Below are 144,179 nucleotides of genomic sequence, written 5' to 3'. Positions count from 1 at the left end.
GCATTGAACAAGTCCATCAGTGCCATTTTCAACAGTGTTTGCTCACTTCATGTCTCAGGTCACATTTTGGTAATTCTCACAATATTTCTAACTTTTTCACTATTATTATATTTGTTATGGTGATCTGTGATCAGTGATCTTTGATGTTACTACTGTAATTGTTTTGGGGCACCATGAACAGCACCCAGATAAGATGACAAACTTTAAAAAGTTTGGTAAAAGTTATGTGTGTTCTGACTGCTCCACTGACCCATGTCTCTCTCCCTCTCCTTAGACCTCCCTATTCCCTGAGACACAACAATATTGAAATTAGGCCAATTAATAACCCCACAATGGCCTCTAAGTGTTCAAGTGAAAGGAAGAGTCACACATCTCTCACTTTAAATCGAAAGCTATAAAGGATTATGTTTAGTGAGAAAGTCATGTTGAAAGCCAAGACAGGCCAAAAGCTTGGCCTCTTGCACTAGTTAGCCAAGTTGTGAATGCAAAGGAAAAGCTCTTGAAGAAAATTAAAAGTGCTAGTCCGGTAAACACATGAATGATAAGAAAGCAAAACAGATATTGCTGATACGGAAAAAGTTTTAGTGGTCTGGAGAGAAGATCAAACCAGCCACAACATTTCCTTAAGCCAAAGCCTAATCCAGAGCAAGGCCCTAATTCTCTTCAATTCTGTGCAGTCTGAGAGAGGTGAGGAAGACACAGAAAAGTTTGAAGCTAGCAGAGGATTGTTCATGAGGTTTAAGGAAAGAAGCTATCTTCATAACATTAAAGTGCAAGGTGAAGAAGCCAGTGCTGATGTAGAAGCTGCAGCAAGTTATCCAGAAGATTTAGCTAAGATCATTAATGAAGGTGGCTGTGCTAAACAACAGATTTTCCATGTAAATGAAACAACCTTTGATTAGAATAAGATACCATCTAGGACTTTTATAGCTAGAGAGGAGAAGTCAGTGCCTGGCTTCAAAGCTTCAAAGGACAGGCTGATTCTTGTTAGTGGCTAATGCAAGCTGGTGACTATAAGTTAAAGCCAATGCTCATTTACCATTCTGAAAGTCCTAGGGCCCTTAAAAATTATGCTAAATCTATTCTGCCTGTGCTCTATAAATGGAATAACAAAGCTTGGATGACAGCACATCTGTTTACAACATGGGTTACTGAATATTTTAAGCCCACTGTTGAGACCTACTGTTCAGGGAAAAAAATAAAAAAGATTTCTTTCAAAATATTACTGCTGGGGCTTCGCTGGTGGCACAGTGGTTGAGAATCCGCCTGCCGATGCAGGGGACACGGGTTCGTGCCTCGGTCCAGGAAGATCCCACATGCCGCGGAGCGGCTGGGCCCGTGAGCCATGGCCGCTGAGCTGGCGCTTCCGGAGCCTGTGCTCCGCAACGAGAGAGGCCACAACAGTGAGAGGCCCGTGAACCGCAAAAAAAAACACAAAATATTACTGCTCACTAACAATGCACCTTGTCATCCAAAAGTTCTGATGAAGCTGTACAATGAGACTAATGTTGTTTTCATGCCTGCTAACACAGCATCCATTCTGCAGCCCATGGATCAAGGAGTAAATTCCCCTTTCAAGTCTTATTGTTTAAGAAACACATTTTGTAAGGCTATCGCTTTATTTCTATAGCCATAGATAGTGATTCCTTTGGTGGATCTGGGCAAACTAAATTGAAAATCTTCTGGAAAGGATTAATCATTCTAGATGCCATTGAGAAAATACATGACTCATAGGAAGAGGTCACAATATCAACATTAGTAGGAGTTTAGAAGAATTTGATTCCAACCCTGATGGATGACTTGGAGGGGTTCAAGACTTCAGTGGATGAAGGAACTGCGGATGTGGTGGAAATAGCAGGAGAACAAGAATTAGAAATGGAGTCTGAAGATGAGAGTGAATTGCTGTAATCTCATGATAAAACTTTAATGGATGAAGAGTTGCTTCTTACAGATGAGCAAAGAACACTGTTTCTTGAGATGCAGTCTTTGCCTGGTGAAGATGTTGGGAAAATTGTTGAAATGACAACAAGAGATTTAGAATATTACATAAACTTAGTAGATAAAGCAGTGGGAGGGTTTGAGAGGATGGACTCCAATTTTTTTTTTTTTTTTTTTTTTTTTTTTTGTGGTACGCGGGCCTCTCACTGTTGTGGCCTCTCCCGTTGCGGAGTACAGGCTCCGGACGCGCAGGCTCAGCGGCCATGGCTCACGGGCCCAGCCGCTCCGCGGCATGTGGGATCTTCCCGGACCGGGGCACGAACCCGTGTCCCCTGCATCGGCAGGCGGACTCTCAACCACTGCGCCACCAAGGAAGCCCTGGACTCCAATTTTGAAAGAATTTCTACTGTGAGTAAAATACTATCAAGCAGCATTGCATGCTACAGAGAAATCATTCATGAAAGGGAGAAAAAAATGGCAAACTTCATTTATGTCTAATTTTAAGAAATTGACACAGTTACTCCAGCCTTCAGCAAACACCACCCTGACCAGTTAGCAGCCTCCACCAGCAAAAAGATTACAGCTCACTGAAGGCTCAGATGATGGTTAGCATTTTTTAGCAACAAAGTATTTTTAATTAAGTTATGTACATTGTCCTTTTTATATATATAAATTATTTTTAACACCTTTATTGGAGTATAATTGCTTTACAGTGTTGTGTTAGTTTCTGCTGTATAACAAAGTGAATCAGCTATACGTATACATATATCCCCATATTCCCTCCCTCTTGAGTCTCCCTCTCACCCTCCCTGTCCCACCCCTCTAGGTGGCCACAAAGCACCAAGCTGATCTCCCTGTGCCATGCAGCTGCTTCCCACTAGCTATCTATTTTACGTTTGGTACTGTACATATGTCCATGCCATTCTCTCACTTCATCCCAGCTTACCCTTCCCCCTCCCCGTGTCTTCAAGTCCATTCTCTATGTCTGCGTCTTTATTCCTGTCCTGCCCCTAGGTTCATCAGAATGATTTTTTTTTTTAGATTCCATATATATGTGTTAGCATACAGTATTTGTTTTACTCTTTCTGACTTACTTCACTATGTATGACAGACTCTAGGTCCATCCACCTCACTACAAATAACTCAGTTTTGTTTCCTTTTATGGCTGAGTAATATTCCATTGTATATATGTGCCACATCTTCTTTATACATTCATCTGTTGATGGACATTTAGGTTGCTTCCATGTCCTGGCTATTGCAAATAGTGATGCAGTAAACACTGTGGTACATCCCTCTTTTTGAAGTATGCCTTCCTCAGGGTATATGCCCAGTAGGGGGATTGCTGGGTCATATGGTAATTCTATTTTTCTATTCTACTGTTCTCCATAGTGGCTGTATCAATTTACATTCCCACCCGAATTCATTGATTAGCTCTATGAGTTTTCTGGTAGCCTCTTTAGAATTCTCAATGTACAGTATCATGTCATCTACAAACAGTGACAGTTTTACTTCTTCTTTTCTGGTTTGGATTCCTTTTATTTCTTTTTCTTCTGTGATTGCCACGGCTAAAACTGAAGTAATCAAAGAGGAAATCAAAAAATACCTAGAAACAAATGACAATGAAAACATGATGACCTAAAACCTATTGGATGCAGCAAAGCAGTTCTAAGAGCGAAGTTTATAGCAATACAATCCTACCTCAGGAAACAAGAAAAATCTCAAATAAACAACCTAACCTTACACCTAAAGCAATTAGAGAAAGAAAAATTTAAAAACCCCAAAGTTAGCAGAAGGAAAGAAATCATAAAGGTCAGATCAGAAATAAATGAAAAAGAAATGAAGGAAACAATAGCAAAGATCAGTAATACTAAAAGCTGGTTTCTTGAGAAGATAAACAAAATTGATAAACCATTAACCAGACTCATCAAGAAAAAAAGGGAGAAGACTCAAATCAACAGAATTAGAAATGAAGGACAAGTAACAACTGACACTGCAGAAATACAAAGGATCGTGAGAGATTACTACAAGCAACTATAGGCCAATAAAATGGACAACCTGGAAGAAATGGACAAATTCTTAGAAAAGCACAACCTTTCGAGACTGAACCAGGAAGAAATAGGAAATATGAACAGACCAATCACAAGCACTGAAACTGAAACTGTGATTAAAAATCTTCCAACAGGGCTTTCCTGGTTGCACAGTGGTTAAGAATCTGCCTGCCAATGCAGGGGACACAGGTTCGATCCCTGGTCCAAGAAGATCCCACATGCTGCGGAGCAACTAAGCCCATGCACCATAACTACTGAGCCCACATGCCACAACTACTGAGCCTGTGAGTCACAACTACTGAGCCTTCATGCTGCAACTACCAAAACCTGCGTGCCTAGAGTCCATGCTCTGCAACAAGAAAAGCCACCACAATGAGAAGCATGTGCACCGCAACGAAGAGTAGCCCCCCGCTCGCCTCACAGCAACAAAGCCCCAACGCAGCCAAAAAAAAAAAAATCTTCCAACAAACAAAAGCTCAGGACCAGATGGCTTCACAAGCGAATTCTATCAAACATTTAGAGAAAAGCTAACACCTATCCTCTCAAACTCTTCCAAAATGTAGCAGAGGGAGGAATACTGCCAAACTCATTCTACAAGGCCACCATCACCCTGATACCAAAATCAGACAAAGATGTCACAAAGAAAGAAAACTACAGGCCAATATCACTGATGAACATAGATGCAAAAATCCTCAACAAAATACTAGCATACAGAATCCAACAGCACATTAAAATGATCATACACCATGATCAAGTGGGGTTTATCCCAGGAATGCAAGGATTCTTCAATACACAAATCAATCAATGTGACACACCATATTAACAAATTGAAGGATAAAAACCATATGATGATCTCAATAGACGCAGAAAAAGCTTTCGACAGAATTCAACCCCCATTTATGATAAAAACTTGCCAGAAAGTAGGCTTAGAGGGAACCTACCTCAATATAATAAAGTCCATATATGACAAACCCACAGCCAACTTCGTTCTCAATGGTGAAAAACTGAAACCGTTTCCTCTAAGATCAGGAACAAGACAAGGTTGCCCCCTCTCACCACTATTATAATTCAACATAGTTTTGGAAGTGTACATTGTCTTTTCAGACATAATGCTTTTGCACACTTAATAGATTATAGTATAGTGTAAACATAACTTTTACGTGCACTGGGAAACCAAAAACTTTGTGTGACGTGCGTTATTGCAATATTTGCTTTATTGCAGTGGTCTGGAACTGAACCCACAATATCTCTGAGGTATGCCTGTACTTTATGTAACCCAACATATCCAAAATGTTATCATTTCAACATATAATCAATGTAAAAATTATTAATGGGATATTTTACGTTCTTTGTTTTCACACTAAGTACTAGAAATCCGGGGTGTATTTTGTACTTGGAGCACGTTCTCATTTCACTGTGGCTAGTGGCTACGTTATTGGCCAGCAAAAGTCTAGAAGGATCCAACAATGGCTTTGACACTGAGTGTGGTATTGACAGAAGCTCAGACAGAAGGAAGCATGATTGCTGCTTGACTCGTCTTTGCTCCTGAAGAGGAAAAACTCTCATCTCAAGTTGAGTTCCCCAAAGTCAGGCAGGCAAGGTGCAAAAATTATTGCAGTTCACAAACTGTATTTTTTCTTTTTCTTATCCTCCCCCTCTTCTTTCTTTCCTTCTTCTTGAGCAACAGCTGCTAAAACTTCTCATCCAGGTATTAACACTGAGTGATTTTCAACTCATCTACAAGCAGTCACATGGTCCCTGCCTTCTGAAGGTTTTCTGACCTCCAATGTGAATTACACATGGTGCTGCACCAGGCACAGTGTAAAAACAATGACCCCTCCGACAACACTGGCCAGTCATCTTTATGCTTCCAGTGGGGAGATATGGATGGAGAAAAAAGAAGGAAGGAGAGAGAAAAGGAAGAAGGGAAGGAGGAAAGAGGACAGGGTCGAATAGTGGCCTCCAAAATTCATGTTCATCTGGAATCTCATAATATGACCTTATTTGGGAAAAAAAAGTTCTTTTCATATGTAATTAGTTAAAATGAGGTCATACTGGATTAGGGTAGACCCTACTTCAATGACTGGTATCCTTAAAAGAAGAGGGAAATTTGGACGTAGACAGAGAAAACACAAGACAGAACATCATGTGAAGACGGGGGTAGAGATTGAGTGATGCATCTACAAGCCAAAAAACACCAAGGATTGCTGGAGACCACCATAAGCTAGGAGAGGAACGTGGACCAGATTCTCCCTCTGAGCATCCAGAAGGAACCAACCCTGACAACACCTTGATTTTGGACTTCTGACCTCCAGAACTATTAGAGAATACATTTCTGTTGTTTTAAGCCACCCAGCTTGTGGTACTTTGCCACGGCAGCCCTACAAAACTAATACAAAAAGGGAAGGCCCAGCCAGACATGCTCTCTCGTGAAAATCAGTAAAGAACAAATATAGGATCAAAAATAACTTGCAGTTGAGAAAATCGGCTCCCCTCCCCCTACCCCCTCTCTGATCACCCATTCTGGTCATTACACCTGAGTCCCAGGTTTGCTATGAAGAGATTAAGCCTTAAAATGAGGGGTTCAAGAATTTCACATATTGTCTGCTAAAAGAGAAATTCACTACTCTACATGACTGCTGAGGACAGGGTGAAAACCAGAGACTAAAAGACAGAGGAAAACAAATTTCAGGTCCACCTGTAGAAATCTTAAACAAGCAGAAGTGATCCATGGCAAGTGGGCTACCTCACATGATGAAGTGATCCAGGAGGTATTAAAAAGAGGCCAGGGGGATTTTATCTTTCTGATATCAACTAAAGAATTCCTGGTGGGATAGGAGAATAAACTGGATGATCACAGAACCCTTTTCCATTGAAGTGGACACTGCATAGATAAGGTTCTGGGTCTGCTGGGCCCCAACTTCCAGGAGACATGACCCATTCCCTGTAACACATGGCCCTGCCCCTAGCATTGGCTGATCAGATTCTCAAGTATTTTGACTAATACGGAGACGCTAATCAGAGAGATGCGGGGGCTAAGGCAGGAACTTGCTTGTATAACTTGGGACCACAGCAAGTCATGGCCAAGTGCAGGTTAAATTTATGCAGGAGTAGGAAATATGAGTAGACAGGAAAAAACAACAGGAAGGGAAAAAGAAGAAAGTAGCAGACTTCTGGTGTTTCTACTTACTTATTTCTGCATGTCAAACTACTGCAAAATTTGGTGGCTCAAAATGACAACCATTTTATTATATAGCATGAATTTGTGGATTAGAAATTCAGGCAGTGCTCAGCTGGGTGATTCTTCTGTTCTGACTGATATAGGCAGAAGTTGCTGTGCGGTAATCTGCTAGCACCTGGGCTGGTGTAGGCGTATCAGAGATGGTTTCACTCCTGTGTCTGGCTCCTTGGCAGGGACAGCTGGAAGCCAGGTTCAGCTGGGGCTATAAACCAGACTGCCTACCTGTGGTCTCTCCAGCATGGCGTTTCAGAGTCATTAAATTTCTTACAAGAGAGTCAGGTCTCCTCTAGGGAGTGTTCCAGTGAACAAGCCAGAAGCTGCGTGGCCTTTTAGGACCCAGCCTTAAAGTCACATAGCAACATTTCTGTCATACTCTTGGTTGAAGCAGTCATAAGCCCACCCAGATTCAAGGGACAGAGATACAGACCCACCACTCTATGGGAGGTGGGGGGGGGTCAAAGAATTTGTGACCATGGTTTAAAACCACCACCCCAGAGAGGGAAGAGATGGGAGGAGTTGCTTTCCAGTTTACAATTCTCATGAGATAGCCTAATCCTTAGCAATAAACCCTCTTTTTACATGGTTCACTTGAGTAGGGTTCTAGGCCTTGCAACCAAAATAGTTCCATTTTGGGCTGAATTTTGCCCCTCAAAAAAAAATTTTTTTTATAAATTTATTTATTTTTGACTGCATTGGGTCTTCATTGCTGGGTGCGGGCTTTCTCTAGTTGAGGCGAGCGGGGGCTACTCTTCATTGCAGTGCGCAGGCTTCTCATTGCGATGGCTTCTCTTGTTGCAGAGCACAGGCTCTAGGCAAATGGGCTCAGTAGTTATGGCGCACAGGCTCAGTCGTTGTGGCGCACAGGCTTAGTTGCACCACAGCATGTGGGATCTTCCTGGACCAGGGCGCAAACCCATGTCCCCTGCATTGGCAGGTCGATTCTTAACCACTGCACCACCAGGGAAGTCCCTGTCCCTCAAAATTGAATGTTGAAGTCCTAACCCCCTAGTATCTCAGAATATGACTGTATTTGGAGATAGGGTCTCTAAAGAGGAGATTACATTAAAATGAGGTCTTTAAAATGGGTCCTAATCCGACGTGACTTGTCTCTTTAGAAGAAGAGATTAGGACACAGAAACACACAGAGGAAAGAACACGGGAAAACACAGGGAAAAGATGGCCGTCTACAAGCCAAAGAGAGGCTTCAGAAGAAACTGACCCTTCCAACGCATTGTTCTTGAACTTCTAGCCTCCAGAACTGGGAAAAAATAAATTTCTATTTTATAAACCCTCTAGTCTGTGGTATTTTATTAGTGCTGCCTGAGCAAACTCATACTAGCCCTGACTCATCAAATGTGCCCAGTGTAGGTATGTTGGTGCTAATACGAGCAACGGGGAGTCTGGGCCTGCAAGCCTACTGGTTAGAGCAGGATGGCCCCAGTACAGGCAGCTCCAGCGCACAGCAAGACCACAGAGCACGGTGGGGGCCCAGGTCACTGCCTGCCCGGTGTGCATCCACCGGAATCAGGAGATACAGGACCGGTGACTTATTTCTCCCATCTCCCCTCCTGGCAAAGCAAAGCATTGACTGTCACCCTTTACAAGAGCAGCAGCATTTCTTCTAAAAGAGAAACACTATCTTGGTTCATCTTTCTTACGAATGCAGACATGTGACTGTGACTTCAAGCGTGCACACATGCTTGTACACACCCCCCACGTGCACACACACACACATATCCACACACTCTACCCTCCTTGTTCCCTCTCTGACACATTTTCTTTTCTATCCCATGCAATAACCCAAGAGTCAGGAAACCTGGGTTTGGTCCCAGCTCTACTAAACGTCCCTTAATTTTCCCAGTTTTCCGCCTGCTCAGCTTTAAATGAAAGATGATTTCTAAGATGGCTTTTAGCACTAAAGGCTTGTGGGTCCATAATCTCAGTACAGTGAAGAAGCACTTGCCTAGTGTTAGGGCAACGTCTTTCCTGCTGCTAATTAGCCAGAGCATCTCAGGTCACCTCTCCGAGCCTCAATTTCCCCCACCGTGAAATGTACCTAATGGTCTCCAGGCTCGCCTCTGACATCCCGGGACCCAGGACTGCTCTTTTTCCTATAAATTCCCTTTCCAGACTTCATTTATTCTTGCCCTTCCTTCCTTGAACAAAAAAGTCTCCTCCTTGCTGTCCTGAGCCCCCCATCTCTCCTTGCTGCTTTGACCTCCCCACCACCCAGGCCCTCCTCCACACTGGTTCACCGAGTGTTCCCAGATCCCACTGTTCCCTCTCCATCCCAAGTTGCACCCCACCATGGGGAGACCCATCTACCACCCTGACCTCAACCCAGCGGCCACTCCGGTGCCCACCCTGCAGTCCCACCATCAACATCTCATCCCCGGCCATGGCAGACCCCCTCCTCTTGTTCATTCACTCCCACGATGCCCACTTTTGATTCTCATTAAGACGTCTCTCTCCTGCATGCTGATTTCCATCCCTTCCTAAGCTGGCCTGAGGCCATGAGTCCTCGTTTAACCCACTCTCTGGCTGTCACTGCCAACCCCTCGCCACCTTGCTCCTCAGTCATGTTGAACCCAGGAAGCCTCACAGCTTTGTAGTTGGGTCTCCATCCCCAGCTCTGGACACCAGAATTCCACTAGAGAAAACATCCAGCTGCATGGACAGGTGCCAAAGGAAAGGCCACAGCTGAGATCAACCATCCCTCCACTTCTCCCCACCGGCCCTTCTCTGATCCCCCATGGTGCTTTCCAAACCTCTCCCAGGCCCCTACAGCCCCCAGCCTGGGAAGCTGACCTCGCCTCCTACTTTGCAGAAAATAGAGGCCATCAGGAAAGGACGCCCTCACCTTCCTGCCGCCCCACTTACATGTTTTGTACATTTGCACTGCCCTTCCTGCTGCATGGAAGGGGTGCTCGCCACCTGTTCAGGACTAATCCCACCCCCTATGCCAAGATTCTACCCACCCCCACCTCCCTAAGTCCCTGTCCCACCAAGAAGCGCCCTGTCTCTCTGTGTGTCCTTTCTCCCACAGTGGGCACTCTGGGTTCAGCACAAATGCTTGATTAGGACTCTCCTTTCTGGAAGAAAAGAAAGTCTTCAACTTTGCCCTTGCCTTTAGTAGCAACGTATTTCCCCCCTACTTTCCTGGCTGAGAAACCTGAAAGCAGCCTTGTCTATAATTTCTTATTTTTCACTCATGCATTTTAAGAGTGAAAATCTTTGAGGGTTTTCCTTTCTGTTAATAAAAGTGTATATGCTCACTGTTTATTTATAAGAGTCAAATCGTGCAGGAACATTTAAAAACCAATGTGGAAATCTCTTCTGCCAGGGAGGACTAGGGGTAGTCTGTTGCTGCACCCACTGCCCCACCCCCAGCCAGAGCTGGGCAGACAAAGAGAGCGGATGTTGTGGCTTCTGGGGTCATTCAGAAGCTGGAAGCACAGTGGCTCTTTCCAGCAGGAGCAAAAGCCATGAAGGAGAAAGGGCTGCTTGCCGAGAAAAGACTGCAGGCAGAGAGAGGGGAAGAAATACTCTAGCTTCTCTCCAGCCCCGCCCACCGACCTCCTGCCAGTGCCTCCCATTGGTGGAACCCGGCTGGAAACCAGATGTCACAGGAGCCCTGCAAACACAGCCTGCAAGGGTGGCCACTCCTGGATGCAGAGCAGGGGAAAGGTGCAGAGTGGATAACAAGGCAAGCATAGGTACCACTTTTATCTTCATTTACACATGAAGAAACAAGGCACAGAAAACTTAAGCAACTTGCCCAATATCACAGAACAGGTAAGTAGAGAGGTGGAGATCTGAACCCAGACAGCCCAGATCTGAAACCCCCAATCTTAACTGGCAGTGCTCTAGCACCTTCCCTAGAGCCTCTGATCTAGCAGCTTGTGGCTTCCTCTGGCTTTTCTGTCTTCCATGCCATATCTTTTTTTATTTCTGTCTGGCACAGACAGTGTTGCTGGCACATACACAGGGCTTTGGGGTCAGACAGACAAATTCCATTCCATCTCCACTAGTGATTAGCTGGGTAAAGTTACTTATTCAGTCCACACATGTTTGTTCAGCACTGACTATATGCCAGTCTCAAGGGACTTGACCCCTTCAAGCATCTGTTTTCTCCTCTGGACAATGGGCGTGATGGTACACACTGGTCAAGCAGATGCAGTGAGGCAACTGAGGGTCTGCTTTTTTTGTTTGTTTTTTTTTTGTTTTTTTTTTTTTGCGGTACGCGGGCCTCTCACTGCTGTGTCCTCTCCCGTTGCGGAGCGCAGGCTCCGGACGCGCAGGCTCAGCGGCCATGGCTCACGGGCCCAGCCGCTCCGCGGCACGCGGGATCCTCCCGGACCGGGGCACGAACCCGCGTCCCCTGCATCGGCAGGCGGACTCTCAACCACTGCGCCACCAGGGAAGCCCAGTCTGCTATATTATTACATTTGCTCCCCCAAAATGCTGATTCTCCCACTCCTCCCTCTTTCCCATCTTCTTGTCCCTGTCAAAGCTTTTCCGTCTTCCTTGTCTGTATCATTGTTCATCTTGGCTGGTGGCTCATGGAACAGATGCTACTGGCCCCATTGGAGCAAAGGCCCCAGAACAGCAACACCCCCAAGTCACTTGCTGCGCCCCCGCCCAGGACAGACCTGCATTTCCCAGAGCCTCAGTGTCCCCATCTGGAAGGTGAGGTGGGGGCGGGGGGAGTAGGACCCAGGCATCTCCCAGTTTGCCCACCAGGAAGAGAGAGAGAGGGTTGGGAGGCAGAGGAGCAAGAGGAAAACTCTCTGCCAATGTGAAAAGCATTGACTAAAACGAGCATTAACAGTAATGATGGCAGGCAGCAGAACTTGGTGTCGGTTCAAACAAAGGGGACCCCACGCAGGTCCCGCTAAGTCCATCCTGCTTGGCATCCTCTCTGGGGTGGTGGATTTGAGAAGACTCTCGTTCAGATCTTCCCTCTCTGCTGCTCACAAGCCCTGTGGCCTTGGCAAGACCTGTTACCCTGGGCCTCAGGCTCCTTCTCTGCGAAATGGGGAAAGAGGCCCTTGGCAGCATCCACTCAGGGGGCTGCGGGAGGCAGGAGGCATACTCGGTAGGGAGATGTGAAGAGACCTTAGTGAAGGAAGAAGGAAGGAAGCTGCTACCTCCCTTGGGGCTGAGGCCCAGTGTGAGAGCTAGAGACACAGTCGGGGCCCCCCACTGGGAGCTACTGAGGGACACGGAGCTGGAGCAGGGAGGGGAGGGGAGGAAATACCCCAACCTCTCTCTTCCCGGACTCTGATGTCCTGCTAGTATCTCAAGCAAGCCCAGGCAATGCTGCCTGTAGGAGCCCAGCCTCCCAGGCATAGAGAGAAGGGCAAAGAGAGGATCTGGAGGGGAAGCAGTCATCACACCCTCAGCAGCATCATGGCTCTGCTGGGAGAAACAAAGGGCTGGGAAAAGCTTGGCACGTCTCCCGCCCGTGGTCAGCGCCCCCTGCTCATCACTGCAACTGCGCTGTTATTCTGGCCTGAACACTGCCCCCTGCTCTGTTCTTCTGGCCCTTCGTCGTCCATACCAGGGGAAGACCTGGTTATCCCCTGTCCTCTTAGGGAGGAATTAATTGATAAACATGACAACATTCAGCTCCATTCTGATGACCAAATTTCACCTCAGGTCTCACTTCACAGGGCTGTGGCAAAGCACCAAACCTCCCTGACTTCACCAAAGCTTTAGAATCCTTGGCTATGACCTCCCAAAGGGGGGCAGTCAGGGCTTCCATTTCCATCTTCTTTTTTTTTTTTTTTTTTTTGCAGTACGTGGGCCTCTCACTGTTGTGGCCTCTTCCGTTGCGGAGCACAGGCTCCGGACGCGCAGGCTCAGCGGCCACGGCTCACGGGCTCAGCCGCTCCGCGGCACGTGGGATCTTCCCGGACCGGGGCACGAACCCACGTCCCCTGCATCGGCAGGCGGACTCGCAACCACTGTGCCACCAGGGAAGCCCAGGGCTTCCATCTTTAATGTACTCTTTGCCCCTCAGGGTCAAGCAATGAAGGAAGTGAATCCAATCAACTGAGTCCAAATTGATGCTACTCACATACCCCCGTGTAGCTTAGCGGTGTGGTTAAACGCATTCCCTTTGAAGCCAGCCAACGCCAGGCAAAGCTGGTGGACTTCTCTGAGCCTCAATTTCCTCATTGCAAAAATAATCACGCTGCCCATCTGTGTGTTGCTGTGGGAATAGAAGGAAAGGACTGGGCACAGAGAAGCCTTCCATAACCTCTTCTTCCCCAGGTCAACCCTGTGGTACAGGTGTGGCAGATAAACAAACAGGATCATAATAACCAGGAAGGGATTTCTCATGGACCCACACCAGTGAGTTCATCTCAAATCCAGGTCTGCCTTTGCCCAAAGCCAGTGGCCCTCCACGTCCCCTGCTTGTCCCAACCGGCCCTCCCAGTTGACTTGTCCCCATCAGGAATAGTCACTCTGTTTTGAAGAAGCCAAAAACATTTTCTTTCTGCTTGGTTTGAGAACGCATTCTGTGGCTTTATTTTTCCAGTAGTTATTTCTTTCTTGTTACAGACAGATGGGAACCTAGGTGTGCAGATGTAGGCTTCCATGGATCTCAGCTGTGGAGACAGTGCTGAAAGGCGGAGGGTGGCAGGAAGGAACAGTTCGCTGTGTCTCTGAATGGAGCATCCACGTGAGGAAATGGAGATGCTGACCACATCTTGTTCTTTGGACTTTTCTTTCACTGACACGACCAGCATTGGGTATTGGAGTCAGGACCCCGGGAACCTCAGCCTTATTCCTGACCACCACCACCCCCAAAGCCTGGAGCAGCTCATTCCTCCAGATCCTGCCCTCCAAATCTAGAAAATGGGTTTTTTCCACTCTTGCAAGGCAATGGGATGAGTTCAAGTCACTCAGAAAGCTGGGACCCAGGAAGTCAATATTAGAGGTTGGTTTAGAGATGAACTTTGGAGTCTTGGCTTTGAGTCCTGACCTGAATTTTGCTCTGCATGACCTTGGGCAAATTACTTCATCCTCTCGCCCTCATTTTCCTCATCTGTGAAGTGGGGGTGATAATGCATACCTCCAGGTGTCCTGAGGAGCGTGCAGTGAGATCACACCTAGAAGGCCTCCACACAGGGCTGGAAGTGCTCAGCAAGTGGGAGGGGTGTTGAGGGAACAAGATGCATCAGAGCAAAAGGCACCCTCTCCTGCCACGCAGGCCAGGGGTGCCCAAGAGCAGCCTCCTGGGTTCTTTAGGCCAAGACAAGGCTCCTATCTGCAGGCCTCAGGCCTCCCTGCCCCCCTCAACCTGTTGTCCCCTTTTACTCAAAGAAAAGCCAGGAGAAGGGAAGGGAAGAGAAAGGAAGGCAAGGGAAGGGAAGGGAAGGGAAGGGAAGGGAAGGGAAGAAGAAGAGAGGAGAAGAGAAGAAAAGAAAAGAAAAGAAGCATCCTTCCTCTGGATACCTTTGTCCTGAAACTAGCTGGGGAATGCTAAAGACAGTCACTCCAAGCTCAGTATGTTAAGCCACTTTCTGAGCTTAAAAAAATATATTATTGTTTACCTAACGGTTCTTCTGTGAGAAATGGGTGTCTGTTCCTTTAAACAGAACACAGTGCTGCAGACAGAGTGGCTCCGGGGTTGTTTGCAGCCAGAGGAGGGGGAGACAGAGGACATCCTGTTGTTGAGTAGAAACAACAGAGACAGACAGACAGACAGGGAGGAAAGGTCAGCACAGACCCTAGCAGGCGAACCCAGCTCATTTTTTTCAATATTTTCTTTCAAAAAGAAAATATTCACTTTTTTTTTTCTTTGGCTTACATTTGCCAGTCTAACCCCAGATCCTACTGGCTTACTTAAGACAAGGGAACCTTCTCCAAGCAGAGTGACATATCAAGATAAAAGAGGTACTGACAGTCTCAGGTCCTTGAACTTTGTGCAGAAGGTAGCATGTTGCAAGCTTTTCCTAAATTCAGGACTTGGGAATAGGAATCAAGAAAAACATATGTCATTTGCTGAATGGTGGTGCCTATCATATATTATCTCCAATCTTCCCAAGAGCCCTGCCAGGGAGGTTTATGCATCACCATTTTACAGATGTGGAAACTGAGGCTCAGGCAGATGAGCCAAATCAGACTGTGTGACTCTCCTGCTTACATTTAGAAGGTGGCTCCCAAGATCCTGCAGGATCTGGTCCCTGCCTAGTCCTCCCGTCCCATCTCCTCACCCTCATCCTTGCTCACCATGCTCTGTCACACCTTCAAGACTCTCTCAGTTCCTCCTACACTGTGCTACCCTAAGTGAGAGCCACAGCCTCAGACCAGAAGCAGCAGCACCTGGGAGCTGGCTGGAAATTCAGGAGTTCAGCCCCATCCTAGACTTTGCCTTTTTAATAATACCCCTAGGTGCACATTAAAGTCTGAGAAGCACCACTACTGCACATCTAGTTTTTTCGACCTCAGGACCTTTGCACATGCTGCTCCTGCTGTGTAAAACAATCCTCTTTCATCTTGGCCTGACTTGGCCCTACGTATCCTGAACTCATATGTCACTTCCTCAGGAAGGGCTCCCTTGACCCTCCAATAACGTTATTCTCCCTTAAAAGTCCACTTCTTCTCTTTTATAGCACTTTGTGCAGTGTAATTACTTATTGAATGTCTGTCTCTGTGAAGGCTGAGGCCATGTCTCACTGGCTTACCAGGAACATGGTAGGAGCTGCACAAACACATGCTGAATGAATAAACATGGTGCTATTTCTGGTGCTGCAAGGAGAAAGGTTCACAGACAGACCCACTGCTTGGGGCATTGGGGCTCTTGAGGCATTTTCAGTCAGTTTCAGCAAATATTTACTAGGAGCTATTATGTATCCATAGCTGGGGTCATATGTGTAAGGAGGCTACTTGTGACAAAGTGGATCCCTGAATTCAGAACAGTGATTCTGTTGTCCTGTTTAGGGCACAAGGTCAGGGGCTGAATTAAACTAAGCCAAGAAATGTACATTCCTGGTGGTAACAACAAAGAACCCTCAGAAAAAGGGATAGGAAATTAACATTTCCTGGGCCCCACTTCTGGGCCAGGCACCTACACAGCTTGTAAACGTCATATATATATATATATATATATATATATATATATATATATATATATATATGGTACATCATTATATATATGTATATATACACACAAAGTGTAAAGGACTAGAATTAGCCAAGATAATTGTGAAGAAGACAAGGAGGAAAGATTCATGCTTTCACATATCAAGACATATTATAAATTTACAGTAATTAAATCCATGTGGTTTTGGTGCAGAGACTGGCAAATAGACGTATAGAACAAAACAGAGTCCAGAAAGAGACCTACACATAAATGGAAACTACCTACATGCAGTGATGACATTATCCATCAATGAGGAGAAGCTGGGTTGCTCAGTAACTGGCCAACTAGCTACTCGCATGGAAAAATTAAAGTGAGATTTCTCACCCACTCTACAAACAAATAAAATCCAGATGGATTAAAGACTAGATTTTTTTAAAGCTTTATATTTGTTTTAGAGAAAATAGAGGAGAGTATCTTTATAATATTGGCATATGGAAAGATCCTTAAAGCAGGATGGAAAAATAATAATCCAAAAAGAAAAAGATTAATTCATTTGACTGAAGTAAAATTTTAAAGTTCTGTACAACAAATAACACCATAAACAAAGTCAGAGGGCAAGTCACAGAACAGATGTTCCATGCACATGACTGGTACCCAGAATATATCGTATCAGCCTACAAATCACTAAGAAATTAAATAAGCAAAGAAGGAAGGAAAGGAGGGAGGGAGGGAGGGAGGGAGAATGAAAGAGAAAGAAAGAAAAAAAGAAACGGGCAAAGAACGTGAATTGTGATTTCCAAAAAGTGAGCAATAAGCATATGAAAATATGGTCAATGACCCTAATGATCAGGGAAATGCAAGTTAAAACAGTGAGTCACTCAACAGATCACAAACATTAACACATCTGTCTACAGAGTGTTGATGAAGACGTGGCGAGATATTGATACACCCACCTCTGGTGCTGCGATGACTTGACAAAACCAGTTTGGAAAGCAATCTATTCATATTCAGTAAAACTGAAGGTGTCTCAACGGCATAACCCAGCAATTTCATTTCTCGAAGGTAGGAACCTTCGAGAAACTCTTACATATAAGCATGAGCATTTATATGTAAAGTATTCATTGTGGCATTGTTTAATAACAAAAAATAAAAGGAACTGAAGTTTTTAAGAATAGGAGAATGGATAAACAAATTATTAGTGTTTCTTTAAAATGGAATGGTACACTGGGAAGAGAGAGTCACAGGTGAAAAGGAAAGAAATGCATGTGGCATAATTATATGTCATTCTAACCCAGAAGCCAGCCCATGATCCTCCTTAGCACCAACCTGACTCCTCTAAAGCAGTTAAATCCTCATCTCCATCAGATCTTTGGTTGCAGGTAACAAACATTGACTCTGATTAAGTAAAAGGAAGAAGGGATGTTTTGGAAGGATCCTGGGCCCAGAGACTCCATGGAGCAGCATGGAGATAGGTAGGAACCAGGCATCTCTGGGACCTCAGTGTAAGGGCACGTGGACCATTCCTCTAGAGCCAGCTCTCTCAAGCTGAACACTGCGGACATTGGCAGCCGCCTGATTCCTTGCTCTTGGGGCCTGTCCTGTACAATGGAGGATGTTTAGCAGCCTCCCTGACCTCTCTACCCACTAGATATTAGTAGCAGCCCTCCACTTGTGAAAATCAAAAATGTCTCCAGACACTGCCATATGTCCCCTGGGGGGCAAAAATCACCGATGGCGGTGAAGCTCTGGCTTTGGTCCCATGAGCAGCAGCGTCGGCTGGGAACTTAGTAGAAATGCACATTCTCGGGCCCTACCCTAGACCTTCTGAATCAGGTGCTCTGAGGGTAGGCCCAGCCTGTTTGAACAAGGCTTCTGGGCCACTCTGAGAACTGCTTTGCCAGGCTTGGTCTTGGAATGACCCAGCTACAACTTCCCTCCGCCCCTGTGTGCAACCTCTCAAGACGCAGATACTGGGATCATGCATCTCATTGGTCTAGATTAAATCACATGCCCCTCTCAGGCAAGGAGAAGCAGCTTCACAGAGACCTACATTGAATAGAGAAGGAGACAGTTCCCCAGAAATCAGGGATGGAGGCCATTGTTTCCAGTAGGTGGAGAGAAGGGATTCTGGGCTGGGGCTCCTCCACTCACCAGACATTTAGTGACCCTCCTCCTGACCCCTGAGTGCTTCGCAGGAGTCTTTACTATCACTACCGGTGCTGTTGAACTCCACGTTGGCCTCTGATGGTCCCAGGAGACTATTAGGAAACACCGCGAGCTAGAACTTCCACAATGGGAAACCCCAGACTCACTCCCTAGTTCTACTGCTTCCCAGCTGCATAACCTTAGGCTCCTGAGCCTCAGTTTCCTCATCAGCAAATGGAAATAATAATCCTTACCTCACCGGACAGTTGTGAGGTTCAAATAAAATAATATTAAGATGCATTATGAATATTTATTATTATAGGAAAGGCACAGATTTGCAGCAGTGGACAGGGTGGGTAGCGTGGGGAGGCAGTGGATTGCAAAGTCGTCTTTTCAGCATTTTGATAATAATCGAATGGGCTGCTCCATGCCAGGTCCCCCCATCTCTGGGTAAAACATCAGACACTAGGCACATCAGCTGCTAGTGTCTCGGCAGCTATATAGTGATACCTTGTGTTTACATGGTGTGTCAGAGCTTGCAGAGTGTTTTCTGATCTATCATCTCATTGGATTTGATCCTTACAATATCCCTGGGAGGAGAGGGGAACAACATCCAAATACCTATTTCATAGGCAAGGAAGTTGAGGGTCAGCGTGATGAAAATTTGGCGAAGATCACAGGACCAAGCTCTAGTAGAACTGGAACCAAATGTCAGCCTTCTGAGAAAGGAAGATTTCGCTGCCCTGTACTGTGATACCCAGGAAGGACACCTCACTGTGGTGAAATAATTTAGGGAAGCTTCATGAAGCAGAAACTTACGCGTGTGCAAAGCTTACTAAGAACAGGTGAGTACACTCATAGCCCCTTTCCTGCACTTGGAATGTCTTGATCTCGAGTGGGTAGCTGGAGACCCTCTGGTGAGTTTTGTTTGGCAGCTCACTGTTTTTAAAGGTTCTCTACCAATCACCATTCAAACACACCTAAACACAGCCTATGTCATCTCTCCACCTCTGTGCTGTTGTCACTCATGCAAGACTCCAGGTCCTGGGAAGGAGCATCTAATCGGCTGAGCGGACGAAGGGCACCTGTGCCTGGGCTGCCAGGGGCAGGAGAAACGAGGGGTTCCACAATGGGAAATGGATCCGCCATCCCACACCGCCCTGTACGATCAAACATTATACAAAGGGAGGCTGAAGTGGGGAGAGGGGGCCGAAGTCCAGCCCACCTCTACTCCCCAAGCCATGTGTCCTGGCCAGGGCTTGTTAATCAGAGCTTGGACTGTATTCCAGTCTCCAGTTGCCCTATCAGCTGAGCACCTTGTGCAGTCTACAACCCACACTAGCGTACATGGCAGCTCTGCTTCTCAGGAAAACACAGAAGACTTGGCCACAACAGGCTCCATTCCCACATGGCAGCAACTGGCGGGAGCCAAGTCATAGAAGCTGCCCTCCCTGGATGGGCACGCGGCCATGGCTCACAGGTCCAGCCGCTCCGCGGCATGTGGGATCTTCCTGGACCGGGGCACGAACCCGTGTCCCCTGCATCGGCAGGCAGACTCTCAACCACTGCACCACCAAGGGGGGAAGCCCAAGATTTTTTTTTTTTTAAGTCAGACTCCTGGTAATCTCTGGAATGTGGGAGAAGCACTTTTACCACAAAGTTATATTAAGAAGTTTAATTATCATAAAATTACTTTGTAACAAATATATCAAACATTAAGTATGTACACTGTATATATATATATATATATATATATATATATATATATATATATATATATATATATACACACTGAGAATTCCTGGGCAGCCTTCGTCTATAAACCCATTCACCTCACCTACAATCTCAACAGATTCTTTTTTCCTTTTCTTTGACCAGCATGGGAGACCCATGCTTCTGGACAGCCTCCCACCTTCCCAGGGCTCACCACTCATGCTGAGTTCTCAAGGCATTTGGGAGAACTTTCTCAGCTCATTCCAAGGATGCTATCATTTCTTTTTTCTGTTGGCAAAGCCCTACTCCCAATTTGTTAGGCACTTATTTGTTCACTTCCCATATTTCAGGAAGCCATGGGGCTCCAGGTTGATATTGTGGGTTGTCTCAGTCAGGTACTACTGTATAACAAACACAAATATCACAGTGGCGTACAACAGGAAGTATTTCTCACCCTATGCCTGAGGGTCAGTGGGGGTGGCTTTGCTTCAGGCTACAGGTCTTCGGGTCACCCAGGGCAGCTCTGCATAACAGTTATCCTCCTGGGTCCACGTCACGTTTTTCTCGTGGCCACTGCAGAAGCAAGACAGCAAGCTCAACAGCACAAGCACCTTTCTAGCCCCTGCTCATGTCATATCCAGTAATCCTCATTTGCCAGAACAAATAAAATGATGAAGCCCAAAGCAAGGGCAGGAAAGTATACTTGCCCCACAGAGAGGGACAGAAAGGGGAGAGAGCAAATATTTACAGACAATGCCCTCCTTGTGCCCTTTTGGTCACAAATATTCATTCCTTTCCCACATGCAAAATACACTCACTCTATCCCAAAGACACTCCCAAAATCTTATCCAATTCTGACACTGAGCTGGAAATCAAGAAACTCATGATCTACATCAGATCTCACTGAGGCTCCTCTTGATCCACAGACCTGAAAATCAAAAAGACAAGCTGTTTTTCCCATATACACCTAACATACAATGGCAAAACAGGATCAGAATCACTGCAAAAACATTCCCATTTGAACAGGGAGTAACCTGGGAGTAAGGAATGTCCCTCGATTTGACCCCTGTCCTATGTCCTCAGACTAGCGCCCCAGCCCTCTCTTCCCCGAGGCCCCTAGCTCTGCCCTTGGGAGGTCCTCCCTGTCCATCAGCCTGGGCCACTGATGAAGTGTTCGCTGGGGAAGATGTCCTTCTTAGTGGTGAGCAGCTCTCCAGTTGGCATCCTGCCTGAAGAAAGATAGGGACCGAGAAATGTAATCATATCTCCAGCTGCCTCCTTTTCTTTTAGATCAGTCTGGTAGCAGTTTTGACAATAAGCTTTCTCAAAAACTTTTACGTTTTCTGGGAATTTTATTCTAGTCAACTCTAAGCACCGAAAGCTATATCCATAATTCTTTTGGAGTCTCTCTCTCTCTATCTCCTCTCTCTATATATATCTCTCTTCACACACGCACACACACACTTTTAATTTTTCCAGGAGTCTTTTTGTCTAGCTGAAAGGCTGCACCCGACACTCCCCTCACTCAGAAAAGCTGCAGCTTAGTGGAGGAGACAGAGGAACAGATGGAGAGCAAGCTTCACTTGTGTGCAAGTTCAGACACGTGCTTAAGGGAGGTGTAGAAATCTCTTTATAATATCTGTTATCTCTGTAGCATCCCTTCTACTTCTAGAAGGAACTGACTGGACCATGTCAACTCTTGTGTTTCATGCCTGATACCATGTAAATGGGCTTCCCTGGCATATATTTTCCATTAATTTCAATGCCCCCTTTGTCCCAGGCCACTCTACATAAAGTTGTAACCCTTCCACTCCTGTCTTATTTGTCTCCCCATGATATATTTCATGTATTTTTTGCTACTGTTTATTGTCTGTCCACCTTCAACAGAATGTAAGTTCCATAAGGACAGAGAACTTTTTCAGAGTTATTCGCTGTGTTTCCAGTGCCTGGAAAAGTCTCTAGAATGGAATACATTCTTAATAAATGGAATGATAAGTGGATTGATGGATGGATGATGGATGGATAGAAGAATGAATAAATGAATGAAAGTATAAGCAAGTCCTGAATCTTCCACTTGAAAGGGACCTCATACTTTGGGCCACACCCAGGCACCAGCCCTGCTGAAAGACAAAACATTGCCTTATCTTTCTGGTTCTGACTTGTCTTCTCTCCTTTATGATTCTGCCCAACGCTGCAGGACTTCTTCAAATTCCCTCAGTCAACAACTTATTAAGAAGCCTCCCAGATACCCACCCCCAAGTTGTCTGAACGTCTCCTGGATTCCCGTGGACTTGAAGGCAAATCTTCAACAAATAGTAGAGGATGGTTAAAACTCAGGCAGATGAACCAAAGTCAGAGTCAGAATCAAAAAGCTTAAACTAAGGAAAACTAGTGCAACTGAGCAAAAAGTTTCACTGAGCTTCCTGGTGGCCAAGGCATAAAGGAAAAGATGATGAGGTGCACCATTAAAAGACATATGCTCGGGCTTCCCTGGTGGCGCAGTGGTTGAGAGTCCGCCTGCTGATGCAGGGGACACGGGTTCGTGCCCCAGTCTGGGAAGATCCCACATGCCGTGGAGGGGCTGGGCCAGTGAGCCATGGCCACTGAGCCTGCGCGTCCGGAGCCTGTGCTCTGCAACGGGAGAGGCCACAACAGTGAGAGGTCCGCGTAACGCAAAAAAAAAAAAAAAAAGGCAACTTCCTGAAGACCTGCAAACTCAACAATGACCTTGAAATTAAAAAGGAGGCGCTCATGTGAACTTCAAGAAAGGGCATCATAGCCTAAGGGCAGCATCCTGCTTCCTGGAAGAGAGAGGAAGTCAGAGTGGGGGAAAAAGAAGGAGTTTAAAAGCACCTTCCAAGAGAGAGAAACTCAAGATTTATCCAACTGTATTTTATTTTGTTTTTCAAGCTGCATAAAGCTGAAGAGAACCACAAATTAATTAGCTCCCATAACTGGAGAGCAGGTAGAACATGTATCATATCACTAGCTCCCTGACTTGCTGATTCGCTGGCTCACTATCTGTGCTGTGGTGACCTTGGGGATGTTATTTGGTCTGAGAGCTGAGGGCTGATGTGGACGTTTATTTTTTGAGGGTGTTGGAGAGCCCAGATCCCTGGCGCTCCCACTTGAGGCTTAGGGGAGAGCATGCCCGGGAAGCTGTAGTGTCCCCTCTGATTTGGAGAGTCAGGGTGTGTGATGAAGAGGGAGAGTTATTATGTTAATAATAGAAAATATTAAAGAGACAAGCTATTTTTTGTTGAAATTCCCTTCTACCATATGGAGTGGGATTCGGTTCCTGGGACAACCAGTGACCAAACTCATTGCTTACTCATGGCTTTGTAAAACAGTGTTGACCCCTCCAGTCCCACAGTTTACATTATTACGCTTCATTCTAGAAGCCAGGCTTCCCAGCTCCAGGGCCTGCTTTGTGGGGAGAGGACAGGGAGATGCAGACAACGTATTTATAGCATAGCCCTCCTTAGGAATTCCAGGAAAGTGAGCTGATCTTTCAATTCAGAGGACCTTGACCTCCACACTGCCCTCCTCAGTTTGGCTCTGTTAGGCTTGAGGCAGAGGAGGGGGCTCAGAGAATCGTGGACAGAAGAGTTTACTGGATCCCAAAGCACCTTGGAACGGATGCCACCAATACAAGAGGCCGTTTTGTCTCTCTGCCTGGGTCCTGCCCGGTTCATGGCTGAGTGCCGAAGCCAAAATTTGGTCAAACTCTTTCCCGGATTCCCAGCTGGGGCTCCCCTGTCCTGGGTTTCTGGCATCTTCTCTACTTACTAAATGTGCTTCGTGATCTCAGATAGAGTGGGAAGGAGGGAACCCACTGCTAAACAGAGAAGCAGCTAAAAACCCCAAATGCCAACATGTCCAGTCGGGTACACGGTCATGCGCTATCCCACTCACTCATTAATATCTCCATTCACAAATATCTATCGCAGGTCGGCTACCTGCAGTGGCAACGCAAGGCTGCAGGTCTAGAAGCATCATTTAAAACTGGGAAGGAGGGCTTCCCTGGTGGCGCAGTGGTTAAGAATCCTCCTGCCAATGCAGGGGACACGGGTTCGAGCCCCGGTCTGGGAAGATCCCACATGCCGCGGGGCAACTGGGCCCGTGAGCCACAACTACTGAGCCTGTGCGTCTGGAGCCTGTGCTCCGCCACAAGAGAGGCCGCGACGGTGAGAGGCCTGCGCACCGTGATGAAGAGTGGCCCCCGCTTGCCACAACTAGAGAAAGCCCTCTCACAGAAACGAAGACCCAACACAGCCCAAAATAAATAAATAAATATAAATAAATTTATTTAAAAAAAAAAAAAAAAAAACTGGGAAGGAGACCCGATGGTGGTCAGAGTGGTTAGAGAAAGGGAAAGGGCCTTCAGTCTGCGATGGTGGCGTTGAGCATAGCCTGAGGGCAGCTGGGGTATCCGAAAGAGGGGCATGAAGAATGAGATGGAGCCGGTAGGTTAGTAAAGCAATTAAAGAACGAAATTAAGAACACTCTTAGCACTGGCCCCCGAGGAGGGTTAAGGATTAGAATATAGCACAGCGAGCCTCATCTAAACCTCGCCGCAGAGACCATCCCCAGGATGCCGGGGAACTCGGGCAGCCTCCCTGCTGCGGGGCAGGCATCCTTGGCGAGCAAGGAAATCATCAAAGGCTCCAGCAGCAGGAGCACTCCAGCCATTAGACAGTGAAAGACAGATTTCCTCCAAAATGTGCCTTTAAAGACAGCTCATTTACCTTCACGGGCCCCAGGAAAGCCCAAAAGAGGTGCCATCCAGGAAACCCAGACTCTTTCAGATCAGCACGGTCTAATGCAGCATAAGAACCGTACGTCAGACCAAGAAACGACTTCCTGACTGTAAGGGCCTATTGAACCATGAAAGAGGACTCCTAGAGAGACTGTGAAATCGCCTTCTCTCAACGTTTTTAGATTCTTGTTTCTTTGGGGCAGTGGATTGCGGGCCAACCCAGGGGCAGGCAGAGAGATGTGATGAATTCTCAAGTCCCTTCATCTCATCCCAGGAAGCACTTTCCAATCTAAGAACTGAGGTTTCTCCTGCCTTTCTGGGTGGAGAGTTGGGTCCAGAAAGCAGGTCGGGACAGCAACTGTTATATGCTGCCTAAATGGCTCTTAAGTAGTTGGGGGTGACAGATTTAGGATGAAGCCTTCACATTTTACTTTTTTATTTTATTTTTCAGAGATAGATCAACTGGGTAGCAGGCTCCAGGTTTTCAAATACTGAATAAGAAATACTCTTAGCCTGAAAGCCATTTTACTATTTTAAATATGTGGGGTTTCTCCAGTACAGCTGTAGGATGTAAAATAAAATCCATCTCTCTCCAGTCCCTGGGCAACTCTAAACTATCAAATGGTAAACCAGGATGGTGGTGGGTGGGGAGTGGAGGGTGGGAAGCCGGGGGGGCGGGGGACGGGAGCGGGGGGGAGGTGGCGGGGGGGGGGTGGCCGAAAAGTGGGGCAGAGAGTACATTTTCTCCATGGTGTGGAACAGTTTCTAAAACAGTAGATGTGAACCCTCAGAGCCCATGGAGAGCTACAGATTTTTTATCAGCATCTGAGAGCTTTGGAAATGCCCCCAAAATTTGAATACAAGCTCCCCAAGTGACATGGTCAGACTCAAACAGCTCTCTTGGCAACTGGACACTGACATTCTCTGGTTGAAGAAAGAGAAGGAGGGGTGAGGTTAGGAGGTCATCCTTCCATCTGGGCTGTTTTGGATTTGTGATGTTTCTCCAGGATAATTCATATTGGATTTGCAAGCACTACAATTGCCACGCCAGGGCAGATGCCACAACCAATCTTGTTAAATGAATCCTTGTATGTAATGACTATGTACTGGGCACATTACTCCATGAGCTATGGGGTTGGTGCTGGGCTTCTGATGATGGCACCAAGTGGCCCCGATCTTACCTGACCCTCTCCCCCTGCTGTATCCCTTTCCTTGGTGCTTTAGAGAGCACAGAACTATTCACTCATTCATTCATTCAACTGATCGTTCAATGCCTTCAGTAAATATTCACTGTGCTCCTCTCAAGAGCTAAAAATGTAGCCATGAATGAGACAACCCACCGCCTTGCTCCCATGGGCCTCACATCCTAGTGACGGGAGACTCACAAGCAAAGAAACAACCATAGCTAGCTAGATAGACAGACAGTCAGATAGATGGATACATAGATACATACATACATAGGTAGATAGGTAGATATAGAAAGAGAACTTTTATATTTATTATAAATAGATTAAAATGTATATATGTGTGTATATGTGCATAGATAGATAGATAGATAGATAGATAGATAGATAGATAGATAGACAGATAGGTAGATACAATTTCAAATGGTGACAAGTGCTATGCAGCCAACCAGGCAATGGAATGACTGTCATGGGGCCCCAACATTAGCTCAGGTGGGTGGGAAAGTCCTCTCTGTGACACTTAACCTGAAACTTTTGTGCCAAGGAGCCAGCCAGCCCCATGAAGATCAGAGGAGGATGCTCCAGGCAGAGGGCCTGGCAGGTACCAAAGCTGTGGGAGTAGGAAGGAGCTTGATGTGTTCAAGGAGCAGGAAGGAGGGCAGCACGGCTGGCGCACAGGGAGGGGCAGAGCTAGAAAGAACCACGTAGATCCAGAATTAGCACCGGGAAGAAACGTGGAGCTCATGGGTCCAATTCCCAGCTTTACAGCTGGAAAATCCAAGGCTCACAGAGCAAACCTGACTTACTCAGGGTGACACAGCGATTAAGAATAGAGCGGACCAGAGATAAACCCACACACATATGGTCACCTTATCTTTTTTTTTTTTTTTTTTTTGCGGTATGGCTCCGCACGCGCCGGCTCGGCGGCCATGGCTCACGGGCCCAGCCGCTCCACGGCATGTGGGATCCTCCCGGACCGGGGCACGAACCCGTGTCCCCGGCATTAGCAGGCGGACTCTCAACCACTGCGCCATCAGGGAAGCCCCTGGTCACCTTATCTTTGATAAAGGAGGCAAGAATATACGGTGGAGAAAAGACAGCCTCTTCAATAAGTGGTGCTGGGAAAACTGGACAGGTTCATGAAAAAGTATGAAATTAGAACACTCCCTAACACCATAGACAAAAATAAACTCAAAATGGGTTAAAGACCTAAATGTAAGTCCAGACACTATCAAACTCTTAGAGGAAAACATAGGCAGAACACTCTATGACATAAATCACAGCAAGATCCTTTTTGACCCACCTCCTAGAGAAATGGAAATAAAAACAAAAATAAACAAATGGGACCTAATGAAACTTAAAAGCTTTTGCACAGCAAAGGATACCATAAACAAGACCAAAAGACAACCCTCAGAATGGGAGAAAATAGTTGCAAATGAAGCAACTGACAAAGGATTAATGTCCAAAATTTATAAGCAACTCAAGCAGCTCAATAACAAAAAAACAAACAACCCAATCCAAAAATGGGCAGAAGACCTAAATAGACATTTCTCCAAAGATATACAGATTGCCAAAAAACACATGAAAGAATGCTCAACATCATTAATCATTAGAGAAATGAAAATCAAAACTACAATGAGATATCATCTCACACGGGTCAGAACGGCCATCATCAAAAAATCTAGAAACAATAAATGCTGGAGAGGGTGTGGAGAAAAGGGAAACCTCTTGCACTGCTGGTGGGAATGTAAATTGATACAGCCACTATGGAGAACAGTATGGAGGTTCCTTAAAAAACTAAAACTAGAACCACCATACGACCCAGCAATCCCAGTACTGGGCATATACCCTGAGAAAATCATAATTCAAAAAGAGTCATGTACCAAAATGTTCATTGCAGCTCTATTTACAATAGCCAGGACATGGAAGCAACCTAAGTGTCCATCCACAGATGAATGGATAAAGAAGATGTGGCACATATATACAATGGAATATTACTCAGCCATAAAAAGAAATGAAACTGAGTTATTTGTAGTGAGGTGGATGGACTTGGAGTCTGTCATACAGAGTGAAGTAAGTCAGAAGGAGAAAAACAAATACCGTATGCTAACACATATATATGGAATCTAAGAGAAAAAAAATATCATGAAGAGCCTAGAGGTAGGACGGGAATAAGACCTCCTAGAGCATGGACTTGAGGATATGGGGAGGGGGAAGGGTAAGCTGGGACAAAGTGAGAGAGTGGCATGGACATATATACACTACCAAACGTAGGGTGGATAGCTAGTGGGAAGCAGCCTCATGGCACAGGGAGATCAGCTCGGTGGTTTGTGACCACCTAGAGGGGTGGGATAGGGAGGGTGGGAGGGAGGGAGATGCAAGAGGGAAGAGATATGGGAACATATGTATACGTATAGCTGATTCACTTTGTTGTAACGCAGAAACTAACACACCATTGTAAAGCAATTATACTCCAATAAAGATGTTAAAATAAAAAAGAATAAAGCAGAGACTGGTCTCTGCGCCTGTGACAGTCTTCTCCATGTTTGTTCCGTGTGTCACATGTCACAGCTCACATGTGGGCAGCACAGGCCTACAGGCCACTTCGTTGGGGAGAGGCAGGTTGGGGAAAAAGCAAGAGCTATAGGAGGTGGTAAAAGAGAGCCCAGGTGTCTGTGTTACCCAGCACTGGCCTCAGGTTCAGACTGTACCTTACAAGATTTGTGACCTTGGGAATGTCATTTAACCTTCCTGAGCCTCAGTCTCTTCATCTGTGAAGTGGATATGCTGTGGGGATAGTGTGAGGTGGTACATCTGAAGGGCCTAGCACAGCATCTGGTGTGTAGAAGGGGCCCCGTTACACATTCATTGTTCTATGCTTATCACATAGCTCGGGCCTGTCGTGCTGGAGAGAACACCCAGGCACAGACCTCGCAAATACTTCATTTGTTCACACACTCACCAAACATTTACTGAGCACCTACTCTGTGACAGGCCCTGCGCCAATCACTGGGAACACCGCAGGGGACAAAGCCACATGTGCTTGGGCTCAGCGCACAAGATGGGCCACTGTGGCCATAACCACACAGAGAAGTCCACGGTTGTGACTGCAGAAAGCACAGGGCAGGTCACAGTGTTCTGAGAGACCATCAGGAAGAGGGAGGTCTGGCTGGCGAGGTCAGCGCAGGCCTCGCAGAGAAAGTCAAGCTTGGGAAGCAATGTGAATCATGAGCTGGGGGTAACCAGGCAATTGCTAAGAGCAAAGAACAGTGTTCCAGTAGAAGGAACAGCAGGTGCCAAGGTCCTGGGACAGCAGAGCATGGTGGGTGTGAGTGACCCAAATGAAGCTGAAGTGGCCACAGAGGGGAGGGGCCCATCAGTAGAGGAGGATGGAGATGGAGGTAGGGGCCGGACCACAGAGGGCCATGTGCAAAGATAAGGGGTCTGGGTTTTATCTTGAAAATAATAGGACATTTAAGCAGGGATGCTCGGACCATAAACATGTCATTCTCTCAAATGGATTAATTTATTCAACAAACATTTACCAGGCACCTTGTATGTATATAACACTGTTCCAGGCACCATGAGGCTAGGGAAGATGCCCTGGGCGCTAAGGCTCTAATAGAACAGTGGAGCAAAAGGGTATGTTAGCAACGATTTATTGTAGAAGAGCCCTGGACTGGATATTGAAGACAGGGGTTCAAGTCCCAGCTCTGCTGTTTACTGAATAACCCAGAGTTCCCTGAAGACAGTGACTAGGTTTGATTATCTTTGGGTCCCCAGCACCTGGCACACAGGAGGATGGGTAAACTTAGAATAATCACATCACTGTGGATAATATTAATAAGGCCTTACATTCGTTTAGTGCTTTATTGTCTTCAAAGCACTTTGACATACTGGATCTTATTTTATTCTCACACCATCCTTGTGAGGTAGGTTCAGGACCAACTACATAATTTGTGATGCCAAGTGCAAATGAAAATGTGGGCCTCTTTGTTCAAAAATTAATAAGAATGTCATGACAGTGGTAGCAGAGCATTAAACCAAGATCAAGATCACTATAAGGATGGGGTCCTGTGTTACTGCACAAGCTGCACGTCCATGAAGCCAGTCCTGGTTAAATTCTATTTTATTCATTTTACAGGTGAGGAAACTGAGGCACAAGGGAAAGTGACTCTGTCAATGTCACTCATGTGGTACCCAAAAGAGTAAACCTCAAAAGAAACCCAGGCCTTCTGCTTCCAGGTCCAGGATGCTTCCTGGTAAAATAGGGCTGACTCACTTGTGCTCTGGGTTGCAGCTCTGCTCTGGGTTGTGTTCCTGGCAGGGTAGTTCTAAGCATTGTTTGAAAAGTGATGTAGACAACAAAGTGGATTGCAGTTGTTCATGATGTTGCATGAAACCCTTCAACAGGTCCCGTTGCTCTCAGGAAAAAGGACAAACAAAGGTGGAGTCCTTTTGTAGTCTGATTCCTGATTAAAATTCTCCAGCTGTACCACCCACCCCTGCTGCCTCATTCAAAATGTGCTTCCCGGGCTTCCCTGGTGGCGCAGTGGTTGAGAGTCCGCCTGCAGATGCAGGGGACGCGGGTTCGTGCCCCGGTCCGGGAAGATCCCACATGCCGCGGAGCGTATGGGCCCGTGAGCCATGGCCGCTGCGCCTGCGCGTCCGGAGCCTGTGCTCCGCAACGGGAGAGGCCACAACCGTGAGAGGCCCGCGTACAGAAAAAAAAAAAAAAAAAGTGCTTCCTGACCACACAAACCTTCCTGCAATTTCCCACCTGGGCCCTGCTTCCTCTGACTTCCGGGTCTTTGCTTGTACTACTCCTTCTGTCCCAGATGCTGTGTTATGAAGGGTGAGTTCAAGGTGGCCAACTGATGAAGGGAGCAGGGCAGGATAAGAAAAGACATCTAAGGCAGATGACTAGTCTGTCTGCATCCTTGGAAAAACTATCCATCCATCCATCCTTCCTTCCTTTCGTCCTTCCATCCATCCATCCATCCATCCAACAAATATTCACTGAGCCCTGTGTGCTATACACCAGGTATTAAGTTAGGCACTGGGCATCCAGAGATGAATAAGCCACACCTCCCACCCTCAAGAAGTTCACAGTCCAATGGAAAGACAAACAAGTGTTACCCGTAGTGCAAAACCAATTTCATAACCTATGTGAGTCCAGACTCCTTCCCCATAATTTATGCAAATTCTTACTTTCTTCCTCCTGCCCCTGTCTCCATTCTTGTTCATAAGTGTCATCCCAGTATGGCCTTGAGACAGTTGGGACAAAGCCCTAAGCCCCTTTACTGTTTTCCCATAAGAAATACAATTCCAGTGATGTTCTTATGGACTTGGTGACTTTACTACATATGGACCTGAAGAGTTATGGTACAGGATTATGTCTTACACTCTACAGCCTTCCACCATCTTGCTGGTTTGCCACCCATAATCCTCCACTTCCCCGAAGCCCAGCTATTAGCATGGATCCCTCCCCACTGCACAGCCCCCTGGGAGTATCATCCAGTCCTCAGTCCCTGCCCTGACACATCCCCCAAGGACAGCTGGCTCCCCAGAACCTGGTGAAGATAATGCGCTCGAATTCACACAAAGGGACCACGACAATACAGAGAGTGGTGAGCGCTACAACGGGGCAAGTTCAGGGTGAACGTACAAGGTGTTACAGAAGACGGCTGGGTCCTGGGAAAGACTCCTGGATGAAGAGGCAGATCGTAAGAGAATATTCCAAACAGAGCAAATGACAAGGACAAGGAAGCCAGAGAGGGCCTGGTGATTTAGGGTCAACAAAAGTGGTTCAGCAGGGCTGGAGGATCAGATGTGAGGGGCAAGGTGACACTGGAGAGGCAGGCAGGCAGGGCAAGGCCATGAGGCGCCAGGGAGCAGAGCTGAGGACCATGGACTTGAAGCTCTAGCTGCAGAGCTGCTGCTGAGAGACCTGAAGCTGAGAAGTGATAAGATGATCAGAGAATTCAGAAAAATTATAGGGGCTGAGATATATGGGGTCACTCAACCCCAACCTGGAGGCTATGGGAACCTCAAGCACAGGGCCAACGTCATTACAAGGCAGCAGTCTGCCCACCCACCCCACCGGGGAGTAGGTATGAGACCAGACAGAGCCACTCCTGGGGACAAGGTCTTGTGATAAAGACAGGCAGCAGGGCCCCAGGGTGGCTGCCCTTGTGTCCCTGGCGGGGGTGGGGCGAGGATAGTGGCCTCACACCCACTCTGTTCTGCAACAAGTCCTCTTGGGGATCTGTTATCAGAGCAAAAACAAAGTCTGCAAGATTCATGGACTGTCAGGACCTGAGAGAAGGATTCAAACTAATTCTCAAATGTCTTCAGGTCAGCAAAACCTCAAATGCACTTTTTCCAGAGCTCTTTCCTATCTCCACACGCCCACTACCACCCCACCACTGCTTCATTCTAAAAGCCGCATGGATTTCAAGGGAAATGGAATCAGCGTGGTCCTGGTTCCTTCACACTTGAATCCTCAAACGGGCTGTTTTGTAAGAGACCGAGCACTGCCAAGACACCTTTGCAGACTTCCTGAGCATCTTGTTTTGAATCAGGAAATTGGATTTCGCCAGAACTTTATGTTCAAGTTCAATATTAATGTCAGAACCCATGAAATGTGAGTGGGTTCTAAATTTGGAAAAACATATTCTTCAAGCTCTCCCCAAATCATTCCTTCAGCTACTGGCTTTGGAGGCAAGTTCTCTATTCTGTGTGGCTGTCCAATGCTGGATCTGAATGATACACTCAGGCATCAAACACACGAGGTGCTCACTCAGCTGATCAATAGATCAATAACCTGCTTTGGAAGAGCACGCAGAGGGAATTCAATATCTAGCCAGCTTCCTTTCTTGGCAAAGCTGCTGGGTTGAGTCTTGTTTCCATGCGGGACATCTGCCCTGAGTTGAACTTTGACTCCCTACCAGTGTCCTTCCTGAATTATTTACACTGAGAACATAGCGCCTAAAAAGATTTATTTAAAAAAAAAAAAAAAAAAAAAGAGCGGAGTTGTCATTTTTAGAAAGGCGAGACACCCAACACATCCTACTCTGAGTAGATTTCTTTGATGGCTTATGATGTTGCCTGAATGGTAAATATACCCTCAGACTCCGAGTAAATAGTCCATGGCATGTAACTTGGGATAAAAGAGGAAATTTTACACAACGTGGCCACAGACGCCTTGTCATTTCCCAGAAAATTAGAGGGTCTTCCAGTGACCCTGTAAATTTATCACACGAGTATTCTTCCACGACTTCAGGAACAGATGGGGCCTGTTTTGATAATGTTTTCCAATCCCCATAGATAACACGGAGGGGGCCAGGGAGGGGAAGGGGGGAGGGAAGGGGAGGGGGAGGGCGGGACGGCCTGCCATTGCCCCCAGAACGGGAAACCAGCGCTCAGGCAGGCAGCCGGGCGTTCTGTGCCTCTGGTCGCTTGAAAGACACTTTGTTAGCACCGAGCATTTGGTTTTTGAAGGGAAGCAGCAACGGATCTGGGGGAACACTCATTCCTGTACCTGGTAGCCCTTCACTAAAGCACTGAGGTGGGAAAGGATTGGCCGAAAGAGAGACTCAGATGCAGAGGAGGAGTTAGGATCGAAGACAGGCTGCAAGGGGTCTTGAAAGGCACCCCTCTGCCTCCAGAGAGGATCACAGGGGTTCTGAAACCAGAGGGAGATTTCATGACTCCTAACCAACCAGTTTCCAGAATCTCAGTGGAGATGGAGAAATACAATCAATATCTTCCAGGTAGCAATCGTGCATTCAGTTTAAAAAGCAGATTCCACCACTAAAAATAATAGCTAATATTGACTAAGGGATTCCCAGGTGCCAGGCACGGGGCTGATCACTCCGCCAGGTTAATGCATCTAATCCTCTCCACCCTGAATGTGAAAGGAGGAAAATGAGGTGCAGAGAGGTCACAGACCTGCCCGGAGTCTGCGGCTGGTCAGGGCAGGGCTGGGAAGAGTCCCCGGGAGATGCAGGGTGATGCTGTGCAAGTCGCTGGTCTCTCCAAAACCTGGATTCCTCACCTGTAAAGTGGAGTTGACCACAGCAATATGGCACAAGTCTTTTCCTTTCTTTTTTTTTTTCTTTTCTCTTGCTCTTTTTTTTTTTTTTTTTTTTTTTTTACCAGGCCCGTATGCTTTTATTTTTTTTTTTATTTTTTTTTTTTTATTTTTTTTTTAATGACATCACTCTTTTTAATTGAAGTTAAGGACAAAAGGCAGTCACATTCAGAGATTAACAGGCCTCATCCAGATGGTTAAAACCATCTGGATGCTTCTTCGTCAACCAGCTCCTAATTTCAAGTGATTTCCACAAGTTCTCCGGAACCATCTAACACTGTCCTTTGAGGCGATCCACCGCACCACGGCATGGCAAAGGCTGGGCAAACGCACCGCCGGACACACCTCACTGGATATCATCGTCATCAAAGAGATCTTCAAAATCTGGCCTGGTGGCCTGGGTCCTTCTCACAGGTGCTCATTAAAAAAGTCTGCGTGAACTGCCTTTTCATTGGCCGCCAAGTCCATCAGGAGCCCGGTGCTGCCTCCTGCCTCGTCCAGATCCACGTAGGGCCCCGCGCCCTCGGGAAACATCTCGTCCACCGCCGGCTTCATCTCCTCCTGCAGCACCGGCGTCCCCGACTCCCCGTATGCTTTTAAACCACAGTTTCTTTCAGGGTTCTCATTTCCAACTTTCATCACTCGTTTGTCCATTCAGCACATGTGATTGAGCAATCACTAGTTATGTTACCGCCATCCAGGCTTCCAATTGGGACCTTTGTAATTAGCCCACCCACTGCCTTTTCACGGTGGGCTTTCCCACCATTACCGTGCCTTTAACAAGCATCTCTTTATGCCATTGTCTGTTTTACAAAAACTAACTATATCTGTCTTGTGCTTTACCGTTCACAAAATCCTGTCCCATAGACTTACTTACTCGTATGTGATCTTTATGACAACTTCGCAGAGAAAAGAGAAACAGACATGATATTTATTATTACTGTCATTTTCCTATCTTACACACCATGAAAGCACAGCCCAAGCATTCCAAGTGAATGCTGGAGCCAGGATTCAAACTCGGGTCTCACGATGCCTACACTGAACCCTTTCTGCATAAACGCGGCCCACCATCTGGGGGCTCACCCCCCTTCCCCGCAGTGGGCCACGTTGGTAAAGGACAGCCACACAGAGCACTGCGGAGCTTGGCGGTTACTCACATGGACTCTTGAGCCACGTGGGGGTTCTAAATCCTGCCCCTGCCACGTACTAGTTGATGACCTTGGGCAAATGCCTCCACCTCCTCATGGGTTAAAAAGGGGATAATAAGAGTACCTACCCTCATAGGATTGTTGTGAAGATCAATATATATTAATTATGATTGATATGATATATATCATATATAATACTAATGTTAATTATGTTACAAATTAATTATAATCTAGAACACTGATTAATTTAGTATATTAATAGAAAGCTCTTAGGACAGTGTCTCACACTTAAATGCCATCTAATCGTTCATTGTTTTACTGTAATTATGGAGGCATCTGAAAGCAAACAGAGACTGGGAACGGAAGGGCAGAATAGAGCAAAGAGCTCTAGCTGGGGATCCAGGAGGAGGAAAACTCACTGGAACTGACAGTCAGGAGATGTGGTTCTACTCTCCACTCTGCGACTTACAATCTGTGCAACTGGGAACAAGTCCATCACTCTCCACCTCTTCGGTTTCCTCATCAGTCTGATGGGAGGGAGTTAAACCACTCTGGGTAGGGGAGACCCTGACAAAGACTCACTGACTCCCTCATCTGGCCCAAAGCCTCTGGCGACTGATGAGTACACCAGCCACCCCAGTTTGAGTAAGACTGGTGAGTGAAGACAATCAGTTAGTAACTCTCACTTAGAATCAGTCTGACAAACTCATCTCAATTTGCCCAGGACTTTCCCGGTTCTCAGACTGAAAGTCCCACATCCCAGACACACAATCCCAGGAAAACCAGGACAGCCAATCACACTAATTAGGTCAGCCCCTTAAAAAATTCTGTAATCTCATCCATCATTCTCCAAACTTTGCCACGCATGTTATCACCTTCAGATATTGTGCCATGACTGTGTTCCAACTGTGAACTTACTCAAATACACTTATTTCAAAAGCCTATTTTACATCATTACTGCAGCAATCAGGATAGGCCAGGTTAGCTGAGGTGACAAATAACCGCACAAAGCAGAGAGCTGGAAATATGCAGGAATAGCTCTACAACTGTAAAAGCAAACCTGCATCTTGGGCCATAAAGAGAAAGGAAAATAAAAATCAATGAAAATAAAGCGAATGACGCTAGCTAGGAGAGCTGACTAAAGCTTCTGTCTGGTCCCAGGTACCTGCTCACTCTTTGCTAAAAGGAAAGATTAGTAAGAATTTAAAACATCCTGGGATTCTTCTCCTTTCCATAAACAGGATTGAAAATACAGTAAATTTATCACTCTGTGATTTTATCTTATTTAATGTCATGTCCCTCTACCATCTAAAATCATCTCCCACGCCACCAGTGGAGGACATCAAAGACACTGGGAAAGACAGAATCAGAGAGAGCATAAAGGTGAGAGGGCAAGGGCTAGGTCATGCATTTAAATGTTCAAATCTTCGAGAGGCACCCTTCCCTCCAAAGCAACTTTTACCACTAGTTAATAGCAAGTCAGACAGGCCACAAGTTGAGAGGGGACCCCCTCCAGCCCTTCTTTTATCAGGAATCCCACCTTGCCTAGGGCAAGTAACGCAAGAGACAGAAAGAGCACTCAAGAGAGGTCCTTGTTGCAACAAGATCAGATGGGAAGAATTTCGGCAAAGCAGCAGCAAAGGATCCATGACTTTTAAATCCCAGCAAGGTTTAGGCAAGTCCCCAAAACAGATTCAGAAACGACTGTAAACGCTCATCATGTTGTTGAAAGGGCCTGTGTCACTGCTACTTCTTCCAAAGCCATAATAGCACCAAAAATGGCTTGCCACTTGAGATTGGTTACCGAGACAAATGCCAGATGGTGCTGCAGGAGAGCCCAGCCCTGCTATCTGTAGTCTCCCCTTCTCCATTCCTCCAATTCCATGAGCACCGTTCACTTTCTCCATTCCAGCACTCACGTGCTTACTTGGCTAGGCCACCTCATCCACTTTGTGGCTTTAAATGCCACCTACGGGGCTTCCCTGGTGGCGCAGTGGTTGAGAGTCCGCCTGCCGATGCAGGGGACGTGGGTTCGTGCCCCGGTCCGGGAAGATCCCACGTGCCGCGGAGCGGCTGGGCCCGTGAGCCATGGCCGCTGGGCCTGCGTGTCAGGAGCCTGTGTGCTCCGCGACGGGAGAGGCCATAGCAGTGAGAGGCCCGCGTACCACAAAAAGAAAAAAAAAAAATGCCACCTACGATGGCCAGTGACTCCCAGTCTTTAACACCAGCCCATCCTATCTGCTGCACTTCAGACTCCAGACCCTACCCAATAGCCCCCACTTCAACGTCTCACCAGGACCTCAGACTCACTGTGTCCAAGCTGAACCTACACTCTGCTCTGCCCCAAGCCCACTTCTCCACCACCATCCACTCCTTTGCTCAAACGCAAAACCTGGGAGTCTTCTGTGATTCCTCTTTCTCCTTTGTCACCCCAAATCCAGTCCTATTGATTTTATCACCTAAATGTTTGTAGAATTGATCTTCTCCATCCCACCCCTCCCACCCCACTGCAGGCCACCCACCCACATCTCTCCCCCAGCCAAACATGGAATCTCCTAATTGATCTCCCAAGATCACCTTTGCTTCTCTCTAATCCTCGCCAATCCACAACACAGCCATAAGCAACTTTTTAAATGTAAATCTTATCACCGTATTTTTCTTGTTTAAATCCTTCAACTGTACCCTATTACCCTTGAAATAGAAACCATGGCCTGAAATCCATTTTACCTGCCTTCGCTAATCAAGGTCGTTTTAAGACTTGCAAATTCCTCCAAGCATCTCATAGCCTAAACAATAAGATGTTTGCCGGAGTTCTTTTCTAGGAACTTGGAGTCAGCTGCTCTAGTTGGAGCTGAGCTGGTTAAGACTGGATAGGACCACTGACCCTTCACCTGGGCATGCACGAGTATCTACACTGAGTGACCTTTTGACATCAGAGGCCTGAAAACTCCACCCTCGGAACATGCAGATGCCAGTAACCTAGTTATGCAGGGGGGGCAAGATTCATTAAGGCAAGTCCCCATTACGGTTGTAAATGCTGAGACTGGGCAGTTGATGGGGTTGAGAAAAGGGAGTGGACTCAGGTCAACTTCCAATTAATTTAACTGGAAGAGCAATATGCCATCTTATAGAGATGATCCAAAGAGAATAGAAAATCTTTTCATCGATTTTTTTTTGCAACCCACACCCCAACCTGGACAGATGTTCAAAATTTATTAAATATCCTCTCCACTTCAGAAGAACATATAACAGTGCTGGATAAAGCTATGGAGGAGGTAGATCGGCTTCACACAGTACCTGGCAAGCTGGTACGGGAGGCAGCAAGGGTAGCTGTACCAGCAGTGGATCCTAACTGGGATGTGAATGCTAGGGATAGGCTAAAAGTTGAACACTACTAAGAGCGCATTCTTGCAGGATTGTGAAGAGGGGCACCAAAACAAAGAAGCCTTAATAGAGTACAGGAGGTAAAACAGAAACCAAAGGAGGATCCTTTGGCATTTCTAGAAAGGGTCTTTAAAGCCCATAGGCAGTATACAGATATAGACCTATAGCCCCAGAGAAATTAAAGATAGTTAATATGACTTACTGGTCAGAGGGCCCCCAATATACAGAAGAAACTGAAAAGGGTAGAAGTGTTACTGAAATAAGTGGTATGGACCCTGCTTGGGCCCTAGTCCTGCCAAGGCCCTCTGCTTTGGCTGGGAAGGTTCTTTTTCCATTCGTGTTCACGCAACCAAAAACAAAACTGAAGCTGAGATGGAAGCAGCACAAGCTTTATGCAATGGCCAGAGAATGGTGACATAGGAACTTAGTTCACAAATCAACTTCTCCGCTTACGTAAGATGGATTTGCTTTTTTTTTTCAGCGGCCATGGCTCACGGGCCCAGCCGTTCCGCAGCATGTGGGATCTTCCCGGACCGGGGCACGAACCCGTGTCCCCTGCATCGGCAGGCAGATTCTCAACCACTGCGCCACCAGGGAAGCCTGGATTTGCTTTTAAGGAGTAAAACAGTGGGAGGAGGAGTGAGGCTAATGATGGGGAGGCATAAGCATTAGTTTTCTGGAAAAGAGGCGGGGCTTTCCTGGAAGTGGGGTGTCACCCCTTTATGGTCTGTGACTTCCAGTCATGGCCACTAGCAGGTGTGTCATTCATTATGCTAATGTAGTAAAATCAGCATAGAATGAGACTCAGGGTCTGTTGGAGATGAGATTCATTGCCATCTTGGTTTCAGCTGGTTCTATCTGGTTTTTGTTTTTCCCTTCCTATAGCTTCCTTTCATTGTGTCTAGACTTTGTAGCTTAAAGATATGTTAGTTCCTGTTCAAGGGAGGGGGGTGATGGGTTTTGAGCAAGGGTCTGGTGGCAACGCTGGTAACAGAAGGGACTTTAGCGATGCCTATGTCTCAACTTGTTGAAATTGCCTTTAAAGTTTTTAATGGCAGAGACCAGGTTCAGGAGAAAAGGGAACAACAGAAAATGAAACAGGCCACTCTGCTGTCTGCTGCCCTAACACAGGGAAGAGAAGGGCCAAACTGAGGACCTCAACAAGGGACTCAGCAAAAGGGTTACCTCTGCACCTGGACAAATGGACACAAAGTACCACCGGAACAGGCTTGCGCATTACAGACCCTATTGTTCCAACCCTGAAAAGAATAGCCCGCAACCATTCCAGAAGGATACACCAAAGAAGGAAACTCTTAAAGGAGGAAACAATGAGCCTCTAGGCTGAAATCTTGGAAGATTAAACATCCACAGACCAGATCCATCCTCGCTGGACTGGACCTTATGAGGAACGCACCGTGTTGCAGAAGAAGAAGTGCAACCAAGATCATCCAAACCTTGGCTCCTTGGACCCCCGACACTGACTTCTCTGAGTGGGCAGGGGAATTCCTAACAGATCTCAAGATCCTTTTCAGAAGGAAGCTGTGAGGAAGAAATTAAGGTGATCGTCTTTGTCTGCAGTACGGCAGTGGTGACTTTGGTAAGGCAATTTAAATCACTTGTTACATCACCAGAATGACTGTTCTCTTCTAGTTATGCCTCCTCAGTCCTCAAGCCCTTGTTAGGTCTATGCCCCTTATCAGGAGGAAGTAACCAGAGCAATTGTTGCCTCTCTTCCTCAGGGTTGAGGAATAATCAAGGCGGGGGGCAGGGCGGGGGGGGGGCCTGAAATCATGGCTTAAATCCATTTCACCTGCCTTCACTAATCAAGGTCATTTTAAGACTTGTATGTCCTCCAAAAAGCACATAACCTAAACAATAAGATGTTTCCCAAAGTTGCTTTCCAGGAACTTGGAGTCAGCTGCATCTAGTTTGAGCTGAGCTGGTTAAGGCTGGATAAGACCACCGAGCATTCAACTGGGCATGCGTGAGTATCCACTCAGTGACCTTTTGACATCAGAGGCCCGAAAACTCCACCCTCAGAACATGCAGAGCCCCGTAGCCTAGATAGACCTGCACAGAACCACATTATTACACCTTCCTCCAATCACCTTTCCCCACGCTCCCCATGCCTTAGAGCACCCTGTTTCTTTATTTTGTTATCCCATAAATACCCCGAGCCCCTTGCCTGTACGGTGGTGGGCTTGAGATTTGTTCTCTCATCTCCTCACTTGGCTGCCTTGCAAATAAACCCTCTTTGCTGCAAGCCTCGGTGTCTCGGCTCGCTGTCCGTCGGGCAAAAAGGACCTGGCTGGATAGCAGTGAATCCCTCAAGTCCTTGAGGTGGCTATTAAGGTACCGTGTGCTCTGCCCTCCTACATGTGCAGGCTTACCTCCACACATGCCCCCTGCCCTGGGGGCCTCTTCACTCCAGCCCCACACACTTCCTCCACCTTCTCCTCAATCCCAGGGTGTTGAAGAAGCTAGGAACAGGCCCTCTCTCTACCTAGCACATTCCTCACAACTCAGCTTAGCGCTCCTCTGGGAAACCTTCCTGATCCCGAGGCCAAAGTAGGGCGCCCTCACCCCCATATAAACCCCAGAGCGCCCTGTCCTCCTCCTTCCCAGCGCTCAACATATCAGCATTTCCTGTCCCTTAGCTGTTGAGCATTAGGCTGCCTGTTCCTTTGGAGACAGGGACCCACTGGTATCCCCACACCTAGTACTGTGCCCAAGGGTATAGCAAGTGCTCCATAGATATTTGGAGACTGAGTGATAACAGTGAGAGCCACTCCCCAGTGGTCTGGGTCCCCACCCACATGCCTCTTTCTGAAGAAGACTTAATAGCATGCATTCTAGTCTTAGAGAACATGGGATCTGGTGACACCACTGGGAACACTGACAAAAATGTGTCTGCGGTGGGTTCACCCAGCCCTCAGGAAGGACTAAGGATGGAGTCATGCTGCATCACGCACAGGAAGAGCCTGAGCTGGTGCTGCCGGCACGGGGTGTCCTAAGCCTTTGGTCTTGGCTTTCTCTTCCTAGAGTATTTATATCCATCCGGAGAAGCCGGCTGGCTTCATTAATTGTGAACGTATGTCCACCCAAAGCAGCCATAAGCTGAATGTATTGAATACCAGACCTTATATGGGCATCCCCTGTTGATTTATATGTTAATATGTGACATGAAGGGGAGGGCTAAGGCAGAAGACCAAATGTTCGCCTTCCCCCGTGATCTCAAAGGCGCAAGTTCGTTGGTGTATTGTTTGTTTTTAAGGGAGTGACTACCTGCGAAAAGTGCAGACTCCGTGTCCGTGTCTCAAATGAGAACAACTAACATGCAGTAGATGTTAGCGCCCATCACCCTCGACACAAATACACCCACTCATTCAATCCCCACAATAGCTCTACGCGGCGCGTGCTGCTGTCATGAACTTTTTACGCACGGGGAAAGCAAGGCCCAGAGAGGTTAAGGGATGGGCCCTGTTAGTAAGTGGCAGAGCTGGAATCTGAATCCAGGCAGTGCGGCTGCCCAGAGTCCTGAGTAGTCAGGACCCATGGGGATCCATTCGGTCTAAACCAAAGCCAAACCCAGGGACCCGCTTCCAGAGGACTCCAGCCCCTGCACCGATTGGTCTCTTCTCTGTTGAGGGCTACAGAGAAGCGCAGCCCTGGCTTCAAGGAGTGCACGTCTCTAAAATAGAACAAGTTAGCTCGTGTGAAGTGCCATGCCAGGGACCCAGGGGCCAGGGAGTGAGCCATCCAAGTAGGCAGAGGTCCCGAAGCACGGGTCACCAGGTACATCCCTGCTCTGCGGTTACCAGGTTCCATGGCGGTGGGCAAGTAGGCGGTTTCCTCTTGCGAGGCTCAACTTCCAAATCTGTAAAATGGAAATGCTGATGATAACAACATGCTAGTTCCTGTCTCCCAGGGATGGTGTAAGGATTGTATGAGAGAAAACGTGCAAGGCATTGAGGACAGGGCATGTCTTCAATAAACATTGGTCCTATTATTTCTAGCTGGTGGGGGAGGGGGGTTCAGGACATCACCAGTTATTCATTCACAAACATATATCAAGCACCTAGTAACAATGTACCAGGCACCACGCCAGGTGCTAGGCCCACAAAGAAGGAGATGGCAGCCAGGCCTTCAAAGAGCACATTGTTCAGAGAGGCTGTGATATGGTTCTACACAAGGGACAGCGGGGGAGGGGGACACAAGGCTGGTGGGAGCCTTGGGTTCTTGCAGGGGAATCAAGAAGGTGCCACGTAGGAGGGCGACAAGGATGCAGGAAATGGGGCGAGGTTGTTTCCTACATTTGCAAGAGCACCAGTAAGGGGCCAGCTTCACAGCACCCATCCAGCGGTGGGGTCAGTGGGCTTGAGGAGGTGGGCCACCATCACACAGGGACTCGGTTCCAGGCAGACAGCTCTGATGTGGTGAAGTCTACATCCACGTCCTGAAGTCTTCTTTATCTCCAGACTCAGCCCGAGACAAAGAAATAACTAAACATTGAAGCAGGAATCTAAGTTTGGGTTTTTTTTCTTGTTTGTTTTGGTGCCCAGTTATTTGCCTGTTAGCCAGCCCCGGGATAACACAGAATTTATGTCTCACCAAAGAGGCACCAAAAAGGGAAGGAGAGAGAGACAGAGAGAGCAGATTATGCAGAGTTTTGTGTTGTTTTTTTTTTTTTTTCCTTCAGAGTGTCTCCTCACTAGAATCCTGCCGCTCTGTCTCCGGGGAGCGGTTCGCCCTCCAGAAAATATGACACTTTATTTCCTGCCCTTGTTTGTTAACACACCCCATTACCATCCATCTCAGTTTCAAGTAACTGCCAGCCGGCATTAACGCCCTCCTCCTCGCCGAGGCAGAAAATAGAAAAGGAAGAATTCAGCAGATTTTCCCCCATGGCACCCTCGGCGGCACCAAGATAACCAGAGCAGAAACCACAATTGGATTCTTATTCCTTCAGCCCAGGAATGCGAAGGACGGGACGGTTTAACCACCTCCTGCATTTTCCTGCAAAGAGAGGCGGCTTGTTATTTCGGTTGTCTGGGCTCCCTTCTCTGCTACGGAGAAAGATACATTAATTATTTTTTTTTTTTTTAACGTTAGGCAGGAGATGTTACAAACTGTCAGGAACTGTCAGTGGGCGCCTGCCCCAGTCAGGTAAGCGGCCTGCGGCGGAGACACACTGACCCCTAGTGGCCGGCCCGGCCCTCGCAGCCCCGGCGCCCCGCCCTTGCCCTGGGCTGGATAAAACCGCACTTTCCTCCCGGCAGCATTGTGTGGGCTGCGGGGTGGCCAGTGCTGTGTGCCCACCGCCTGCCCCAGCGCAGGCACAGACAGACACATACACACACCATGTCCAATTTTTTCTCTCCTTTTCCAATTCCATAGAGCATACATTTCCTAAGAACCTTCACAGTGCAGGCTCTGGGTTACAGAAAAGGCCTGTTTCTGTTTCTCCGGTCATGAGCGGTTGCTGGAAAGGCAGACAGGGCCCCAGCAGGACCCAGGGCTGGGAGGGAGGAAGGGAGCCGGCTTTGTGGAGGGGCTGCCTTGTGCCAGGCACTGTGCATATATCATCCCACTGGAGCCTCACAGTAGTCCCAGTGGACAGATTTGGAAACTGAGGCTCTGGCTGTCCAGTGGCTTGCCCATGTCACAATGCTAATGTTTTACTAATTTTATTTATTTTAAAAAGCAAATATTTACATAACACTTACCTGCCAGGCATTCATCTAGTGCTTTGTCTATATTACAATTAAGTAGATTGAATCTTTATCCCGATCCTATGAAGTAAGTACTATTATCTCCATCTCACAGATGAGGAAACTGAGGCACAGAGAGGTTAAGTTACTAATGAAAGGTGGATCTGGATTCAGCCCCACAGTCCAGCTTCAGAGCGCTCTCGACCGTGGCAGGGCTCCGTGTACCCTGGATACTGGTAAGGAGGAGACCAGGACTCCAAATCCAAGCTGTTCCCCTGACCTCCTTTATCCCCTGAGGATAAAGTGCTGCAGCCGTGCAGGAGAGCGTGCAGTGCTTCTAACTGCTGCAGCAGGAAGAAGCCTGGTAGAGGAGGTGGCATGGAAGCGCCCCGAAGTCACAGACCATGCCATTTACCTGCGGAGCCCCAGGCCTGGTACATGGTGGGGAGAGGTGCTCAGTCAAAGCTCAGCTGGACTGGACCTTGAAAGAAGGTTCAAAGACCTTGAAGGAAGTTTCAAGGAAGGTAGGAGGGAGGCTACGAGGGCTGCATGAACCACAATGCTGAGGTAGAAAAGCACAGGTCGTGTTTCCATTACCAACCCCACAAAAAGGTATTTTCAAAACCACCCATGCTCTTTTGGGCCAATACAAAGGGATTAGCTAGACTGAAGTTGAGCGCCCCCTGCTGCACACACCTGTGATTAATATCATCTAAAGTGTGTGTGCCCCTCCCCGCTCTGAATTTTATCTCATTTGAGCTTCACAGCAGGCCCATGAGATAAATATAACCAGCCTCACATTTAACATGAGAAAACAGAGGGTTTTTCCAAATGGGCTAAGTAACTTGTCCCCAGTGTCCCAGCTAATACATAGAGACCTGGACACCTAGGCTTCCTGACTCCAAAACTCATGCCCCCTCATGCTGTCACCATCAGCCAGGACCCCCATACAGGGAATGCCCAGCGCCCACCTGGCAGCCCCGTCCTTTTCTCATGCAGTTTTTTGAACTGGCCAACTTGTTCCCGTCTTGCCCCAGACGTTCCCTCAGCCTGAAATGCTCTTCCTGTACATGGATCTTCCCGCAGTTGGCTCCTTCCTGTCATTCCGGTGTCAGCTCAAGTGTCACCTCCTCTGAAAAGCCTTCCTTGTCCACCCAACCTAAAATAGCCTTCCAGTCACTCTCTATTGCATCACTGTTTTGTCTTCTTCCCAGCAGTTATTCATCTCTGATAATTTCGTGTTTAGTTACTATCCTTAGTCTCATCTCATGTATAACACGGGCTATCAATTACATGGCACAAACCTACTGTGTGCCAGCAAGGTTTCAAGAACTCTGCACACAGTAGGTCATTTACTCTTCACACCATCCTTTACTGTAGGTTCTATTATTATCCCCATTTTACAGAAGAGGAAACTGAGGCAGGGGAGGTTCAGTAACTTGACCAAGATTCCACCTCTAGTAAACACTGCTCTTAGCCACTACAAAGACATCAGCCCTTCAGTAACAAAAAGACAAGGGAATTCCCTGGTGGTTCAGTGGTTAGGACTCGGCACTTTCATGCTTTCACTGCTGTGGTCCAGGGTTCAGTCCCTGGTCAGGGAACTAAGATCCTGCAATCCCCGTGGCACAGCCCAAAACAACAATGACAACAACAAAAAGACAAACAATTGAATATTTTAAATGAGTAAAGGACTTAAATAGATATTTCTCCAAAGAAAATACACAAATGGCCAATAAGCATGTGAACAGATGCTTCATTAGTCATTAGGGAAATGCAAATCAAAACCATAGTAAGATACCTCTGCACACCTACTAGGAAGGCTGTAATAAAACAGAAGATAACAAGTGTTGGCAAGGATGTGGAGAAACTGGAACCCCCATACATTGCTAGTGGGAATGTAAAGTGGTGCAACCACTATAGAAAACAGTTTGGTGGTTCCTCAAAAAGTTACTCGTAGAATTACCATATCACACTGCAATTCTACTTTTAAGTACACACCCAAAGAAATTGAAAACAGAGACTCAAACAAAAATTTGTACACAAATGTTCATAGCAGCACTATTCACAATAGCTGAGAAGTGGAAATGGCCGAAATGGTCCATCAAGTGATGAATGGGTGAACGAAATGTGGTGTATCCATCCAATGGAATATTATTCAGCCAGAAAAAGGCATGAAGTGCTGACATAAGCTACAACATGGATGACTTTTAGAAACATATACTAAGTGAAAAATGACAGACACAAAAGGCCACATATTGCATCATTCAATTTACATGAAATGTCCAGAATAGGTAAATTCATAGAGTCAGAGAGCAGACTGGTGGTTGCTAGGGGATGATGAGAGGGACAAACAGGGAATGACTGCCTAATGGTCATGGAGTCTCATTTGGGGGTGATAAAATGTTCTGGAACTAGATAGTGATGATGGTTGCACAACATTGTGAATGTACTAAATGCCATTAAATTGTATACTTTATAATGGTTAAAATGGCGGTTTATATTAATATATGTATGAATTTTAAATTTTTTTAAAAAAATTCAACCTTGTCTGTCTTGTTTATTTCTGGGTCCCCAGGGCTTAGAACAGTGCACGACACACAGTAGGTACTCAGAACATATTTGTTGGAGAAATGAATAAAGAGGACCAGAGCCCAGGCCTCCTAGCTCTCAGTCTTGGGTTCTTCTCATAGCATCAGGAAGCTCGAACTCAGTGTTTCTCAACCTCTCGGGTCACAGAATCACCTGGAGGGCTCACTAAAACCAGAATGCAGTGTCTCAAGCCCCCGGGGTCTGAGAGTTTGCATGTCTGACAAGTTCCCTACTGGCCTCAACATACCTCAACATGTAATAAAGCCCATATACAACAAACCTACAGCTAACATCATACTCAATGGTGAAAAGCTGAAAGCATTTCCTCTAAGATCAGGAACAAGATAAGAAGGTCCACTCTCGACACTTTTATTCAACATAGTTTTGGAAGTCCTAGCTACAGCAGTCGGAGAAGAAAAAGAAATAAAAGGAATCCAAACTGGAAAAGAAGTTAAACTGTCACTGTTTGCAGATGACATGATACTATACATAGAAAATCCTAAAGATGCTACCAGAAAACTACTAGAGCTCATCAATGAATTTGGTAAAGTTGCAGGTTACAAAATTAATATACAGAAATCTGTTGCATTTAGGGCCACACTTTGAGAACAACTTCTCTCTGCTGCCCATTAAACCACCAAAGAGAAGAGAAGAGGAACCTTGACATGACCAGGAGAGAGGAAAGGCAGGGCCAACATCTAGTTAAAAGAGAAACAGAGAGATTTAAACTACCTAAACTGAACCACACAAAAAATGTTGTGAGGTTTTTTTAAATTTATTTTTATTTATTTATTATTTTTGGCTGTGTTGGGTCTTCACTGCTGCGCACAGGCTTTCTCCAGTTGCGGCGAGTGGGGGCTACTCTTCGTTGCGGTGCACGGGCTTCTCATTGGGTGGCTTCTCTTGTTGCAGAGCACGGGCTCTAGAGCACAGGGCCTTCAGTAGATGCAGCACGTGGGCTCAGTAGTTGTGGCTCGTGGGCTCTAGAGCACAGGCTCAGTAGTTGTGGCACACGGGCTTAGTTGCTCTGCAGCATGTGGGATCTTCCCAGACCAGGGCTCGAGCCTGTGTGCCCTGCATTGGCAGGCAGATTCTTAACCATTGCGCCACCAGGGAAGCCCTGTTGTCAGTTTTAATCAGTTGAAAAATCTCTGAGAGACTTGTTTTCTATCAGGTGAGTTTACAGGTTTGGTGCAGAGGGTAACGGGACTGGAGGAGACTTACTACATACCACCTCGTCTCAGACACTCTCCGCTCACTCCTCAGAGGTGAGGCCACACTGGCTTTCAGGAAGCTCCTACAACAAAGTGGCTCCTTCCCCACCTGAGGGCCTTTATACCTGCTGCTGACCCCATCTACAACAACTCTGGCCCTTACCCTTCCCTCCCTTTCTTCCCCATCTCCATCTCCTTTGTCCAGCTAATTACTTCACAATCATTGAAGGCTCTCCCTCTAGGAAATCTTCCCTAACAAGCTGTACTAGCTCAAGAATTTAAGGATGGTTTAACATTAGAAAAATCTATTATTATCACATTAATATTGTTACAAATAATATGGTCTTTTTTTTGGGGGGGGGGGCATGCCACTTGTCTTGCAGGATCTCAGTTCCCTGCACAAAGGATTGAACCCAGGCCACAGCAGTGAAAGCCTGGAACCCTAACCACTAGGCTACCAAGGAACTCGCAGTATATTTATTTCAATTAATGCAAAAGAGCATTCAAAAAATTAAATACGCCTTTATAATTTTTTTTTCAAACTAAGAATGGATGGGAACTTCCCTAGCCCCAAAATAGCTTTCTACCAAAAGGCTACAGCAATCATATTTATTCCCTTTAAAGATAGGTATGAGGCAAGAAGACACTATTATGACCTCTGTCCAACACTGTTCTACAAGTCCTAGGTACAGTGATAAGACAGGAAAAACTAATAAGAGTTATACCTCTTGTAAAAGAAGAAACAGTATTGTCATGGACAATAAGATTTTCTACATAGAAAATGTGATGGAACCTACAATATGTGAGGGACATTTGTTTCCTGTTTCTTCATGGTTGTAACTCCATTAGAATAACACCCCTGGCCTCTGTTTGCTCCCTCACCCACCCTAAAAGAGTAATTTATCAAGTTTGGAGAAGGAACTGAGCCTGCACAGCCCAATACCCTCCTTTCTACTCACTTGGGGAACCAGCCTGCCCATAGGAACTTCTCATCCTCTGCTCCTGTACTCCATGGTATTTACAACGGCAGGGCCTGCAGTTTTCCAGCTCTGTCTGCAACTGGGTACATTTAATTATGGAACTGAAACTGTGTAACTCAGATTGGGAATTGAACCCATGTTCTTTTAACTGAAATCACACACACCTGGTCTCAGGACTTAATGAAGCTCAGGTTCTTGATGTCTCATTGCAGAAAGAGTTCAGTGAGAGACAAAGTGATAGGTAAGAAGTGGATTTATTTAGAGAGAAACACACTTCCCAGACAGAGTGTGGGCCATCTCAGAAGGCGAGAGCAGCCCCAGGGTTTGGGGTTGTCAGTTTTTATAGGGCTGGGTAATTTCATTGGCTAATGAGTGGGAGTATTCCAGCTATTTGGGGGAAGGAACGGAGGTGTCCAGGAATTGGACCAACGCCCACTTTTTGATCTCTGATGGTTGGCCTCAGAACGCACTGGTCGGTGTGTCACTTAGCGTAAGCTAATGTATTACGTATAATGAGGCTTGAGCGTATAATGAGGCTCAAGGTCTGCTGGAAGTCAAATCTTCCACCATCTTGGACCTATTTGGTTCTAACCAGTTTATGTCATGTCCTCGGGCTATGTCATTCTTTTAAATGTTGTGCCCTGCCTCCTTCCCTCCTGTTTCAGAATGGGGGTATTAAAGAGCCTATTGTAGCCACAGATTTAACCCATATTTTCCAAAGAACCTTATGAGTAATAAAGGTGATAGCTTGTACCTCTGTCCATCTGACTCCTGCATTTACTTCTCAGTTTGTTCTAAACTTGGGAGAGGAGCAAATGTCATACACAGTAACCCTCTCAAAACACCAAAGTATTAGAATTAATAAGAGATATCAGAAAGGTAGCTGGACACAATCAATATATAAAAATCAATATTATTCCTATACACAGTGGAATAACCAACTAGAATATGTAATTTTTAAATTTATTTATTTTTTAATTTTTTTTGGCTGCTCTGCATGGCAGCTTGCAAGATCTTAGTTCCCCGACCAGGGATTGAACCTGCACCCTCAGCAGTGAAAGTGCAGAGTCTTAACCACTGGACTGCCAGGGAATCCCCTAGAAAATGTAATTTTAAGAAAATTCCAGGACTTCCCTGGTGGCGCAGTGGTTAAGAATCCGCCTGCCAATGCAGGGGACACGGGTTCAAGCCCTGGTCCTGGAAGATCCCACATGTCGCGGAGCAACTAAACCTGTGCCCCACAACTACTGAAGCTCACACACTCTAAGGTCTGCGTGCTGCAACTACTGAAGCCCGCATACCTAAAGCCCACTCTCTGCAACAAGAGAAGACACTGCAATGAGAAGCCCACGCACTGCAACTAAGAGTAGCCCCTGCTGGCCACAACTAGAGAAAGCCTGTACACAGCAATGAAGACGCAACACAGCCAAAAATAAATAAATAAATAGAAAATTCCAATTATAATTTTAAGAGTCCTGCAAGGTCTCCAGGAATAATGCTCACAGAACACAATCTTTAGAAAGAAAATTATAACAATGGACGCTAAAAAATGGCCTAAATAAATGGAGAGACAGACCTTGTTCAGAGATAGGAAGTTTCAATAATGTAAAGATGGCAACTCTTTCTCAAGTAGGGAGACAGCCCTTCTGTATTCTGGATTCCCTCTGGATTCCCCCAACCACTCTCCACCTCTTCTCTAAATAAGAAGTTTTAAAATATAAATAGAGAGTGAGAATTTATCTTGATTGATAAAATAATGCCCAAGAATATTTTTTAAGTAGTAATGGCTACTTTTACAGAGTGCTACTTAATAAAGGAATAATCACAACATTTTGAACTAAGTATTATTATTATTATTCCCATTTTACAAATAAGGGAGTTGAGGCCCAGAGAGGTTAATCAATTTGCCCAAGGGCACACAGCTAGTCAGTTGGTAGAGCCAGGATTGGAATGCAGTCTGGCTCCAAGCCTGTTTTCTGCTGCTGTCAAGCTTGTCCTGAGGTGCCCTCTCTCTCACTCACCTTCCATCTGAGAAGCTGCTGTGAGGGGGGGAGGTGACATTGGAGTGAGCTCACTGTGAACACAGAGCTCTAGCCCCTTTGTCTGCGGCCTCTGGAAAGTGTGCACCAGGTAAAGTAAGCACAGCCGGCATGTGTGTCCAGAGGAGGAGGTTGAAAATCAGGGTCTATCTGATAGAAGAAGAATGCCCTCTCATCATAAAAGGAGTGTTTGCCCCTGAGATGTGAGCTGTGGCCAAGTTTCCTAGAAACTCAAGGAGGCCCCTCCTTCTCTGCTGGGATGTGAGACCCTGGCTCCCTTTGGGTCTGCTTTATTTTTAATTCTGCTTCATTACTGCTCTTCTTTGGAACCTATCAGTGTCATTACCTTGCATCCTGTCCCCCACACACATGTGCAGCTCCTACTTCTTGGAAAACACCCTGAGACACAGGTGGTGTGGTGGCCTGAGCAGGACGGTTCTGTCTGCCACTACGCCCCATACAAGTCCCTGCATTAAATTTCAGAGTCCATGGAATGGGTCTGGCACTCAAACAATGCCCCTGCTAGATGGGAGGTGCAGTAGTGTCCCATTAAAGTCACATCCTGAGCACTCAAGGAACTCAGGTGAGAAAACGACTTAACCACGTAAGGCAGATGGATTTCGGGTTTAAGGGCAGAGATGCAGAATGGCTGGGGGGACCAGAGTAGTGAGGAGCTTCCTAGGGTCAGATTCCAGGTCTGGTAGCCCATGGTAGGCAGAATAACACCTCCCCTAAAGATGTCCACATCTTCATCCCTGGAACCTGTAAATATGTTACCTTGAGTGGCAATAGGGAATCAAGGTTACTAATCAACTAACCTTAAGATAGGAAGGTTGTCCTGGGTTATCTGAATGGGCTCAATGTAATCACAAAGGTCCTTAAAAGTGGAAGAGGAAGGCAGCAGAGCTGGTCAGAATGATATGGTGTGAGAAGAACTCAACTCATTATTACTGGCCTTGGAGACGGAGGAAAGAAGACACAAGATGAGAGAGGCAGGCAGCCTCTAGAAGCTGGAAAAGGCAAAGAAACAGATTCACCCCGAGAGCCTGCAGAGAGGCTGACACTCCAACTTTAGCACCATGAGACTCAGGTTGGACTTCTGACCTCCAGAATGTAAGAGAATAAACGTGTGTTGTTCTAAGTTTCTGGTCATTCGTTACAGCCGAGGCACAAAACACTACCTAAGCACTACCTAAATTCTGTAAACCTCAGTTTTCTCATCTATAAAATGGGCATAATAACCACAGCTACTGCACAGAGTAGGTATTGTTGACCGAGGAAAAACACAGAGTAGGTGTTGTCGACTGAAGAAAAATGCACTGCCTAAATATTTTAAGTTTTATTCGGGGACCTTACTGAGGACTGTCGCCTGGGAGACAGCCTCCCAGATAGCTCTGAGAACTGCTCTGAAGAGGTGAGGGAGGAGCCTTATACACAGGAGTTTTTGCTGGGAAAAAAAAAAGCAAACACACAGGTAGCTGAACATTGAAAGATTACTGCTAATCACAAAAAACCAGACATCTCAAGTTAATGATTTTAGTGCTTTTCGATGTTTGGGAAGTTGTAAGTCTGGGCTCCTTGAAAGTATTCCTTAGATATGCATCTTCACTATGTAGGGTCAGTATCCTGTTTTTCTCCATCCTGGATCCCCCTCAGGACGCAGGGTCCACGGGCAGTCCAGTGGCTGATGGCTTGAGGGCCAGCAACGTTCACTGTTTACTGAAACAGCAGGCAACATTTTTTTGTCCACAGTGTGATCAAATGAGGCGCTGTATGTAAAAATCTTAGTGCAGGATTCAGCCCATAATAGAGATGAAATAAATGTTAGTATCATCATTGTTGAGAAGCTCAGTAACTTTCTCGTGGACAAGCCCTCCCGGCTCCCCTGGCACAGACCCTCCTCTGTAGCCCAGGGCGGACGAGCATCTCTCCTTATCCTTTTTGAGGATGTCATCACATTCTCCCTAGGACCACCTGGTCCACTTACCCTTGCCCTCCCAATTTCTGCCTTTGTTGGTCTTTGATAGTCCAACCTCTGATTCTGGGGTTTGTGGGCAGGTGAGGGGCACTGGGCACAGAAGCTGCAACCCACTTTCCACAAGAAGTGTCCCCCTGGCTAGAAGACCAGGGTGTAGAGCCGGTACTAAGTTACGGCTCTATTTCCAGAGCTGGCCTTAGGTAAATAATCTCTTTACCAAAAGAGATGGCTCTTGTGAAAAATTGCTGGGTGTTTATATTTTTATCCATTCACCTATTCAAAGAACAGTAAATTTTCTGATCCTGGAGTCACAAAGATAAACAAGGAAGAAAAACCTCTGCTTCTCTTCTTGTAGGAAAGGAAAGGAGACACCATGGAAAGCAGGCCTAACACCAGTGTTTATTAGAGCAGAAAAGGAGAGAGGAAAAAAAAAAAAAAAAAATGCAATGACCAAAACCCCAGCCGCCCCAAGTGGTGTGCTTCATTTAGCTGAACAAGGCGTCCTCGCTGAGCCCTCTCCTGTTCTGGAGGTCCCAGCTCCACCAGCCCCAGGAAATATTCTCCTGCTCACCCTTCCACAGTGGTAGGAAGGGCCATTGCGGGGGACGGAGGGGGGGCCTATAGTTTAAGTGACTGGTTTTAATGAGTTGTGCAGGTTAGTCAAATGAAGCAGCATAAATATCTGCCATCAATCCCCAAGGCAACCTGTGCTGTGCCCACAATTTACAAAGCCTGAAGATGTCCATTCCACAGCTGAAAAAAGAAACGAAAGGAGCCTCATCTTGTTTCAATAGTATCCGGGCCGCTGTTTATCAAAATGCTTGCTGGAAAAGAACAAGAAAGTAATGTTAATGTGATGACGATGTTGATAAAAAAGAAGAAGGGGGGAGGGGGAGGAAACAGCTATCAAGCTGCCATTTCCTGAGCACTTCCTAGCATGTGCCAGGGCAGCGCTGTTTTCCATGCACTGACTTTTTTGATGCTCAGAACAGCTTTATGAGGGAGGAACGCTTACATGTTACAGGTGAGGAAACCAAGACAGAAGTTAGGAATCTTTTCCGAAATGGAGTCACAATCTGAATGCTATCTGACTCCGAATTCCAAGTTGACCCATCCCTCCAGCCACTACGGCCTGGTTTTCCTGGTCGAAATGGATGTTGCCTGGAGCGAGGCCTCCATGGAATCCTCTGTCTGGCAGGAGCAACCCCCGCCCCACCACCACCAGCGTCCCGGAAGCCTCTCCCCTCACCTGGCCTGAACCATGGTGACAAGTGCCTCTGCTCATGGAGCCAGTCACTATGCTCCAGGCTCTGTAGATATCATCACTACCCCAGTTTACAGATATAGAATTGGAGACTCAGAGAGGTCAGGTGACTTGTCCAAAGTCACAGAGCAGGAACACAGAGCACCAAACCCAAGTCCACCCAACTCCAGAGTCTGAGCTCTTAAGTACTCCGCAGTGCTGTGTTCTGAAAGAAGCCAAGAGCAGGCTTCTGGTGCTGGAGGAAAAAGGTCCCTGGTGCCATGGGTGGGAGAAGCTCTGACCTAGAACAGGGATCCAGAGGCAGTGGGGACCAGAGCAGGATGTCAACCCAGCCCCTAGGCCTCAAAAGCAGAACTCCTGTTCCATTCCTAGGAGACGCTCCTCTCACTGTCTGTTAAAGTCCCTCACAAGGACCGTGCCCGCCCCCATCCCCAACACACACACACACACACACACACACACACACACACACACACACACACAGGTTCTAGCAGTACTGCCCGCGGAAAGCTTGCAGGATTTGGAGTTGTCAGAAGTCAGACATACCAACTACTGCCCAGCAAGATTTAGTAGCTTAATCACGCTCAGTTAGGTCCCCTATAAAACAGAGTTAAAACACACGCCCTGCAATGACACAGGAGTGTTAAGAGGATCAAATGAGAGATTTTATGCAATAGCACCCTGAAAATTACAAAGAGCAATCCTCTAAAGGGAGTGTTCCTGTGTCGATTCACAGCAGCACAAAATAAAGAGCAAGGAAACAAGATTTCTCTTAACAACAAATGATCAAGTACCCAGTTATATCCCGTCCTGCTTAATACATACAAATCACAGAGGAGACATGAAACTCACTAGGCTTAACCTCTGAAGGGATTTTGCTATGTAATCTAGCAAGAATTGGAAAGGGGACGAGGAGATGGACACAGACACACTGTGAGCGAAGCAGCAAACAGCCTCTCGTAGGAACAGAGGTGCAGAGGTGGGCTGAGTTGGGAACGCTGAACCATGCAGGTCAGGGGGACTGAAAGGGCAAAGCCAGAAGAAGAGGGTAGATGGGACAGGCTGGGCAGAGTCCCAGTCTGGAAGGCTGTGGGGAGGCAGTAAAGAAGTTGCTGATCCTGGTGACAATGGTGACGGTTGTGATGGATGTCACCAGTCAAGCCCATGGATGCTGACCCCACCTGGAGAGACCCAAGTCTCAACAAGCCATGTCTCTCCAGATTTGTATCCGAGAGGGAGCCTTTCTGGATGGCAAATAGGGTCACATCCTTCCCGTACTTGGGATCTCTTGGTGACTCAGCAGGAGTCAGGCCCCCGTGCGCGTCCCCTGTGGTCCTCTCAACCTGGCTCCCACCAACCTCTCCTGCCTTGCTCTTCCCATTCCCCAACGCATAACCAGCTCACCCGCTGGTTCCCCTAACACCATGCTCTCGAAGGCCCCTGAGCCATGCCTGCACTGCCCACCGCCATCTCCCTGAAACAGAAGGCTTGGGAGAAGGAACATACCGGGGGCTGGTCCCGAGCTGCTTACACAGGATAGACTATGTTCCTGTCGCAGTGGGGCTTGCAGTGTGGGTTCAGCCAGTGCTCCAGGAACTGTTCCTCAGCACGGCGTTCAAGGCGGAGCAGATGGTGCATGTACTCCTGTCAAAACAAACCCACATCGAAGAGAAGCTTTTATTCACGGTTGATGGTCGAGCTGCCCATGTGCGGGGTACAGCTGTGGTTCTGAGACAGGGCAGCAAAGCCAGGGAGGAGAAACCGCCACCAACCCTAAGTGCTGAGAGGGTGTGTATCCATGGGAACTCATAGACACTGCTGATGGAGAGTTACATGGAACAACCACTTTGGAAAACAATCGGTTGCCTGCAATCCAGAAATTTCACTCTTGTTTATATCCTAGAGCAATGATTCTCAAATTTCATCAGACATCAGAATCACCCAGAAGACATGTTAAAACCTACAGATTGCTGGGGCCCCAGCTTCAGAGTTTCTGATTCAGTGAGTCTGGGTTAGGGCTCCAGAATTTGCATTTCTAACAAGTTCCCAGATGCGAATGCTGCTGTTCACTTTGAGAATAAGAGCAGATACGAATGTTCACAGCAGCAATAAATTTGTAGTAGCAAAATTCTGGAAACATGTTAAATATCCATTGACAGGAGGATGGATAAATAAATTATGGTATGGTCACAACGTGGAATATTATACAGCAATGAAAAAAGTTAATAATAGCTACACACAACAACCTAGATGAGTCGGAAAGAGCAAGTCCAAGAAGACAGTGTTTATAGTGTGACACCATTTTAATAAAGCTCAAAACATGCATAACTAAATAATATATTGATTTATGGTAGCACACATTTGTGATAAAATCATCTTTTTTAAAAGCCAAGGGATAACTGTGAGAAAGCTGGAGTTGCTAGACTATTATCAAACAGAATAAACTTTAAAGCCAAAAAAAAGTTACTAGGGATGAAGGGGCATTTTGTAAAAACAGCCTGGCAGTTCCTTAATATGCTAAACAGAGTAACCATTTGACCCCGCAATTGTGTATACGAGAGAAGCGAAAGCATATGTTCACACAGAAACGTGTACACAGCTGTTCCCAGCAGCATTATTCATCATAGCCCCAAAGTGGAAACAACCCAAATGTCCATCAGCAGATGAATGGATAAATAAAATGTAATATCCCCACACAAGGGGAATACTATATGGCCATTACGAGGAGCGATGCGTGCCACAACCCAGATGAACCTCGAAAACATTATGTTACGTGAAAAAGGCCAGTCACAAAGGACCACGTGTTGTATGAGTCCACGTCTATGAAATGTAACTGGCTCTATGCGTTGGTGTGTCCACAACAGAGAGCGGCTGATTGTTCGGTGCTGCCCATCTCTGTGTCCAGCCTCTCCATCGACTCAGGAACCCGAGGCAGACGTGGACCCTCATGTCTCCCTCAGACTGAACGTGAGGATGCCGAGCCTACCCCCAGAAGAGTTCTCAGATGACCCCCTCCATCTCTGCCACTTCTGCAGGTCGGGTCTCCACCGTTGCCACCCAGGCTGCCCCAGCTTCCTCACCCCTCCATCCGTCACTCTACCTCCCGTTCCGCCCACACCACGTCCCACATCCCCCCGCCATTTCTGCTCCAAGCTAACAGACTGATCCGCCCAAATGCAGCCCTGAAAGGGCCACAGCTCTTCAGGGGCCTTCGCCAGCGCGCCTTCCTGCAAGGAGGGAAAAGGTGATGACCAACTACCCCTTGGGCTTGATCTGTGGCTCTGGATAATGTCACTGTAACCAACAAGTGCGGACACCTCCTCGTGGGATCTACCACCTCCCGCCATTCTTCACAACAGCAGAGAGGGCCCCCTCCTGCCCTAGTCCATGGTTGTCACTGACAACAGAGCTTTGTTGGCCTCTGAGCTTCTCTAGAACCACAGTTTCTCCTTCAGATGGTTCACCTAAAGGAACTTTAATGAAGGAACCATTCACAGCCGTGTAAACAGGGTTAAGGGAACCACCAAAGCACGTTCCAGTACCCAGGGACGAGCAATAGAGAAAAGCCCCATGGCCAGGCCTAGACCTGCAGGGCCCAGGGGAAGGGCTCAGCCTCTGTAAAGCAGGGAAAGAGCAGAACACAAATACCCCATCCTCTCTCTCCTCTTGCTCTCTATCTCCTGCCAAGCCCATGCAGAAGCCAGCCGGCCAGGGATCCAGGCAATGCAGTTTCTAGGGGTCCACCTCCGGAGCCGGGCAGAGCCAGGTGGAGGATGGATGGGGGGGGGACAGGGTGGAGAAAACCAGCAGCTGTACCAGGATGGCGGCGTATGAGGGGTGTGCTGTTGCCCTTAGAAGCAAGTAAAGAGTGTAAAGGATAGCTGTTACCGATGTTTGCTGCAAAGGAGCTGGCTTCTTGGGCTGTGCATCCGTTGATCATCGACCACTGAATACACCAATCCAGCTGGAGGAGGAGCAATTGTTCCTTTGCATGCAGTTATTGTCTCTCCCCCTCCTCTCCCTCAGTTTGCTCTTGCTCTGCCCTCGCTCAACAGGAGTGTCACTTCCAGGTTCAGGGTAAACCTTCTCTTCCCAACGTGGCTTGATCTTCAACAAAGCCAGTTCAGGCTGTGAGTTTCCTGTGTACTGTTTCTCATTGCATTATCCCATATAAATGATACCCCAGAAAAATGATAAATCAATAAGATGCTTCTTAAGTTAAGAGTGAAGTGTTACTTCTCTTGTCTTAATCACTTACAAATTCTCTTCTTTCCCTCCATACCTTGCCTCTCCATCCCCTGATGCAAACAGAGAAGTGGTCCATGGGCACTGCCCAGACCACCAGCAGTAGTTCTCCACGCGTCTGGCCGTGACCCCACATGGCTGGTAAAGCAGAGTTCCAGCCTGCTCCTGGGCTCCCTCCTCTTCCCCACTCTCCACTCCCACCAGCCAAGCAACCCCTAAATCCCATGGATGCTCTTGGATCCCATCTCCCCATCCACATTACCCCTGCCCAGTCTCAGTCCCCACCCTCCTGCTAGATTCCTGCCACTGCATCTGGAGGGCTCTCCCTGTCTCTCGTCTTACCTCCTTCCTCTACATTCCACCCCACAGCCAGGGTGGGGTTTTTTTCCTTTTTTCTTTTTAATAGACTTTATCTTTCAGAGCACTTTCAGGTTCACAGCAAAATGGAGCAGAAAGTACAGCTATTTCCCATATACCCCCTGTCCCCACAAACACACAATCTCCCCCATTATCAACATCTTGCCCCAGAGTGGTGCATCTGTTACAAGAGATGAACCTATGTTGACACAGCGTCATCACCCAAAGTCTATAGTTTACCTTGGGGTCACTCTTGGTGTTGCATATCCTATGGGTTTGGACAAATGTGTAATGTATCCATCATTATAGTATCATACAGAATATTTTCACTGCCTTACAATCCTCTGTGCTCTGCCTATTCATCCCCTCCTCCCCTCTAACCCTTGCAATGACTGATCTTTTTACTGTCTCCATAGGTCTGCCTTTTCCAGAATATCATATCATTGGAATTGTAGCCTTTTCAGATTAGTTTCTTTCACTTAGTAAAACGCATTTAAGTTTCTTCCACGACTTTTCATGGCTTGATAGCTCATTTCTTTTTAGTGTTAAATGACGTTCCACTGTCTGGACGCACCACAGTTTATCTATCCGTTTACCTACTGAAGGGCATCTTGGTTGCTTCCAAGTTTTGACAATAATGAATAAAGCTACTAGAAACGTCTGTGTGCAGGTTGTTGTGTAGAACATAAGTTTTCAACTCATCTGGGTAAATACTAGGGAGCATGATTGCTGGGTCATACGGTAAGAGGACGCTTAGTTTTGTAAGAAATTGTCAGGCTCTCTTTGAAAGTGGCTGCACCATGTTGCATTCCCACTAGCAGTGAATGAGTTCCTGTTGCTCCACATCCTCGCCAGTATTTGATCATGTCAGTGTTCCGGATTTGGGCCATTCCAATAGGTGTGTAGTGGTATCTCATTGCTGTTTTAATTTGCATTTCCCCAATGACATATGATATGGAGCATCTTTTCATATGCTTGTTTGTGATCTGTGTTCTTCTTTGGTGAAGTATCTGTTCAGGTCTTTTGCCAGGGTAGGTTTTTAAAACATGAAAAATGAAAATGGCTTTATTGGTTTTTTTTTATCACAACAGTGATACATATCACTGTTTTGAAATTATGTAAAAATAAAAAGTTATAAAGAAGAGAGTGAAAAATCCGTGTTGTTTGTTTTGTTTTGTTTGTCTATCTCTTTATCCTGTTGCAAAGTGACATTTTTTAAAATCTACCCATGTTGTTTCCTCACTTAAAATACTTGAATGGCTTCCACTGGGCTCAGAAGAAATTCCAGTTCCTTAAGTGTTTCGTGGGGCTCCCGATGATCCAGGCTCACCCATTTCCTCTTCTCCCACCATCAACACTTTGCGCTCCATCTTTCCCTGGATTGGCTACACTTGCTCTGCTCTCTGATCTCATGCTATTTTCTCTGCCTGGAACACCTCTGTGCCTTCTCTTTTTCCTGTCTCACTCCTATCTGACTTTTCAGCCCTCAGCTTAGATGCTTCTTCCTCCAGGCAGCCTTCTCAGATTCCCTGTGACCCCATACCTCTCTGGACTTCTCCTGGCATGGTTACTCTGTTTAGCAGTGACCGCGCTCTGACAGTAGGGACTTAATTGGGCCACATCAGATTTTTTAGTGGAGGTGCCATGTGTCTTGGCTCACATATTGGCATGTGAACTTTATGTTTCCCCCCAGAAGAGATAAAAATGACTTTTAGGGGATTCCCTGGCGGCACAGTGCTTGAGAATCTGCCTGCTAATGCAGGGGACACGGGTTCGAGCCCTGGTCTGGGAAGATCCCACATGCCGCAGAGCAACTAGGCCCGTGAGCCACAACTACTGAGCCTGTGCATCTGGAGCCCGTGCTCCGCAACAAGAGAGGCCTGCGCACTGTGATGAAGAGTGGGCCCCGCTTGCCACAACTAGAGAAAGCCCTCATACAGAAACAAAGACCCACCACAGCTCAAAAGAAATTAATTAATTAATTTTTTTTAATAATGACTTTTAATTTGTAGGATGTATGTTGTCGATATTGCCCTGAAATAAGCCTTGGTGCTGGGATCATGGGATGGGAATCACTGCAAAGTGTGCATGGAACAGTCCACATAAACACATATGGGTAATCCAAAGCTGCAGACCATTGATCAGAGAAGTGGCATTTCACCTTGGGCGAGAGTAGTCATATGTGGTAATATAAGATTATTCTGGCATGTATAGATATAAAAATCCTAAATCATGAAAAACCTCCTACGGTATTAATGAAGCTTTAACAGACAGTCCAGTCTAGAACTTCTGAGTTTTTAAGTTTCAAGAAAAAACACCTAGGAAGTCTACATTCTATTTTAAATATAACTTTTTTTTTTCAATTTAATGACTGTGCAAAGGAATGAATTATGAGGTGTCCTATTTTCCTGAAATGTTTTTTCTTTCCCCCAGGACTCATGCAGTTTAAAATTGTTTTGATTATCGTTGTTTTCATTTAACTCATCAAAATGCACCCTGTGTCCTGGGCGTGGAGTCTCCGGGGCAGCTGGGGAAGGGGTGGATGCCAGGAGGGCTCCTTATGGGATCCAACAAGGATTCCCCAGCAGCTAGCTGGACACGTTTGTGAGTCTGGGGCTGAACCCTGCCCTGTCTTCCCTTTCTGAGGAATCTTTGGCCAGAACAATAGTCATTGGGAGGAACAGGAAGGCAGTGTGGAGGCTTGTAAATAAGGAACAAAGACTTCTCAGCATACAGCTTTGCTTATTCAACTGTTCCGTGTAAGCAGCTCACTGAAGGAAACCCACGTTGCCATCTTCTTGCCTGCCTGTTTGCCAGGGCGGTGTGGTGGAGAGGCTAAGAGGTTCGGGTCTGGGTCTGGGTCTGGATCGGGGTCTGGTTCCAATCAAAACCCTTCCAATACTATTGCTTTACCTCTCCAGCCTCAGTTTGTCCATCTGCAATGTGGGGATGGCCCTAGCACTTATCTCACTGGGTTGCCAGGATTAAATGAAATGATACAAATAAAGCTCTGTGCCAAATATGTAGTCTCCATTTTCACTTCTAAACCCATTCTCTCCCCTCCTTCACCTGGCCTTTTGCACTAACAGGCTGACCTAGATGAACTGCAACCACAGAGTCTTTTGTCCTGGGGTTTCCGGTTGGGTTTGGCGTATAGGAGGTGCCAGCAGCGGACTAGAGGTAGGAGGGGAGAGGTGAGGATATGTACTCCCCTGCAACCTCCCCGAGGAGTCTCGGCAGGTTGGCTGCATCCCTCCCCTGAAGACCCAGCTCCTAGGGGGCTGCCATTCCGGGTCTGGGAACCACACTCTTCCCTTCCGCCCTCATGCCTCAGGAGTCTTAGCCCTGCATCCTTTATCATTTCTTGTTAGTTCACCTTCATCCTGCCACACCTTTGTAAAAAGTCCCTTTATTAAGCCCTCCTCAGTTAATTTTGGTTACTATTAGATATGGAAGATGTGAGCATACCTTGAGGTTGTAGATGGAGCATCTCTCCCAGGAACTGGTCCACAGGAAGCTTTCAATAAATGTTGAATGAAAAAAAAGGTGTGGTCCTCAAAGCATGGTCTGTGCTCCCCTTGGGGGTCCATGATGTCAAAACTATTTTTCGAGTAATACTGAGACATTTGCCTTCTCACTGTGTGCATTGGTGGGTAAAACTGACGCCTCGGCAGGAGTCAAGGCAGTAGCACCCAACTGTCCTAGTGGTCGACATATCCTTCATCACACAGTCGCAGTTAAAATAAATAAATACACATAAAACATTCTCAAAATGCCAGTTTCACTGAAGCACGCCCTGGTGAAGCCGTAGAAAATGACCAACAGGAAGCATGCAGGCAGCACTTCTGCCGCACGACAAAGTACAATGATTTTCTCAAGGAAAAGCACCTGGGGGACTGTTGGTGTCAAGAGTTGAACTAGGTGTGTTTTATGCGTGTGTTTGGCAGACATCTTCCCCAAAGCGAATGAAGTGAGCTTATCACTTCCAGGAAAACTGTCAGTGCTTGTTATAAAATGATAAAATTTGAGCTTTCAAGGGGAAATTAGAACTCTGGAAAACTTATATTTGTGATCATGAACCTGAGAGCTTCCCAATAGTTAAAGACTTTTCCAATGAGATTGGTGGTGATAAGAAAGAATGTCAACACTTATATACAGCATTTATACACCACTTATAATTATATGTTAATTGGCATCCTTATTCATTTAATCCCTGTCCATCTCAGCCAAATACCCAACTGGCTTTTTGATGAGAGTGTCCAAGGAACACCTAGTATACGGTTTAGTGCTTGGCATATAGTAGTGCCTCAATAAAACTCACAGGAGAAATGTACAAACAAGTGATGAATAAATGAAATGACTCTTCTTTCTCCATAATCTTACTAAATCCTCCTTGGGAGGCTCCTGGGCATCTGCGTCAATCTGCTCATTATAATGGCCCAGGCCAAATGTACATAAAAAGCATCAAAGAGTAATATGTATTTCACACTCCTAAATAGAGGCTGAAATCACTGTTGAATAAAAACAACCAAAACAGACACACATAGAGAGAGAAAGAAACAAGCTCTGGTTTCCATGACATTTCACTATTTATTTAAAATGTTAGGGAAATGAATACGCCACAAAGGCCTAAAAGCAATCATTAGTCAAAGATGAAAAGCCCAACTGCAAATCTGCTGAAAACCACAAATTCAACAATTGTGTTGGCTAAGTTAGAAATGACCCAGCATTAATGATAATCTCAAATGTTCCTGGATCAAGAAAGAAGGGGTAGATGAAAAATAAGTTTCATTGTTTTTTAGATTCCTTTTTTCAAGGGGAAAAAAATTAAAGCAAAACAAAAACTAATATCTGCATTTCGTGTCCAATGCCAACTGGAATGATTTAAGTAAATAATTTCTCAAGATTTAGAGCAGAAATTGGAGGGGGTCCTTTATGATGGCACAGGAGAGGTGTGATAATGAAATTAAATACCCACTGGAACCCGATCCAAGCTGAGAATCATAAAGTAGACAGTTAATCTATCAAGGTGGGATCTTTTTCCGAGAAGGCAAAATCCTTCCCGTGACATCTTCATGAAATTAAAGGTCCATCGATATTTGGATAAATTATTTTGCTCATTAGTAAAAGCAAGATAATCATATAGGCAGAAGAGTGGCTCAGAACTTAACTGCTCTGGGCCACTTAGAAGGCTTAGCCCTAAAAGAAGGCAAATCAGTGATGTGCACAATTTGTATCTCAGTTGCTCTGAACTGGTCTTGGAGATCACAGGGAACAAAAGGGTAATGGAGTTACTACATACGTTTGTCAAGGGGCTAAATATGAAAGCATATTTTACAAAGACTATTTACAGTAAAGCTAATATGATTTATACTTGCCCCACAAGAACATTCCTTAAAGGAACACAGGCCAAAATGGAAAGCATATTCCCAGGGCACACAAGTGCTTACGAATACAATCACAAAGGACATAATTTTAGCTCGGATGTCATCTTTTTTAGAGAATTTCCATGGTTCACCCCAGCAGTTGGCAATAATTTTTTCCCTAAAATTTGGGACGACTAAGAGAAATTTAATGAATTTAAGCGAGGCAATAGAAGATTTCTTTGAAATAACCTCCAGGTTCTATGGTAGAGTAATGTCCTACAAAATTTCTCCCCTGGAGAGAAGCAAAGAACGGAATGGAAACAAGTATAATGAGCATTTAGTAAATGTCAAATTCTGTGCTTGGTGCTGGGGACCCAGAAGTGAAACAAACAGTCCATCTGCTGAAGCAGTTTAGAGCAGTCTAGTACGAGAGATAGATTTTTTTTTTTTAAGTCAGAAATAGCAATTTTGTCCTGTGAGTGCTAGGCCAGAGGGATGCTCTAATTCATGGTGGGAGGGTAGGGGCATCAGGAAGGCCTCTCAAAACAGGTATAATTTCACGTGAATCTCTACAAATGAGTAAGAGTTAACCAGGTAGATAAGAGCAGAAGAAACAAGTACAAAGGCAGGTGCTGTCAGAGAAGAACTTCAAACACACCATCATTCCAGATAGCCTGCTTCTTCTCCTAGGTTTCTAATGCCAATGAGTGGCACCAAGGTGTCCACACAGACACCCACACATCCCTAAACCTCCCTTACTGCATCCACTCTGCCCCAGAAATGGCCAACTCCTATCCAATTTAAGATATCATATCATGCTCCCATTATCTTTACCTTAAAACCTCTACTGGAACATTCTCTTGGATGACAAGACATAAATTATTTTAAAAACTTTTAGAAAGCAATGTGGTAATATATACTAAAAGGTTTAAAAATACTGTATTCATATCCTTGGATCCAATAATTTATTTTCCGGGAACATATCCTTAGCAAATAATTCAAAATATTAAAAGCACTTTAAGAACAAAATTTTAGAGTGTTGTTTATAATAGAAAAAATAGTGGGAAAGGGAACCTTCCTACATCGTAAGTTGGAATGTAAATTGGTACAACCACTATGGAGCACAGTATGGAAGTTCCTTAAAAAATTAAAAATAGAGCTACCATATGACCCAGCAATCCCACTCCTGGGCAATATTTCTGGTGAAAACCATAAGTCGAAAAGATACATGCACCCCAATGTTCATTGCAGCACCATTTACAATAGCCAAGACATGGAAGCAACCTAAATGTCCATCGACAGAGGAATGGATAAAGATGTGGTACATATATACAATGGAATATTACTCAGCCATAAAAAAAGAATGAAATAATGTCATTTGCAGCAACATGGATGGACCTAGAGATTATCATACTAAGTGAAGTAAGTCAAAGACAAATATTATATGATATCACTTATATGTGGAATCTCATAAGATGATACAAATGAATTTATTTACAAAACAGAAACAGACTCACAGACTTTGAAAATAAACTTATGGTTACCAAAGGGGAAAGGCAGGGGGAAGGATAAATTAGGAGTTTGGAATTAACATATACACACTACTATATATAAAATAGATAACCAACAAGGACCTACTGTATAGCACAGGGAACTCTACTCTTCTGTAATAACCTATATGGGAAAAGAATCTGAAAAAGAATGGATATATGTATAACTGAATCACTTTGCTATACACCTGAAACTAACACAACATTGTAAATCAAATATACCCCAACATAAAATAAAAATTAAATTTAAAAAAATAGTGGAAATGATCTAACTAACAAAAGAGGGTAATTCACTATCATTATAAAGAGTTTCTAATAATATGAGGAAATGTGTACGTTATAATACTAAGAGAAAAACCAGGATACAAAATTGTATAGTGTGATTATACGTTTTAAAAATACACACACAGGGCTTCCCTGGTGGCGCAGTGGTTGGGAGTCTGCTTGCCGATGCTGGGGGCACGGGTTCGTGTCCCGGTCCAGGAGGATACCGCATGCCGCGTAGCGGCTGGGCCTGTGAGCCGTGGCCGCTGAGCCTGCGCGTCCGGAGCCTGTGCTCCGCAGCAGGAGAGGCCACAACAGTGAGAGGTCTGAGTACTGAAAAAAAAAAAAAAAATACACACACAAAAGACTAAAAAGAAATACATCAAAAATGGCAATGCTGTCTTTTGGGTAGCGGGAGTTAAGACTACATCTGATTTTTTTTCTTCTTTTGACACTTTCTTGGTTTCCAAGTTTTGTATAATAAATATGAATGGCTTAAATGTTTATTTGTAATTACACAAGTAACACATGAACATATTGTTACTGTTTAAAATTTAAACATCAAATATAAAGTTCCCTAGATCAGTACCTGCAATCTTAACCTCCTGAATGAGATGACACAATTAAGAGTCAACTGATCATATTTCTAGACTTTTTCTAGAAATTTACATACATATAGATGTACCTATATATAGTATTGTTTTGTGAGTGAGTACTAGGAGGGTAGGATCAACTCAGGGGAGACAGAAAAAGTGACACTGAGAATGATGAGGAGGGTACGAGGCATAAATAATGGAGAATAGCTCTGCAGGCAAAGGGAATCATTTGTGAAAGGATGCTGAGACCAGGGCAGGATGGTTTATTTTGAAAAACAATGAGAAGTTCCAGGTGGTTGGAGCATAAATGGCCTTGGATGAGTGGCAGGAAATGGGACACCAATGGTGGCCTAGGGCTGGTCTGTCTCCCAGGCCAAGATACTTGGCCCTTATCTTATAAGCAGTGAGGAGCCAAAGAGGTTTTTGTTTTGTTATATTTTAAAAAGTATTTATTCAGCTGCTGCTTTGTAAAAAACAAGAAGAATGAGAGCCAATGTCATCACCCAGGCACTGTGCTTTGCATGCTTTCTCTCACATTAAGTCTCTGAGGTAGGTTTGATTATCATATCCCATTTTATAGATAAGAAAACTGAGACTTACGGAGTTTAAGCAACCTGGGCAGGATGTGATAGCCAGTAAGTGGTGAGCTGGGATTCAGACTCAACACTTTGCTGCCCCACTCTTAAACCCTCTCCTGTGTTGTTTCTGGTGAAAACTACACATACATTTATTAAAAATAAAAAACTGAATGTCCTGAATTGAATAATGTCCCCCAAAATTTCATGTCCACCTGAATGCTGTGAATGTGGTCTTATTTGGAAACAAGGTCATACTGGAGTAGGGTAGGCCCTAAATCCAAAGACTAGCATCCTTAGAAGAAGCAAATTTGGACACAGGGACATACAGGGAAGAAGGCCATGTAAAGACAGATGCAGAGATTGGAGTAATATAGCTACAAGCCAAGAAATGCCAAAGATTGCCAGCAACCACCAGAAGCTAGGAGAGAAGCATGGGACAGATTCTCCCTCCAAGCTCCCAGAAGGAATCAACCTTGCCAGCTCCTTGATTTCAAACTTCTAGCCTCCTAAACGGTGAGAGAATAAATTTCTATTGTTGGACCTCCTTGGCGGTCCAGTAGTTAAGACTCTGCACTTCCACTGAAGCGGGTGCAGCTTCGATACCTGGTGGGGAAACTAAGATCCCACACACTGCCCACACAACCATTAAAAATTAATTAATTAATTAATTAATTAATAGATAGATAAATAAATAGGTTTCTATTGTTTCAAGCAATCCAGTTTGTGGTACTTTGTCATGGCAGCCTTAAGAAACTAATATACTAAGTAACAGCAAAAAGCATGAAAATAAAAAGTATAAATTTGTCCCAAATTTTATCATGGAGAAAATAATGTCATTATTGTTTGGCAACATGTCTCCATATACATATGCAGATAGAAGAGTAGATAGGATTTCTTTCCATTTCGAAAGTTGTACACACAAAACTTTCATAATATCAAGTGTTGACAAGAGTACAGGGATCTAGGTATTCTTATACACACTACTGGTGGGAGTTGGTAAGTCAGTTTGGCAATTTGGCAGTACCCATTTCAACTGGAAGTACGTAAACCCTCTGACTCAGAAATTTCATTTCTTATCACTGAACTTGGCAAAACACACATGTGTACAAGGATCTTCATCACTGGAAATAAGTAAAATGGCCATTGTTCCAGGAAGGGCTAAATAAATAAGTTGTAATATGTCTCAGTACATTCAGGCTGCTATAACCTGAAATACCACAAACTGGGCAGCTTATAAACAGCAGAAATTTATTTCTCACAGCTCAGGAGGTGGAAGTCCGAGATCAGGGTACCAGTACGGGTGGGTGAGGGCTCTCCTTCAGGTCACAGACTTCTCGTTATATCTTCACGTGGCTGGTGGGACTAGGGAGCTTTGGGGGGCCTCTTTTATAAGGGTGCTAATCCCATTTACAATCCACGAGAGCAGAGACCTCATGACCTAAGTGCCTCTCAAAGGCCCCATCCCTTAATACCATCACTTGCGAGTTAAGATTTCAACATATGAATTTGGGGTCGGGGGGGACACAAACATTCAGACCATAGCATCATACATTTACCCTATGCTTCAATTTAAAATGAGCTAGAACAAGACATATTATTGAGTGAAAGAAAGCAAGGTACAGAATAAACGCAACACTGCTTTCCACATAGGCTGAACTACATCAATGAAGGGACAAGCAAGTCTGACACATTCAAGGCGCAATGAGGAGGCCAGCATGGCTGGAATGGCGACAGGGGTAGGGGGCAGGGATGAGATGCAGGTAGAGGCCAAGGAGGGAGCAGAGGGAGAGGACAGACCTCTAGGGCCTCGCAAGCCACTATAGGAGCATGGATTTTTTTTGGAGTAAGGCAGGAGGTCACTGGAAGATTTTGAGCAGGAGAAAGATGGGATCGGTTTACGTTTTTAAGAACTGACCATTGGGCTTCCCTGGTGGCGCAGTGGTTGAGAGTCTGCCTGCCAATGCAGGGGACACGCGTTCATGCCCTGGTCCGGGAAGGTCCCACATGCCGCAGAGCAACTAGGCCCGTGAGCCACAACTACTGAGCCTGCGCGTCTGGAGCCTGTGCTCCGCAACAAGAGAGACCGTGATAGTGAGGGGCCCGCGCACCGCGATGAAGAGTGGCTCCCGCTCGCTGCAACTGGAGAAAGCCCTCGCACAGAACCAAAGACCCACCACAGCCAAAATTAATTAATTAATTAATTAATTTAAAATATATATATTAAAAAAAAAAAAAGAACAGACTATTGCTGCTCTGCTGAGAACAGCTGCAGAGGGATCTAGAGAGGAAGAGAGGGAGGCAGGGTAAGAGTATTGCTCAGTCCACACTAGGGACTCGGGTGGTGGCAGGGGAGGCCAAGAAGTGGTCAGATTCTGGACTGGGGTCCCATGCAACTAGGAGGAGGTGGCCCCCCTTACCCCAACGTGGAAGACAAGGGCAGGGCTGGTGTAAGGCAACAATCTGGAATCCCTCTTGAGGCTGTTAAGTCCGAGGTGCTGGTTAAATGTTCCAGTGCAAACAGCCAAGTGGACAGTTGTGTGAGAGCTCACAGACAGAGTCCAGGCTAGAGATAGGAGTGTGTGGCCATCAGCATAGAGGTGATATTTAAGCCGGGGGGGCTAGAAAAGGCAGAGAGCACAGCCCTGGGATGCTCTGACATTTAAAGGACAGTCAAGGGCTAAGAACCCAGCAAAGGAAACTGAGCAGCAAAACCCACAAAGCAGAAGGAGAAACCAGGAGCCAGGGGTCCTGGAAAACAGGAATCCACATGAGCAGAGTGCCCAGAGGAAGGAAGAGGGATCCTTGTGTCAGAACAAAACAAACGCAGGCTGGTTCCCAGTCCCCAGGATGCCGGGAGCAGAGGCTAAGAGCCGCTTCTCTAGGACAGCACTTCTTAAACTTAAATGTGCACCTCGGTCACCCAGCCTTGTGGCCCAGATCCGCCTTCAGGTGTGGGGAGGAGCCTGAGGCTCTGGGCCAGTTTTTGATTTGCAAGTGTTCAGCCCTAATCCCTGAAAATCAACAGAAGCACAGTCATGACTGAGGACACATTCCAGGGAAAGCTCAGGATTCTTTTTTCTAGCTTCTTCCCTCTAACCACAAGCCCAGCCCTTCTTTTCACACAGCCCTGTCTTCATCAGATTCTCAGATTGTTTTTCTTCCATTAGGATCTTGAGGCTTTGTTACAAGCTCTTCTAACATGATGTCTTCACAAGCTGAAGTCCTACGTCACAGAGTAGTAAATGAATTCAGCTGAAACCCAGATGTCTCCAGATGGTGTCCCCACATGAATCCCAGGCTTCCTGGAGTGCCCATCCCACTCCTGTGACATCTAGAACCCAATTCCCTAAAATCTCTGAAGATCTGGGACTCATGTTTTTCCATCACTGCAGCATCCAGATCTGAGCAACTACCTCCCTCTTTCGTCAGCCCCCTTTAGCACATACCTGCCATCTGTCATTCCCCCAAAGAACCACTAACACAAGGTTGCTGTGCATAGCAGATTTTTCCTACGGTTTGGAGGCCTCAGAGGGTAATCACAGCACAGAGCTGAGAACAAGTCCTAACTCAATGTCAAGGCGTTGCCATAAAATAAATGTGTTAGCTATTTCCTGCCACAGGGACTCTGTCAGGTCTAGGCCCTCTCTACCTCCCCACCTGCCCCCTCTCTCTGACCCTTGCTCACATCCCCCAGCTCTGGGCCTTTCATCCTCTTCCTCCCCGGCTGCCTCCATATGCACTCAGAACCCCTCCTGCTTTCTTCCCCAGAGCCAGGTCTCCTCTTCCTCTCCCCGCCCATCCTCACTGAGGCCCTACCTTTCTCCATCAAGGCTGCCAGCAAGGTGTTCCCACTCCTCTGGGGTGGAAGCCAGCCCTCCCCACAATGCAGGGCACACCAGTGATCTTTTCAATGCGTTATCCACCACACAGTCAAAAGAGAACGGTTGTTGCCATGAATAGGCAGGATACAAGCTGTCAAAACGGTCCAGCCCCTTGCATGTGTGGGCACAGCTTGTCTGAACCTGTTTCCGAAACACCTATCATCCCACAGAAGCCAACATCTGCCAATATTAAAGCCAAGTGTCAAGAATATAACATTGTTTTACAGATACTCCTGAAGAGAGACTACTGCGAATCTTCATATGTGCTTTCATTTTGAATTCTTAATACCTCCCCAAAGCACCATCCATTTACTCTCGTCAATGGCCTCTCCCCTCTCTGAAAGGGTTTTCTTTCGCTCAGTCCCTCAGAGGGGAGAAGCGAAATGAAATAACCCACCCGGTCATCTCTCGGTAATTTTGAGTTAGTGGTGAGTACATGAGTCTCAAAGCTCAGCTCCCGAGGGCACATGCGTTCCCAGAGATCACTACCTCTGCTCATCCGTCCCAGCCCCCCTGTCTGTCTCCAGGCTGCCATGGGAAGAAGGTACAATAACATGTCCAAAAATGTAATTTCCCATGTCCCATGTATAATGGTAACTGAAGGCCAGCGTTGAAGAGGCTGTGTCCTGAGCCTCTAAACGGCTCCTGCACACCAGCCCTAATCACATCATTCCCCCACTTCAAATCCCTTGGTGGCTCCCACTGAGTACAGAACGGAAGTCCACACCACTATGACAGCCAGGTCCTTCCAACCTGGCCCCGAGAGGACCTTCTGTGCCCATCACCCATCACCCCATAAATCCAAGACACTCAAGTGAAGGTCAAAAGAGAGGAAACTGGAATCCAGAGCTTCTGAAAAAATTATCCTGCAAGGCCTTTTCCAAAACACACCTGCATACACAGTCATACACACACCCATACACAAATGCTCACATACACACACACACACACCCTCACACATGTACAGTCATACACACATACATATCCTCGCACACACCCCCTCACATACATATATATCCTCATACACGCACAGTCATACACAAACCTTCAGACACACTCACACACAGTCCACACATACACGCAATATGTACCATCCTGAACACACAGGACGGTGTGTCCATCTCTAGCAAAGGGATATGTAAGCAGATCGTTTGCACAAAGAAAGAAGGAGAGCAGAAGGTGGTCTCGGCAAGAGGTAAAGACCAGGGAAGGGTGGTTCCCTTGGCCAGAGGTCCCACCTCATGGCCTCCTGGTGACCTGCTGACAAACGTGGGGTCACTGCATCCAACGCTTCGTTCAGCAGTGATGCAGGCTGGGACGGCTGGGACATCTGTCAGCCGCTCAGATAAAAGGGGCGAATCGAAACAGGGTCCTACTCTAGAGCACAGGGAACTACATTCAATATCCTGTGATAAACCATAATGGAAAAGAATATGAAAAAGAATATATATACATATATATATATAAATGAGTTATATATATATAAATGAGTCACTTTGCTGTACAGCAGCAATTAACACAACACTGTAAATCAACTGTACTTCAATAAAAAATACTGTAATTTTTTTAAAAGGGGGTGAGTTGCTTCTTTTTATATAACAGGTGATTCGTATTATTCATCTTGCTCTCAGTAAATCCCTTAAAAGGAAAAGTCAACAACAAGCCACAAGGGGGAACCAGGTCAGACAGCAAGCGCAGGAGGCCAGGCGCATGGCAGCAGGAGGAGGGGAGGCCCTGGTGTTTGAGAAAGACGCCTACAGAAGCGCCTCCAGGGCCTCCAGATAAACCCCTCTGGCCCTCACCAAGTCCACAGCCGGCTGCCAGGGCTCTTCCTCCCAGCTGCTGACTGGCACCAAGAATCTGGTCATCCTGAAGCTCTATCCAGACCCTCATATTCTATGTGAGACCTGGGATGAACCTTCTAGTCAGACTCTGGGCCAAACTCTGCATTTTACAGAGAAAACTGGGTTTTCTCTGTAAGGAAAAAAAAGGAAAGGACTCATCCTCATTCTAAAGCCCAAAGTCCACCACCAGTTTGTGCAGAACACCTCCTGGAATCACACGGAGGGGAAACTCTCTTCCCACCTCGCCCACCGCTGCACTGCCTGCAAACTCCGCATCCTTCAAGCCTCAGCTCGGTGGCGCCTCCTCCAACAAGCCTGACCAGCCTCTCTCCTCCTTCCGGTTGGAGCTTGAAGGCCCTCTCCTCAGACCCCGTGTGCCAGATAACCGTGTTAGAGAACTGGAAACAGGCTGGAATGCTCTGGCTCATCCGTCACCATGCAGTGGACACAAGCATCTCAAACGAACGAAGAATGTCTAGTCTATGTCCTCAGTGCCTGGTGCTTGGCAGGGCACAGTCGAGGTAAAGTATAATTAAGTGCCCATCTTGGTCAGCAAGGAGTGCTTTCTGATTGACCACCTGACCCTCTCACTCTCTCTCTCTGACCTGCATCTGAACAACTATCCCATCTACTCTCCAGACCCTCAGTTCCACACTCAGCTAAATGCATTCCCAACCGGACCACGGGAGCTGCTGTTACCCATGGCAGGTCTCCCCCAGAAGGCTTGGCCCACTGGTTCTCAGCTTCGGTTGCACATTGATGCCACCTAGGGGGCTCTCACCCCCTCCTCAATGCCTAGGCCACACCGCAGGGCACCCCTCTGTGAGGGGGACCCAGGCATCAGATTTTTAACCTCCCCATTTGGTTCCAGCATGTGGCCAAGGTTAAGAAACATGCTCCTAAGAAAAATGTGATTCCAGAAACTATGTGTTGGTTCAGTCAGTACTGCGTGTGGGTAGATGTATGACAGTGCGAGAGACATGCAGAGTGACACACACAGTAAAAGAGAAAGAGGCTGTCCATCATCATAGACAGTGTTCCTCACTCCCCGCACTATTACATTTCAGGTCAGATCATTTTTGCTGTGGGAGCTGCCCTGTGTATTGTAGGATGTTTAGCAGCATCCCTGGCCTTAACCCATTCGATGCCAATAGCAAACCCTCCTCCCACCAGTTGTGACAACGAAAAATGTCTCCAGACATTGCCAGATGTCCCTGGGGCAGGGGAGCAAAATCTGGATGAGAACTATAGGTACAGACTAGCCGCCAAATAACTTATTGCATATTTATGTTCACATTTCAACTGTAGGTCACACAGGCATTTTTCCAAACTTGACTGAGTGGCTGAGGATTCTGGACACAGGTCAGTGTCTTTGTGATGGACACACAGGACTGTACCATACACGGGATGGGTGGGAAATGGTGGGTGAGTCTAGAGAGAATCACAGAAACTAGATCAGGCAGGTTCAAGGCAGCGAAGATGAGTCAGTGGTGGTCAAGCCTATAAAAGATGACTAAAACCAACAAAACCCAAAAAGCCAGATATTCAGTAAAGTAGCAACGCCAGAGGCAAGCAGAGGGTTGTCACAGATGAAGGCAGGTGATGACCAGGAGCCAGGAAGAGGGAAATGGTCAGAGAAGGAGCTCTTGGAAGTTCTGGGCAGGGAAGAACCACACCAGGCAGCATTGGGGGATAAAGTGTAGCACGGTGTGTAGCTGGCATGGGGGAAGGAAGGAAGCTGGGGGCGGAAGCAGAGCCGTAACACCCACACCCACATGCTGCCTGATGCCTAAACCACCTCCAGTCCCTGCCCAGGCCACCCTTCCACAACCAGAGCTCAGGGCAGCCAAGGTCAGATGCTGGCAGAGAAAACACCCAGCCAACTCTGGAGCTGAGCGGAGCCTGTCTGCTGAGCACCTGGAGGGGCCTTGACGCTTCAGAGTCTCTTGAACCAGCCTCCAGGACCCCGAGGAAGAGCCTCTGGAACAGCCCCTCCAGACATCACCCCAAAAGAGCAAAGAGGCAGTTGGAGCTCCCCAGGGACCCTCGAGCCAGGCGTCCTGCTCCCCATTGGCTCCCTCACCATCCACCCCACCCCTTCCCAACCCTCATCCCCGGTGCTGGAGGCTTGGTTTCCCCCAGTATCCCCTCACATCCCTTCTCATCCCCTCGGGATCCTCTGTCTCTGCCCACCTCTGAGCCCTGGTGTGCTCAGACTTCAATCTGGGGCCTCTTCTAAATGCATCTCAAACCATCTGTCTAAAACCCGACTGTGCACCCCCCCATTCGAGACATCCTTTGATTGTCCTCTACTGAACCCAAGGTAAAGTCCAACGTACCCGAAGCCTTGCTGATCTTGCGCCGGCCCACCTCCCAGACCCCTTCCACCTGTGTGTGGAGATTCCAGCCACCTCTGACTTCTCCTATCAAGGAGAACAAAGCCACATCCACCCTTAACAGCCTGAATCGCTTGCTCGTTTCTAAGCCATTCTGTGACACAGTGATTTGCTGATTCTTCTGTGTCTACCACCAACTCTGAGCAGAAACCCAGGTGACTGTCTGCAGCCTCGGCCCCCCTCCCCCGTCCCCGGTACTTAATACTCAAAGGAGTTGTTACTGCTTGCTGAGTACTATTTTATTTTTTTTTTTTTTTTTTTTTTTTTTTTTTTTTTTTTTTTTTTTTTTTTGTGGTATGCGGGCCTCACTGTTGTGGCCTCTCCCTTGCGGAGCACAGGCTCCGGACGCGCAGGCTCAGCGGCCATGGCTCACGGGCCCAGCCGCTCCGCGGCACGTGGGATCCTCCCAGACCGGGGCACGAACCCGTGTCCCCTGCATCGGCAGGCGGATTCTCAACCACTGCGCCACCAGGGAAGCCCTGAGTACTATTTTAAGTGCCTTACTGTGAATTACTTTTATTCTCATAAAGTAGTTGTTTCATGCTCTTATAATAATAATATTATAGAAATATAAGTAATACTATTGTTTACCCCCTTTTCATAGTCGAGAGTACTGAGGTACAGAAATGTGAGGAGACTTCTTCAAAGTTATATAGTTTGAAAATGAGGAGATTCAAACCGGGACAGTCTGCCCACAGCCAGTACTCTTCACCACTGTGCGACCCAGCGTCATACTGAGAGACTTTTTTTTTTTTTGCGGTACGCGGGCCTCTCACTGCTGTGGCCTCTCCCGCTGCAGAGCACAGGCTCTGGACGCACAGGCTCAGCGGCCATGGCTCACGGGCCCAGCCGCTCCGCGGCATGTGGGATCTTCCTGGACCGGGGCACGAACCCGCGTCCCCTGCATCGGCAGGCAGACTCTCAACCACTGCGCCACCAGGGAAGCCCCCTGAGAGACTTTTAAATGAACTAATCCAACTACCCACATGATTTCTGCAGGGAGCAAAGGCCAGTGCTGCTCCAGATCCTCTGGGCCTCAACACAGAGATGCAGTGAACAGAGGGTGAGCATGCGGCCCGGCTGATGTGGGCACAGGTGGGAGACCAGCCTTGACCACAGACACGGCTTCACAGACATGCTGACTCTGCCTGGGTCCCGGCCACTTACCTTCACCTGAGTGGGGTAAAAATACCAGGAATGTCAGCACTTCCGTCATGGGAGGGAGAGACAAGCCAGGCCTGAAATGGCCTGAGGCCAGGGTGGCAGGGTCTAGTAGCACCCACCACAAGTCACAGAATGAAGGCAGCGGAGGGTACTCTGGTTCAGAAAGACCAGGTGGATGCCACAAACCTACAGGGCAGAGCTGAGGCCAAAGACCAAAATCAGAGGCACAAGGCGAGGGTGGAACCTGGTGGCAGCAGGGGCAGAGATTCTGCCTACCCAGACAGCATCACTAGCCGGGGATGCTGGTCCAGCTTGCCCGGCACCCAAGGGAAGAGGGAGAAGATGGGGTTGGCACCAGCCTCAGGGCACAGCTCCCTAGCATCTCGTTCAGGGGAGCCACCCAGCCGCCCACGTGGGATTCTGGACTCCCACCATCGGCCCCACTGTTTCCACTTTAAATACTGTTCGAACAGTAGGGGAGCAGAGCTGGCACCTCCCGAGAAGCAAAGGCGTGAATAAGAAGGTGAGGTCACCTTACACCTGGGACTCCACAGAACCTCCATCTAGCACCCATACTGGGCTGGGGCCAGCACCTCATTTGGTGTCATAATGAACAAGCATTCAAATGACCTCCCTCTCCCTTCAAACAGCCAGAGTCCAGAACTCACCCACATGGGCTCATCAGGGAACCCGGGCTTGTTAGGCCTGTCCTGGCGCCGGGATCTCAGGACCTGTTTGGCCTGCTTTTCCGTCAGAATTGGGGAGGCCCCTGAAAAAGTCAGGAAGGGACATTAGGGACTCTCAGACACACACATCCATGCTCCATCTCACCATCCAAGGCGAAGCATTTGCAAGTCCAATTTGGGTCAACGCACAAAAGTTCTTTCAAAGGGACTTGTCCCAAAGGACGTGGCATTCCAGAGGGCTCAGAGGGGAATTTTTAATTGTTCCTAATACGGTTAACTCAGAGTAAAAGCTGCACAACTGAAGCATATTTACCTGCTGCCGCCATGGCTCATTCCTCTAAAAGTGGCTGTTAATTTAATGAACATGTTTCTTTAAACATATTTTCTTCAGTTCGCGGGTCAGTGTGTTTATTGTCCCTCAGGGTTGCTTTGGTGGGATTCTTTTAAATCCTCAATACACTAAATCAAGTTTAAGTTGTTATTAAAAAATTCCCCCATGACAATAAGATTAAACTTGATAAGCACCCACGATCCCTCAAAGAAAATATTATAATTAAAGTAAGTCAAGTTTTGATAATCACACACAAATTCTAAAAGATACTATTATAATAAAAGTATATCAAGGGACTTCTCTGGCGGTCCAGTGATTAGGACTCCCGCTTTCACTGCAGTGGGCCTGAGTTCAATCCCTGGTCGGGGAACTAAAATCCCACAAGCCATGCGGCATGGCCAAAAAAAAAAAAAAAAAAAGGAAAAAAGAAAGTATATCAAATTCTGATGATCTCAGATAAACTCTAAAAGACAGTATCCTTGAAGATTTATCAGCATTTTTGAGAATTAGTGTTCAATATGTTTAAAGATTAAAAAAATAATTTATCCCTAATTATACCAATTCTGGGAGCCTGCTCTTAGGAAGAAAAAAAAAAAGAAGCATTGAATTGTTATACATTACATATTACTTGAAGTTTTGAAAAAATACTTTAAAAATATAAAATCGACTTATACCAGTTTACTTTGTCAGCACAGAAATAGGTTTCGGGAGTTAATGCTCACCTGAGAAGAAAATCAGTAAGGTGAGAAACAGCACAAGCACAAATAACCTCTTCATCCTGCCTTGATCCCTGTCTCCGCCTGTTGCAGAATGAATCCGCCCCGTCAAAGAGCCAGCCTTCTTGAAGAAAGCCACATCCGGCCCAAAGGCTGTTTATGCTTTGACTAACAGCACTCACAGCGTGATACTAAACGCATCTGACGCTAAATTTTCAGTATGATCACGAAAATATTTTCCTCTGAATTCCTATAAATTTTCATCCTGAGGAAGGAAATTATCTCTCTGTCATAAAACTTTTGGAGCTTGAATTTGACAAAACAACACATGACAACCATTTCATTTAAATAGATGTCTATACATACATCATGGAGTAGTTTGTGTTTATCTGTGTCTATACATACATCATGGAGTAGTTTGTGTTTATCTGTGTCTATACATACATCATGGAGTAGTTTGTGTTTACCTGTAGCTTCAGTTTATGCTCCTACTGTTTCACTGAGAATTAATCACCTCTCACATGTACATATTTTATGACATTTTTCCAAAACCCATTCACCAATCCATTTTGACCTCACCAGTAATTTCAGAAATTAGCAGGGAAATTAGCAAGGAGCCTAATGAGGGGAAAAATTTTTTTTTTCAGCTGACCTTGAAGCCAGATAGACCAGGGTTCATGCCCAGGCTTCCCCTCTTTCGAGCAACATAAACTTTGGTCAATCACTTATCCTTTCTGAACTTCGGTTTCCTCTCCTATACAAAGGAAATAACAGTACCTACCAAATGGGGTGTGATTAAAGATGAGGGATAAGGGATGAGATGCATGGTTCATCTTCATTTTACAAGTAAGGAAGTGGGGTTCAGAGAGGTGAAATGATGTCCAAGTTCACACATTTTGCTGAAGTCGAGCCAAATTCTTCTGTTTTTAAAGCCTGGCGCTCTTCCCATTATGCCCCAAAAAGGGCCTTGTGCAATAAGTCAATAATACTGTAAGCAGCCTTACTCCACACTTAAGTTTATTTTTATAAAGATATTAAAATCTCAATAAGCTGAAGTCTTTTAAAATTCAAATCACCAATATATATTACATAATTATTAAATATATTATAAAAAATATGTGTGGAAGGTATGTGGCATTTATTGGGATAAAATTCTCAGTTCAGAGAAATGATCTGATGTTTCCATAGTTACTTTGCCAGCTCAAAAGAAAACAACCCCCTATCGGTGGTTGCCAAAGTTTATGCTAATGTTGTGTAACTGATATTAAACTTAAGTGTTCTGCCCATTCTGCTGGTATAAAAATAGTCTGAACCGACTGTTATCAAGGAAAAGAAATCATGCATTGTTAGCAAAGTTGCCTCATATGTTAATTTGCTCAAAATTAGATGTTTGGTTTTATGTACTCTGTTGCTATTAACATCCTTCTGTTCTCATACAGTTTTCAATAACTGAGAAATTTTAGGAGCACTATTTTAGGAATATACATTTGTCACACAAAGCATCTTGGTTTTTTATGTGCATTGTCAAGTTTTTTATTCCTTTTATTCTTTGTGGTTGGAACAAACACTAACTGCATTGTTTTGTTATATCAAATAAACATCTCCTATGGACCAGAAAAAAAATTTATACCTAGCTAGAAATTTCTAATGTATCCAATGTAAATTCAGTATAAAAGTATTTTTTAATTTGTTAACTGTTGTCTGTATCAGCACTGTCCAATAAAATCATAATGTGAGTCATGGATGCAAACCACATAAGTTAACTTTTTCTAGTAGCCACATTTTTTAATAGTAAAAACACAGGTAAATTTTTTAAATTATATTTTATTTAACATGAAATACGCAAAATATTATTGTTTCAACATGTAATCAAGATAAAGTACTAATCAGATATTTTACATTCTTTTTTTTGTACCAAGTCTTTAAAATCTGGTGTGTATTTTATACTTGCACATTTCAAGTGCTCAGTAAACACATGTGGCTAGTGGCTACCACACTGAACAGTGCAGGTCCAGATTCTTCCATCTCTCTTGCCACTACCAGAGTCTAGGCTACTGCTACTTCTCACCCAGCCTCCTGCACCAGGCTCCCAAATAGTCTCCCAGCTTCCCTCCCTGTTTGCTTCAATCCATTCTCCATGCAGCAGTAACAATGGTCTTCTTAAAAAAAAAATACAGGGCTTCCCTGGTGGCGCAGTGGTTGAGAGTCCGCCTGCCGATGCAGGGGACGCGGGTTTGTGCCCCGGTCCGGAAAGATCCCACGTGCCGCGGAGCGGCTGGGCCCGGGAGCCATGGCCGCTGAGCCTGCGCGTCCGGAGCCTGTGCTCCGCAACGGGAGAGGCCACGGCAGTGAGAGGCCCACGTACCGCAAAAACAAAAACAAAAAAACAGAAATACAAAATATAAATTGGACCTCATCACTTCCCTGCTTACAAATCTTTATCTTCCCACTGGGTTCAGAACAGAATCAGAATCCCTACCATGCACTTCAGGACTCTCTGTTATCTGGGACTGTGGTTCTTCCCAAGCCCACTCCAGCACAGTCCTCCAGCTCAGGCCAATCCAGCTACACTTCGTTACTTTCAAGTTAACAAGCTCTTTCCCACCCAGGATCATAGCACATGCTCTTCCTCCTTCTTTTTTTTTTTTTTTTTTTTTTTTTTTGCGGTACGCGGGCCTCTCACTGTCGTGACCTCTCCCATTGAGGAGCACAGGCTCCGGACGCACAGGCTCAGCGGCCACGGCTCACGGGCCCAGCTGCTCCGTGGCATGTGGGATCCTCCCGGACCGGGTCATGAACCCGCGTCCCCTGCATCGGCAGGCGGACTCTCAACCACTGCGCCACCAGGGAAGCCCCTCCTCCTTCTTTTAATGACTGGATTCTTCTCAGTCTTCAGGTTTCAATTTGTAATTTCTCTTGCTCAAGCCAGCCTGTCTTTACCAGCATACTTAATGAAGGTTCCCTGCCACCCCACCACCACGACTCTACCTCACAGCACTCCCCGTAATAGGTAAATGTTGTCCTTGTTTACTTTTTAAAATCTGTCTCCTCCACTGGACCATAAGCTCTAGGTAAGCTTATGTTACTTTTTTTTAATATTGTTTCTAATATTCTCCAATTATTTATTTATTTATTTATTTTCGGCTGTGTTGGGTCTTTGTTGCTGCGCGCAGGCTTTCTCTAGTTGTGATGAGCTGGGGCTACTCTTCATTGCGGTGCGCAGGCTTCTCATTGTGGTGGCGTCTCTTGTTGTGGAGCACAGGCTCAAGGCACGGGGGCTTCAGTAGTTGTGGCTCACGGGCCCTAGAGCGCAGGCTCAGTAGGTGTGGCGCACGGGCTTAGCTGCTCCGTGGCATGTAGGATCTTCCCAGACCAGGGATTGAATCCATGTCCCCTGCATTGGCAGGCGGATTCTTAACCACTGCGCCACCAGGGAACCTTGGGTGGACAGGAGAAGTGAGACTGGGGAAAGCCTGTATCCCACCCTGGGATGCTGGTTCAAGGTCTCAGGTGGAGAGGCCCCTCAGGTGTGATACTGGCAGGGTCATTCAAATGCCTTTCAGGTGGGCTCTGGAGATATCATCTCAAAAGGAGGAACTATAGAAGAACTGAAAGAGCAAGGTAACCTGATTGTGAGTGTCACTCTGGTGGGGAGAATTCTCTTCTACCTGCCTATGCTCCTTTCTAGGGAAAGTGTCAGCCAGATCAATTAGGGGGTCAACAGGGCTCACAGTAGAAGACACAATTCCCAAAAAATCCACAAGGTGGCAGAGTAGAGAGAAGAACCTGGGACAACCAAGGTCAGGGGAAAGACACTTCAGGCCACCAACATTCACCATCCCAGAAGTTGCCAAGACTACCAGGGAATCCACTGGAAGTGGAGAGAGGTGGCACTGCAGTGCCTCAGACTATTTTCCTAGGATTTTAATTGATCTGAAGGTCCTCATCAGATACTGAGACATGGGAAAGCTACATTACCAATTTGACAACATTTAAGAATATATAAAGGAAGAGTGCTACCACCCATATCACAGCACCCTGACATAACTGATATTTTCATTCATGTGGGTTTCCCATCTCTTTTAAAAAGAAATTCTTAAATGTTTAAAGATCAGTGATAAAGCCGACACCATCAAGCTCTCAACACCATCACACTGCATACTCTTTCAATAGGATAAGACAGTGATTGCAAATTCTGTGAGTTAAAGAAACTTCAGAAACAAGGGAACAATCTTTTTTTTTTTCTATAGAAAGCTGCTGAATCTGTCTCAAGAGAATTATAATGTGTCCACATTCTTTAGGCCCAGAGTCAATAAAATAAATTGTAACATTCCTTTTTGCAGTTGTTTTCTTTTTTATTATTAGTTTTTTTGGCTCCCTTTCCCACCAGACTATAAACTCTATATTTTTACCATGTACATATAATTGTTGTATACTATTCATAACAGTACCTCCATAAATCTCAGGTGTACCTACCCACATGTTAATTTACAGGCACACTGTGTGGGCAGATGTTAGGTTTGGGTTAGGTAGATTGAATTATTAACACCAGATCTTCACCATCACCATTGCACATCTATAATCTTCACCATATGACTTTGCAGTCCTGCCCCTTAACTTTGGGCCCAACCACGTGACTTGCTCTGGACAATGGGATGGTAGCAGACATGACACAAACAGAGGCAGGAAATGCGTTTGCAGAGTGAGGTGTACCCTCTTGCATTTTGCAGCCATTGCTACAAAAAGAGCTTCCCCCAGACAGCTGCCATCCTTCAAGCTGGGTGTCAGAATTAACTCACATGGAAAGTGTCTGCACAGATGTGCAGCCTCCAGCAGACCCACACAGCCCAGCCCAGCCTCACTCAGCTGACCTCCAGCTACCACCACCTGTAGCAGAGCCTCCCATTAACCTGCAGACCTTTAAGACTAAATGATTATTTCAAGCCACTGAGCTAGGAGCACTTTGTTACACAGCACTACTCTGACAACAGATAACTGATACAGGGGGTATAATGGGATGGTCGGTGTGTCCAAATCTGGGTGCTTTGGGGTCTAAGTTAATAATAGGGTCCTGCCAGATGCTTCATTCAAAAGTGAATGAACATCTGCTGTGTGGGCTGGGTGATATAATGGTCCAGATTGTGGACTGCAGAGTTATCAATAGAGCTGGGCTTGAATCCTGGCTCTGAAACTTATTATCTGTGTCACACTGAAGCTGTGTGACATTGGGCACATTTCTTTACTATCCAAGTCACTGTTTACTCACTACTAAAAAAGAATAATAATTATAATAAGACTTACATCTTAAGGTGTTTTGAGACTTTAAAGAGAAAGTGTATGTAAAGTACTTGACAGATATAGTAACTAATACCTGGAAACTACTGTTATTACTGTTTTATTATTATTCCTCCTTCTCTGTGAAATCACTCTGCTTTATATTTGCATACCCTCCCCATTCTCAGACACATGCTAGAAAGCCTGTAAAAAAATTTTTAATGACCAAATGATATCGAGATCAACCAAACACATCTTAAGATAATTTTATATACTGTTGAAATAAAAATACGTCTTTATTAGAAAATAAAATATGGCCCCTTTTAAGTGTGAGTTGCCTTCCCCTGCTCTGTCTCCACACCCCACACCCTGAGTTTCCTTTCACATGTCCTCAGTCCTGCTACACAAACACACACCTTCCTCTTTGGAGCAGGAATACAATGGTAAGACAGTTTAGCCTTGGACAGGGCCCTTTCCGGCCTGCTGCATGCTTCCCCGAGCAGGCTATAATTTCTGCACTGGGCCAGGACGTTGGCCTCAACTTACATCTGCCCAGCAGGTAAGGATGGCCAAGGTCTCACCAGGTCCCTGACAGCTATTGCCAGGCTTCTCTCCAGGCTAAACAGGAATGACCACGGCATTGGCAAAGGTGTAGGAATGTAAGATGGTACAAATAAACACATGAGGGATGGAGCATGGACTGAATAACTCGTGAAACCACCTCTAAGGCTACTGTCATATTTCATTGAGGAAAAGGGCTATGCCTGTAACTGGAAGAGAAAAGCTCCAATTCTTCTGGAGAAAAAAATACTGAAATATGTGTTGTTTTTCTCTGTGGGATTTCAGTTGGGATGACAAGCTTGAGGGATTAAGAGATACTCTAGCAGTGGTTCTCAAATCTTAAGTTGCCTAAGAGTCACCGGAAGGATCATCAGACATCTGAGAAAGCCTCTGACACGGAAGATGAAGACAAAAGAAACTACAGGAAAAAGCAACTTGAGGCAATCACAGATCAGGCAAGGAGAGGAAGGAAAAAAATAACTAACAGTATCCTCTGAGAGATGAGAGAAAAATTTTGCTCCCATGAAGCATGAATAGGATGGTGTAAAAAAGTAAGACTCAGAAAACAAATCAACCAAAAAGTTCTTAGAAATTAAAAACTCAATAAAAAGATTCAAATATAAAGCTATGAAAATCTTTTAGAATATTAGAGCAAATATGAGAGAATTTTTAAAAACTGAGAAAAAAATGTTTAAACAAAGGACATTTATCCAAAGGATTTGTAAACTTACGTCCACACAAAAACCTGCACACAGATGTCTCTAGGAGCTTTACTCATAATTGCCGAAAGTTGGAAGCTACCAAGATGTCCTTCAGAGGTAAATGGATAAATAAACTGTGGTCCATCCAGCCAATGGAATATTATTCAGCACTAAAAAGAAATGAGCTATCAAACCATGAAAAGACATGGAGGAAACTTAAATGCACATTCCTAAGTGAAAGAAGCCAATCTGAAAAGGCTACACACAGTATGAGTCCAATGATATGACATTCTGGAAAAGGCAAACCTCTGGAGACAGTAAAAGGATCAGTGGTTACCAGGGGTGAGGGTCTGGGGAGAAAGGAATAAGCAGAACCCAGGTGATCTGTGGGCACTGTAATATCCTGTATGACACTATAATAGTGGATACATGTCATTATACATTTGTCCAAACCCACAGAATGTACAACACCAAGAGTGAACTCTAATGCAAACTATGGACTTTGGGTGATGATGCTGTGTTAATGTAAGTTTACGGATTGTAGCAAATGCACCACTCTGGTGCAGGATGTGGATAATTTTTCTGTACCTTCTGCTGCATTTCACTATGAATCTAAAACTGCTCTAAAAAATAAAGTCTATTTTAAAAAGAGAGAGAAGAGGGAGGGGATATGGGGATATATGTATGCATATAGCTGATTCACTTTGTTATACAGTAGAAACTAACAACATTGTAAAGCAATTATACTCCAATAAAGATGTTAAATAAATAAATTAATTAATTAAAAATAAAATAGAACAGTCTAGGAGGTCCAACATCCAGATAACAGAAGTTTCGGGCTTCCCTGGTGGCGCAGTGGTTGAGAGTCCGCCTGCCGATGCAGGGGACGCGGGTTCGTGCCCCAGTCCGGGAAGATCCCACATGCTGTGGAGCGGCTGGACCCGTGAGCCGTGGCCACTGAGCCTGCGCGTCCGGAGCCTGTGCTCCGCAATGGGAGAGGCCACAACAGTGAGAGGCCCGCGTACCGCAAAAAAAAAAAAAAAGTACAGACAGACAACAGAAGTTTCAAAAAGAATACAGAAAATAGAGAGGAGGAAATCAACAAAGAAATTCCAGAACTGAAGGACATGAGCTTCTAGACTGAAAGGGTCCAGCAAACCTAGCAAAATACATGAAAACAGGCTCACACCAAGGCACATCTTTGTGAAATTTCAGAACACTGGAGAAAAAGCGAAGATTCTACAAGTTTCAGGAAAGCAAAAACAAGTTGCGTTCTAGGGATCAGGAACAAGGGTAACGTCAGACATCTCTACAGCAACACTAAAAGCAAGCAGAAATGGAGAACTTTCTTTAATGGCATGAAGGAAAATTATCTCCAACTTGGAATTCTACACGCAGATAATCAGGTATGGAGGGTGGAATAGAGATATTTGCAGACATGCAAGGACTCAAAAATATGCTTCCCACGTACCCTTGCTCTAAAAGCTACTGAAGGATGTGCTCCACAAAAACGAGAGAATTCACCAAGAAAGGGGAAGTCACAGGACCTAGGAAACAGAAAGTGCAAACAGGAGGGCGGTGAAGGGGATCCCGGATGACCTCTGTGTTCTGACAGCGGGGGCAGGCGGTCCAGTTGCTTCTAATATTTTAGAAACAACTTAAATAGCCAACAATGGAGTTAAGGTTACATAAACTGTGAACTGTATTCATAGAATGGAAGATTATGCAACCATTAAATACAAATTTATAAAAACATGTAAAGGATATTTTGTCATGTTAAATGAAAAATTAGCTAGATAGAGAATATATCTACCAAATGATCAAAATTATGTGTACAAAAAAGTTATCCATTGTTTCCATAGAAAATAATGGAAGAAAACAGGCCAAAATGTTCAAACATAGAGTGTCTTTGAGGTGAGAGATGGATGATTCTTTTTCTTCCTTTTTATTTTTCTGTATTTCCCAAATGTTCTATAATGGGAATGGGGAGGGGGAACCTTCACTTTTTAAAAGTATATTCTTTTGTTACCTTTCCAAATCTAAACTAATTTAAGGGCTCTGCCTCAACTAGCATTCATAAAAGACAATGATATTTCCATACACATGAAGGCTATCAGAGGGGATGGGAAGCTTTAGAGATCTCATCCAACTGTCCCATGTGGCAGATGAGGAACCTGAGGTCCAGAGAGATGAACAGACAAGCCCAGGAAGACATAATTAGATGTGTGAGGGCAGAAATCTGATCCCAGGCTTCATAATGCCATGTAACTGCTCTTCCCATTTTACCACATGCCCTCCCTCAATCTTCACAATCCAAGTTATTAAATGTTTCAGCATTGCCACTCCAAGTGTGGCCTGGGAACCATCAACATTAGACCAGTTATTAGAAATGAAGACTCTCAGTCCTCATCCCTGAAAAAGGAAATAAGACTCTGCTTTTTAACAAGTCAGTCCAGAGCAAGTTTCTCAGAGAAGTAACAAAATAAGAGAAATTCTCTCTTTGATGGTTTAGATTGAAGCAACTTCGATGACGAAGTTAAAACAAAGTGATCTCAGCCCCAACATTGGGTTTGTGACATCAAACATGTACCTCTATTTTCCTCATCTGTAAAATGGGGATGATGAATTTAGCATGGCACGTGGTAAGTGCAGAGATTGAAGCTGGGGTGCAGTAAGCCATTACAAGCAGGGCTAATAAATCCTTCTTGTTAGGCATGTTTCAACAGTCCTGGCACCCTGGGAGAGCTGGGGCTCTTCGCACAGTGCTTGGCACATAGTAAGCCCTTAGCTTTCTGTTTAGTAAGTAACTAGCGGGAGCGCAGGTGACAGCTACCAATTTTTTACTTGGATTGTCCTGTTCTAACAGGACGTAACACTGTACGTAACACTCTCAAAACTGCCAGTTTTCTCCCTTACAACTTTCAAAACTGCGCCAGCTCCCACCTCCACCAGTGAGGCTGGAAGTCACAGAAGTTATACTGTGTAAATCATTCATGCTAGAACTCTCGCTGATTACAGACTCAGAAGGCTCAACCATCCATCTTCTCTAATGCCCCCATCTACTTGTTACTCCGCCCACTATTCTCCCTAAGCCACGCCCACGGGGTCCGCCCTTCCCATCAAGCTCCTCCCCCTCCCCAAGGCCCTGCCGCCTCAGGCCTCTCGGCCTGCCGGTCGCACCTCATACCTCCTCCCAGCCGGCGAGCTCTCGCCGCAGGCCCCGCCCTCGCCCGCGGCTCCAGTGGACCCGGGCAGCTCCAGTGGCGTCCGCACGCCCCCGCTGGCCTCCTGGCGGCGCGAGGGTGGGAGAACCGCCCGAAGCGTGGCCCCCGGAGCCGCGCCACCGCCCCAGGCTAGGTAGGGCCGGAGGGGCGGGCGGGGCCAGGGCTCTGGTCCCCGACGCCTCGCGAGAGGGGTGGGGCCGCACGGTGGGCGGGGGCGGGCCTGAGCAAGGCCGCGCGGGCCCAGGAGCTGCAGGACGAGTGTGTTTGCTGGGCGTGGGCTAACGGTTACGGGCGCTAGCCGGCTCCGTGCGGCCCGCTTGCGCTGTCGCGTCCAAAGAGTGGGCGCCACGCCGGCCTTTCCGTGGGGGCAGCCTGTACATTGTGATTGCGCCTTTCCCCGTGCCGGGCGAAGTGAGGAGGCGGTGGCCAGGCCCGAGGAGGAGGAGGAGGGAGGGGACGGAGCGTGACAGCCCTGGGCGCCGCCCCCTCGGCGCCGCAGGTCCGCGGCCCGGCGACCCGGAGGCACTGGGGTCGGGCCGCGGGGAAGACGGCGAGCGTGCCCCTCCTTGGAGAGAGCGGAGCCACCTGGGCCGACGGCGCTTTGGGGATCCCCTGCAAGGCAGGAAGGAGGGCGGGACGGGGACAGCGAGCCCGAGGTGGACCCGCTCGTGTCTCTCCTAGTTAGAAATAGTCCTTGGAGAAGATGGAAGGGGAGAAGCGGCCGGCGCCCTACGAGGGCCTGTTTGCGGACGGGCACCTGGTCCTGTGGACGCTATGCTCGGTGCTGCTGCCAGTGTTCATCACCTTCTGGTGCAGCCTCCAGCGGTCGCGCCGGCAGCTGCACCGCAGGGACATCTTCCGCAAGAGCAAGCATGGGTGGCGCGACACGGACCTGTTCAGCCATCCCACCTACTGCTGCGTGTGCGCGCAGCACATCCTGCAGGGCGCCTTCTGCGACTGCTGCGGGCTGCGCGTGGACGAGGGCTGCCTCAAGAAGGCCGACAAGCGCTTCCACTGCAAGGAGATCATGCTCAAGAATGACAGCAAGGCCCTGGACGCCATGCACCACCACTGGATCCGGGGCAACGTGCCCCTGTGCAGTAACTGTGTGGTTTGCAAGCAGCAATGCGGCAGTCAACCCAAGCTCTGCGATTACAGGTACGGCCTATGTGGGTACTGATTGTCCCACAGTGCTTGGAGGGAGTCAGGATTTCAGAGTGGGCGTAGCAGCCTGCTTTGATCTCCACAAATGGCCTCAACTGCCCACTTAGAGGACACAGGCTAATAAATAGCCCTGGTATTATACAGTGAGGCAGCTTTGCAGTAGTCATTTGCCTCGTTGATTCATCTAGCCTACACTCCTTAGCCAACTTGCCCTTTTGGATAATAAAACTTGGCTCTTAACTTTCATCCAGAGGTCTCTAAGTGCCACATACTTTATGGCCACTGTATGTTATATTTTAGCTTTTGTTTCTATTGTTTAGCTCCATTTTTCATGAGGAAAAATGAAGTATGAACAAATTAACTTTTCCCTAGAGTCTCAAAACTGATTCATCCTGGGTGTTGTGTTATGAATGTACAATGAAAACAAGTGTCATTCCAGGGGAGCACTTTAAGTATCTTTTCTAATCTATATTCGGTGCTATAGTGAAATACACTCCAAAAGAACACTCCTTTTGCCAGATGGTCTTTCAGGACCTGTAGCATCTTAGACAAGTGACTTTGATTAATCCAAGAATATTTTAATAGCTTTTAAATACACACTGGACAACACATTTGTGTTCTTAAATATTGTCTGAAAATAGGTGAAGATGTCCTTTGCTCATGTTAGAGGTTGGTAATAAAAGGGGATGCTGCTTTGCACATTATCTGTTCTAACTCATTTTACATTTGAAAGAATTTGATAGTTCAGAGAAATTTACTCAGTGGTAAAGTAGAACTGGCATCCCGGATTTCTAACCCCCAGTACAGGGTTAGGAATACTAACCCCTAGCCTCTTCTCTGCCTTAAGTCTGGACATCTTCATTGTGATGGGTTTTGTTTCTGACAAGTTGAAAAGTCCCTAAACATGTTTAAGAACAGAAATAAATAGAAAGCTGGCATGAGATAGCAAGTTACTTTTTTGATTATATTTTGTTTATTTTATTTAAAAATCCTTTTTTAATTAGCATGAGCATTGTTATATCAACAATTATTTTTAAATCTTATTTTAAATAATTTTATACTTCAGATTTAGACTTTAAAAGTTACCAGAGGGCTTCCCTGGTGGCGCAGTGGTTGAGAGTCCGCCTGCCGATGCAGGGGATATGGGTACGTGCCCCGGTCCGGGAAGATTCCACATGGCACGGAGCGGCTGGGCCCGTGAGCCATGGCCGCTGAACCTGTGCGTCCGGAGCCTGTGCTCCGCAACGGGAGAGGCCACAATAGTGAGAGGCCCGTGTACCGCAAAAAAATAATAATAATAAAAGTTACCAAAATATATACTTTAAACAACTACAGAGATTTATAACCATTTTTACTTGATATCTTTCAAATTTAAATGTCTTTTTGGCATCAGTGAGAGCTAGGTTACCAGTGTCTTTTTAAAAATTTCATAATTGTCTCCCTAGTTAAGCTTCAGTCTTGGAGAATTGGGATTAGTTGGAAAGAAGGCATGAATTGAATATTGTTTTGTGTCTGTGCAGAATTAGATTAAAATGGCTTCTATAAATATCTTAACTGCATTTCATATACTCCTTAACAAATAATCATAATGCTCTGATTCTCCAACCAAATGGTCTTTCTAGAAATGCATATCTGATTGGGGTTTCTGCTCTGTTTAAAACCCTTCAATTACCCCCATCACTTAAAGTGATGGTCTTTTAGTGTTAACTCCCAAGTGCTTAACGTGGTATACAAGGTCCTCATGCTCTCTGGACCCTGCCTGCCCGTCTAGTCTTATCTACCACCATCTGCATTAAACCTTATGCACCAGCAACATCAGGCTGGTTGTGGTTTCCTTTAAATACCCTTTTCATACTACTCTTTTTTTCTCAAGGCTTAAGTATCCTCCTGGCTAGCTTCTAGGCATCTTTTAAAGATTTTTTTTTTTTAATTTATTTGGCTGCGCCGTGTCTTAGTTGCAGCATGCGGGATCTTTTAGTTGCAGCATGCAGGATCTAGTTCCCTGACTAGGGGTCGAACCCTGGCCCCCTGCATTGGGAGTGCAGAGTCTTAACCACTGGACCACCAGGGAAGTCCCTCTAGGCATCCTAATGACTCATCTTGTGCCCTTTACTCCAGGAACACTTCCCTAATCTACTCACCCCTGCCCCCAATTTTTCCTTCTTAATGATGACATCATATCCTATATCTCAGTAGTTCTCAAAGTAAGGTCCCCAGACCAGCAGCATTAGTATCACTTGGAAACTTGTTACAAATGCAAATTCTAACACAGATTTAGAGTTAGCACACAAAATTAAAATAAAATATTTGTATTTAATACAAAGTAAAATGTTTGCAATATTTGAGACATACTTAGACCAAAAATTATTTGTTGTTTATCTGTAATTCACATTTAACTGAGCATCTTCTATTTTTCCTGGCAGAGTTAGCCCCAGCCCAGACACACTGAATCAGAAACTTGGGCTGGCAACCAACAATCTTTGCCTAACAGGCCCTGCAGATAATTCTAAAGTTTAAGAACCACTGCTATATTTACGTACTTCTTAAACATGAGCCTCTGTCCTTAATTTTGTGTTCCCTCCTTTGAACACAGTCAACATGGCAGTGATAGGTCTCCTTTTCTGCCTTAGCTTGTTCTTACCGATTACTGAGCAATCTGTTCCCAACATGCTGGAACTCCTCACCCATGGTAAAAATGGTTCCTGTATAATTTAGGAAGTGTTTATTATTCCCAGGAGAAGAGAGCACAGTGTCCTGAAGTAGTATGTATTTTGCAATATTCTGATTTATTTTAGCAGATAATTTTATGCAAGATTACAGTCTGCTGTGACCTTCTGTAGGAATGAGATATTTGGGGAAAAGGAACAAAGTAAACATTTACAACCTTTAAACACAGACCAGACTGTCCCTCTCTGGATTTTATCCAGCCCTGGGGAGGGCTCCTTCTGTGTCTGTATCACATTCTTGGGAAGTCTAAGATTTCAAGTGAACTATGAAAACTGTTCAACAAGGTAGCATTTTGAAGGGCCATATGACAGGTGGTAACTGATTTTAAAGGCTACAGAATAAGTAACAAAGGACTTTTAATTTATACTCACTGTCATTATTTAGTTTTTACATATTAAACATATATTTTGTGCCAGGCACTGTGCTGGATCCTATTTTCCCTTAGGCTTCTTTCTTTTCTGTGTTTTCCTGCCTCTGCCCCAACCATGGCAGAGTATGTCTGCACCCAGTATCATCTTATCACTGCTCCCCACACTTCTTTTGTTTCTTCTAACCTCTCTTCTGACTAAATAGGAAATTAAGTTCTATTTTTAAGTATTCATTATGTTTATTGAATAAACCTTTGTTCCTTATAGTGTTCTGTCTCTCATTAAGAAAACTTTTTGGTTTATATTGTATTTTTATTTATAAAAACCTTTATAAAACACTTTTTTATTTATAAAAAAATCTTTTATTTATAAGGCCTTTTCTTCATTACACCCCCCTACACACACACACACACACACACACACACACACACACACACACACACACACGGTGATTAATAAAACAAGCTTCTGACTCTTAGACGGTAATTACATTGGCAGCTTTGCTCTAGGCTTTGATCTTAAACTTTATGATTCTGGGTTCTAATGTTTATTCATTTCATTAATTATCTGAAACAATGAAAGGATACCACATTATCTTCTGGAGCAGAGCATATTTTTTCTGTAAAGAGCCAAAACTAAGTATTTCAGGCTTTGCAGACCATATGGTCTGTTATAATTACTTCACTCTACTGTCCATCATAGTACAAAACTAGCAACAGACAGTACATAAATGAATGGCATAGCTATATTCCAATAAAACTTATTCACAAAATTAGAAGGCAGATGTATTTGTAGTTTGCCAACCCCATTCTAGTGTGAATTTCATAGATGACCATCTCAGCTTCACATATAATTCTGTTGCCTCTTCCAGCATACTAAAGAGAGCTATTGTGAACAGGTAACTTTAGAGAAAACTTTTTTTTTTTAATAAAAGAGTCATACTCCTGCACAAGAATGCCACATAGGGTAATGTTCTGTGTCTTCATAAGGATAAGTTACATAATTATGTTTACTTGTCAAAACTCAGCGGATGTACATATTTGTACATTTCATCGTATAATAAATTTTACATTGAAAGAGAAAAACCTATAAACAAATACTGAACTCAAGGTAATGAATGATATGCCTGCTTGCCGAGGTGTTTAGGAGATATTCTAATGTCTGCGATTTATTTTTAATGCACCAAAAATAAGATAGATTAATGGATAGATAGAAATGAAACAAAGCAATTACAGTTAATATATTAATGCTGGAATATAGGTGGTAGGCTTACCTGTGTTCCTGTAAAAAAAATTTTTTTAATGCAAAAACACTTTAAAAATCAAGGAACTAATAAGGACCTACTGTATAGTACAGGGAACTCTACTCAGTACTACTCTGTAATGGCCTATATGGGAAAAGAATCTAAAAAAGAGTGGCTATATGTATGTATAACTGATTCACTTTGCTGTACACCTGGAACTAACACAACATTGTAAATCAACCATACTCCAATAAAAATTAAATATGTGTGTGTGTGTGTGTGTGTGTGTGTGTGTGTAAAAGCAAGGAGACTATCATTGTTTTTTGGAAATACTTGCTGAAGTATTGAAAGGTGAAATCTCATAATGTCCATAATTTACTTTCAAATGATTCAGCAAAATATGAGTTTATTTTGAAAGAGAGAAAGAAAATGTGGGAGAAAATGTTACTTAAGAATCACAGTTAAGGGTTGGTTTAAGGCTATTCATTTTGCTATTCTTTTGACTTCTGTGTAGGTTTAAAATTTTTCAAAATAAAAAGTTGGGGAAAGAATAAAGATCATAAACAATCACTCAAAGACATGACTGCTAAAACTAAAGTATCAAGACATTATTAGTAATGTCTTATTTTCCCATCAGGTTTGAAATCTAGGTCAAATAAAATACCAGTTACAAAATATATAATGAGAACAGGTCTCGATTTTGATTGTGGTATTTCTTGGGAAAAATATAAAGCTGAATAAGGAGTAAGTATTTTGGCTTTACCTTTACAGAGCAAAGGCTGAAAATAGCCATCACCTTGGTTAAAAGAGTCTTTTCTGAAATTTATGAGAACTTATTAAATGATAAAGGTGTCACAAATCAGTGAGATAGAAAAGATTACTTTATAAATCGTGCTAGGACAAGTGCTCTTTGAGGAAATAAAAGTTGACTCTTCATATCACACTCTATACCAAAATAAACTCCAGATGGATTGAAGCAGGAGTTCTTAGTTCATAGATAGATAAGGTTCCAGGAAGCCTGACACTTTCATGAGATTCTCAGTGGAATCTGTAGCCCCAGAAGGTTAAGAAGCACTGAATTAAAGGCATAAATATGAAAACTGAAAGGGGGGACTAGCTATAGGCAAGTATCTAATTTGAAAAGGTAAAGGACTTCAGAGCATGAAAGCATTTAAATAAACCACAAAGGGAAATACAGATCTGTCTAGCAAAAAATAAACTAAAGTACATTAAAAGGTAAATTTAAGAGAAAACTGAAATGTTTGCAATAACTATGACAGAAAAGAAGTTGATATCCTACATAAATAAAAAGTACATGCAGTTATTAAAGCCTAGTAAAAGATGAATATAGACCATGAATCAATTCACAAAAAATTACAGTATATCCATTGATATGATATTAATACATTCTTAACAAACCATGTTTTTTTAAAAAATACTTAATGGCATAGGACAGAATTCATGATACAATTTCCAAAGAAAAGTACTGTCCATATATATATATATATATATATATATATATATATATATATATATATACATCATATCCCTAACCTAAAAAATAAACATATAGGGACTGTAAAACTGAGAATAAATACATCAAAAAGTTAAGAGTAACTGTCTCTGGATGACTTTTATGTCTTTCTGTATTTTCTAAATTCTAAAGCATAAGCCAATATCATCTAAAATACAGTTTTAAAAATTTATACAAGTAGTTCATGAATACATACTGGTGTTTAGAAACTCAAGCAATACAAAAGAACATAGAGTAAAAAGAGAATGTTCTTCTCATCCCTCGGTCCCATTTTTCTTCCCAGAGGAAACCATTGTGAAATAATTCAGTGGGTTTCCTTTCAGGTTATTTTCAGTAATAATATACTAGTTTAAAGTTAACAGTAGAGCAGTAGGTGGAGGTGGTATACTTTGGCTGCATTAGCAGTCTATCCGTAGTTTCTCAAGCTTAGGTTGAAAGCAAGTGTTAACAAGGTTATCATGCAAGTTAATTTACAGTTTTCCCTTTAACAGATCCTGCAGATAATTGTAATTTCAGCAGTAAATAGGATTCTTGAGTTAATAGCAGTAATTACTTGATAAAACTGAACATCCAGCTGAAAAAAAAACTTTAAAATAGAAGTCCAAGAGAGTTGACCTTGGGGTGAAAGAGTTTTTATCCTCTTTTTTTAAAAAATTGATTTATTTAATTATAACCATTGTTTCCTGTTACCCTGTTTTTGTCTGTACAGTCAGATTTGCCTTATCTGTGAGTGGATTAAATACTTAGCAGATTAATAATAGAAACCCAGGACCTTTGCCAGCACTAGTCTCTGCTTGTTTCATGCATGCATTCAAATGTAGAGGCAAATTTGAACATAAATATCTGTCTGTACTTCAGATACAAACATATAGATTAGTTTCATATTAACTGCCAATAAGAAGTTGACTATTTTACTATATTTGCTAAAGTGTTCACAGATGGTTACAAGTCAGGAGGTTTTCAAACTGGACCCTGAGGAACTCTTTAAAGGACCCAGGCCAGTGGGGCATTTAAGCTGAAGGCCTTTAGGCCTCACGAACCTATTCCAGCCAAAGCACAAATCGATACTACACAAAACCATTGTTCTAGACCAGCTTTGTTTATGTGGATTATATCTACTAATATTTACCACGTTGTAAATTAAAATTGAGAAATTGTTTAAATATTCATTTTTAAAATAACAATAATGGTAACAAAATATTTTTGTGAAAATTTAGTGAGAAGATTGGCATCGTTTTACTTTTTTGGTACATTTCTTTGGTGTGGAAGTCAGCTAGCGCCTCCTATCTACTTCTGCATTCAGTCTGTTGATTTAGCACATATCTAGCACATAGCTTCCAGAAAACTCCACTGTATACTTTGGATAGAATGAAGGTGGAATAACATATTATTATTAAAATGATTTTAACCTCAGAGACACCCTGAAAGGATCTTCCCTAGACCGCACTTTAAGAACCACTGTTAGATTAAACTGTCAAGTATGTTCAAAGTTTATTCTTCTAGGTACTTCCCTGGTGGTCCAGTGGTTACGACTGCACTTCTACTGCAGGGGGCACGGTTTTGATCCCTGGTCAGGGAACTAAGATCCCACATGCTGCATGCCCCCCCCCCAAAAAAAAAGGGCATTAAAAAAATAGTTTATTGCTCTATTTTCACTGTGCAGATACAATTATAAATTTTTTATTTGCCAGATTTTTTCATTGGTGATGAAATTACTATTTCAGTTTTTTTGACAAAAATGATTGGTTTGCACATGAGTAAGATTGTGGTTTAAAGTTAATTATTGTCTTTGTTTTTTCCTTCCCTCAGGTGCATTTGGTGTCAGAAAACAGTACATGATGAGTGTATGAAAAATAGCTTAAAGAATGAACAGTGTGATTTTGGAGAATTCAAAAACCTCATCATTCCACCAAGTTATTTAACCTCCATTAATCAGATGCGTAAAGACAAAAAAACAGATTATGCAATGGTAATCAGAGTTTACTTTTCCTTATGTAACTGATTTCCAAAAAGTTATTTAAGTCAGTGTATGAAACACAACAGTGTGTGTGAGAAGAATCATTATGGTAAGCCATAATACCCTACCCACTTTCTAAAGATGTGCCACAAATTTTGGCACTTGATTCTTTCAGGTCTAAAAGGAAATTGGAATATGTTATATTAGTGGTTCCTAAATCACTGAGTCCAAATCACTTGAGGAGCTTTTTAAAAATACAGACTTCTGAGCCCACCTCCATCACCATGTTTGATTTAGTAGATCTAGGGTAAATCCCAGGAATCTGTATTTTTTTTTAAGTCCTCAGATGATTCTGATGAACAGCCGGATTTGGGATTCATGATTATTTTCAGTGAAAAGAAAACAGATTTTCCTCACACGTTGTTCTAAAAGAACTTTTTCGTTTGGAACCTCATGTAGGGTGCCTGGAGATAAGTTTATGTTGCACCTTAGATGCTCCCACAGATAATGGTGAGCATTAAAGCTGTTGACAATACTTGGCAGTATGTATGTGTATGAAAATTGGTACAAACATCTTTCAGTTTTCAGGTAGCTCTGAAGGAAAAACTGTAAAATCTGCATTTATTTCCTACTTGAATGTCCCAAAGTAGTTAAACTATTTCATTCTAAAACTAAATTGTGTTTTTTCCAAGTTCGAATTTTATATCTTAAATGTCATCTTTGTCAATATTCCTGCAAAAGAAAGAGGGACGTTAGAATTTTAAAACATGTTTAATGTTGTGATACTTTTTTAAAAATGGACAACGCTTATGTATCTGAATTCAATCTGAGGTCATAGGGGATGAGAATCACTAAGTAAAACTGTGGAACATCTTCATTAATGTTATATCCACAAGGAGAAGGGGAGAGGAAAGAAGTGGTTAGATTAGAGAAACATTCATTTCATTTGACTTTGGGCTTTGTACAGTTCTGGATTCTTGAATCTATTTCTGAATACCCCATTTTAAAAAAAGCTTGAAAATTGTAATTCATCCAGAAAAGGACAGTCAGGGTTAAGAGCAGAGAAAATCAACGTCCATTCTCTGAAGAGTTGAAACATGTTACCTGGGAGACAAGACTAATAATGCTTCAGGTGTTTGAACACAGCAGTTATATGGAAGAACAAATGAAATTATTCCTTGCCTCAGGAATCAAAGGTAGAACAACGAAAGTTATTGAAAGACAGATTTTTAACTCAATTTAAGTCAGGCTTTCTAATAATTTGATTTAGCAGTGGAATGGGCCGCCTTGTTAGTGAGTTCCTTCTTACATGAGTATCCAAGTATATACTGGATGACTTATCTAGGATAATGTAGAAGAGAATTATATATTAAGCAGAAATCAGTTCATTTCTAAGGAACTTTTCCATTATTAGAATTGTTTGATTTTTATATTGTATCGATTGGGATCGTTGTTCTCTCAGCAAATGTACAGCACTGTTGTTATTAAGAAATGAAAAACTTCTTGCTCACCATCTTTGAGACATTAAGGTCTTTTCACTCACATCAATTTTTTTAGCTAGCATCTAAGCTTGGAAAGCAGTGGACTCCATTAATAATCCTGGCCAACTCTCGCAGTGGAACTAATATGGGAGAAGGACTGCTGGGAGAATTCAGGATCCTCCTAAATCCCGTCCAGGTAACCAAAGAGAAGACCTTCCTTTCTGTATTAATCTTTTCATTTTTAGTTTTACATTTTCCCTAAATCGTAATGGTTGTTAATGCTTGAAACCAGTAATCGTCTGATTGTAGGGAAGAATAATAATTATGAAAGTATTGGGCCATTCAAATATGTAGAGAAAGAGGGGTTCTCATGGTGGGGATGTAAAATGCTGCAACAACTTTAGAAAACACTTGGACAATTTCTTAAAAAGTCAAACAGGGACTTCCTTGGTGGTTCAGTGGCTAAGGCTCCGTGCTCCCAGTGCAGGGGGCCCAGGTTCGATCCCTGGTCAGGGAACTAGATCCCACATGCCACAGCTGAAAGATCCCACACACTGCAACTACAGTTCCAGCAACGCCGCAATGAAGATCCTGCATGTGGCAACGAAGATCCCACGTGCCACAGCTAAGACCCAGCACGGCCAAATAAATAAACAGATATTTTTTTAAAACAAAAAAGTCAAATATGAATTTACCGTACCCCCTAGAACTTCTAGGAATCTACCCAAGGGAAACAAAAACATATATCCCACAAACACTTTTATGCAAATGTTCATAGCAGCATTATTCATAATAGCCAAAAAGTGAAAATACCCCACTGTCCATCAGTCAGTGGCTGGATAAAACAAAATGTGATATACCCATATGAATGGAATATTCAGTGATAAAAAGGATCTACTGATACATACATACATACTACAATAAATGAACCTCAAAAACATGCTGAGTGAAAGAAGCCCAATGCAGGGGACCCATATTATATGATTCCATTTATATGACATGTTCAGAAAGGGTAAATCTATAGAAACAGAGAGTAAAACAGTGATTGTTGCAAATTGGGAGTAATTGCACACCAACATTTTAAAATGTGAGAATAAAAGACTCAGACCATTAAAATTGAGCTGATATGCTAGCAGCTTCTATTTGAAAAACTAAACAACTCATTGTGCAACAATCATAAATGCAGTAGCTTTTCTTTCTAATTTGTAATTTTCCCTTTCAACATAACACAACTTGGGGCTTTCCTGGTGGCGCAGTGGTTGAGAGTCCGCCTGACAATGCAGGGGACACAGGTTCGTGCCCCCGTCTGGGAAGATCCCACGTGCCTCGGAGCGGCTGGGCCCATGAGCCATGGCCATTGAACCTGTGCGTCCAGAGCCTGTGCTCCGCAACGGGAGAGGCGACAACAGTGAGAGGCCCGCGTACCACAAACAAAAAACAAAAAACAAACATTACACAACTTAAGGAAATATAAAAATAATTTTAAAAGGAAAGAGAAAGGGGAGTTCCCTGGCTGTCCAGTGGTTATGACTCAGCACTTTCACTGCCGTGGCCTGGGGTTCAATCCCTGTTCGGGGAACTAAGATCCTGCAAGTCACGTGGTGCAGCCAAAATAAATAAATGAATAAAATTTTAAAATGAAAGAAAATCACGTGCATTATCTCCACACAAATACATCCGTTGTTTTCATTTGTCCATGTTCTTTCCATGAATTGTCTGTGTATTTACATATTAGCATTTCTGTAACAATAATCTAGGTACAAGTTTACCTTCTGTTTTCTTTACCTAAAAGTATATTTTTCCGTGTTGCAACATAGTCCTCATAATTATGTATGAAATGACTAAGAAATCGTCAAATGGATACATCCATATTTATCCAGTCTCCTGCTGTTGGAGGTCAAGTTTCTCTCTAAGGTTGTGCAATTTCTAAATAACGCCACACTAAATATCTTTACACACAGGGCATTTTCGTCTTTTGAAATATTTTCCTAGATCATTTACAGAACTATAGGTATCAAGGATCCTTTCACCTTTATGTCATTTTATGCATATTGCAGAATTGTTTTCCAGAAATTGGTACTAACTTGCACTAGTAATGGAGTTTTTAAATCCAGTATAAAATATGAAGCACTAGTTAAAAGGTGAACTTAGCACACAGCGTGGTTTTTATGTGAACAGCAAAGAGGCAGTATTGTATAGTGGATAAACTACAGGATTGAATTTGTATGTCAGCACCTAATTATCAGAGGAACCGTAGGCAAGTTATTTAACCTTCCTGTGCCTCCATTTCCTGGTCAGTAGAATGAGGTTTACTCGTGCTTTGTAGGGTCAGCATTGGGATGATCCACAGTGAATGTAGTCTGGCATAGTGCCTGGCATATTGTTAAAGATAAACGCATTGTAGCCATTATTGTTATTTAAGCATATCTATGTACTCATCTAGAAGGAAATTATCCTCACAGATGGATAACAGTGTTGGATAAAATAATTTTTTCCTTTTCTTTCACGTCTAGGTTTTTGATGTTACTAAAACTCCCCCTGTCAAAGCCCTGCAACTTTGTACTCTTCTTCCCCATTACTCAGCTCGAGTCCTTGTTTGTGGAGGGGATGGGACTGTGGGCTGGGTCCTGGATGCAGTTGATGAAATGAAGATTAAGGTATCCATCTTTAAGACCTACTTGCCTTTCACAGAAGCACTTCTAAGATAACTGTACAGTATTTGTCCTTATATTTTTTGTTATACAGATGAATATTAGAAGACATTGCCAATTTTAAATATTGTGATTGAGCAGTTATTATTATATTTGTATCTTTATTGCTTTGGCTTTAAATTTTACCAAATACTATTACCCTACAAATAGTCTGAAGAGAAAAATCAAAAATATATCTTCTGTATTGTAGGGACAAGAGAAATACATTCCACAAGTTGCAGTCTTGCCTCTGGGAACAGGCAACGATCTATCTAATACCTTGGGTTGGGGTACAGGCTATGCAGGAGAAATCCCAGTCGCACAAGTCTTAAGAAACGTGATGGAAGCAGATGGAGTTAAACTAGATAGGTAAGTTATACTTCCCCCCAAAAGTAGATTTCTTGAGCTTTGGGAATATTGTTTGGATTATAAATGAAGACTTGTATATTTATAAAGTTAAATGTAGGGCTTCCCTGGTGGCGCAGTGGTTGAGAGTCTGCCTGCCGATGCAGGGGACATGGGTTCGTGCCCCAGTCCGGGAAGATCCCACATGCCGCGGAGCGGCTAGGCCCGTGAGCCATGGCCGCTGAGCCTGCGCGTCCGGAGCCTGTGCTCTGCAACGGGAGAGGCCATGACAGTGAGAGGCCTGAGTACCGCAAAAAAAAAAAAAAAAAAAAAAGTAATTTAAATGTAAAAAACTATGTTAGTTGTACTTATACATGGATACTGGTGTTTTATTTTGTTGCTGTATATTTTGTTGTTATGTAAGGACTGAAGTCATAAATTAGGCTGAACACTCATTTCAGAACTTACATACTCACTTAAATGTGCTTATCTCTCCAAATGCTATTTTAATAGAAGAACCTCATCTACCAGGTGTCCAGAGTTGATTGGTAATAATTATAGTTAATTGGCAGTTAATTTGGTAATAATTACTGATTCTTTTTTTAACTTCTGTTTTTTAGATGGAAAGTTCAAGTAACAAATAAAGGATACTACAACTTAAGAAAACTCAAGGTGTGTTTTTAGGGCTGCAGTTTTGAGTGGTCTCAACAAGCATGATGGAGTGCTTCCACCGTGGTGCTGTGGTGGGACACAGCGACAGGTCCTTATCTCTAGGGAGCTGGTTATGAAATAGGCTGGGGGTGTGCCTGGTTCCACCCTGGTAGATCAGGCTGGAAGTATTTCAGGGGAAGTGAGCTGGGAGTTTGTCCTTAAAATGTAAATACAGTTTAGATCAACAGAAAAAGGAACAAAAGGCTTCCCACGTAGAGGAAATAGAGACGAGAGGGTGCACATCATGGTTAGTAAATAGCAAATAATACAGAGATAGCAGATCTGTATTTTTAAAAAGATACTCTGGAGATAGTGTGAAAATAGCTTAGAAACCTGCACTATGACCCCAAAAAAGGGAATCTTAGGATGAGGACAATTCAGAGATGTTTTAGAGGCGGAATTGATCAAGACTTGGCAGCTGATTGGTATTCGGGGAATCGAGAAAAAACATTACTACCAGATTTCTAGTTTTTATGACGGGATGTATAGAAGTGACATTAACCAAGATAAGAAAAATAGAGTTTCAGGTTTGAATAGGAAGAAAATGCATTAAGATTTTGGGCATGTCAACCTTGAGTCTGTGGCTCACTGAACAAGAAGTCAGAAATGCAGTCTTATTGCTCAGGAAGAAGATTAAGTGCAGCTAGGTTGAGGGAATCCAGGCTGGATTGGGAAGTAAGATAAGTTAAGTGGGGACCAATAGCCTGATTGAGACTGAAAAAGCTAAGAGCCTGAAAGTTGCAATGGAAGTAAAAAGCAAATGTAATGGGAACACAGGAGTGGGAAGCCTGGGTGCAAAGTAGAGCCATTTAGATGTAGCATGTTAACCAGAAATGGAAAGTGAAAGTTATATCTTATAGGATCAGCCTTTGAACTGAAGCTTTGTCTCTGGAAACTTCACTGGATAGCATAAAATAACTACGCAAAAAGTGAATGCAGAAAATACTTAATTTTCATAAAGAACACAAAGACTAAGATTTACATATTTATTATATAACACAGGCTTGGATGGAAGCATAATCTGTTGCTTATTTTTACCGTTTTCCACAGGAATTCACAATGAACAACTATTTTTCTGTTGGACCTGATGCTCTTATGGCCCTCAATTTTCACGCTCATCGTGAGAAGGCACCATCTCTGTTTTCTAGCAGAATTCTTAATAAGGTGTGTTGGATAAAATAACCTTTCCTGCTTATCACCTAAGGTACAGTAAAAATCAAGAGTTCAATTATATCTAGCACTCTTTCAACTAGATTGAGATAGAACTAACTTATGGAAACATTTACCTGTTCTGCTTTATGTAAAACTGTCAAATTAGATCCTTAAATGTATTTTATTAAAGTATTTCATAACCATGAAAAAATTTTTTAACTCAGAGTTGGAATGTTTTACAGCATATTATGCTTAGATGGCAACTAAATGGAATATATGAGAGCTTATCCTACTTAAATGGCAAATAGAATTGGAAATAAATTTAGGCAGGATAAATTTTTGGTGAAGTCATTAATGGAAAACTAGATTCCATTGGCCTGAAAAGACTCTTAAAAGGCAGATGAGGTAAGAAAAGGAGCAGTTTGTTTACTGCAGTTTTAACTGAGATCATCTCTGGTTTCTAGAACAATTGATTCCTTTGGTGGAAGTTTTGTCTTGGAATTTTTTTAATGCCATTTGGTGATTGAGCAACAGGATGCAAAAAATAGATGCAAAACAACTTTGTTCCTGGTTCTGTTTTACAAATATTTCAAATTTACAAATAGCTCTTTTATTAATATAGTTACTAAGGCAATAAGAATTGCTGTTTATACAGTTGTTAATTAACATCTCAGTGCTTACATCAACCTTTCTGTATACAAAAGTGATTATAAGATGTTTGCTAGATTTACCTATGTTACTTTCATTAAGTAATCTGAAGTACTAGGAGAAGGTGGAATTTTCTAATTTTAACACAGTATTTTTTTTTTTAACATCTTTATTGGGGTATAATTGCTTTACAATGGTGTGTTAGTTTCTCCTTTACAACAAAGTGAATCAGTTATACATATACATACGTTCCCATATCTCTTCCCTCTTGCGTCTCCCTCCCTCCCACCCTCCCTATCCCATCCCTCTAGGTGGTCACAAACCACCGAGCTGATCTCCCTGTGCCATGCGGCTGCTTCCCACTAGCTATCTATTTTACGTTTGGTAGTGTATATATGTCCATGCCACTCTCTCACTTTGTCACAGCTTACCCTTCCCCCTCCCCATATCCTCAAGTCCATGCTCTAGTAGGTCTGTGTTTTATTCCCATCCTACCACTAGTCTCTTCATGACTTTTTTTTCCTTAGATTCCATAATATGTGTTAGCATACAGTATTTGTTTTTCTCCTCTGACGTACTTCACTTTGTATGACAGACTCCAGGTCCGTCTGCCTCACTACAAATAACTCAATTTCGTTTCTTTTTATGGCTGAGTAATATTCCATTGTATATATGTGCCACATCTTCTTTATCCATTCATCTGTGGATGGAATGGACACTTAGGTTGCTTCCATGTCCTGGCTATTGTAAATAGAGCTGCAATGAACATTTTGGTACATGACTCTTTTTGAATTATGGTTTTCTCAGGGTATATGCCCAGTACTGGGATTGCTGGGTCGTATGGTGGTTCTAGTTTTAGTTTTTTAAGGAACCTCCATACTGTTCTCCATAGTGGCTGTATCAATTTACATTCCCACCAACAGTACACGAGGTTTCCCTTTTCTCCACACCCTCTCCAGCATTTATTGTTTCTAGATTTTTTGATAATGGCCATTCTGACTGGTGTGAGATGATATCTCATTGTAGTTTTGATTTGCATTTCTCTAATGATTAATGATGTTGAGCATTCTTTCATGTGTTTGTTGGCAATCTGTATATCTTCTTTGGAGAAATGTCTCTTTAGGTCTTCTGCCCATTGTTGAATTGGGTTGTTTGTTTTTTTGTTATTGAGCTGCTTGAGTTGCTTATAAATTTTGGACATTAATCCTTTGTCAGTTGCTTCATTTGCAACTATTTTCTCCCATTCTGAGGGTTGTCTTTTGGTCTTGTTTATGGTATCCTTTGCTGTGCAAAAGCTTTTAAGTTTCATTAGGTCCCATTTGTTTATTTTTGTTTTTATTTCCATTTCTCTAGGAGGTGGGTCAAAAAGGATCTTGCTGTGATTTATGTCATAGAGTGTTCTGCCTATGTTTTCCTCTAAGAGTTTGATAGTGTCTGGACTTACATTTAGGTCTTTAACCCATTTTGAGTTTATTTTTGTGTATGGTGTTAGGGAGTGTTCTAATTTCATACTTTTACATGTACCAGTCCAGTTTTCCCAGCACCACTTATTGAAGAGGCTGTCTTTTCTCCACCGTATATTCTTGCCTCCTTTATCAAAGATAAGGTGACCATATGTGTGGGAGTTTATCTCTGGGCTTTCTATCCTGTTCCATTGATCTATATTTCTGTTCTTGTGCCAGTACCATACTATCTTGATTACTGTAGCTTTGTAGTATAGTCTGAAGTCAGGGAGCCTGATTCCTCCAGCTCCATTTTTCGTTCTTAAGATTGACTTGGCTATTCGGGGTCTTTTGTGTTTCCATACAAATTGTGAAATTTTTTGTTCTAGTTCTGTAAAAAATGCCACTGGTAGTTTGATAGGGATTGCATTGAATCTGTAGATTGCTTTGGGTAGTAGAGTCATTTTCACAATGTTGTTCTTGGATTCTTCCAATCCAAGAACATGGTATATCTCTCCATCTATTTGTATCATCTTTATTTTCTTTCATCAGTGTCTTATAATTTTCTGCATACAGGTCTTTTGTCTCCTTAGGTAGGTTTATTCCTAGATAGTTTATTCTTTTTGTTGCAGTGGTAAATGGGAGTGTTTTCTTAATTTCACTCTCAGATTTTTCATCATTAGTGTATAAGAATGCCAGAGATTTCTGTGCATTAATTTTGTATACTGCTACTTTACCAAATTCATTGATTAGCTCTTGTAGTTTTCTGGTAGCATCCTTAGGATTCTCTGTGGATAGTATCATGTCATCTGCAAGCAGTAACACAGTATTTCTTTATAAAGTGTACCTTTTTGGATAAACTGGGAGAAAACAGCATTTAAGCACAAACCACCCCATCCTACATTCCCCTGAAAAAATGGGCTAATTAAACTCAGAAGTAATCGTGCCCCTTCTTCCATCTGTATCTAGTCCACTCTCTGGATACATGACTCAACCATCACATCAGGGAGCTTTGGTTCAGTGTCTTTTTCTTGCTTACAGGGCTTGTGAGATTGCTTTAATATCATATTTTCTGTCCATTTCTTATAGGCTGTTTACTTATTTTATGGAACCAAAGATTGTTTAGTGCAAGAATGTAAAGATTTGAATAAAAAAGTTGAGGTAAGCTTTTAAACTTTTAGGTGGTCTCTGGATTATGAACTTTTTTTTAACAAAAATGCTGAATTTTCTATTAACATATTTTGCTAACACATAGGGAGTATTTATTGTATACCAGACACTTTACTAAGTGCTTTATAGACATTTTCCCACTGAATTCTCACTACAACCTGTAAGGCAGGTACTATTATATTGCCATCTCGCAGAAAACTATTTGAAATTAAATAACTTGCCCACATTCACAAAGTGCCCAAGGATATAGGTAACCAGGATTTGAACCTGGGTTTATGTAACTCCAGAGTCTGTTACATAGACAGACTCTGACTCTGACACAGTGCCTAACTCATCATGGACTCTCAGAGGAAGTTTAAGCCCAAAGTTTAACTCTTATTATGGTTGTGATGTGTCTCTCTTACATACTAAAGCAAAATAGAAATGTATGAGCAATAAAGATAGGATATGCATGATTGCTTACTGCTACAGCACCCCTGACATCACGATATGGCAACGTTTTATATGTATTCCTTGCTTGCTTCAGAAAAGAATCTGTAATGGTTAATAGCAATGGCAAAGACATTAGTACAGAGAAACCTAGAACTACTAAAATAAGTAAAAAGGGGGACTTCCTCGGCAGTCCAGTGGTTAAGACTCCACGCTTCCACTGCAGTTGGCATGGGTTTGATCCCTGGTTGCGGAAGCAAGATCTCACATACCATAGCTCGGCCAAAAAAAAAAAAGTAAGAAGGGAAGAGCCAAACAATAAACAACTTAGGGAAAGAGTGAAAAATGAGCCAAGAGGGAGGAGCCTGACTATACACTCACCAAGGAAAGCTGCTGCGGTGAGGTCGACGCTGAGCTCACGGCACAGGAGGAATGGCGAGGGTTGCCATAAAAAATGTTTCCTTCTGCTTTATCATATTTCCTTTTTCCTGGGCTTTGATAGCAGGGGTGGAGTGAAGCATACAAGGTAGCACTTTTTTTTTTTTTTGGTCTAATAGTTTATTTATACAAAAATAATTTGTGAAACCAACTACAAAATGCCAGGCACTGTTCTAGGTACTAGCTGTACAGTGATAAATCCCTTGGTCTCACTAAGTTTACAGTCTGGAGCGAAGAAAGACATTTAAATCATATTGCAATATGGCATGAGAAGTGATCTGATAAGGAAAATATGCAGTCTTAGAGCAATAGATAAGAGCAGTACATAACCCAGGGACTGGAAGCTGTCTAGGGAAAGTGACTGACAAGGAAGTCTTCCTGGAAGAAGTGACAAGCTGCCGTCTGCAAATTAAATAAAACTTAGGTAAGTGAAGAGAGGTGAAAACTATTCTAGGCTTAGAACAGCATGTGCCAAGGCCCAGAGACAAGAGAGAACGTGACATATTTGAGTGTGTTCAAGCTGGACCATAGCTTGCGGGAGAGAAAGGGGTAAGAGAGCTGAGGCTGGAGAGGTGGACAGAGGCCAAGATCACGGATCTTGGATTTTATCATGAGCACTGAGTCAAGCCGTTGAAGGGATGTAATAAGGGGATAAGTGTCAATCTAACCAGTCTTTGAGAGATGAATAAGAGGAGAGTAAAGCTAGAGAAATGATGGGCTGCTGGACTAGGGTACTGTCAGGAATGATGGAGAAGGATGGATACTTAGAAGAAGCAGCATCAGTTGTTTTTAGTGATTAATTGGTATGGAGGGTAAAGGCACAGAATTCAAAGATAATTCCCAGGTTTCTGGGTAGGCTGTGGCGTTGGGGGCGGGGGGTGCTACTCTTTCTTGGGAAAGTAGATTGCAGAGAATCTGCTTAACTCAGTTTTGTGCATGGGAGTTTTAGGTGCCACAGTCAGTTGGCAGTGTTTTGTGGGCAGTTAGATATATAGATCTAGCCCAGTTCACTTTCCTGGACAAGCAAAATAGAGCCATCAGCACAGAGATGGCAATTAGCAAAATAGAAGTGGCTCAGATTTCAATCCAGAGTGTGTGGAGAAGACAAAGGAGCCCAGTACATAGCTATGTGGAATGCCTTCAACGTGAGGTTGGGAGTAGTGACTGAGGAGGAACAACCAGAGAAGTAGTCTGGTTCCCCGAAAGCAAAGGAGGAGAATAATTCAGGAAAAGAGGAAGGGGTCAAAAGTGTGAGGTGCTATTAAAACAGCAAGTTAGATAAAACCTGAAAATATAAGGGGATTCAACAAAAAAGGATTTCTTTGATGACCTTGATTTTTAAAAAATTTCATGTTATAATTCATGTATTACAGTAAACATTGAACAGGTGAGAAAGGCCAGATTACCTGGAGTGAGGAGTAGGAAGCAGTCTTCCTACCAGCTGTCACATCTTATGTATACGAAAATGGATGGGAATTCTAAGTGAGTACGTCTGGAAGTAGCGTGCCCTGAAGTAACTTACTCCTTGTACTTCTTTAAAGCTAGAGCTGGATGGTGAGCGAGTAGAACTGCCGAATTTGGAAGGTATTATCGTTCTGAACATTGGCTACTGGGGCGGTGGCTGCAGACTGTGGGAAGGGATGGGAGATGAGACTTACCCTCTAGCCAGGTATGTACATTTGCAAGTGTTTTTTTTATGTCACTGGTTTCTGTTGTTCTTTGTAGACTTTTAACATTTTTCCCACGGATTTTCTTTATCGTATACCTTGTTAATATCAATACTTAATGAGTTGTTGGTCCACCTGTGTTAAAAAGTAATTGTCCTGTTGGGGCTGATTTTATTTTATTGCGTCACATAATCCTATTTCCTTTGTCCAATTTTAGGCATGATGATGGTTTACTGGAGGTTGTTGGAGTGTTTGGGTCTTTCCACTGTGCTCAGATTCAAGTGAAGCTGGCAAATCCTTTTCGAATAGGACAGGCACATACAGTGCGGGTAGGTGAAATATTGCTACAGTGGACTAATTTGTCCATGTCTAAGCCATTGATGTGTAGAAGTAAATATACATGCTATACCTTGCCTTAAACCAGTATGTGGTTTACAGCCCATGCCGTTGGCCACCCTCCACCAGGGGTGAGTAGGATGAGGAGAAACAGGAAATATGACCCTCAATCCAGCTGAAGAAACGAAGTGTTCAGTGAAAGAGAATCCCTTAAACAATTGAGGACTAAAGACATATTCAGATTAATTTTCTAACAGTGAAATGCTAATAAATGTCCCTGAGAAGGGTTAAGAAGACTTGGGATGTTATTAAGGAAGATTTTTCTGAGCTTTTCGGGGACTGACTGTTTTCTCGTTATTTGTCCCTAATTCTAGCTGATCTTGAAGTGCTCGATGATGCCAATGCAGGTAGATGGGGAGCCATGGGCCCAGGGGCCCTGCACTGTCACCATAACCCACAAGACACACGCGCTGATGTTATATTTCTCTGGAGAACAAACAGATGACGACATCTCTAGTACTTCAGATCCAGAGGACACAAAGGAAACTGAGTAGGTGGAGGAGGAAAAGAGAACTTAGTGTAGAATCCTCACAAATGAGTAGATACACGTTCATCGAAAATAGAACTCTGTCAACTGGTTTAGTCTTCATTTCATCAGTAGTGTAATGGGTATACATTTATGTAAATAGCATTCCAAAAACAGCCAGAGCTCCGGTTGCTTCTAAACGCCTGGTCTTTTTTCAGCAAACTCTTTGACCATGTAGCACTAACTAAAAGTCCCAGGACATTCCCTGAAGGCTCTGTGTTTGAGAGTTGGCTCGCTGAAGTGTGCGCTCGTTCCGTATTCTTGAGCCACACAGTTGACGGACACATACATGCACCAAGATGTGGGTGGGAAAATCATTTCCATCTTAAATTTTACTGTGGTGACACCGTAACGTTTTAAAAATTACTTGCGTTTTTTTTTTTGTTGTTGTTGTTTTTTGTGGTATGTGGGCCTCACTGTTGTGGCCTCTCCCGTTGCAGAGCACAGGCTCCGCGGCCATGGCTCACGGGCCCAGCCGCTCCGCGGCACGTGGGATCTTCCCGGACCGGGGCACGAACCCGTGTCCCCTGCATCGGCAGGCGGACTCTCAACCGCTGCGCCACCAGGGAAGCCCTTACTTGCGTTTTTGAAAGGAGATAGTTGGTGTCAAACGGGCGTGGTTCATGCTGGACATCCTCCCTGCAGCGTGCCTCTTTAGATTTCCTACAGCCCAGCAGCACCAAGTGGATCCATAAAGATCTGCTTCCAGGAAACCCCAAAAGGAGAAATGTAAAAGGAAGACAACACTCAGATTTTTTATGTTAAATTTTATTTTAGGAACATTTTCAGACCCCCTAATGTTTGGTTAACTCTGTCAATGACCAAGTTGAGCTGAAATTCGGTATCTTGTTTTATCCCAGTATAGCCAAGAGAATCACCTAGGTGAATTGCAAAATTAACATTCAGAGCACTTTGGATTGGAAGTTACAGGTTTTGGAACTTCCCTCACGGTCCAGTGGTTAAGACTCCGCGCTTCCGTTGCGGGGGGAGCGGCCAAAGAAAGGAAAGAAAAGAAAAAGAAAGTTACAGGTTTAAAGCTGGATGGTTCACCAACTTCTCTTTTGATTAAAAGACAGTGTCAACAATTCAAAAAAATGTACTAAAGAAAATTTACCAGTCAGATTAATTGCCCAAAAAAGTTCAGTGTTAATTGATAAGTTTTAAAAATTTAGTGGTCTGGTAGTATTTTGAAATATAGTAGTCTTTTATATCCAAAGTACTTAACAGAATTTCCTCTTGGGGAAGTGGATATAGAATCCTCTGCTAAGATGTTTATATCGTATTTATTTTAAAATGAGAGATATATTTTTTTTACTTATTTATTTTCTTCATTGTCATATACCTGTGTTTAGTGTTTACAATATATTGCTTTATTTAATAAGTTAAGTTGGGCACATAAATTCTGCTACTCACAATCAGAAGTGTAGCCTAAGTAATAGTTGAAACCCATAGTTTAGTTCTTCTGACAGATACATTACATAGATATTCTCACACCTCAGAAATACGCCGAGGGTTCTCCTCTGCTGCTCCCCAGCCGACTCCCTCCGGCCCTGCCGTGGGGCCGCCCCAGGGGGCCTCCAGCCTGCTGTTTTAGGACACGTGGCCCATTTGTGGGTCTGGTGGTCTTTTCTGACATTAATCTCTGAAGGATTGGAATATATCCCCCCAGACACCGTTAGCGCCCCTTAAGGGTCTATTATGAATCTGTCATCTATCATGAATTGCCAGAAACTTAAATTTCAGTCACCTTCAGGCCCAGGCCATGTTTTGAAGGAACAACTAAGTAGTGTATACAGTAGTCAGTACATTACATTAGAATGCTTTTATTGTGCTTAAATTAACCTCTTCCAGATCTCAGTGGGAGCAGCTAAATTCTAGTATTCTTAAGATTTTTGTGGGCAGAGCTGTTTCTACCTTATTCATATATACCATTCATGCATGGTAGGTTACCTGTTGCGGTGGTGGGAGAGTTTGTAGATTTTCTTTCAAGGGGCTGATCATGTTTCGAGTATAATGAGCTTCATTGTTTAATTCATGGTCAAAACTGTTACAGATACCACATTTTACAAATATACTGTTAAATTCACTTTAGGCTGTATTTTATCTATAATTCATAGTGCTAATTATAGAATCAAAGTAAATATGGGATATCAAATTAAAATAATCAAAATAACTTGTTGCTTTTTTAATTTTTAAAACTGTAACTATAATGTTACATTTGATTTAGAACAGATTTATATACAAAACCGTTTATTTAAAAACAAATTGTTTTTTCAGTTTTCATAATCCAGTGAAGTTTTTTCCCTGCTTGACCCTTCACAAAGTTTATCTGTTACTGTACTCACTCATTCAGACTTAATTTTTATTTAGGAAAGTTATTTCAGAATACCATACCATAAAACATACTATCTTATTTTTTTTTAATTCACTAACTTTTTAGGCACATTTACTCAGCATTTCAAATAAATGTGTAGGCATGTGCCTTGTTTTAAATAAGTACAATTTATAAGACTCATGTTTGCAAGTTATATTTTAGGGTAGCAGTTGTTGACATTACCAGGGATTCCACACTTTATAAAACATAATTTGCCACAGGATTTTTCTGTTCCATTTTAAACTGTCTTGATTAAAAAAAAAAAAAAGTCTTAACTTCTCAGGAAGAAGTGTAGTAAAGCATGTCTTCATGTCTGTTTTCAGATTTCTCTCATCTTTTACTGTTCTAATACATTCCTAACTCCTCGCAAACTTAGTAGCTTAAATACTGAGTACCTGGCAGCTCTTAGGGATCCCATAAGTAGATGGAGATAATTTTCAGTGCTTTGTTATGTTTAATAGAAATCAAACTGACTTGTGTTTTAAAATACAAGTTGTCTAATGGTAAGATTACATCATCTTAAATGTGTTTTAGGTTTTCTGCAACAATTAGCTGTGAACCCTTAATGTAGCTAATGTTTATAAAATTTTATAGTCAAAATTATTTATTTTTATTTTTTTAGGGTGTGTCAAAAAACATGTAGTATTTGCTTTTTGAAATATGTTTGCCTACTTAGAGTTGGAAAATATACTGACTCAAATTGTAAGCAGTTCTTTTTGTGCTGTGAAAATGAATACTACCAGTATGTCAAAAGAAAAAGTGTGCATTTGTAATACAAAGTAAAATTGTATTTCATGTATATTACAGCATTTTAAATTTGCGCTAACTTAGAAAACTTTAAAGGTGATGTTAAATTACAGATTCATGTGGATCTGAATACGTAATTTGTACTTGTTCAGCCAAAAAGGCCAGTAGAGTGGGTGATAGCTTTGTGTGGTTTTTCCCTCAAAATGATAACATTGAAACAAGAACCAGCACTTTATATTCAGGCTTTTTAAAAATTCTACCTAATTTGGGACAATGGAACATAGGTAGATTTACTTTAAAAATCTAGAAATTTAAAAAGAAAAAAATAGTGTTGTTACTCTATCCCAATCTGAATGAAGGTGTGTTCTCAGCAACAAGACATTTTGGTTTTGCTTTTTAGAAGTATGCCCCTGCCCTTCTCAAATTTTCCCTTGAAGGCTTATCTCCTGTTTCTCCAAGTATATACTCTGCAGTCTGTCTGCAGCATCAGAATCACCTCAGGAGCTGGTTGATAGTGTGGCTGCCTAAGCCCAGCAACCAGCCCTTGGCTTGAGGAATTGGGGTCTCTGGAGGTGGGACCTCGGCATCTCTGGTTTCATTAACAGGCACCTCACGTGCTTCTGATGCACACTGAAATTTTAAAGTTACTCGTCTGTACCGCCTGTGTTCACCCAGGGCTTTTGCCGGCTAGATACTGTGCAGAGATTTTGAATTAATTGGATATTCTTAAATGTGTTTTTCCTTCACTCCACTAACTGCTTTCTTCCCCCCAAAATCTGTCTTCTAAAGGAACTCTGAAAAATTGGTTCGTATCCTATCCAAATTGATAAACTCTGTTACATAAGAATTGGTAGCCTCAGATTTTTCTGTGGAACTCTAGGTTCTGGGCTATGATCCATGGAGTCTTGGAGGACAAGCAGTGCTTCAGGGGCCAGTGGAGTGGAGCCCACTGGGGCTTCTGCTTTCTCCTCATGCCGGGGTGCTGCTGCTCTGCGGCATGTGGGATCTTCCCGGACCGGGGCACGAACCCGTGTCCCCGGTTTCGGCAGGCGGATTCTCAACCACTGCGCCACCTGGGAAGCCCAAACACTTACTTTTTTTAAGAAAAAAAAAAGTTTCCACTATTTTCTTTCAAAGAGTTTGGAAGCCACTATAATGACTTTGTCACCTGGTTAATTTTCTACTGATTTTTACATATTCAGAAACCTCGTGTTTTTTTGTAGAAACAATATTTTGGATGTCTCAGTTGCTGCCTGGAATATGGCTGTTTGACAAATTTTGAAGGCATTTTGTTGAATAGTAAAGCACTGACTTAGCCTCTGTTCCTCGCACTTCTAATTTTAGTAAAGTATAGAAATGGTCTGTGTATTTAATTTTAGTTATGTAAATACACACACACACACACACATATTTACCCCCATGGCCCTGACTGTGCAGTCAGTGCATGAGGCTCACAGGTCTCAAAAAGGTGCATTCTGAGGTTCTGGAGAAAGAATCAAAAAATGTCACCCTCTCATACAGAAGTTCACGAAACTTAAATGAAATGATTGAGGTTAGTCACCTGCAGAAATGTCTGCAGAAAATAAGTCAAGAAGCTATACATTTAAGTGTACTGCTGATAGTAGACCTAGGACACTTCAGTCTCTGCAAAGATGCCCTGAGCTACCTCACCGATAAAGGCAAGTGTCAAAGCAGAATGCGCCTTACAAGATAAACTATAGGAAATCGCCATCACGTGGTACATTTTGATGACGGACTCGGAATGTGGAAGAGAGAGCTGGAAAGTTAGATTGCTTTCCTTGTTCCTCTAACATTGTCCAGGCAAAGGGACAACCTGATTAGATGAGAAGATTGGGCTCTCTGAGCAAATTCCTAGAGTAAGGAAGGGCGCTTTGTGTACTTGGGTGACGACGGCTCATAAGAACTTTTGTTCTCATTACTCCGGTTCTGGGCTCTGCCAGCAGTCTTCTTCTCAAATTTGATCAGCTTGAGTGAGCCCAGCACATAAATCGGCGCTCTGCTTTTAGTTCTGTTTTGTGCAAGTTTAGGGCAGCCAGATCCTTGGGCCTGATCACTTGCAGGAGAACTGACTGAATCGGCTCTGTGAACCCACAGTGTCAAGGACGCTTGTGACGGGTCCGCTGGAGCAGCCAGCTGGCCTCATGTACTTTCTCCCCCCCTTGGCCTCGGTACTATGTCCCTATCACGAAGTACCCTGTGTTAATTGCTTTTGTTGTGTTGGGTCTGTATTGTGGTCAATGCCTACAGACAGAGAAATGTGAATGAAAGCATTTGATACGTTGATGATGTTTGCTTGGTTTTTAATAAAATTAAAGTGCAGCACTTGAAAAGTATGATCCTGTGTTGCTTTTTTTGACACAACAGTGAGAAAACGGCTTTGAGTCACTTTCACAGAAGATGGTCCTTGGTCTACAGCAGAACAGAAATTACAATGTGTGGCAAGTTCTGGGTCAGATACGTTTGGATGGAAAGGAGAATATACATACTTACCAGCTGGCTTGTGGCAGAGTAGAGCAGTAAAGGAAGTCAAATAAATGAGGTGAATTCATCTCATGTTCAGTTGTTACAGTGGAAAGAGAATTTATTTGAAATATCTAGGTTGAAAACGCATCCTCTACCACTGTTTAACATTAGGCAAGTTACTTGTTCTGCTTGAGCCCCCCAGTTCTTTATAAAAGTGGGAGCTATGCCAATGGAGAGGTTGCAGAGTCAGGTGCTTAGAGGAGAGAGGCAGGTGACGAAGGTGGGGGTGGTGGAACTGGGCAAACTAGAGCACCTGACCGCAGGGAAGCAGGTCCAGGAGCACAGAGCTCATCTTTCTAGGAAAGGTAGAACTGTGGGCTCTTTATATGAAACCTGATTTCAAAATATACGGGTTGGCAACTAATTACCAGTAGCCCCCCACAGGCTTATATGATGATTATAATGGGAGGGAAAAGTGAAGCATCTTATACTTGGCAGAAATGTGCACTTCCTTCCATTTGAATTTTTATAAAGCTTTATGGTTTAACAGCTGCGATCTGGATTTCATATGACGTTTTGTGGCAAATAACATTTTTATTCATTTCATTAGAGGAAAAAGTGCAATCCAGCTTCATTCTGTCATCTTTACTCAGAATTCTGTTTTTACAATTTTTTAAAAAAATAAAATTCACTGCTCATTTGCCTGTTTGTTTTTTTTTTGTAAACAGACAATGCCAAGCATAATGCACCCTTTCTTGATCATAATTTTAAACATGAGTTATCACGTTTGGCGGTGATATCTACAGAAGTTCCCAAGAAGGCTCTCTATTAACTAAATAGCCCCTGACAGTACCATGTTTTGACTTTTTTTTTGTTTGTTTTTCCTTTTTGGCTGCGCCACACCCTTTGCTTAGTTCCCCAGCCAGGGATTGAAACTGGGCCGCGGCAGTGAAAAGTGCTGAGCCCGAACCACTGGACAACCAGGGAACACCCCGTGTGTTTTATTTACTTTTATCTCACTATAATCTACAATGTTGTGAGACATTATGAGCTCCATTTCACAGATCGGTAGCTCAGGGCTGGATGTTAATCCCAGGTCCTCATGCTGCTGCTTTTTCGTCATCAACACAACCACCACCAACAGTATAAAAAAAAAAAGTTTAACATAGGCAGATATATCATTGTGCTGGACACTAGGAATGCTAGGGTTTCTGATACAGCCTTCAGCAAGGAAACTGATCACATACATGGAAGGAATTCAGAGATTTTAATGAACTGAAAGTGTTAAACATTGCCCTTCAAAAGAAATTTAATTTTTGTGGTACCGTTGTGGAACTAGAAAATGAAGACTTTGTATCACGTGTGAGTAGACAGAAGGTGAATTCACCTATGGGAAAGCTGTGTACACTGTGAGCTTCTTGAGGACAGGTTGCTCACTTGGTCATTTTGCATTCAAATTAATGACTATTTGCATGTCTTTTTGAAAATTCTGTTCTATGTGTTACGGAACACTTACTCTGCAGGGCATTATACTCAGCCTCCAATTTCCAGCATAGGCGGGCACCCAGGAGTTTTGAGCAAATGAAGTTGCTGAGGCGCTGCCCTCGGGGACCAACCCTGGCAAACAACAGGACTGTGTGCTGCCAGAGCCTGCGTGTCTGCGTACATCTCAGGCCCTGCTCTCTGGGAAGTGCTCTAGCCAAGGCTCTGCCAACGGCCATGAACGGGGGCAGAGTTCTTACCCCAAAATATCCACTTTGGCATGAGTCTTAATTTGGGCTAAAGGTAGTCAAAAACACTGTAGATTCAGGGAAAGTTCTTTACTTCCCCCTCAGTTGCTTAAATTTACATTGGAAAAGGGCCTGTACCAGAAGACAGCTGTTATCAGATATAGCTTATTACCTAAGAAACACCAGCATAACAGGACAACCTTTGCTTTCGAACATCTCCTCTAGCTTCCTAGGAATGGCCTTCCTCCCCTTTGTACCCTCAGATCCCTACCCCTTTCTTTAGCTCAGGATGTTACAGAAGTTTCAATTACCTGGCTGTCTTTGGGTCTTCATATCTTTACGGGGCTCTCACATGTACATAATTTTGTTTGTTTTTCTGTTAATCTGTCTTATATCAATTTAATTATTAGACCAACTGAAGAACCAAGAAGGAAAAATGTTCCCACCCCTACAGCCATGTTTAGACCATGTGACCATTCCTCCCTTGTAGTTGATTGGACCCAGGAAGCCCATCCACAGACCAGCAAGCAATCAGATTATCCACTGGGCTTCGTTTTCACAAAATGCTTTTGTAACCTTTAAATCTGTCCTCCTCAAAGTATGGCCCACAGACTGTTTTCTTCCAATCCACCAGGAAATAAGTACAGAAACTGAGGGTAAGAGTTTCGAAATTTGTATAGCTATTTTGTCAGTTGACTATTGGATCTAATCCTAATAAAAATGTGGCTTGTATTGTGTATGTCTCTTTATGTCATTTTTCTCTTTATTGTATTTTATAAAAATATTGATACATGATGCTGTTGACCTAAAACAATAGACTGCCAAATAGTTCTCCAGCAAAGATAGGTTTATCCATGATCAGCAAAGAATTGTAATTCAAGGTCCATAACCATGGCAAGCCACATGCAAGGGAAGGAGCACTCTTTTATAGAGGGGAAAAGGAAGTTGGGAGGGCTATAGTAAACAAAGGTTCCACAGCTTTTCATTGGCTCAGTCCTCGCCAGGAAAGCAGAGGAGTATTTCTTCTTCCTGTTGGGCCCTACTATCATCGCAGGGTCTGAGAGCTCCTCATTCTTGTCTCCTGACTTTTTAACTGAGGTTTCTGTTTATTAATTTTTTACAGTGTATTAGAATTTTTTTTAAAAAGAAAGAAACAAAAGAACAAAACACCTGATTTTGGACTTCCCTGGTGGTGCAGCACTTAGGAATCCACCTGCCAGTGCAGGGGACACGGGTTCAACCTCTGGTCCTGGAAGATCCCACATGCTGTGGAGCAACTAAGCCTGTGCACCACAACTACTGAGCCCGCCTGTTGCAACTACTGAAGCCCACACGCCTAGAGCCCATGCTCCACAACAAGAGAAGCCACCGCAATGAGAAGCCCGTGCACCGCAACACAGAGTAGCCCCCACTCACCCCAACTAGAGAAAGCCTGCATGCAGCAACAAAGACCCAATGCAGCCAAAAATAAATAAAATTTAAAAAAAACAAAAACAAAACAAAACACCTGATTTTTCACTACAGATGGTTTAAGAAGCACTGCTTTAAATAACGTGATTTCTTTCACTGGGAAAGGAGGGGCCAAGCTGCAGTGAGTTTCTGTTCCTTAGAAAAAAATTAACTCTGACTAACATATTGCAAGAGGCTTGCTTTAATTTGATAAAAGGAGCAGTGACCTTTAGTATCTGATACCAAAGCTTGTGACCATGATTCAGGTAATAGCAATGGACTCCGGACCAGTGAAACACCCAGGCAACAGGAGGAGATAAGACTAGTAAGAAACTACTATTATTTCAAGACAGGTAAGAAATTATGTAAACTGGAACATATAAACTAAGAACCATATGGTCTGGAATTAAGCAGCATAATAACATATTTGTAGAGCATTTCATCATTTATAAAGCAATTTTTTTTTTTTTTTTTTTTTTGCGGTACGCTGGCCTCTCACCGTTGTGGCCTCTCCCGTTGCGGTGCACAGGCTCCAGACACGCAGGCTCAGCGGCCATGGCTCACGGGCCCAGCCGCTCTGCGGCATGTGGGATCTTCCTGGACCGGGGCAAGAACCCGCGTCCCCTGCATTGGCAGGCGGACTCCCAACCACTGCGCCACCAGGGAAGCCCTATAAAGCAATTTTATATGAAGTATTTTCTTTATTCCTCACAAAAAACCAATTGATTAGGCAGAGCAGATAATTTCAATTTTCCAAATGAGTACACTATGATTCAGAAAGGGTAGTGACATACCAGTGTCACACAGAGCTGGGATAAGATACCAATCCAGTCTTGTGACTCTAAAATCTACCGGGGTTTGTGTTGCTTATGTTTTTTTCACTAAGTTATGTCACCTTCTGTCTAGGTCAGAGGTTCTTAGCCTTTACTGGGCCACAAGCAGACCTCTGTAAGAAGCCGATTATAGTTATGGACACACATACACACGTTGCTATACACATTCAGCAGGATTTTGCAATGAACTTCAGGGGCCTCCTAGACTCCAATTAAGAAGCTCTGTACCAAGAACCAGTCCTAGCTGGATTCCTCAGACATATTTAGTATCAACTGGCAATGAACTTGCTCTGTCTAGTTATCTTCTGCCATCTTCAGTCATTTTGTATTCTGACTCATCCACAAGCCCACTGAGTACTACAGAGAACTCAAGGGCACACAGGTTCAGAAGAGCTGGCAGTGGAGGGATGCTTCTGGAAGAAAGGAAGTGTCGCTAGCCTAAGCCTCAAAGGAAACTCCATTCTGGCATATTCAAAGGACATAGTGTTGGCCAAGCTGGAGAGAAGCAAATATTTTTGTGTGTTTTCTTTTGTTTGTTTTTTAAATTTATTTATTTTTGGTTGCGTTTGGTCTTTGTTGCCGTGCACAAGCTTTCTCTAGGTGCGGCAAGCAGGGGCTACTCTTTGTTGCTGTGCCCGGGCTTCTCATTGCGGTGGCTTCTCGTTGCAGAGCACGGGTTCTAGGCGCGCGGGCTTCAGTAGCTGTGGCATGTGGGCTCAGTAGTTGTGGCACACGGGCTTAGCTGCTCCGCAGCATGTGGGATCTTCCCGGACCAGGGATCGAACCCATGCATCGGCAGGCGGATTCTTAACCACTGCGCCACCAGAGAAGTCCCGAGAAGCAAATGTTGATGTAGAAGATTAATGGAAGATGAATTTGGAGAAATAACAGAAGACCAAGTTGCAGAGCATTGAACAAGAAGCTAAAGATGTCACCTTTAAGTCTGTGAACCGTATGGTGCCATCTATAAATGGCATTTTAAGACGATTAGAAGTACTGTGGAAGACGGATCGGAAGGGGATGGATTGGAAACAGGAAGCCTAGTTTTACTATAATCCAGGAGCAAGCAGACTAGTGTTTGAATTTAGGTAGAGACAACAGACATGGCAATAGAGGCAGAAATGAGAACATTCACAGAGGAAGAATTGACAGGTCTGGATGAAGGATGCCTTGAAGAAAGGATTAAATAGTCTCTCAAGATTTTGAACCTTGGAAGAATGAATTTGTTCAACAAATATCGATGTGACTGATACAAACGGGGAACTGCTGGGTATCAGGTTCACAGATACAAGGCCAAGGCCAGCACCTGACTGATTCAACCAGTAAAGTTATAAGCAGCCATTTTTACAAGTAGCAAAGTTACAATAAGCCAAAGGTGCCAACTCCCTATGATTTTTGTACAGCACCCAAAGAGGCACAGTGACTGCAATGTGAGCTATGGGACACCCCGTTGCTACGGAGCTAATTCTAGATTGGAGGAAAGTGGTTTGAAATTCTGAAGCCCGGGTCTCACCAGAACCCCAGAGAAATGGGAAACTGGCTCATGACAGCTTCCCAGGGGGTATAAGGACGCAAACAGAAGATGACCTTGTACCGGCTCCTTATAGGTTTCCCATTCTCTCATGCCTGGGAATGGAACTGTTGCTCTACACTGGGGGTGGCAGTGGCTGGGGGGTGGTGGCAGGAGTAGTTTTGAGGAATAGAAGATACACTTGGTACTAGATGCATAGACTATAGAGTTAGATCAGGACATTCATGTACTGGCCAGACTACAGGCATAGGTTTTTGTGTCATTCACAGAGAGGTGGGGCATATTGAGTGCTGGACTTTCAGCTCCGGGTCCTGGGTTCAGGTCCTGGCTCTGTCACTCACCAGGTATGTGTTCCAGTCACCATGGCTGTGTGACACATTACCTGAAAACTAAGTGGCTTAAAATAGCAACATTTATTTTGTTCCTGAATCTGCAACAAGGGCAGGCCTCTGTGCATTTTCACATGAGTCAGATTCTCCTCCCAGCATATGCTGGGGCAGCTCGAAGGCTGGGGTCCAAATCAGCAGAAAGCTCACCCATCTGGCAGTTGCTGCTGGCCGTCAGCTGGGGCTGCAGCTTCCTCACGCATGGTGTCTGAGTTCCCAGGAAAGCATCCTGAGAGGGAGAGCCAGGGGGGAGCTCTACTCCTTTGTGCCCCAGCCTCAGAAGTCACACAGAGTCACCTCTACCATATTCTGTTCACCAAGGCAGTGACAAAGCCCTGCCCGGTTTCAACAAGAGGAGAAACAGACAGCCTCTATTGGGGGTGGGGAGGAAGGTTCTGGAAGAGCATGCTGTCCTGGAAAGAGTGCTGTGGCCATTTTTGGAGGATACAATCTGCCAGAATGTTAACCTGATCTCTCTTTGTTTTAAATTATGGTAAAATACACATAATATAAAACTTACCATTTTTAAGTGTGCAGTTTGGTGGTATTAAGTACACTCACAGTGTCGTGCAGTTATCACCACTATTCATTCCCAGAAACGTTTCATCATCCCAAACAGAAACTCCAAACCCATGAGACAATAACTCCCTATTCTTCCAGCCCCTGGTCACCTCTGTTCTGCTTTCTGTCTCTGTGAATGTGCCTATTCTAAGTACTTCATTGAAGCGGAATTCATACACTATTTGTCCTTTTGTGCCTGGTTTATTTCACTTAGCATAATGTTGTCAAGGTTCTAACATGAGTCTCTTTTCTCATCTATAAAAAAAATGAAGAATTAGAACAGAGCTGCTTGGAGGATTTAATCAGATAATACATGTTATGGTGTACAAATTTCTTGATACTCCTCCCATCAAAAAGTGAAATCTAATTCCACTTATATGGACTGGCCTTAGTGACCTGTTTCCAATGAAGGGAATGCAGCAGAAATGGGGGTCTTCTGAGGCTTGGTCATAAAAGGTGGTATGACTTTTGCCTGGTTGTTGGGACACTTGCCCTTGGAACTCAGCCCTTTCTTCAGTATTGCACAGAGAAAATATATCTGCTGCCAGGAAAAGCCCCCTAGCATTAACTGTCAGATGTATGAGTGAGTCAGCCTGAAGACGATTACAGCCCAGCCTTCAAGCCACCACCACAGACGCCAAGTAGAGCAGAAATGAACTGTTCCAACCAAACCCTACACAAGTTACAAAGTCAAGAGCAAAACCAATGTTATCTTCGTGTTTTTACACAGCAGTAGATAACCAGAACATAAGTTTCTGCTCTGAACATAAGTTCAGAGCCAACCAACCAACCAACCACCATTTCCCTCTTCTTCCTTGTGCCCCCAAATGACAGCCAAGTACTCTGAGAAGGTGACCTCACCCCAACTCAGGGGTAACCAACATGGTAATCCCATTCTCTTGGCAGCTGGAGGTGGACATGTGACCCAGTTCTAGCCAATGAGACATAATGGGGAGATCTGCTGGGGTACCTCCAGAAGAGACTGCCTGGCTCTGAAAAAGAGATACAGAGAGAAAGAGATGGTGTCATGACTGTGTGGGATACCTGCGACCACTGAGGTCATTTTTTTAACCAGGAGGTAAGCAGAACTGAGGGCAAAGCCAACAGGGCAAGAATGGCAGTCTGGGAAGTTGGAAAGACCCACTGATGACAGCGTTGAGGCACTGAGTCAGCCAATCCTGGAACTGCCCTTCCTTGGGACTATATGATGGTATGTGAGATGAACATTTTCCTTATTTTTTAAAGTTGGGGTTTTTTTGTTCATGGCCACCAAAAGCAACATCCTAACTGATATGTTTATGTCAAGTGTGTTCCTAAGGAACATAGGAACACAGTGAGTGGAAATCAATGTCAGCTACGATGATGATGATGAAGATGAAGATGAAAGAGGGTGGATTCTTGGAGAGCAGAATACTCAGGTGAGAATAGCAGAGATCCTGGGTTTTGAAGAAAACGCTCCCCTTTATGGGGGAGTGGACAAGTAGAATCAACAGAGGACAAGGTGACAAATAACCAGGAAATGAAAGAAGACGTGAAGTATGATGCCAGCCAAGGAGATGAGATGACAGGTATCTCCCACTTTCTGAAAGTTCACATTACACTCTTTTGCTTTTACAAAACACCTACCTTGGTCCCTGTTTTCAACAACCGAGAGACATCCAAAGAGGATTTTCGCTCTTATGAAACGAAGTCATTGCCATATTAATGTACTAACGTACATTTTTTGTAAAAGCAAAGTGATCTAGCTCAAGTTATTTGAAAGCAGGAGGATACTCTGCTTTATGCCATATAGGAGCACTCTACTTTCAGATAGCGGGGGAAACCTGTATCAATACCAAGGGGTGATTCCACCATATAGAATCCTGCAGAGCAGATTCTCTTGCCATCACATCAGTGGTGACCTCAAAGGAGACCAACTTGACACGCAAAACCCAGGTGGTCGTATTTGCTGACACCCCATGAGGTGTTCTGCTAGGTCAGTGATTCTCAAAGTGTAGCCCCCAGAGCAGCAGCAGCAGCACCACCTGTGAACTTGCTAGAAATGTAAATTCTCAAATCTCACCCCTACACCCATTAAATCAGAAACTCAGGGGTGGCGACCAGGAACCTGTTTCCACAAGTCCTTGAGGTGATTCAAATGCCTCTAAAGGCGGAGAATCACTCAGACTAAACACCTAGATGCTAGGAAATTTGCTCCTAAGGATGTTGTGTCTCTGAGTTGCCCTGTGGGGAGAAATGGAGAGAACTAAATTGCGGACCAAAGCAATTCTTTGGGGGGGAGGGGGTTGGTGAGAATTTCCTATAGGGGTGTTACTGAGTCCAAGCTCTCTCTGCTTGCTGCACGACAGGCCAATAAATCGGGAGACAAGGTGTTAAGGCAAGGAATAACGACTTTATTCAGAAAGCCGGCAGACCGAGAAGATGGCGGACTAGGCTCTCCAAAACCCATCTTATCGGGGTCTGGATGCCAGTTTCTTTTCAACAACAGAGAGGCGGAGGAGGTGAGGAAGTATAGTAAAAAGGCCATTAGCTTTGTCTGGCTTGGCCAGCACCAGGGAGGGGACGTGTTAATTTCTTCTTTTCTGCAGCCATTCCCAGGTGGGCAGGGCCAGATTGTCTCCCTGTGTGCAGTACAAAGACACTTTAGTTTTTTGTTTTTTTTTTTCATAGTTAGGAATTCCTTTATTCCTTATCAAAACAGTCTAACAGTAAATGTAGATTATATGATTTTATTTTTACATATAAGTTATCTTTTTTTGGAGATATCTTTCATCAGGACTCTTGCCACATTTATACCTTTTCCTTCTAGTGAGAGGGTAAAATTTTACATTAATTTTATTCAAAGAACATGGCTATTGTAACAGACAAAAAAAGCGTGGAACCTAGGCAGGAGAGTGGAGACTTTTTCTACGGACATATTTAAACTTCTTCCCAGTACAAAAACATCTGTGTTGTTGCTTTAGACATAACTTTACAAATCAAAAGGTCTTATAGGACAATCCAGATGAAATGTCATTAAGTATTTTAAGGAAATCCCAATGACTTGAAATTCAAGTCCAAGCTAGATATTTAGTGTTTTCTTTATTGCAAATATGATGTCTTTAACCTGAGGTATAGAGTTGTCTTCTAGAACCTTTGCATAACGCATAGGGACATCGGCACCGGTGACACGAACTACAGGAGCATCCAGAAAATTGAACGCGGGGCCTTCCATGATCCTGGCACAGATTTCAGCTCCTACTCCAAACTGTGGCCAGCCTCCTGACACTTTAGTTTAACATGCAGGCTGAGGGGCAGGGTTCCCCGAGGCAGGCCATTATGTATGATGATAATAACAAAAGCAACGAAAAGCAAAGGTTAAAGTCAAAGCAGCAGATCCAACACGGAGTCAGAATTGGCTCTTCCCTGTTACAATTTTCCACTGTCAGTGTCCATTCCATAATCTTGTGGAAAAGGGGATGACGACCATTCTAACTGCTCCGTCAGATGGATCTTTCTGGGAGGGTCCACCATTGGTGCCAGTGTTCAGATTTGGTTTTTTTGTTCCTCTTTGGAAAGTGTCTACTTTACATCTGTAGACTTAAAAAATACTCATGACCTAGAAGTTGAGACTTACGTTTTTAGTCAGTGGGAATTTTGAGGACTTCAAGACAAGGAGGCGGCATCTAAAGTTAAGGAATTTAGCACTTTTCTATGTATGGGAAGATGCAAGATTCCGGGCTCACCGAAATCATTCCTTTGATATGCACCTCAGAGATCTGGGGCCTGTATCCTGTATTCTCCTTCCTGAGTTTCCTCAGGACTCACTGGCTCAAGCTGAAGGGCTGCAATTGCTGGTGACTGATAATGGAGGGAAATATTCCATTTCTCATATCTTCTCCTCTTGGTCAGGAATTTGACCAATATCGGGGAGACATTTCATGATCAAATTTTGTCTCACGGCACTGGGAGGCTCATCCCAGATCAGGGGGAAATTCTTGATATGTCACTCCAGGTGTTAATTTTGGGATTACGTCCTACTGATAATTAAAGATCCTCTGGATCCTCTGTCTAATTATGATCCAGGAGACATTTTCCCTTGTTGCTTCCTCCCATACCTAGAATCACACTATTACAATTATTTTATGTTATAAATGTGATCTATTTCCTCAAGATGTTTAGCCATAGAAGTTTTGTTGGAGGCCTGGTTACACACTGGGTAGTGTAAGAGACAACAATCTTATAAAATAGACAGGATATAAGTAATGCAGCTAGTAACATTGACAAAGACATAGTGCAGCAGGGAGACACAGAGCACAAACAATTTGGAAACAGAGAACAAATTAAACGAATGATTAGTGTAACTAGTTGTAATCCAGTTGCAGTAACAAGCAACCAAAGGAACCATAACTGATTTAATGAGCCATCCACAGTTTCACTGTAGCAGCCATGAATACTTAGACATGCATGGCGTAATCTCTGAGACAAGCATATGGTACTAGCAGGATCAACCAGGCAGAGAGAAAAAGATAAATGTTTCAATTCTGCTTACCAAGGTGTAATTTACCAAATTACTGTAAGTCATAATTAGTTTTCCTTAGACCTGGAAAACACAGATTTAAACCAATAATTTTTCAGATAGAAACCATAAAAATTATAACCATATTCACCAGTTTATTCAGTCCTATGTAATTAATTCGTGTTGATCTGGATGAAGTAATCAGGTTTTCCTTTAGTTTTGTCATTACCCAGTCCAGTGATATTAGCTAAAGGCTACCAGAAACTTATATTTGTCAAAAAGTTCCTTTTTATGAGTCCTCTTGAAAATTTTCATTTTGTAAAAGCATCAGGACAAAACTTAAAATAACCTGGTTAAAGATTTGAGTACAATACAATTAGCAGGAAACTTGGATATTTCTGTGACATGTAACATTTTAGAATAACTAGAATTATGACTGATAACATATCAGGACATATCAGATGTTCGGGACTCAAATTAAATTTTGGAATATCTATATTAATGACATTAATACATACACTATAACCTAAGGTTCATCTCCAATCACTTGACAATATTTCTGAAAGAATTTAATATGCCAAATAAACTTAGTTTAACATTCCTCTCTGAGATGCCTCAGAGATGTTCTTTTGAAGTATTCCAGAGTCAGCAGGAGGTTAGCAAAAAGGTTTTAAAACACAACAGGATGATAGGTCACTGAGAAATAATACTTATTCATTTAACCAAAATCACAAAACAATTAAAAGAAAACAAATATGGATCTCCTAAGGGCACAGAAACTCATACAATCTGTTATCAAAAAGGAGCACTTCTAACAGAGAGAGAGGTCAAATTCCAGTCTTGTATTAGCTTACTTAACAAAATCCGTTTACTTAGTTAACTTCAATCTAAATTTAGTTCATCCTGACCATGTATAAAACTTTCTCAGAGTCTGCCTGCCGATGCAGGGGACACGGGTTCGTGCCCCGGTCCGGGAAGATCCCACATGCCGCGGAGCGGCTGGGCCCGTGAGCCATGGCCGCTGAGCCTGCGCGTCCGGAGCCTGTGCTCCGCAACGGGAGAGGCCACAGCAGTGAGAGGCCCGCGTACCGCAAAAAACAAAAACAAAAACAAAAAACAACTTTCTCAGTAAAATGTACTTCCATTCCTCACACTTTCGTAACTGAAAACATTCTACCATACTGAAATGTTTTATTATTTTCAGTAGCTTTAATTATATATTTAAAATAGAATCCCTGACTCTTAAAAAATCTTAATTTCTAGTGAAAACCAAGAGGCAAGTAATAGTTACCAAAATCTGGAGAGACTATTTTAGATAATTTTTCAGACCTAAAGGCTCTTATCTTGTTTACATTTTCTTTCCTTAGAAGTTTCTTCACATCAAGTTACTTTCCTTGCTGACAAATTTGCAACAGGTATAACAAGATTTCATTTAACATCTATTAAACCTAGGTGCAGTGAAAGTATTATACTTAATGTTGATGACTCTAAAGTCATGTCTATATTAATTAGATCACAAACTTAAACATTAATTTAATATTAAATATTTCCCAGTTCACATGAAACTGAAACTAATTTAGCTTAACTTCTCTTGTATTTAGAATTGTTTGGTTTGTAAGTGCTTACTTTTCTTTAAGCCAATTCAACAGAGCTCATCCACAAATCAACCTCAGCAATGTCATCCAAAGACAAAGACACACACAAACACAGAAACAGAGAGACCTCATAGTTCTCATTTCAAAATTTCAGCCCTACAGGTACAGCAATGTAAAACTCATCAGGTTAAAGCTGGGTTTCTGGTAGATGGAACAAACAAAGCTCACTTCTCCAGATGGCTAAATATTTACAGGAATAACACTGGGGGTTTCTATTTACCCTTGACAAGTCAATTTCTAAATTACTTTATACTTCTTTCAAAATTTGCATTTTAAAAAGATGGCAGAGATGAGGGTTCTTGAGAACACCAAATAGGACATTTGCATCTCAAAGATACAGGCGAGTTTCTCCTAGGATGACTTTGTTTCCTTCTCTGCAGTTTCCACGAGCACCATTTGTAGGCTTTAAGCTCCAGTGGGACCCTGATATCAAGCCGTTCTGGCGAAAAAGTTACTTGAGCATTTAATTTACAAAGGAGATCTCGTCCCGAAAAAGGGGGATTGGATACTCTGGCATATATAAGAAGCTATGTTTCACGGTGAGGTCCCCTAGTTGGCCTTCTAGAGGTTGTAAGAATGAAGGGTTTTGTACTTCTCCAGAAACTCCTGTGAGCGAGATAGACTGCGATGTTCTCTGTGCCACCTCGGCGTTTACCACAGAATACGTGACACCCGTATCTACTAGAAAATCAGTGAACTTGTTCCCCACTGTCAAAGTCACCCAGGGCTCCTGTGGGGAAATTAGAATCTGATGCCTCAAGTCTAAAGGAGTTCCCTGGCCTCTTACAGGATACCAGTGTAAGGGAAACTGCCCTGCTGCAGAAGTGACTCCCGGTCCAAATTGGGTGCCCTGTTGGGTCTTAGATGGTAATACTAAGCCAAATCCCTGTGCTCCAGGATTAACATAGAAACTTATATTCGATCGCCATGGGAAGGGGAAACAGGAGATAGTGAAAGGAGTAAATATGTATGAGCAGCCCTCTGACTCCTTTTCCTCCTGATGCAATAGCATAAATGCTTCTACATATGGAATCTCACCTCTTTTCCCTGCTCTTTCGCAAAACACTTCTAATTGCAAGATCATATAATAATTGACGGAGCCATTTGAGCCATAACCCTTCTGAACTTAACATATATTGTGTCCACACCTTATTACAATAGTATATCATGTCTTTCTTAGTCATAGGCTCACGGCTATGTTTCACCCATTTATCTAACATACACCCCAAAGGGTTCTCCTTTGGGATAGATGTAGTATTTTCCAGTTTTATAAGTTTGATAACACCAAAACACAAAAGATGCAAACAAATTCCAACACAAAAAGCACAAACAAGTTCCAACATTGATTGATGTACACAAAACCAAAATCAGGTGAAGTCCAACAATTCCCCTCTCCAAGACGGTACCCCCACCAAACAATTGGCTTGTCCTGTAAAGGAAAAGCCTAAATTGAGGGGAGAATGTATTCCTGGTGCACACACCAGAGCAACTTACCCTCCAAAATGGAGTCCATTGACTCGTAGAAGTTTGTTGGTTCCTTGCTTCAACTGCCAAGTGCTGGCGTAGCTGGTGCCACTTCAGGGGATTTTGAAGGGAGGGTCCTCAGGAAGGATGGTCTCAGCAGCTGCTAGGGCCTTGCCCCAATATTCCCTGACCGGGGCCAGCTAGCCACGAGCAGCAAGGCTTCTAGCTGGTCCGCCAAACTTGTTACTGAGCCGAGCCTGCTCTGCAAGCTGCAGGACAGCCCAATAAACCAGGAGACGAGGTGTTGATTTTATTCAGAAAGCCAGCAGACTGAGAAGATGGTGGTCTAGGGTTCCCAAAGGGTCTGGATGCCAGTTTCTTTTCTAGAACAGAGAGGGGCAGGAGGAGGTAAAGTTAAAAGGCCATTAGTTTTGTCTGGCTTGGCCAGCATCAGGGAGGGGATGTGTTAATTTCTTCTTTTCTGCAGCCATTTACAGGTGGGCAGGGTCAGATTGTCTCCCAGTGAGCTGAACAAAGGCACTTTAGTTTAACATGCAGGCAGAGGGGCAGGGTTCCCTGAGGCAGGCCATTATGTATGATTATAATAACAAAAGCAACGAAAAGCAAAGGTTAAAGTCAAAGAAACAGATCCAACATGGAGTCAGAATTGGCTCTTCCCTGTTATAGAGGGATGGAGATTTGTCTTCTATGTGCCAGATTGAAGAAAGGGCTCTCTCTTCACTGTAAAATCAGAGGATGGGCAAGGACAGAAAAGATAGGCTAGTATCTAGAGTGCTTTGAGGGGACCCTATGAAGGATTTAAACTGTACTTTTCCTTTTTTTCCTAAGACTCTGGGTATAGTCATGTTTATGGTCTGGTTTTTAATTTTACTTTCCTCCTCTTTTATAGATTCCTCTGGCTGCCCCCAAATGTACAGCAGAGTCTTTCACTCACTGGAGTTTGTAACCTTGAAATTCAGTCACACACTCGGCAAATGTTTTGTCTACTGTGTCCCAGGCATTTTTCTATGTATTTAGGAAACAGCAGTGAACAAAGGCCATCACAAAATCCCTGGAGCACCACCCTGTTACCTCATCACCAACCAATCAGAAGAAAGTCCCACACCATGCAGCCCTCAATCCAAATTTTGCCTATAAAAACTTCTCCCCCAAAACCATTGGGGAGTTCAAGGTTTGGGGGTTGTTTTTTCTCAATATTTATTTATTTATTTGGTTGTACTGGGTCTTAGTTGTGGCAGGTGGGTTCCTTAGTTGCGGCAGGCAGGCTCTTTAGTTGTGGCATGCAAACTCTTAGTTGCAGCATGCATGTGGGATCTAGTTCCCTGGCCAGTGATCAAACCTGGGCCCCCTGCATTGGGAGAGTGGAGTCTTAAACCACTGTGCCACCAGATAAGTCTCAGTTCCAGGCTTTTAAGCACAAGTCACCCGTTCTCCTTCCTTGGCCCTGCAATACATCTTTCTCTGCCCCAAACTCCGATATTTCAGTTTGTTTGGCCTCACTGTGCATCAGGCACATGAACAGAGGAGCAGCTCCATCCTACATGGAGCAGCAGAAGATGACCCATGACCTAGAGAGGCAGACCCTTGGGCTACAACAGATTTAGCAAGTTAGTGGGGTTTTTCATTAAATGCTGTTGCTTTGTTAAGAATTGTAGTGGCATAATTGGCAGCACAGGGGAAAGGAACCACCTACTGGAAAGGGAAAGATGAAAAATACACAAGAGAAAAGATAACTGTGGAACAGAATTCCAGCCTCTACTTTTCAGCTTCTTTTAGTCTCCATCTTGCCATAAGATTGGGAATTATCACTTCTGTTACTCTTTCCTTTTCCCCATGTAAAGACAGCTATTTCCCAAAAGGGTACAAGAGTGACCAGTACTGCTGTACTTAGTTTCTGGTAGTTGGTTACCTTTCAGAGAGGTGACAAAGGAAAGGTCACTGTGTGCCATTGTTAGAATGTGCTAAACAAATCTGACTTGAGGCATATTAAACAGCTAGATGTAAAGAGTCATGACTCATTATGAGTCATTAAGGGATAGAAATGCAAAACAGAAACCACTCCACCTAACAGGTGGGGGTCCTGTTAATAGAGCAAAGAGCTGCTCCCAGAATAGTACAAAATTGTGCAGCAACCCCACAACAGCAAAAAAAATGCAGAAGTTTTTTGTTTACATTTCATAGAATTTTTTTAAGGTGACATTGCTGGCATCCATTTCTGACTAAAGAAAAATACCGTATGATAACACATATATATGGAATCTTAAAAAAAAAAAAAAAATGTCATGAGATTAGTGGTAGGATGGGAATAAAACACAGACCTACTAGAGCATGGACTTGAGGATATGGGGAGAGGGAAGGGTAAGCTGTGAAGATGTGAGAGAGTGGCAGGGACATATACACACTACCAAATGTAAATTAGATAGCTAATGGGAAGCTGCAGCTTAGCACAGGGAGCTCACCTCTGTGCTTTGTGACCACCTAGAGGAGTGGGATAGGGAGGGTGGGAGGGAGGGTGACACAAGAGGGAAGAGATATGGGAACATATGTATATGTATAACTGATTCACTTTGTTGTAAAGGAGAAACTAACACACTATTGTAAAACAGTTATACTCAAATAAAGATGTTAAAAAAAATAAGAAAATAAATTTGACTACAAAAAAAAAAAAAAAAAAAGATAGTTGGCACTTCCCACATCATTAGAAAATTTAGATTAAAAAAAATAATTTTCCAAAAAGGGAACAGAGCACAGATTGCATCAGCCTTTTCTTTAAGTGTTGTATAAAGAGGTGTCATTTCTTACAGATAAGCAATGAGTGTTTTTATAAAGTGGGAATAAATTTTTGAGCTTTTTAAAAAAAGAAGTAATTTCTGTTAAAAGAAGCATTGGTTTGATGTGGCATTTTAAGAATTTAGTTTTTTTCCTCTTAAAAGGTGACACTGGGCTTCCCTGGTGGCGCAGTGGTTGAGAGTCCGCCTGCCGATGCAGGGGACACGGGTTCGTGCCCCGGTCCGGGAGGATCCCACGTGCTGCGGAGCGGCTGGGCCCGTGAGACATGGCCGCTGAGCCTGCGCGTCCGGAGCCTGTGCTCCGCAGCGGGAGAGGCCACAACAGTGAGAGGCCCGCGTACCGCAAAAAAAAAAAAAAGGGTGACACTACTCTTTGTGTCACTTCAAGGGTTATTGCATCTGATAGTCCCAGGAACACCAAAGGGTGATTAATAATCCAATATTATTCATGGATATTGGTATTGAAGGTCAAATGCTTTGTGTGTGTGTGTCTGTGAATCTTTTACATAGGGAAAGATGAATGTAAAGTTGCATACTGAGTCGTTTTTTTAAAAATATGAACATTCCCCTATCCTCAAGAGTAAAACAACAGTATTTTTACAGAACAACAGTAAATTAACATAGGTTTTGGCAAGCTGAAACCAAGTGCTCCAGGACAAAGAAAAGACTCAGAGGATTATGGCAGATTTTTTTTTTTCCCAGAGATGACCACAGCATTATTTCCCATTCTACATGCTCAATTACATTAAATGCAGACAGTCTAAACTCACTAATTTAAAGCAGATTGTCATTTCTGCAAGACCCAAATACATGCTGTCTATAAGAAATACACTAAATTTAATGACACAGGTTAAAAGCAAAAGGATGGAAAAAAATATGTCACACTAACATTAATCAAAAGAAAGTTAGACTGTCTATATTAATATCGCTCAAAGTAGTTTTCAGAGCAAAGAATATTAGCAGGGATAAAAAGGGTCACTTCATAATAATAAAGGGGTCAAGTCACCAAGAGGACATAAAAATCCTAAATATTTACACACTTAGGAAAAAAAGCTTCAAATTACATAAAAAGAAGAGTGATAGAGGGCTTCCCTGGTGGAGCAGTGTTAAGAATCCACCTTCCAACACAGGGGACACAGGTTCAAGCTCTTGTCTGGGAAGATCCCACATGCCGCAAAGCAACTAAGCCCATGTGCCACAACTACTGAGCCCACATGCTGCAACTACTGAAGCCCATGCACCTAGAGCCCATGCTCCCCAACAAGAAAAGCCAGCGCAACAAGAAGCCTGCACACCGCAACGAAGAGTAGCCCCCGCTCGCCACAACCAGAGAAAGCCCATGTGCAGCAACAAAGACCCAAGGCAGCCTAAATAAATAAATAAATAAATAAATTTAAAAAATAAAAAAAGAAGACTGATAGAACTCAAGGAAAAGATAGATAAATTCGAAGTTTTAGTTAGAGATTTTTTTTTTTTTTTTTTTTTTGCGGTACGCAGGCCTCTCACTGTTGTGGCCTCTCCCGTTGCAGAGCACAGGCTCCAGACATGCAGGCTCAGCAGCCATGGCTCAGGCTCAGCAGCCATGGCTCACAGGCCTAGCCGCTCCGTGGCATATGGGATCTTCCCAGATCAGGGCACGAACCCGTGTCCCCTGCATCAGCAGGCGGATTCTCAACCACTGCGCCACCAGGGAAGCCCTAGTTCGAGATTTTAATACCCTTATCCCAATAATTAATACAACTGGACAGAAATCAGTAATAATATAAAAGACCTAAACACTATCAACCAACTTGACAAATTGACACAGAACACTCTACCCAACAATAGCAGCATACACATTAGTTTCCTTTTTTTATTGAAATATTGTTGATGTACAATATTGTGCCAATCTCTGCTGTACAGCAAAGTGACTCAGTTATACACACAGAGACATTCTTTCTCTATAGTTTTCCATTATGGTTTATCCCAGGATAGTGAATATAGTTCCCTGTGCTGTACGGTAGGACCTTGTTGTCCACCCATTCTATATATAATAGTTTGCATCTACTAACCCCAAACTCCCAGTCCATCCCTCCCCCATCCTTCTCCCCCTTGGAAACCACAAGTCTGTTCTCTATGTCTGTGAGTCTATTTTGTAGATAGGTTCATTTGTGCCATATTCTAGATTCCACATGTAAGTGATATCACATGGTATTTGCCTTTCTCTTTCTGACTTCATTCAGTATGGTAATCTCTAGTTGCATCCATGTTGCTGCAAATGGCATTATTTCATTCTTTTTTGTGGCTGAGTAGTATTCCATTATACATATGTACCACATCTTCTTTATCCATTCACCTGTTGATGGACATTTAGGTTGTTTCCATGTTTTGGCTATTGTGAATAGTGCTGCTATGAACATAGGGGTGCATGTATCTTTTTGAATTATAGTATTGTCCAGATAGATGCCCAGGAGTAGGATTGCTGGATCCTATGGTAATTCTATTTTTAGTTTACTGAGGAAACTCTACACTGTTTTCCATAGTGGCTGCACCAACTTACAATCCCACAACCCCACCAACAGGGTAAGAGGGTTCTCTTTTCTCCATACCCTCTTCAGCATTTGTTATTTGTAGACTTTTTAATGATGGCCATTCTGACTGGAGTGAGGTGGTACCTCATTGTAGTTTTGATTTGCATTTGTCTAATAATTAGTGATGTTGAGCATCTTTTCATGTGCCTATTGGCCATCTGTATTTCTTTTTTAGAGAACTATCTATTTAGGTCTTCTGCCCATTTTTAGATGGGCTGGGTTTTTTTGTTGTTGAGTTGCATAAACTGTTTGTGTATTTTGGAAATTAAGCCCTTGTTGGTTGCATCGTTTGCAAATATTTTCTCCCATTCCGTAGGTTGTCTTTTCATTTTGTTTATGGTTTCCTTTGCTGTGTACACATTGTTTTCAAGTGCACATGTAACACTTTACAAGATAGATCATATTCTCAGTCATAAAGCTTGACAAATTTAAAACAATTCAAACTGTTGTAGGAAAATGGGGCTCAAGGATGGTCATGTCCCGTGTCTCAGGTAAGTCCCTGGAATGGGCCACCAAGTGAGGGACCTGGGCTTCATGCAGAAAAAAATTCAAGAGCAAGCCATAGTAAACTCAAAGCAGGTTTACTGAGAGAGAGACACTTTCCACAGGCAGAATGCAGTCTGTCTCAGAAGGCGAGAGCGGCCATGGGAGAAACACACTCCAGACAGAGTGTGGGCCATCTTAGAAGATGAGAGCAGCCCTAAAATATGGGGTGATCAGTTTTTATGGGCTGGGTAATTTCATAGACTAATGAGTAGGAGGATTAGTCCAACTATTTTGGGGAAAGGGGCAGGGATTTCCAGGAATTGGGCCACCACCCAATTTTTGGCCTTTTTATGGTCACCCTTAGAACCCTCATGGTGCCTGTGGGTGTGCATTTAGTATGCTAATGCATTACAGCGAGCATGTAATGAGGCTAATTGTCTACCAGAAGTTGAAGCTTATGCAATCTTGGGCCTGGCTGGTTTTAACCAGTTTATGTCATATCCTCAATGGCTATGTCACTCTTTCAAAGGTTGGGCCGTACCCACTTCCCTCCTGTCTCAAAACTATGGAAAGATATTCTCAAACACATGGAATTAATTAAAAACTAGTAAAAAAAAAGATATCTGGAAAACCCCCAAATATGTGAAAACTTAATGGCACACTTCTAAATAACTGATGAGTCAAAGAAGAAAGGGACACTTAAAAGTATTTTGAAATGAATGATAATGAAATCATGAATATCCAGTTTTCAGTTCCACATGTAAGAAGCTTGGAGTTGCCGTTCCTTCCTGACAACAAGTAAAAAGCTGAACAGACTGAAAAATCAACAATGCTTCTTGAATCCATAAAAGAGGGGAGTACACAAGGCAAACCATTGCCCTCAAGATTGGAGGGACAGACAAGCAATAACAGGGAATCATGAATTACCAGAGCAGAGACTTGGGAGCTGAAACCACCTATCAGGGTTAAGAAATACAAGGGAACCCAGTCACAGGGCCCCCACCATATTGTGAAATTTGCCTCCCAAAGCTCAACGTGTTTCCCACAGTAAATATCAGAGGAAAATCCCCTCAATCTTCTGGCAGGCAAAGGAGAAAAGGAATCGTTTTGAAATATGCCGGAACACTCTGTTCTTCTTAACAAGGCCTGCCCTCAGGGTAAACAAATTAACCAGACCCTAAACTGCTGTGATTTTATCGAGCCTAACTGACCTGGAGAAAGGAAAATACCCAATTCCAGCCCATTCTAGCATACTGTCCCACTTAGGGGGAGGAGGAAAAAACTGAGAAACACTGTGAAGTTCACAGTTTAGAAGCATAGGCTCACTAAAATATCAACACCTAAATCATAGTACTATAGAACACTTCCCCTTCTCCCACACCAAAGGCCTATTTACAGCAGTACCATTTACCTAGCACAACACGTTTGGCTAACAAGAAAAAAAGTACAAGATATACCAAGTGGCAAAAACACAATTTGAAGAGACAGAGCAAGTATCAGAACCAGACATGGCAGAGATGTTGGAATTATATCAGACTGGGAATTTATTTATTTATTTATTTATTTATTTTTTGCGGTATGCGGGCCTCTCACTGTTGTGGCCTCTCCCGTTGCGGAGCACAGGCTCCGGACGCGCAGGCCTAGCGGCCATGGCTCACGGGCTTAGTTGCTCCGCGGCATGTGGGATCTTCCCGGACCAGGGCACGAACCCATGTCCCCTGCATCGGCAGGCGGATTCTCAACCACTGCGCCACCAGGGAAGCCCCAGACTGGGAATTTAAAACAGCTGTGATTGATGAATGGGTAAAGAAGATGTGGCACATATATACAATGGAGTATTACTCAGCCATAAAATGGAACAAAATTGGGTCATTTGTAGAGACGTCGATGTATCTAGAGACGGTCATACAGAGTGAAGTAAGTCAGAAAGAGAAAAATAAATATCAGATATTAACACATATATGCGGAACCTAGAAAAGTGGTACAGATGAATGAACCAGTTTTCAGGGCAGAAATAGAGACACAGATGTAGAGAACAAACACATGGACACCAAGGGGGGAAAGTGGTGGCGTGGGGGTGGTGTGATGAATTGGGAGATTGCACTTGACATATATACACTAACATGTGTGGCGAGCATTGCCCTCTGAGGAAGGCGCCATTAAGACCCTCATAAGCCTCAGCCACAGCCACTGCTGCCGGTTTAGCATTAAGTAAAACTGTACAACAAGCGCATTATGTTAATCAATTGTCTAAAAATACCAGTATGGCATTAGCATTACAAAGTCATTGATACTCAACTAAAAACTGAGGTTGATGAGTTAAAAAATGCTCTCATAGGTTTAGGAGACCAAATTATGGCTTTAAAATTGAAAATGCGTTTGCTTTGCCATGCTAAATATACTTGGATTTGTGTGACTCAACACGCTTATAATGAAACTGACTGGGATTGGAACAAAGTAAAAATGCACTTTTTAAGTGTATGGACTGATGGACACATTAGTTTGGACATACAAAAACTTAATGCGGAAATACAAGCAATTCAAGAAGCTCATCTACAAGAAGACGGGCCCCAACAATTAATTCAAGGACTCTTGGATCAGCTACAATGGTTAAACCCAATGCGTTGGTTTCAAAATGGACTCACAGGATTGATTACCGTGGGGTCATGTGTATTGTTGATGTTAATTGCCTTACCTTGTTTATTACGCTTTATTGTTGGCCGTCTCGCTGCTCTTCGTCAGGAGGTGTACGGGTTGAAATTGCATTATCAAGCTTTAAAAAATAAAAGAGGGGGAAATGTGGCGAGCATTGCCCTCTGAGGAAGGCGCCATTAAGACCCTCATAAGCCTCAGGGCCCGATTGTACTCTCCTTGGTATGCATCCTGGACTTTATGGTATGAAAGTAAAAAAGGAGATGGCCTTTAGCCAAATCGCTCCAGGGATCTGCTCAGTTACTGGGAGTCCCTGGTTGTTCCCTAAACCTAGGAAAAGCAACCCTGGAGGGGAAATTGGTGCCTTTGAAGGAGAAGCCGAGAAGCCAATCAACCAGCTGATGCCGATAAGGCGTGACTAAGCCGAGAAGCCAATTAACCAGCTGATGCCGATAAGATGGTGACTAAGCAAATTCCCTGCTTTAGGGGTATATATATGGCTATGCTTTGTTATTAAACTTGCCTTGCAACCATCAGTTGCTTGTGCCCTTCTGGTCCCATACCTTGGTGCGTTCAGTTCCCTACCCCCTCTCGTCGATTGTTGCTGCACTTTGAGGACCCGCCGCGGCTGGCGGCAAACATGTATAAAATGGATACCTAATAAGAACCTGCTGTAGAAAAAGATAAATAAAATTCAAAAAAAACCACCCAGCTGTGATTAATATACTGAGAGTTAATGGATAAAGTAGACAGCATGCAAGTACAGATGGACAAGGTAAGCCAAGAGATGGAATTCTTAATAAAGAACAAAATGAAATGCTAAAGATAAAAAAACACTGTAACAGAGGGAATTCCCTGGAGGTTCAGTGGTTAGGACTCTGCACTTTCACTGTCAAGGGCCCAGGGTTCAATCCCTGGTTGGGGAAAAAAAAAAACACTGTAACGGAAATGAAGAATGCCTTAAATCGCAGCAATATCTTTACCGATCCGTCTCCCAGAGTAATGGAAATAAAAACAAAAATAAACAAATGAGACCTAATTAAACTCAAAAGTTTTGCACAGCAAAGGAAACCGTAAACAAAACAAAAGGACAACCTACAGGTTGGGAGAAAATATTTGCAAATGATGTGACCGACAAGGGATTAGTCTCCAAAATTTACAAACAGCTCATGTGGTTTAATATCATCAAAACAAACAACCCAATTAAAAAATGGGCAGAAGACCTAAATAGACATTTTTCCAAGGAAGACATACGGATGGCCAAGAGGCACATGAAAAGATGTTCAACATGCTAATGATTAGAGAAATGCAAATCAAAACTACAATGAAATATCACCCCACACCAGTCAAAATGGCTATCATGAAAAAATCCACAAACAGTAAATGCTGGAGAGGGTGTGGAAAGAAGGGAACCCTCCTACACTGTTGGTGGGAATGTAAATTGGTAGAGCCACTATGGAGAACAGTATGGAGGTTTCTTAAAAAACTAAAAATAGGGCTTCCCTGGTGGCGCAGTGGTTGAGAGTCCACCTGCCGATGCAGGGGACGTGGGTTTGTGCCCTGGTCTGGGAAGATCCCACATGCCGCAGAGCGGCTGGGCCTGCGCGTCCGGAGCCTGTGCTCTGCAATGGGAGAGGCCACAGCGGTGAGAGGCCCGTGTACCACAAAAAAGAAAAAAAAAAACTAAAAATAGAGCTACCATATGACCCTGCAATCCCACTCCTGTGCATATATCTAGAGAAAACCATGGTCCAAAAGGATACATCCTCCCTAATGTTCATTGCAGCACTATTTACAATAGTCAGGACACGGAAGCAACCTAAATATCCATCGACAGAGGAATGGGTAAAGAAGATGTGGTACATATATACAATGGAATATTACTCAGCCATTAAAAAAGAATGAAATAATGCCATTTGCAGCAACATGGATGCACCTAAAGATGGTCATAGTGAGTGAAGTAAGTCTGACAAAGAAAGAGAATATCGTATGATATCAGTTATATGCGGAATCTAAACAGAAATAATACAATGAGCATGTCTACAACAGAAATGGACTCACAGACTTAGAGAATGACCTTATAGTTATGGGGGTGGGGGGAGGGGGGAGGGAAGGAATAGTTAGGGAGTTTGGGATTGACATGTACACATTACTAAATTAAAAAGGATAACTAACAAGGACCTACTGTATAGCACAGGGAACTCTACTCAATGTTATGCGTTACGTGGCAGCCTGGAGGGGAGTCTGGAGGAGAATGGATACATGTATATGTATGGCTGATTCACTTTGCTGTGCACCTGAAACTAACAACATTGTTACTGTTAATCAGCAATATAAATAAATAAATATATATATATATATGAAATGAAGAATGCCTTTGATGGCTTATTAGTAGACTGGACGTGACTGAGAAAAGAATCTCTGAGCTAAAATATATATCAATAGAATCCTCAAAAACGGAAAAGCACAGAGACCAAAGACTGAAAAAAAAAGAGAACAAAATATCCAACAATTATGGGACAACTACAAAACGTGTAATATATGCATAATAAAAATACCAGAAGGAGAAGAAAGAGAGAAAGGAACAGAACTATTTGAAAGAATAATGACTCCGAATTTCCCCAAGTTAACGTCAGACGGCAAATCACAGATCCAGGAAACTCAGAGAACACTAAGTAGGAAAAGTACTTTAAAAGGCATATCACTTTCATGCTACATAACATAAAAGATAAAGTAAAATCCAGAAAGAAACCAGAAGGAAAAAAAACACCTTACCCATAGAGGAACAAAGATAAGAATTACATCCAATTTCTCCTTGGAAATCATACAAGGTAGAAGTGAAATATTTAAAGTGTCAAGAGAGAAAAAAGAAATATCATCCTAGAATTCTGTACCCTGTGAAATCATCCTTCAAAAGTAAAGGAGAGGGCTTCCCTGGTGGCGCAGTGGTTGAGAGTCCGCCTGCCAGTGCAGGAGACACGGGTTCGTGCCCTGGTCCGGGAGGATCCCACATGCCGCGGAGTGGCTGGGCCCGTGAGCCGTGGCCGCTGGGCCTGTGCGTCCGGAGCCTGTGCTCCGCGGCGGGAGAGGCCACGGCAGTGAGAGGCCCGCATACCGCAAAAAAAAAAAAAAAAAAGTAAAGGAGAAATAGAATTTTTCAGACAAACAAAAAGTGAAGGAATTTGCTGTCAGTAGAACTACTTTGCAAGAAATGTGAAAAGAAGGTCTTTAGAGAAGAGGGAAAAATGTAGGTCAGAAACTCAGATCTACAAAAAGTAAGGAAGAACACTGAAGAAGGAAAAAATGAAATTTAAAATTTTATTTTCCTTATTCTTAATTGATCTAACAGATAACTGCTTGTTCAAGATAATACCAACAATGTATTTCATTATGTGTAAACACACATATGTTTATGTATGCTTGTGTATACTTATATATGTGAAATAAATGACAGCAATGATAAAAGGGACAGGAGGGATAAATTATGATAATGTTGTTATTTTTAAATTTTTATTTATTTATTTTGGGCTGCATTGGGTCTTCATTGCTGTACATGGGCTTTCTCTAGTTGTGGCAAGCAGAGGCTACTCTACGTTGCAGTGCACAGACTTCTCATTATGGACTCTAGGTGCACGTGCTTCAGTAGTTGTGGCACATGGGCTCCGTAGTTGTGGCTCACCAGCTCTAGAGCACAGGCTCAGTAGTTGTGACGCAGGGCTTTATTTGCTCCATGGCCTGTGGGATCTTCCCGGACCAGGGATCAAACCCCGTCCCCTGCACTGGCAGGTGGATTCTTAACCACTGTGCCACCAGGGAAGTCCAGGATAATTTTGTTATTATAAGGTAATCACATTACCTGTGAAGTAGTATAGAGGTATTTGAAAGTGGACTTTGATGAGCTGTAAATATATATTGCAAATTCTAAAAAAAAACAATCATTAAAAAAAATTTTTAAGTGCTAAGAAATATGCTAAGAAAGAAGACAAAATGGAATCATTTAAAATGTTCAATTAAAGCCATGAAAGGCAGAGAAGCTTCAAGATGGTGGAAGAATAAGACGTGGAGATCACCTTCCTCCCCACAAATACATCAGAAATACATCTACATATGGAACAACTCCTACAGAACACCTACTGAATGCTGGCAGAAGACCTCAGACCTCCCAAAAGGCAAGAAACTCCCCACGTACCTGGGTAAGGCAAAAGAAAAAAGAAAAAACAGAGACAAAAGAATAGGAACGGGACCAGCGGGAGGGAGCTGTGAAGCAGGAAAGGTTTCCACACACTAGGAAGGCCCTTCGCAGACGGAGACTGCGAGTGGTGGAGGGGGGGAGCTTCAGAGCCGCGGACCGCGGAGGAGAGAGCAGGAACAGGGGTGCGGAGGGCAAAGCGGAGAGATTCCCCCACAGAGGATTGGTGCTGACCAGCACTCACCAGCCCAAGAGGCTTGTCTGCTCACCCACCGGGACGGGCGGAGGCTGGGAGCTGAGACTCGGTCTTCGATCAGATCGCAGGGAGAGGACTGGGGTTGGCTGCGTGAACACAGCCTAAAGGGGGCTAGTGCACGACAGCTGGCCGGGAGGGAGTCCAGGAAAATGTCTGGAGCTGCCAAAGAGGCAAGAGACTTTTTCTTGCTTCTTTGTTTCCTGGTGCGAGAGGAGAGGAGATTAACAGCACCTCTTGAAGGAGCTCCAGAGACGGGCGCGAGCCGCAGCTACCAGGGCGGACCCCAGAGACGGGCATGAGATGCTAAGACTGCTGCGGCCGCCACCAAGAAGCCTGTGTGCAAGCACAAGTCACTATCCACACCTCCCCTCCCGGGAGCCTGTGCAGCCCGCCACCGCCAGGGTCCCGTGATCCAGGGACAATTTCCCGGGGAGAACACATGGTGCACCTCAGGCTGTGCAACGTCACGCTGGCCTCTGCCGCCGCAGGCTCGCCCCGCAATCCGTACCCCTCCCTCCCCCTGGCCTCAATGAGCCAGATCCCCCGAATCAGCTGCTCCTTTAACCCTGTCCTGTCTGAGTGAAGAAAAGACGTCCTCAGGTGACTTACATGCATAGGCGCAGCCAAATCAAAACCTGAACCCCAGGAACTGTGCGAACAGGTAAGAGAAACGGAAATATCTCCCAGCAGCCTCAGTACAGCAGATTAAATCTCCACAATCAACTTCATGTACCCTGCATCTATGGAACACCTGAACAGATAACAAATCATCCCAACTTGAGGAGGTGGACTTTGGGAGCATGATTTTTTTTTTCCCTTTTTCTCTTTTTATGAGTGTGTATATGTGTATGCTTCTGTGTGTGATTTTGTCTGTATAGCTTTGCTTTTATCATTTGTCCTAGAGTTCAGTCTGTCCATTTTTGATTTTGTTTTTTAGTATAGTTTTTAGCGCTTGTTATCATTGGTGGATTTTGTTTGTTTGTTTGTTTGGTTGGTCTCTTCTTTCTTTCCTTCTTTCCTTTTTACTATTAAAAAAAATTTTTTAATCGTTATTCTTTATTTTAATAACTTTTATTTTATCTTCTTCTTTTGTTCATTCTCTTTTTTCTCCCTTTTATTCTGAGCCATGTGGATGACAGGCTCTTGGTGCTC

General features: G+C 43.9%; 2 protein-coding genes and 1 long non-coding RNA gene across 7 annotated transcripts; 1 reads left to right on the top strand and 2 right to left on the bottom strand.

Moving 5' to 3' along the window:
* Nucleotides 1-53,642: 53,642 nt before the first annotated feature.
* Nucleotides 53,643-88,644, bottom strand: C19H17orf67 (chromosome 19 C17orf67 homolog). The gene is made up of 5 exons (XM_067021530.1): nucleotides 88,564-88,644; nucleotides 88,228-88,393; nucleotides 77,440-77,540; nucleotides 56,037-56,174; nucleotides 53,643-54,090 (listed from the first exon to the last, which is right to left on the bottom strand). Exons 1-4 carry the CDS (start codon nucleotides 88,642-88,644, stop codon nucleotides 56,058-56,060), a joined length of 465 nt encoding a protein of 154 aa, XP_066877631.1. The 3' UTR covers nucleotides 53,643-54,090; nucleotides 56,037-56,057.
* Nucleotides 88,174-115,827, top strand: DGKE (diacylglycerol kinase epsilon). Of its 4 annotated transcripts, XM_067022166.1 has the most exons (12): nucleotides 88,174-88,397; nucleotides 88,946-89,422; nucleotides 97,110-97,269; nucleotides 98,815-98,934; nucleotides 101,252-101,395; nucleotides 101,640-101,797; nucleotides 102,394-102,445; nucleotides 103,535-103,648; nucleotides 106,816-106,887; nucleotides 109,305-109,432; nucleotides 109,648-109,759; nucleotides 110,141-115,827. In XM_067022166.1, exons 2-12 carry the CDS (start codon nucleotides 88,968-88,970, stop codon nucleotides 110,318-110,320), a joined length of 1,695 nt encoding a protein of 564 aa, XP_066878267.1. In that variant the 5' UTR covers nucleotides 88,174-88,397; nucleotides 88,946-88,967; the 3' UTR covers nucleotides 110,321-115,827. The 4 variants fall into 4 exon arrangements, with proteins under 4 accessions (XP_066878267.1, XP_066878269.1, XP_058903704.1 ...); XM_067022168.1 differs by lacking the exon at nucleotides 106,816-106,887; XM_059047721.2 differs by having other exon boundaries at nucleotides 88,174-89,422.
* Nucleotides 115,828-124,881: 9,054 nt separating this feature from the next.
* On the bottom strand, nucleotides 124,882-143,392 carry LOC136793284 (uncharacterized). Of its 2 annotated transcripts, none has more exons than XR_010838369.1 (5): nucleotides 143,016-143,392; nucleotides 138,626-138,703; nucleotides 130,095-130,447; nucleotides 126,979-127,029; nucleotides 124,882-125,068 (listed from the first exon to the last, which is right to left on the bottom strand). It is a non-coding gene; the product is annotated as an uncharacterized lncRNA (long non-coding RNA). The 2 variants fall into 2 exon arrangements; XR_010838370.1 differs by lacking the exon at nucleotides 124,882-125,068 and adding an exon at nucleotides 125,265-126,026.
* Between the last annotated feature and the right edge of the window lie 787 nt (nucleotides 143,393-144,179).

This window comes from Kogia breviceps, chromosome 19, assembly GCF_026419965.1.
Source record: "Kogia breviceps isolate mKogBre1 chromosome 19, mKogBre1 haplotype 1, whole genome shotgun sequence".
In the NCBI taxonomy this organism is placed as follows: Eukaryota; Metazoa; Chordata; class Mammalia; order Artiodactyla; family Physeteridae; genus Kogia; species Kogia breviceps.
The sequence above is the reverse complement of the archived record's forward strand: the minus strand, read 5'-3'. Positions and strand labels throughout refer to the sequence as shown.

Coding starts and splice junctions, on each gene's coding strand:
- C19H17orf67 (XM_067021530.1), bottom strand. CDS start 88,644: ATGTACAGGCTGCCCCCACGGAAAGGCCGGCGTGGCGCCCACTCTTTG. Junction 88,394..88,563: donor AAGCGGGCCGCACGGAGCCG/GCTAGCGCCCGT, acceptor GGCCCTACCTAG/CCTGGGGCGGTGGCGCGGCT. Junction 56,175..77,439: donor TCCCTGATGAGCCCATGTGG/GTGAGTTCTGGA, acceptor TTGTTTTGACAG/GAGTACATGCACCATCTGCT.
- DGKE (XM_067022166.1), top strand. CDS start 88,968: ATGGAAGGGGAGAAGCGGCCGGCGCCCTACGAGGGCCTGTTTGCGGAC. Junction 102,446..103,534: donor ACAACTTAAGAAAACTCAAG/GTGTGTTTTTAG, acceptor CGTTTTCCACAG/GAATTCACAATGAACAACTA. Junction 103,649..106,815: donor CTAGCAGAATTCTTAATAAG/GTGTGTTGGATA, acceptor CATTTCTTATAG/GCTGTTTACTTATTTTATGG.